Genomic DNA, 126,829 nt, shown 5'->3' on the forward strand with positions numbered 1-126,829 from the left:
CTCTTCCTTTTCTAGGTTTTTGAGGTGTTGTGTGAGTTCATTTATTTGTTGGTTTTTTTCTTTTTTTGAGGTAAGAACTCCAAGAAATGAATTTCCCTCTTAAAACTGCTTTCATTGTATCCCATAGATTCCGGTATGTTGTGTCTGTATTATCATTTGACTCTAAGAATTTTTTCATCTCGTCCTTTATGTCTTCTATAACCCATTGATCATTCAATAACATATTGTTCATTTTCCATGTGATGTAGGATTTTTCCTTCCTTCTTTTATCATTGATTTCCAATTTCATTCCATTATGATCAGATATGGTGCATGGTATTATCTCCACGCCTTTATATTTACTAAGAGTTGCCTTATGGCATAATATATGGTCTATCTTTGAGTAGGATCCATGTGCTGCTGAGAAGAACGTGTATCCACTTGATGATGGTTGATATATTCTATATATGTCGGTTAAGTCTAGGTTATTGATTGTGCTGTTGAGTTCTATAGTTCCTTTATTCAGTTTTTGTCTAGAGGATCTGTCTAATGGCGAGAGCGGTGTGTTGAAGTCACCCATAATTATTGTGTTGTGGTCTATTTGACTCTTGAACTTGAGGAGAGTTTGTTTTATGAACGTTGCAGCTCCATTGTTTGGTGCATACAAATTGATGATTGTTATGTCTTGTTGGTGGATGGTTCCTTTTAACAGTATATAGTGTCCTTCTTTATCCTTCTTGATTAACTTAGGTTTGAAGTTGATTTTATTCAATATGAGTATGGCCACTCCTGCTTGCTTCCGAGGGCCATGTGAGTGGTATGATTTTTCCCAACCTTTTACCTTCAGCCTGTGTATGTCTTTTCCTATCATATGAGTCTCCTGAAGGCAGCATATTGTTGGATTTGTTTTTTTGATCCAGGTTACTAGCTTATGTCTCTTTATTGGTGAGTTTAGGCCATTAACATTGAAGGTTACAATTGAGATATGATTTGTACTTCCAGTCATGCTTCTTTATTTATTTATTTTAGTTTGGCTACTTTTACTTTTTGGTTAGTTTCCTCCCCCTTTACTGAGATACCTCCTGCTGTTAGTTTTGGGCACTATTTTTCAATTCCTCTTCTTGTAGTGTTTTGCTCAAAATGCTTTGCAGAGCTGGTTTTCTTGCTGCGAATTCTTTTAGCTTTTGTTTATCGTGAAAGATTTTAATTTCATTGTCAAATTTGAAGCTCAATTTTGCTGGATACAGTATTCTTGGTTGGAATCCATTATTTTCAGCATTTGAAATACATTGTTCCAGGATCTTCTCGCTTTCACAGTCTGTGATGAGAAATCGGTCATTAACCTAATTGGTTTACCCCTGAATGTAATCTGCCTCTTTTCTCTCATAGCTTTTAATATTCTCTCCTTGTTCTGTACGTTGGCTATCTTAATAATTATATGTCTTGGAGTTGGTCTATTATGGTTTTGAATGTTTGGGGTCCTGTAGGCTTCCAGGATTTGGCAATCCATTCCATCTTTCATCTCTGGGAAGTTTTCTAGAATTATTTCATTTAATATGCTGTCCATTCCTTTGGTTTGAATCTCTGTGCCTTCTTCTATCCCTATGACTCTCAAATTTGTTTTTTTTTATAACATCCCATATCTCTTGAATAGATTGCTCGTGGGATTTAAGCATCTTTTCTGTGTTGACTATATTCTTTTCAAGTTGATAAACCTTGTCTTCATTATCTGATGTTCTGACTTCTACTTGATCAAGTCTATTTGTAATATTCTAGTTTGAGTTTTTAATTTGGTTTATAGTTTCCTGCAATTCTAGGATTATTGTTTGATTTTTTTTTTAAGATCTCTATCTCTTGGTAGAGCTCGTTCTTTGCCATTTGAATTTGTTTAATTCATTTTCCAAATATACTTTTATTTCTTGGACTTGCTGTCTCATGTCTTCTCTAATATTCCTTTCCATTCGAGTTAGGTATGCCTTGAGTTCTTTCCCTATCCCTGTTTCTGATGTTTCTATGTCCTCCTGTAGAATTGAGTTGTCTTGCATTGTTTGTAATCCTTTTTTCCCTTGTTTTCTCATGTTGTCCACGTTACTTTCCAGCTCTATTTGATTGTCGTGTTTCTGCTCTCTTCTATAGATTTGTTTTGTTTCTGTATTACTCTGATGTCTCTCCTTTGTGTTGTTAAACTATGCCTGCTAATGTGGATTCCGCTGGGAAGGACTTCCAACGTCCGAGCTCCAGTGACGACACTACTCTGCTATGACGGGCCCCAGTCTCCTTGCTGGGGTGTCCTAATGGGGGTGTGTGACTGGACTGTCTCTGTTTGGTTTCAGCTCCTGGTCGCCGCAGGCAGGCGGTCTCCAGCCACCCAGTATCACAGGCCGTGGGCAGGTGATCAGTTGCCAGCGGGCGGGCGTTCTCCTACCGCCCAGTTACGCGGGCAGTGGGTGAACTGTCGCCGGCGGGCCTGCAGTCGCGAGGGCCTTGCCTCTAGTCCCCTGGTTTCTCCTGCTAGACCAGATTTCCCCTGAGTGATGGTTCTCGGCAGTTCAAACTGTACTCTGGGCCTGCCGTCTGTTGGGTGTGGAGGGTGGCTATTGGGAACCCCGACACTCTATTGTTTTGTTTCCCTTGTGGGGGATAGAACTGTACCGCTTCCTTCCCCGTCTGAAATCCTGTACTCAGCCCGGGGGTCAGTGCGGGCTTGGCTGGAGGGATTCCACTGTGTCGCAGCCACTTATCTCCCTGCTTGCTAGTTAATCCCTTCTATGCAGCGCCACGCCTTCTGTAGCCGCGGGGCAGGCCGCGCGAATCAGACAGCCTGGATCTCCGGAGTCACACAGTTGGCTTTTGGGATCCCCGGCACTCTATGGTTTTGATTTTTTCTGCTTGCCCCTCCCCCAGCGCTGGCTAGACAGGTTTTGTTTTGGCTGCTGATGGGAGGGGGGGTTGAAGGTCAGGTGCCTCTAGTTTCCCCTTAGTCTTTATGCAGGCTCACTCTGATACTCCCTCCCCTGGAAAGTCTAGGAGAGATTTTATGCGAAATCCCCCTATGTATGGGGGCTGAGCTGAGTGACACACACCTGTTTTGTTGTTGCAATCTGTCAGAGAGTGGCGGTGGATACTTCAGCTCTCCAAGACGGTGGCCGCTGATTGCCTTAGTGGAGTATCCCTTGTGGGGGATGGGACTGTACCGCTTCCTTCCCCGTCTGAAATCCCGAACTCCTGTTAATCATTCTCTATCCAATAGTTCCTCCTCTTACAGCTTGCAGACTCAAAATTTCCTAAATTGTGGTTCTTTGACAACATCAAGAACTTCTATCAATTGACCTCCAGAATTTCCTCATTTTTCTTATATGCCCATTCTCTTTATTCTCACCTCCTTAAAACTTCATCGTCCAATATATAATTATCACTTTGTGGGATTCCACCTCTTGGGTCCCCTTCTTCCTCCAGGAGAAGTCTTTTCTGCTGTCCTTTAATAAACTTCTAATTTCTACTCTGAAAAAAAAATAATTATCACTTTGTCTTAGCTATATTGCACTTGGCTAACAAAATTGTACCTCTGTTAAAACCCAACTATTCCCCTTTTCTGTGGCCACACCTAAGCAATTAAATTTGATTGAGAAAAACACAACTTTGCCAAACTGATTTCACTATAACTTCATGATTTTGACTCAGTATTTTGGACAGGTGTGGGACACATCTTTCTCTGCAAAATGAACGCTTTACATCTTCTCTCTGTGTATACACTACATCCACTCCATCAATGACCTTACCCCATACTTCAAGGAGAAAACAGAAGCAAGCAAATAGGGACTCATGCATCCTCTTTCCATCAAATCTGCCTACTATCCTGAGTCTTGCCTTCGCTCTCAGTCTTCTTTTCTAAAACACAAAATGTCCCTGCCTTCATTACAGTCCAGTTCTTCCATTTGGCCTCTGAATTCCATCCCTTTTGCCTTGTCTTCCACAATTTGCCCTCCCTATCTCATGTCTTCAATTAAATCTAACTATAGGATCCGTGTCATTAATAATAACACACCTTGTCTCACTCTTCTTTCAACAATATGTCTGGTCTCTACCATCTTGATTCCTTATCTGCCTCCAGATACCACTTCATTTATTGGCTTCCCTTCTCAACAATTTTTTTTTTCTCTGACCTTTCTTAAGGGACAAAGTATTCGCTGCTAGCTGTTTAATCACCCCTAGGTTTTTGGTTTTCAGGATCCTCAGATATTCCAGAACCAGGATTGCTGTGGGTTTTGTTTTATTCAGATTCCAAATTCCTAACTCACAGAATCCAGGTACATAATAAAATGATGGTTTTTAGTCAGTATATTTGAGATATGTGGTTACATGTCACAGTAACTGGAACATGGTCCAAGCCATCATTACATTCCATAAGCACTGTTGCAATATCTACCTTCCCTAACCCTGCTACCTACCCTGGGCCTATCCTTGCTGCCTACAATCTACACTCAACACCAAGATCAGAGTGGTTCTTTTTAACCTTCAGATTACATTGCTCCTTTCCTAAAACTTCACTGGCTCCCCACATCACTCAGATTAAAAGCCCAAGTCCCTACATTATCCCATAAGGTCCTACATTAATCTGGTCCTCCACTTCATCTTTTGCTACTAACTGCTTAGTAGTAGATCATGGGGTACAACATGATGTTTTAAAATATTCATACATTTTGAAATGGCTAAATCAAGCTAACTAACATATATGTTACCTTTTTTTGTGGTAAGAATACTTAAAATTTACTCTTTTGGTAACTTCAAAATATATAACACATTGTTATTAACTAGCAGCCATGTTGTATAATAAATCTCTTGAACTTATTCCTCTTAACTGAAATTTCATATCCTTTGACTAATATTTATTCAAGCTCCATGCCCAGCTCTCAACCCTTGGAAAACACCATTGTATTCTGTTCTTCTATGAGTTCAACATTTTTAGATTCCACTATAAAAATGATAACATGAATTATTTGTCTATCTATTCCTGGTTTATTTCACTTAACATCATGTCATCCAATTTCACCCATATTGTCACAAGTTGAACATATTGAGTGTATTCTTGTTTCTGGACCTCTGCACTTCCTATTCCCTCTATCTGAAATATTCTTCTAGACTTCCATGTGGCTTGCTCCTTCACTTCTATGAAACTTCTGCTCAACTTCCACCTTAATATAGAAGTCCTCAGATCTTCCACTCAGTGTAATTTCATTTCCTTTCCCTCTTACTCTACTTTGTTTCCCTTTTAGTGCTTAATACTCTCTGATATACTATAAATTTACTTATTCATTCATTTATATATGTCCACCCCCATTGACTATTATTGCCAGGAGGGCATGAACTTTGCCAGTATGCCCTGTGCTACAACAGTACCTGACACACAGTGGACAGTTGATAAATATGTTTTAAAAGACAAATGAGTGAATAACCTCCCCACAAGATGTAAGGAGAGATATGTAGAACACAACAAATAGTTGACTTGAAAATGAATCTACAATATCTTTTCAGTAGTGATGACTCTTTGGAACTCAGAGAAATTTAAAATAAAAGAGCAGTTTGGCTCACTGAATGTCAGGGGTTTTATTGATATTCTGTGTTGCTGGACATCATAGAAGTTAGAACATGAATATCTCCTGCCTGCATCCCAATTTTAATTTCTTAACAAAAATTAGATAAATAAAAAGTAACAAACAACCAAAATAATCTTGTTCCTTGGATATTTCCCAACCATCACCTAACTTCAGCCTTTTACTATCACTTTAACTCCTTGCGAGAAGGGGAGAAGTAGCATTCCATTGTGATCTTTCACAATTATTAAGAAGTGCTTATCTTGGCGCCCCCTGGTGATACTGCCTAAGATATTTACACATAAATGTGTGTATGAATAAAATAAGATTATATATAAAATCCCATACATATTATAGTAATCTAAAATATGTATAATATCATTCAATTCATACAATCATGTAATATTAAAGTATATTATATTTCTACCAGATTTATACTTTTGATAGATAAAGAAGTTCAAGATCACAGAAACCTGTATTTCCTAATTTGTGAGGACAATAGGGGGGGAATGCCAGAGAGAAACTTTTATACAGACTGCTTAAATATAGTATTCATAATAACTCTCCTAATCTTGATGAATGTTGTTCTTCCCTCTCATATCTAATCATAAAGTACCACACAAATACAAGAAAGCTTATTACTCATTTCCTGTATTTTCTACTTAGACAACCCTAAGAGAAGCAAATATAAGGGAATTGTCTCCTTCCTCATTCAGTGTTACTTCTCTTCTTTCATCTAAAGCTCTGCAAGGTTCTCTGATAAGCTCCTGGTGGTCCACACTAGTTGCCACTAGAACGTCATTGTCTTGTTTCAGACTTTTAAGATCTGAACGATTGGTCTATGTGCATCTCCTCAAAGATCTGACTTTCAGGTAGAGAATCCTTGTTAGCTATATTTCTGTAATTCACCCTTTGGGTCTTGGTCTCATTCAAATATTCCTGTTTCATCTTTCAGTACAAATGTAGTATGTTTAGTAAACAGTCATGTCTATGACTATATATCAAGTTCCAAAAGAAATAAAAATAAATGAATTATGAAAATCTTAGCAAAAATCTAAACAATTTTCTTTAGGGAAGTCAATAGATTTATGTGAGTCATTTCCATGAAGATTTAAAAAAAATAGGCTGACCACCTCTTTCACAATATTGTATCAAAGGAAACTTAAAGAACATAAAAGATTCAATCTATCAATGTGTTAAAGAGAAATCCTAAGTCAATAAGACTATAAAATCAGTAATCTCATTAATCAGTAATTTAAGCTAGCAGATGATATCATGCCAGACCTCAGGAACACACTTAAGAGTAGGTAGATTTCCTGTCATATTCAGCAAGACTGTCAAAACTATCAAACCCAATTTATGAGTATTGTGGGCATATGTGATGATCCACCCATTCTCTCAGTCCACAGGAAGTTTTGTGGAGATCATATTCTTCCCCCAACCAAATAAAAATATGCAGTACCCACCTCATTAGAGCTACATCTAGTCAAGAGGGTTTGCCCATGACCTAGGAATGCATGTTTGGGTCTCCCTCCATTATGCAGTAGAAACATGCATGGAACTTCACACCACATCCTGTTATCCCTTCAGTGAAAACAAACGAGCTGGAAATATCCATGGTAAGTCTTCCAGAAAAGGTACAGAAGTGTTTATATCTATTCTAAATCCCCCAGGCCTCCCTCACTGGTCTATCACCACTGCCTAATCTAAGAATTCACTTTCTACTTCATGTGTAGACTTTCAGACTTTAAAAGAATCTATCACCAGTCTTTCTAAAATCCAGACCTTGGCTAGGAATTTTCTCTCTTAATATCCATCACTCACTGCTTCCAATCATAGTGTCAGATCCAAAATTCATTTAAGACTCCTTAATGGCTCTAAGCACTAACAAATCAATTAGTCCTAAACTCCTCATGTTGAGCCATACTGTTGGACCAATTTTACAGGCAGGAGAGTGAGCAGGGACCTGGCTTTAAATTCTGTGATGAATGATGCAACAGCCAAGCTGGAGAAGCAGTCTCAGAAGCCCTGAATCCCCATCCCCTATCAAATGCCTAAAAAGAACCCTAGATCATCCTCCGTCAAATTATTTATAGGTGTCAAGAAATATTTCTAATTATATCCATTCACAGCCACAGTCAGTGAATATTGTGCAAACAGATTGCCAAAAAAGGTTTTGCCAAGTAGGTTCCCAACTAGGACAGCTGAGGTAGCTGCTGTGTTTGCAGAACGGCCTCTATAAAAGTGGAGCTGAGATGCCTCTGTCCTGTCCTTCCTCAAAATTCTTAAAGGTATGTATATGTGAAAGAACATGGTTAATTTTACATTCCTGATATTGATTTTTCATTTAAGGGAAAAGACTACTATTTCCCAATCCAAATTTTTCTTTACATATCTCTAAGGATGACATTGCGCACAACATAGTTACTGAGTTTTGTGATTAAACACAAACAAACAAACAAACAACAACAACAACAAAAAAACAATCCTGCATTCTCTGTTTTTTCTTTCAACAGTAGTTGTCTGCTTTGAGCCTGCCACCTTCTTCATCTGGTAACATAAGAGGTAAGAGGAATTTATTATTACACTCTAAAGGACAAAGGGATATTGCTACATCTTAATGAGCTACCATTTAACTTCCTAGATTAGAATTGGATATAGGACACAAGAGCACCTGCTCTTGAAAATGACCTCTCATAAAATTTTGACTTTTCAGGCCATTAGTCCAAACAAAATTTAATTAAACTGCTCTTTTACATTTTGTTGGAACTTTAGAAAGAATGAATCCATCATATGTACTATTTAATGTGAATTACTACTCCCATTTAACCAATTATACAGGTCACATGGTAAAATAAAAAATGTGTCAACTTGCAGTCAAAAATCTCGAGGTGCCAATCCAGGCTTTTCTAGTTTCCTGGGCTCAAGCCAGTTATCTTTTATGTATCTTCCAACACGGTGTATTGCAGTGGAATTAACAATGAACTCAGGTTTAGGAGAACAGCTCTTATGTCTCATCATTGCCATTTACCACCTCTGTGACACTGAATGACTCTTCACCTTTATGAGCTTTAGTTTCCTCATCAGTAAAATGAAGAGGTTGAATTCTGCTAAGGTCCTTCCAATTCTTGCTCTATATGATCCCAATCAGTGGTATTAACGATCCCTGTACAGAATGACAACATCTAATGATCTTCCCAAATATTCAAGTTGAGACATGTACTTTTAGTATTATGTTAAGAATATAAATAATGATGAAAACCTAGTATGCATTTAACAATGATTTTAAATGAGTTTCTATTTAATATAATAGCCATATTCATTTAAAATTTAAAAACATGTTGATGTGAAATCATTGCTTGCTTAAATTTAAGGCAGTTATAACTGTGTGGATTCAAGGATTCCCTACATCAAACATGAGGCTCCTTGGGGGCTTGTGACCACAACTGATCTAAGATATGAGATAGAAAGATTACATCTTCCCTCTGTTTCATAGATAGACTGTACCACAGTAATTTCTGGATGGAATTATATTATAAATTCAAAATTATTTAATGTAAAAACAAACACAGACACTTGATGTAATAGAATAACATTTCTCCTCTAAAGAAAAAAAAATCAAATGTTCCAGTATCTGTCCCCTGGAAATACATTTAAATTTCACTGAATCACCTGGAGACTTGGTAGAAATGATTGATTTTTGAGACAGAGTTTGTGGCAAATTCCATATCTAACATTCTAAGTCGAGAGGAAGTTTAATGTTGATGTCATAGAAGACTAAGCCTCTTTCTGCAAAGCCTACAGAAGGTTGAGGGTATTATTGTTGTTATCATTGTTGACATTGGCAACCAATGCACATCTCCCTATAAACCATCTCCTCTTCCACTTAACAGAGGACCCTTTCTTTGAATCTAGTCAGAACAAAGTGATTTATTTTATATTCTCATAATTTATTAGTGGGGAAAAATTAAGTTCATTCTGACTTGACTGTATACTGGCTATCAATTTCTAAAAGATTTATTTTGTTTTTTTAAAAAAAGAGAGGGAAAGAGACAAACATGTAACCTAAAGTAATAAGAATTAGATTTAAAGAAACAGATATGCTAAAATCTAGTGAAAAACTTAAAAAAAAGGAAAATACACAACCACTGTAAAATTTTAGTAAAAATTTAGATGCTGTTTTTCTCCAAGAACATTTTAAAGTTACTGACTTTCACACAAAATAAAAGCTGATAAAAGAGGCTTAATTTTGATTTAAGACAAAATCATCTATTGGATTTTTAGCTTTCATTGGACTTATTTTTCCCTTTACATACCTAAAACCTGTCAGTTAACCATCAGAATATTTATGTTTAGTAGGTATCTTAAACCTGGACTTACGTCCTGAAAGAAAAGATGAACATTTTAACATCCAAATTTAACTTTTACATTCAAGTTTAGTAATTTGGGGAAGGAGGAAAGTATGCCTAAATCTTTGAGCTTTTAAAATAATTTCATTTAGATGATGATATCACTTCTCTGTATCATCATAATGTTAAAAAGAAAAAAAAAAAGAGTGGTTGAAAAAAGGAAAGGAAAAAGAGCAAGTAGAAAAGAAAAGATTCTGAACACACAGGGACATAACAAATGCTGCTGGTTGAATATCAACCCTACATATTTCTCAACTAAGGTTCACATACAGAGGAAAGAAGGGAGGCTTAAAATGTTATTGTCACAAAAATTAAGCTGCCAACATAGGGCTTTCACCTCCATGAGTTGATCTCAGCACCTTGACAGAGTAGACAGCAGTAATCTCAAAGGCAGAGGCCAGGAAAACAAGTGTGGAATTGCAGCATGTTAAAGTGCAATTAGCTCCCACTCCGGCCCTCAGTAGTCACCTCATTCTGTTTTTTCCTCCAGGTGCACCTAGCCCTGAGCTGCCATCGATAACCTGCAGCCATGAGTACCGACGCTGAAATGGCCGTGTTTGGTGAGGCTGCCCCTTACCTCCGAAAGTCTGAAAAGGAGCGCATTGAAGCCCAGAACAAGCCTTTCGATGCCAAGACATCAGTCTTTGTGGTGGACGCTAAGGAGTCCTTTGTAAAAGCAATAGTGCAGAGCAGGGAAGGGGGGAAGGTGACAGCAAAGACTGAAGCTGGAGCTGTGAGTAAAACATCTGCAGTTGATTAGACTGAACTACGCCTTATTTGGGGTTAGGTTAGCTGACCGTTATTTTCTCATCTGGTTTCTCCTGTTTTACTGGGTAGACTGTAACAGTGAAAGATGACCAAGTCTTTCCCATGAACCCTCCCAAATATGACAAGATAGAGGACATGGCCATGATGACCCACCTGCACGAGCCTGCTGTGCTGCACAACCTCAAAGAGCATTATGCAGCCTGGATGATCTACGTGAGTGTCCCCTGTGACATCATTCTCACCAACTCCACATACTTGATGGGTTTGTTGATTCAAATTGAGGACTTCATTTTCAGATTTTGCCATTCTATTGCAATGTTCTCTTAAGACCACTCATTTGGTTAGTGTAAATTCTGATTGATTTGAAATTGTACGTGCTGGGAAGCCATCTGCTCAACTGCATTAGTTGGAAAACTAAAGCAATCTGTGCAATAGCAATGACAGAGAGAAGCAACAAATGAACCCAAACCATTAAGCTTCTTGAGAACCAACCCAGTTCTTAGGTCTCTCTCCCCTAGCCCTTAAGCAGTATTTCCAATGTACAATCATGAGGTAATTGCTGACTAAGCAGCCCTATCCTTTCCCACAGACCTACTCAGGACTCTTCTGTGTCACTGTCAACCCCTACAAGTGGCTGCCAGTGTATAACCCTGAGGTGGTGGCTGCCTACAGAGGCAAAAAGAGGCAGGAGGCCCCACCCCACATCTTCTCCATCTCTGACAACGCCTATCAGTTCATGCTGACTGGTGAGTGAATCCATCACAATTCTATAGGTATTGGAAAATATTTGTGAACTGTTAACAAAGAAAATATCTGGACAATACTTTAAGAATAAAACATTCAATACAAACATGATAATATCAATAACAACAGTGGTAAAATGGATTTAGAATAATATGCACTGGTTTCAAAAATGTAGAAAAAATGCTTATATTTCTACACTGAAATACAAATTAACTAAAACTAATTATAGATCAAAATTAACCAAATGGAGGTATTAGCTCTGCCTTTTAATTATAGGTAATACACTCTCTCTTCTAAAAAGTAAGCTTTGAAGTTTCATAGTGACAAGTTATCACAAGCAGTATAAGAAAATGTGGATTAGACATTAATGTGAAGAGAATTTTAAACTATGAACCAGGTGACTGAATGGCACATGAAATAGTTATTCATCTGATATTGGCTGATTATTCTGATGAATAAAATGGTGAAATAATGCATTCCATAACTATCACATTATAGCAATGGGAGTGTTAATGGATTAATGAACATATCTTTGCCACTTATTTTGAAAAGACTTGTAAAAGTAAAGCATACATTTATATAGTTCTTATTTTGCCGATGGAGAATTTTAAAAGGCAACTTGGAGTTTACAGGTACTGTGTTCATCTAGGTGGTAAGTGTGTTATTTTTTCTTGTTCGTTCATTAATTTTACACAATCTTTGGTTTCTCTTTCACAGATCGTGAGAATCAGTCAATCCTGATTACGTAAGTAGATATCATGCCTTTCTTTCTTTTGAGTTCTGATCTTTGTAGTGGTTATTACCACCTTACATTCTGATTTCCTTCTATTTGGTCTTGACAGTGGAGAATCTGGAGCAGGGAAGACTGTGAACACGAAACGTGTCATCCAGTACTTTGCAACAATTGCAGTTACTGGGGAGAAGAAGAAGGAGGAGGCACCTACTGGCAAAATGCAGGTGGGTATGATAATCATCTGAGAAAGAAAGAAAGAACAAACAGGTTTTTAAAGATGTGATCATAGTACTCCAAAACCACAGTGATAAACTGTATTGGATACCAGAATTTGGAAAATAAATCTTGAATGGGCTTGTGAGAATGAGATGAACAAAGCAATGAATCAGCAGCTTAATTAGGCAAGAGTTCCTACAAACATTTAGTAGGACAAAAGATGGGCCTGAGAGACACAGAAATCAAGGCCACATCATTGGAACATCTCATTCCTGGATTTGTCATCCATTCCACTCTCTTTACAAAACCTTACCTCAAATTTCAGAATGCTATGAAGGGGCAAGGTGAAAGGGAAGGAGGTCAAAGGGAAGTTATTTTAGTACATTGCATCTCAGCTTTCCTAAATTTCTTTATCCATCTTATTCATCTTTCTTAAGGGGACCCTTGAAGATCAAATCATCAATGCCAACCCCCTACTGGAGGCCTTTGGCAATGCCAAGACCATGAGGAATGACAACTCCTCTCGCTTTGTAAGTTTTTTGATCTTCCTTTTCCTTGTGAGAATCAGCACTGGCATTCTGTACCTGCAGTGTCGATATTTCTTTCATTTATTTGGTCCATGGCTAACAAAAAGTTTCTGCCTTTTAATCAGTGCTCCTTTGCCTTCTTAAGGGTAAATTTATCAGGATCCATTTTGGTGCCACAGGCAAACTGGCTTCTGCAGATATTGAAACATGTAAGTCAATAAATACTATTGGTTGAGAATCTTTGAGGGATGGGTGTGGAAACTCTTTTTATGTATGTTGTGTAAAATTTTCAATGCTTAATTTTTCACTGTGGCTCTTTATTTTAAATTTGCTTAATCTGACTTTCCAGATCTGCTAGAGAAGTCCCGAGTCACTTTCCAGCTGAAGGCTGAAAGAAGCTATCACATATTCTATCAAATTATGTCCAATAAGAAACCAGAGCTTATCGGTAAGGCACTTCTTGATTTATTTCTACCAAAGAAGAATAACAGCTTGTCTATAACATCCCTTTGAAATGTTTTTGATGACCAAAGTAACTCTTTCTGTATATGGTTCTTTTCCCTGTGTTCAGAAATGTTGCTGATCACCACCAACCCATATGACTTCGCCTTTGTCTGTCAAGGTGAAATTACTGTGCCCAGTATTGATGACCAGGAAGAGTTGATGGCCACAGATGTAAGTAATTAGAAGAAAGCAGGAAAAAGCAAAGTAATATTCCAGTATATATCATTCTCCTTCCTATATTAGGGTGAAAAGCATTAGCAGAAAATCCATGACTAGGCAATACTACTATCTTTTAGGCTTTCTTGCCTCTTGAAAAAAATTACAGTATATTTCAATGTCCTTCCACACTTGTTAAAAAAGCTTTAAATGCCTGTGATAAACGTTAGTTCTTTGATACCCCTTACTTAATTGGTTTTTTTATTCTTTCTTATCATTTTTGGTCAATATTTCTACCACAACATTGTTGTTGTTGTTGTTGTTTTTCTACTTTATACCAGATCCTTTACCCAAGAATCTGGGAAAGAGCTACAATATTTTCATGTTTTAAAATAACAAAACATGGAATTTCTAGTCACAGATGTAAACACAAAACTTTGGTTTGAATAAATGTCTGTGGCCTAACAGTACAGTCCCTTGCCTTCCCTATGTAGCATTAGAAAAATATGGGTTGTCTATCTCAAAAATATTCTTTGGGGGACTCTTTGAGCCTTGCTATTTATTTTTGAAACTATAAATTCCTTCTTTCTCCACATCTTTTTTCTAAGGATTATTACTTTGGGGCTTATTTTCTTTACATATAAATTTTGTACATATTTTGTATTTTCCTTTGAATTTCTGGATAACTTTTGATTGCAACATTTTTAAACTTTAACATCCCAACACCCCCAAAATAAGGTTGACAGTTGCTTATGAAAATACCTTCTTTCAAAAAGTTTAAAATCTACTTGTGTGCCTTTATCTTATAAATGTCAGGCTTTATTCCTTATCTGTAACTTATTATTATGTTCATATGTCCAAAAGTGATATGGAGTTGAGAAATACCCACTAGTTTAGGAAGTTAAAAAAAGTTAAAAAAATGTAACAGTCTGTAAGGACATGAGAAAGTTACTTAGCCTCTCTGAACCTGGGTTATCGGTGTGCCCCATGGACATGCAATACTACTGAGCTAGAACTGGAAGACACTAATTCTGTGAAAGAGTCTTGGAAAATAAGAATGGTACATAAACATACTTTCCTCGACCTTCTCTAATCTCTGCCCACATTTACAAATCTTTGCAAAGCCTAGCATGGTAATCAAATGTGATAAGAAAAAAATAATTCACTGAAATGAGAAACTTCTTTTCATAAATGTCTCTTCCCTGCATGAATAGTGAACAACCAGATTCATTTCACTGCCAAGCATTTCATGATCAGTTGAGCTATGACTTTATATCAGAGAGACATATGGAGAAATACTTGGCACAATTGTTGTTTTCATATCCTCTTTCCAATTGAATCATCCATGCCCATTAGGATGGGAAGATAGACAGTGATTGCATATTAGTTTAGGAAAATATAGGAGAAGAAGAAGTAAAAGAGATTTAGGAGCCTGGATATGAGAAACAAGAACCAAAACCATAAGAAGCATGTGCCTGTGCAGCAAGGGCAGGCTGAAATAGATGGTGAATGCCCTGGTCTTGGCATCAGTGGTTATGGGTCTGAGTCTAGTTGAGTGAGTGTAGAGAAGTCATACAACATCCTTACAGTTCACATAACTCAAACAGAAAGACTGATATATGCCTGTTGGTGTTGCTATGTGGATCAAAGAGTTAAGAAAATTAGTGCCTTCTGAAGTATAGGCAAAGTGTTAGTGAAATACAAGTCAAGGCATAATGAGGAAAAAGTATGTAGGCAGACCCTCAGTGGCCTGAGTACATCAGCATAGTGATAATTGGAAGGTGAGTAAATTCAACTCTTCCAACAGAGCGCTGTGGACATCCTGGGTTTCACTAATGATGAAAAGGTGGCCATTTACAAGCTCACTGGGGCTGTGATGCACTATGGGAACATGAAATTCAAGCAAAAGCAAAGGGAAGAGCAAGCTGAGCCAGATGGCACTGAAGGTACCACTGCTGTGGATAGCTTTCATTTGAAAGTACACATGTCAGGAGCTTTGCAGAGACAGCGTCCATGTTTTTTACTTTCTTTGACCTATCTCATGAGAGGCAAAATTATATGGAAATGGAAATGACACAGTGTCTGATGTTTGTAATTTCTGTCCAAAATTCATTCTTCACTGACTTTTTAAAGGTTTTTTAATTTTTTATTTGTTTCTTTTAGATATACATGACAAAAGAGTGTATTTTGACATATCATACATACACAAAGTATAATTTCCCATTCTTCTGGTTGAACCTGTTGTGGAGCTACACTGGTCATGTATTCATGTATGAACATAGGAAAGTAATGTCCAATTCATCCCTGTCCCTTCACTCCCCTTTGTGCAAACCAATGAAATTCTACTCTTACCTCCCAACTGATCTAATTGTGTGTTTGAATCCATACATCAGAGGATTCATTGACTTTTTGTAAACTACTTGGTTAAAAGATGTTTTATTTAGTGAATAATGTTTGCCCACATGCACTGGGGGAAAAATTGAGATCTGAATTTCCTTGTCACTACTAGGTTAGGTTTTTAAAATTATTTCTATGTGTGATATAATTTTGCCATATTTTAAATATTACATAGATTATCTGATTCCTCAAGCTCCAATGTATTCTTACAAAAATAACAAATGAACATGAACAGTGGCAATGCTTTTGAAACCATATAAATAAATGAATAGATTTCATGACATTTGCACAAATTACTATCTAAGCAAAATTCTTTTTTTTTCCCCCATCATCATCCTTCACTTCTTAAATTGTGTAAGCCATGTTTGGTTTCACCATCTACACTTTGTTCATGCAGTTGCTGACAAAGCTGCCTATCTCCAGAGTCCGAACTCTGCTGACCTGCTCAAAGCCCTCTGCTACCCCAGAGTCAAGGTTGGCAATGAATATGTCACCAAAGGCCAGACTGTGCAGCAGGTAAATATGATTTCACTTGAACCACAGGAGACTCAAGAATTCATTATTGTGTCCAGTTCAAAAGACTAACATCACAACTCTTCTTGAAGGTATACAACGCAGTGGGTGCTCTGGCCAAAGCTATCTATGAGAAGATGTTCTTGTGGATGGTCACCCGCATCAACCAGCAACTGGACACCAAGCAGCCCAGACAGTATTTCACTGGGGTCTTGGACATTGCTGGCTTTGAGATTTTTGATGTGAGTAGTGATTTGACAAAAATCACCAAATGCAAATCAGTAATAATTTGACCAATCTTATTAAAGAATTCAAAATTATAAATGTACTTTACAAAAAGTACAAACTATAATTCTTGCTAAAAAGAGTCTTTGAAGAAATGTGAATTTAAGTAAATAGGTAAGACTAGAAAAATAATTATATTCTTTCACATCTAGAAGTCTTGAAATATGGTCCATGAAGGGTTAAAATATTCAAAATCTATCCTGGACCAAATCAGAGGAGTATAAAAATACTTTTTAAAATTATTCAAAGGGAGTAGAATCCCCATGTAACAGCATTTTGCCTAGTATGCATGATTTCATGCAGTCACTTGGAAAGTGTCTGAGGAGTCAATTCTTTGTTAAGAATTATATCATACTTTAAGAAAATAATATGAAGGTTTATAATGTAATTGACCAAAATACTTTAAATTCAGAAGAAAATATTAGTAACTACACTGTAGATACAAATACTTAAGTTATGATTAATTTCCTATATTTATCCCTTTATAGTTCAACACCTTGGAGCAGCTGTGCATCAACTTCACCAATGAGAAACTGCAACAGTTTTTCAACCACCACATGTTTGTGCTGGAGCAGGAGGAGTACAAGAAGGAAGGCATTGAGTGGGAGTTCATTGATTTTGGGATGGACCTGGCTGCCTGTATTGAGCTTATCGAGAAGGTTGGCATGGCTTTTTAAGTCTTCAAAACAAGAAAAACAAATTGCCCACCTACCTATGTTTAATTACAATCCCAATTCTCAAAGAACAAGCAATGCTGTTCCCATGACACAGTTGTGCAGTCTTAACAGTTATGAGATGTGTGACAAGTGATTCATTATTAATCAATAAAGTACAGTAGTTTATAGAAAAATGACAATAATACACACAGGTTCACATTTAAAACTCTATGAACTTCTTCTCCTTCACTTTTATTCTTACATGATTTTATAATTATAGGAGAAAGGAATAAAATTACAGTTAGTCCTCTGAGTACTGCAACTAACACTGGTGTATTATGCTTATATTATCCCTCATGTATAATAAGGCAAGATATATCAAGATTTCTTAAGCCAGGTGCAATGGTGCATGTCTATAATTCCAGTTGCTCAGGAGGCTGAGGCAAGAAGATCGCAAGTTCAAAGTCAAAGCCTCAGCAGCTTGGTGAGCCCCTAAGCAACTCAGTGAGACCCTATCTCTAAATAAAATATAGAAAAGGACTTGGGATGTGACTCAGTGGTTAAGTGCCCTTGGGTTCAATCCCAATACAAAATATATATATATATATCAAATGTCGGATAATTAGCCCTTCAACTGTTGAAGTCATCAATTTACTCTCTACTCAAAATTACTACTGAATAAACACCAGACTTCTAAACAACCTCACCTAGAAATAAGCTCTGAATTACAAATTATTAAGTGGGTATAACAATAGTTATATCAGATTTGGATATATTAAAACTTATTGAGCAAAAAAAAATATCAAGCAATTTTTAAACACTTTCAAAACAATTGAGTTCATCATTTAGCTCCCTACTGATACCAATGAAGTACATGTGTGAACTCTACCCTAAGCAGTGTAAAGGAAGAAAAAAAAATGAAATTGCTCTCCAGGAAACCTTCAAATACTCAGTTCAAAATTCACAGAAATGTGAAAAAAGAAGCATATAAAAGCAGACTAGAACTACACAGTTTAAAAAAATGTTAATTTAGTGACATAAAATCTCCATTATTCATGAGAACTGTACAGAAAGGCACTTATTTTCTTCTCTAGTATTTGAGTTTCTGCCTCATCAAAATGGTTTTTGGGAAATAATTTGTGAATTTGTGATATCATCAAAGTTGAATTACTTTCAGTCTTTCATATCAAATTTACTACTGAAAAGCATCAAACTGCTTAGAAAGCAAAACAAAATTACCATTACTTAACTCCATTGTGGTGGAGGACATAGTTTAAAGTACATAATTTTAATGATATAAAACAAGATGCATTTTTCTCGTCATTAGTTCATTTTTAGTCATCGACATAATCTTTTCTCTTCATACATTTGTCATGTCTAGATTTGGGGTAAAGGAAGTTCCACTGCCAGTAGAAAAGAAAGTATGAAATAAGAATTATTTTTAAATGATACTTGTAGAATTTAATTTTATATACTTAACATGAAGTTTGTCAAATGGCACATATAAGATTTTTTTAACTCATTCTTTCTAGTAAATATATTTAGCTTACATCCTTTGACACATAATGATTGTTACACATTTTGGCAATTGAGAAGCATCATTAAAATAGGATCATGCCTATTTAACATGTCATTCCAAGTCTTTGAAACATTATATTTTTAGGTCTCCACCAACTGCATTAACTGCATTAACACAATTTTCTCTCTGGGACTCATCATTAACATCCTTTTTTTTCTACTGTTAGCCCATAGGCATCTTCTCCATCCTGGAAGAGGAGTGCATGTTCCCCAAGGCAACAGACACCTCCTTCAAGAACAAGCTGTATGAACAGCACCTGGGAAAATGCAACAACTTCCAGAAGCCCAAGCCTGCCAAGGGCAAGGCCGAGGCCCACTTCTCGCTGGTGCACTATGCAGGCACTGTGGACTACAACATTATTGGCTGGCTGGACAAGAACAAGGACCCCCTGAATGAGACTGTGGTCGGGCTGTACCAGAAGTCTGGACTGAAGACTTTGGCTTTCCTCTTTGCTGGGGGACAGGGTGCTGAAGCAGGTAATTTTTTTAATATTATATGTTCTAAGAGTCACAAAATAGAAACACACCATTTCAGAACACACAGGAAAATCTAACATGAAAATACTGGCCAATATGGGTCTAATGAAAGGAAGAATATTTAATAGCTGTAGTTCATAGTTAAGACTTGCAGAACTCACATTAGCACTATGGATCATTTAGTCTACAGCCTCATTTTATCAATGGGAAAACAGAGACACAGGTAGGTTAAGTGACTTGCTCAGAATTATACAACTCACTTTTACCACTTTTACAGTAATGTTCCTTCAAGGATCCAGCTAAATTAGAGATAAGGAAATCCTTTGTCAGTCCTAGCACTTGGGGAATTAAGGTTTTGTTCTCTTAAGTACCACAAGACCAGATGTGCAAGTAACAACATGTAAGCACAGGCAAATAGAAAATAAGACTTCCCTGTAGATAAGCAGAGGCTCACCAACAGGCAACTTGCCTGTCATGGGGGAATGTATGCATTAACAAGGCCATCCTATTCTGTCTCCTGGCTACATCCTTCTGGAAGAGGCATTGCTGATTTAGAGACAGGGAGTCCCATCCCCTTTACATATCTAACTTTTTAACTCACATCTTTTTTTTTGCCCTGAGTGCCTATAATGTGAGTCAATGATTGTATCTTCTTAGTCTATAATTGAAGGAGGAGAGACATGGAAATAAAAGGAATAAGTGCAAATTTAAATTCCATAGGGGATTTTGGCAATGTAATGTCTGTGGATTGTACTTCAAAGATTATTGCAAATAATTTTTTATTTTATTTTTCAGAGGGTGGCGGTGGTGGAAAGAAAGGTGGCAAGAAGAAGGGTTCTTCTTTCCAGACAGTGTCGGCTCTTTTCAGGGTACAGTATAAGCATGAATTCCAGAGTAATACTTTTATTAAAAAATTAAATTATTATAACAGGAACTTCTAAAAAGTTATCTTAGGTGAAAATGAAAAAAAGTAGTGGTGTATTAAAGAAAAAAATCTGAGAAATACCTCAGGAAAAATTTAACAAAAAGGAGACATATTGTGTATCTCTTCACATCAAACATTCTAATAAATGAGTCATTTTCCCTAAGCCCCAAATCTAAGAGATCTGGTATTAAAAAATTTCATACGAAATCAAACATTCTCCTAAAAGCATCCATTATATTCAATTACACCTGCTCCATATGATCAAAGTCTCCATATAAATTTTGTCTGTCCAGCAGTGCTTGAGAAAAACTGAAACTGACTGATTTTGTATAATCAGGAATTTCCTATGTATATTCCATATGGATGATCATTCTTGGTGATCATGATTAATTAGAAACAGCTTATTAGAATGTGAAATGGAGGTTAAATGAATTACAGAGCATTGACCAGGGACTCTCATATAGATTCATCTATAATTACTTTTAAAATTTTCATATGGTTTTATAGGAGAATTTAAATAAGCTGATGACCAATCTCAGGAGCACTCACCCCCACTTTGTACGGTGCATCATCCCCAATGAAACCAAAACTCCTGGTAAGACACTTCTGATATCAAAACAAGACTCCAATGTGAATTCTATTTAGACTATTATATTGAAAATATACCCTTTCTTAGGTGCCATGGAGCATGAACTTGTCCTGCACCAGCTGAGGTGTAATGGTGTGCTGGAAGGCATCTGCATCTGTAGGAAAGGATTCCCAAGCAGAATCATTTATGCAGACTTCAAACAGAGGTTTGTGTCTCATCTTCTCAAGTGTTACATGAAGAAATGTTTGGTTTTTAAATGACATTTTGTTCTCCAAAACTTAATCTATCCATGTTTTCAATGCTACCTACTGAGCGTTTTTTTTTTTTTAATGAAGAAAAACCACCTTTTTATATTGCTTTTATTTTGACAGATACAAAGTTCTAAATGCAAGTGCTATCCCAGAGGGTCAGTTCATTGACAGCAAGAAGGCTTCTGAGAAACTTCTAGGGTCTATTGACATCGATCACACCCAGTACAAATTCGGTCATACCAAGGTACCACCCAACCCAAATTTCTATCATAATTTCATCACTTTTGGACTTTCTCAGGAGTGAAAACCAAATATTTAACTTTTCCTTGGCAAGGTTTTCTTTAAAGCTGGCCTGCTGGGGACTCTAGAGGAGATGCGAGATGAAAAGCTGGCTGAGCTCATCACACGCACCCAAGCCATCTGTAGAGGGTACCTGATGAGGGTGGAGTTCAGAAAGATGATGGAGAGGAGGTGAGGGACAAAGCAAAAGTTTCTTCCTTTTCCACACCTTATAACTGAATTCAGTGAAGTCACTACTTTTGCTGATGCTGACTTTCCACATTCTTCTCCATTTTCATCTGTTTTTTTCTTTTCAACAGAGAATCCATCTTCTGCATCCAGTACAATGTCCGTGCTTTCATGAATGTCAAGCACTGGCCATGGATGAAGCTATATTTCAAGATCAAGCCCCTCCTCAAGAGTGCAGAGACAGAGAAGGAGATGGCCAACATGAAGGAAGAATTTGAGAAGACTAAGGAGGAGCTGGCAAAGTCAGAGGCAAAACGGAAAGAACTGGAAGAGAAAATGGTAGCTCTAATGCAAGAGAAAAATGACTTACAACTCCAAGTTCAATCTGTGAGTATTATGCATTGCACAGTTCAGCCATATCTGACTAAGTATAAGAGTTTGTTTTCTATTTGGGGGTAGGGAGTACCAGGAATTGAATTCAGGGGCACTAGACCATTGAGCCACATCCCCAGCCCTGTTTTGTATTTTATTTAGAGACAGTCTCACTGAGTTGCTTAGCGCCTTGCTTTTGCTGAGGCTGGCTTTGAACTCGATATCCTCCTGCCTCAGCCTCCTAAGCCACCAGGATGATAGGCGTGTGCCACCATGCCCAACAAGAATTTTTTTCCTTAAAAATGAAAAGGTTTCCATTGAAACGTTTGTTATGATTGCTCATCCTTTAAAAATATTAAGACTCGGACCAAAAGAAGCAATAGATGCAAAGCCACATGTGCTACATATGTTCATATGTGCACTTATACATAATTTGGTTACCAGTCCTAAAATATTCCTAGACATGTTCCTTTCTTTATGAGTTTAATCTCTTAGTTTATATCATTCTCTACTTAGCAAATATTTTTGTGCATAAAATATAAGTTACATTGTTTCTTCTAGGCAGAAAAAATAAAAAAAGACTGGGTTAACCCCTCACCCTTAAATGTGAAAAAATAATCCTGGAATGAATAAGTGACTTTTCCAAAAATAGCAATTTTTGTAGATTTTTTTTTAATTAAAGGGATAGTTTTCCTGATTTGACCTTCCACACATATATTTGCAAGAAATGTGTCACTATTAACTAGTAGACTGGTTAAAACAATGTTAACAATATTTTGTCTACTGATTTTTTTAAAGTTGGCAATTTTATTGGCATATCTGTTGACAAAATTGGTAGTCACTGAAGTTTCTACCTTTTAATAAATTGTTGTGTGTTTGTAGATACAGCTTAGAGAAATGAAAATGTTTAATTTCTTCCTTTAGGAAGCAGATGGCTTGGCTGATGCAGAGGAAAGATGTGATCAGTTGATTAAAACCAAAATCCAGCTTGAAGCCAAAATCAAAGAGCTAACTGAGAGAGCTGAGGATGAGGAAGAGATCAATGCTGAGCTGACCGCCAAGAAGAGGAAACTGGAAGATGAATGCTCAGAACTGAAGAAAGACATTGATGACCTTGAGCTGACACTAGCCAAGGTTGAAAAGGAGAAGCATGCCACAGAGAACAAGGTACAAATTGTTATCTATTTTAGAGTACTTACAAGCATTAACTTGTTACTGATGTATTTTAATTGAAAGTTTAATTTTAAAATTATTGAGTATGAAAGAAAAACACAATTATGTCTTCTCTTTAGTCTTCACCACCTCTATTATATTTGCCTTTGCCTTTATCTCCTATTGTATTAAGCCACATAAGCCTAAGTTAAACTTCTGGTTTCTATTTTCCTTGTCAGGCTAACATTGTCCTAAGACACTACCATCCTTTTCAAGACAACAGATTGTCATTAGCATTCCTATTACCTGTTCAAATCTATAGGTGAAAAACCTCACAGAAGAGATGGCAGGCCTGGATGAAACCATTGCTAAGCTGACCAAGGAGAAGAAGGCCCTCCAAGAGGCCCACCAGCAGACCCTGGATGACCTGCAGGCAGAGGAGGACAAAGTCAACACCCTAACCAAAGCTAAAACCAAGCTTGAACAGCAAGTGGATGATGTAAGTGTGAAAATAAAATGTTTCCCCTTCAGATGAATAAAATAAACAACTATGACATGCAACCATCAGTGATGTCCATAGCCTTTAACTGCTGGTTTGTAAATAAAATTCTCAAGATATTTGTTTTATCTTTTTAAATTTTCCTGAGTATCAGGCCAGTGGCATGGGTTAAGTGCTAACAAACTTAATAATACCATTATGAATTTAGCTTGAAGGATCTCTGGAACAAGAAAAGAAACTTTGCATGGACTTAGAAAGAGCCAAGAGAAAATTGGAGGGTGACCTAAAACTGGCCCAAGAATCCACAATGGATATAGAAAATGATAAACAGCAACTTGATGAGAAACTCAAAAAGTAAGTTTGGTTCAGCAATTAACCTGCTCAATGTATATCAATGCATATGAAATGTATGTTTAAAAGGTCTCCAAAACATTAATTCATGGCATGTAGAAAAAAAGGAATAATGCCATCTTTGATTTTTTTTTAATTAAATGAAAATGGCACATTATAGATATGTAAAACTGTCCTACTTCCTCAACACTAGTGGTATAAAGAAGTTTAATTATACATGGAAAAATAAAGATTGGTAAGAGAATTGCCTACAAGCTAATGTGCTACTCTTCTACTAGGAAAGAGTTTGAAATGAGCAATCTGCAAAGCAAGATTGAAGATGAACAGGCACTTGGTATGCAGCTGCAGAAGAAGATCAAGGAGTTACAGGTAAGTACATGATCTCCATCACTTTAATTCAACAAGAAAAATAAATGATTGACACAAGAGAATGAGTTTGTATTTTTCACCATTTCCAGGCCCGCATTGAGGAGCTGGAGGAGGAAATTGAGGCAGAGCGGGCTTCCAGGGCCAAAGCAGAGAAGCAGCGCTCTGACCTCTCTCGGGAACTGGAGGAGATCAGTGAGCGGCTGGAAGAAGCTGGAGGAGCCACTTCAGCCCAGATTGAGATGAACAAGAAGCAGGAGGCTGAATTCCAGAAAATGCGCAGGGACCTGGAGGAGGCCACCCTGCAACATGAAGCCACAGCTGCCACCCTGAGGAAGAAGCATGCAGACAGTGTGGCTGAACTTGGGGAGCAGATTGACAACCTGCAGCGGGCCAAGCAGAAGCTGGAGAAAGAGAAGAGTGAGCTGAAGATGGAGATCGATGACCTTGCTGGAAACATGGAAACTGTCTCCAAAGCCAAGGTCTTTCTTAATTTGTTACCTTTTAAATCTTTATTTGCAATCATTCAAAATGGCTGACTTTACATCTGTGTATATGTAGCCAATTTGCATAAATATTAGCTGTTACCTGAATTTCAGTTTTTTTCTTAATAGATATCATAGTATTAAACTGAATCACTTTAGTTTCATATCTTATTTGTAGAAATCACTTTAAACTTTGTAGCTATTATCAAGAAAGATGCAATTACAAAAAAGACATCTAAAAGTTACATTCTACATGATGTAGGATATAAATTATGTTCATGCTTTCCAAAAGAAAATAATCTAATTTTGACAATCATATGTTCATTTTTTTAACCAAAATTATGTTCACCTACTGTTTCTTCTAAGCCCCTGCCTCACAAGATTCTAATAGAAAAGTAAATACAATTCAGCCCCTTTCCACAGTAGTTTGGATCTTCAAATCCCAGCTTTCTAAGTAGAAATGTATTGTCTTATTTTCTATTTCCCACCACAGGGGAACCTTGAGAAAATGTGCCGCACCCTGGAAGACCAGCTTAGTGAGGTGAAAACGAAGGAAGAGGAGCAGCAATGCTTAATAAATGAGTTGTCAGCCCAGAAGGCACGTTTACACACAGAATCAGGTCAGTAAATGGGTATCCTTGGCTCTTGGAGAGATAAAATGAAAGCAAGCCTCCATCCCTGAAACACAAATCATGCTTTGAATGATGGACACCCATTTGCTATTTCATCCATTTACTCCTTCACCTTTTTACCCAGAATTGATAAAACACGGAGGTTCTAAGCTATAACTGGAGAAAAAAATTAAGTTCCCTGGGTTCAGGAGATTTTTGTTGCCTCAGCATTACTCAAAAATCCCACATACTAAAATGTCAAAGAAAGCTCATACACCTTAGAGGAATCAAGAAATCACCTTCTCAATATCACTAAAATTAAGTCTTGAGGTTTTGTTTGTTTTTTTTTCATCATATGAAATAAAAAGGTTCACATATTATTCCATTCTTTAAATTATTCTTCGCCTCGACAACAAAGCCAAATCACTCATGTTGTCTTCCACAGGTGAGTTTTCACGACAGCTAGACGAGAAAGACACATTGGTTTCTCAGCTATCCCGAGGCAAACAAGCATTTACACAACAGATTGAGGAATTAAAGAGGCAGCTAGAAGAGGAAACGAAGGTGAGAATTCTCCACTTGCTTTTTTTTCAATCACTTGAACTGTACAACATGATACACACATAGAACGTAAACTTATACTATACATTTTTTGCTCGGTCTAGGCCAAGAATGCCCTTGCCCATGCCCTTCAGTCAGCCCGCCATGACTGCGACCTGCTTCGGGAACAATATGAGGAGGAGCAGGAAGCCAAAGCTGAGCTTCAAAGGGCTATGTCCAAGGCCAACAGTGAGGTTTCCCAGTGGAGGACCAAATATGAGACAGATGCCATCCAGCGCACAGAGGAGCTGGAGGAGGCCAAGTAAGGGTTTTTTGGTGAGGGCAGCAAAAAGAAATGAAAGTTAAAATAGTGAAAAAAATCAAAGAGAATATTTCAGGCATGCAGCTAGGTGAAGAATTTTATTATTGGGAGGTAGATTCTACCACATCCTCCTCCTTATAGCCTGGTGTATGCCCCCATCTCCCCTCAGGCTTCTGTTACAGAGCATATTACATTTCTTTCCACCAAAATGGGTTGTTATTAGCTTACTCTGTATAAATTTAATTTCCTTTAAAATAAGAAAAATGCAGATTATCTAGCAAATTATTATGAATATTATAATTAATAATGGTCAGATTTTCCTTAGCTAGAGTGTTGAATGTTCAGAACAAGATTATCATAACCACCAGTGTGGAAGGACTTATTCATGAATTACATATACTGTTTGTGGAATAAAACTCATGGAAGGAAAAAATCATCATACTCTTAGTGAAGGAAACCTTCCTACATTTCATTTATCTCACAGTAGTTAGAATTAAACCAAATGAGAGGGTCTGGCACACACTTTCAGAGAAAGCATTCTAGATAAGAATGTACATGACTAGAAGAGGTCATGAATTGGGGGAGCTGGTAAAGGGAGCAGTAAATATGACTTTGAAGGCTATTTGAGAAAAGTATTAATGGAAGAATACTTATTTTCTGGCATCATCAAATCCAGAAAATTACTGATTAATCACACTACTTTGAACATGTCACTCTGGATCAGTTTCCTTATCTGTACAGTAAAGAGGACCATACTAGAAACTGTCTAAAAATTCTATTCAATGCTAACATTCTTTGATGAATGTTACCATTTCTTCCTTATCCTCACATTTTTCACACTGCTTACTCAGCTTAAGTGCTGATTCATATCCTCTCTGTCTCTCAAAATGGTTTAATAAATATGTGTAACAACTGAGATGATGAACCCAGGAGAGAAAAGAGTTCTAGGAGAGATAAAATGGGTACTAAGAAGCTACTTGAGAAAACTTAACAACTTGTGGACATAGGGGTAAAAAAATGTTGGAGAAAATATGCTTTCCTAGTCAACATATTTATAGTCTCTTGTGGTCACTTTGATTCTTCTCTTGGTTACTCACATGGACCATTTTTTTCAGGAAGAAGCTGGCTCAGCGTCTCCAGGATGCTGAGGAACATGTGGAGGCTGTGAATTCCAAATGTGCTTCCCTGGAGAAGACAAAGCAGCGACTCCAGAATGAAGTGGAAGACCTCATGATTGATGTAGAAAGATCCAATGCTGCCTGTGCAGCTCTCGATAAGAAGCAAAAGAACTTTGACAAGGTGGCTCATCATTCCCAAGGGGACATCAGCATAATTCTTGTTTTCAGAAGCTAACTATTGATGCACTTCTAGGTTCTGGCAGAATGGAAACAGAAGTATGAGGAAACTCAGGCTGAACTTGAGGCCTCCCAGAAGGAGTCCCGTTCTCTCAGTACGGAGCTGTTCAAGGTGAAAAATGCCTACGAGGAATCTCTGGATCAACTTGAAACACTAAAGAGGGAAAATAAGAACTTGCAACGTGAGTCACTATAATCATTCTATTTCAAATATGGGAGCAATCTTCTCAGTTTTTCCTTCTCCTCAACTGAATTTTGCTCTTTTCTTATTAAACTACAGAGGAGATTTCTGACCTGACTGAGCAGATTGCAGAGGGTAGAAAACATATCCATGAACTGGAGAAAATAAAGAAACAAATTGATCAAGAGAAGAGTGAATTGCAGGCTGCCCTAGAGGAAGCAGAGGTATATTTCATTTGCTCACCTATGTATTATAAATACATTGAAAAATAATACAACTAAGATCTATTATGTTTCAAGTCTTGAGAGGATAATGCATATAATTCAATGAAAAATGCTGAATAATACCTTGGTAATTAAAAAGTCTAATTGTCAAAATTAAGATTTATGGAAGTTTGTAAAGTTTTTTTAGATGTCTCCTTGGAGAGATCATCATAATGTGGGGTAAGAAAAAAAACTCTTTAGTTAACCTAAATGTTATATTTCTTAAGGCCTCTCTGGAGCATGAAGAAGGCAAAATTCTTCGCATTCAACTTGAGTTAAATCAGGTGAAATCTGAGATTGACCGAAAAATTGCTGAAAAAGATGAAGAAATTGATCAGCTAAAGAGAAACCATCTCAGAGTCGTGGAGTCAATGCAGAGCACGTTGGATGCTGAGATCCGGAGCAGAAATGATGCACTGAGGATCAAGAAGAAGATGGAGGGAGACCTCAACGAGATGGAAATCCAGCTGAACCATGCCAACCGCCAGGCTACTGAGGCAATAAGGAATCTTAGGAACACACAAGGCATACTTAAGGTACATTGGGGTAAACACACCTGGGGTCATACAATCTGGTGCCATTACAAAACTCCAATTTTAATAGCTTATGAGGATTATGGGTAATACATCACCTAAAGGATATGGTAATCAATTAAACTTTCTAGTCACATCACTGGGAAAAAAAAACTACTTTTTGTCTGAAAGGCCCAGGACAGTTTGCTTTGTTATTTGCAGAGAAGACAAAGTGGTGAGGGTTAGGGAGACAGAGAGAGTGATGAGAGAGTTTAGCCACATGCTAGTGCATTTATCTGGACTTTGCTTATTTAATATATAAAATAACACAATTAGACTAGCTGATCTTTAAGGTTACTTTTCTGATTCCAAATTTTGTAGATTTACCATGGTGCTTTTTATGATTCAGGATTGAAAATAATATGTCTTTTGAGTGCTACCTTAGGCTTCCAAGAATTTGTCATTAAAGGTTCTTGTAGATTGTTCCTATCTAATAATGCTCTAAGTTATTAAGATCCACGTATATTCATGACCCTAAATTTGTATCCACTTTAATTGGAACATGACTAAGAGTCTTTTTTTCTTTCTGTATAGGACACTCAGCTACATTTGGATGATGCCATCAGAGGGCAAGATGACCTTAAAGAACAAATGGCAATGGTTGAGCGCAGAGCTAACCTGATGCAGGCTGAGATTGAAGAGCTCAGGGCATCCCTGGAGCAGACTGAGAGGAGCAGGAGAGTGGCAGAGTAAGAACTTCTGGATGCTAGTGAGCGTGTGCAACTTCTGCACACTCAGGTGAGGTTCAGGACTATTGTTTAGCAGACATGCTTCCAAAGCTAAAGACAATTTGAGAGGATAAGTTTGTTTATGAAATAGGGAATTATCTTGGCATGGATCCATTCCTGAATTTCTAGTACTGAGATCTAGCTGGTTTACAAGAATTTTCATAGATTGGCATATTCATGTTGACTTGAAATATTCCAGAGTTTTAAACTTATATAATTAAACACAGGTGCCAATCTGTGAACAGTGTTGGTGATCATCTTGTCTTTTACAACTCTAATCTGTAAACAAATAGGCACACAAAGTAAAGACTAAACTATCAGATATTATTTGTGCATTACATATGCACATTAGGTTAATCTCATGGGATATAAAAAGAAGTTCTTGAGCTCAAATTCATGGCAGTCATCATTCCTGCTAGTTAGCATTGGTTGTTGATAGTGGATTTATTAAATAAATGGTGGTATATCCTCACAATGGCAAATATGTAGTAATTATAGAACACATTTATTGCAATGGAAAGAGGTTCGTAATATAATAAGTGAAAGAACAACTTCAAAGTGATATGGACACATGATCTTCTTTTGTTAAAAATATACAGAAAATATTCAAGAGGATTAACAAAAGTGTTATGAATGGTTATCTCTTGTTAGTGAGAGTACAATAATTATTTTTCATCTCTTTTTGGCTAATTTTTATGTTCTCTTTTTTACAATAAACATATTATTTACTTATGAAGTTGCAGTATGTAGAATGTCATTACAGAAAATTTAAAACTACATTCTATTTTTTTAAGAGAGAGAGAGAGAGAGAGAGAGAGAGAGAGAGAGAGAGAGAGAGTTTTTTGATATTTATTTTTTAGTTTTTGGCGGACACAACATCCTTGTTTGTATGTGGTAGCTGAGGATCGAACCCGCACGCATGCCAGGCGAGTGTGCTACTGCCTGAGCCACATCCCCAGCCCCAAAAAACTGCATTCTAAAAATAACTTTAAAGTCAAGTTAATAGGCAACATTTTTCTTACTCATTATGAGTACCTTGAATTGATTGGATATTTCAAATACTATCAATTTTCCAAAAACAAAAGAGATTCTTGGTTCAATTTCTGTACCAATAATAATGCTATTTATGCACTTGTGATATGGAGCTAACAATATGAATGGCTAAAAATTAATAATTCATTTTTCATCAGCTGTGTGGTGTAAATACTACATAGCACATTAAATTTGGAGGGTTTAACTTTATGTTTACAGACAGCCACTGATAACAGTTGAATATGTTTAGTATTAGAAAAAAATTTTACCTAGAATAAGTCAGGATAAGTTTTATGAACAGAGATACAGGTAGATAGAAGGAAAGGGAAAAACTTAGACTTCTAATTTTTTTTATTCTGAATATTTCTGATGTTTAGCAACTTATGTCTGTGTATGCTAGTTCAAACAATAATGTAAGTGGTATCATATAAGTTAATGTGATTTTCCTCTTATTAATTTGCTACAGAACACCAGCCTAATCAACACCAAAAAGAAGCTGGAGACAGACATTTCCCAAATCCAGGGAGAAATGGAGGACATTGTCCAGGAAGCCCGCAATGCAGAAGAGAAGGCCAAGAAGGCCATCACTGATGTGAGTAGCAGGCATAGTTCTCCATTAATTTAGCAGTATGACTGCCTACAGCAATAATTTTCTTGATTTTTTTGGTTTATTTGCTAACCAGGCCGCCATGATGGCTGAGGAGCTGAAGAAGGAGCAGGACACCAGCGCCCACCTGGAGCGGATGAAGAAGAACATGGAGCAGACAGTGAAGGACCTGCAACACCGCCTGGATGAGACCAAGCAGCTGGCACTAAAGGGTGGCAAGAAGCAGATCCAGAAACTGGAGGCCAGGGTGGGTGTCCACACGTTCATTTGATTCCCAACCCGTTCATGTAGCTAGTTACAGCCAAACTGTTAAGTGCCTTTGTTCTCTTCCAGGTGAGGGAACTTGAAAATGAAGTTGAAAATGAACAGAAGCACAATGTTGAGGCTGTCAAGGGTCTTCGAAAACATGAGAGTGAAAGAACTCACCTACCAGGTGACTGGCCTTTTCATATTTTCCAGGGCTATGGCTTTCAAGAAAAATTTTTAAAAATAAGATGTTTTCAAATAATGGCACTATCTATTTACTAACTCTTTCAGACTGAGGAGGACCGAAAGAATGTTCTCAGGCTGCAGGACTTGGTGGACAAATTACAAACTAAAGTTAAAGCTTACAAGAGACAAGCTGAAGAGGCTGTGAGTATCTCCACAGTGAAAGAGAAAGGTTTAGGGGTGTAGCTCGTGCCTTAAAGTCTCTAGAACTTGAGGAGCTTTCTTTATAGCAAAGAACACAAAATTGGGAATGCAAAATTTGGTAGAAAAATAAGTATTAATTTAAAATGAAGTTGGGTGCAGTGGTGCATGTCTGTAATCCCAGCAATTCAGGAGGCTTAGGCAGGAGGACTGCAAGTTCAAAACCAGCTTCAACAATTTAGTGAGATCCTAAGCAATTTAGAAAGACCCTAAATAAAAATAAAATAAAATATAAAAATAAAAAGATCTGAGGATGTAGCACAATGGAAAAGCACCTCTGAGTTAAACCCCTAGCACCAAAAGTAAATAGATAAAATGAGAAAACCTTGACACAAATTACTACAGCTTTGGAGTTTCTGGTTCATTTCTTCTGAGACCAACAAATTTCCCTTCCTATCCAAATTCCAGTATTCATATGCAAATGAGGATCTGAATTGTAAGCCTTATTTAAAGTCATGATAAATCCATCTAGGGAATTTTTTTTTCTTTTCAATTTGTCTTATCTTGTTAATTCTGAAATCTTCCTTAATTTCTCTGCACCCACACCACTACACCTATTTTTCAAAATTTTGTTTTACAGAATCAAGATTCAATCGGATCCCCCCACTATTTTGATCTCTCTGTTGTCATTGTAGCATTTTACTTTGCCAAGGAGAGTTAAATGAAAGACAGTGAAGAGGGGGGTTGTAAGCACAATTATGTATATAGGCAAGTTTTCATGACGCCCTGTCCTCATATAAGTGTGTCATAAATATCAGAACTTTTTGTGTTTGCATTAATGAAGCAAACCCTGTAGCTGCTTTTAGTAACAAAGCAGTAACAATCAGCAAATGTCAAACTTTCTTGTTCTCTCAAATGCAATTCTATTCACAGGAGGAACAATCCAATGTCAACCTTGCCAAATTCCGCAAGATCCAGCACGAGCTGGAGGAGGCTGAGGAATGGGCTGACATTGCAGAGTCCCAGGTCAACAAACTAAGGGTGAAAAGCCGGGAAGTTCACACAAAAGTCATAAGTGAAGAGTAATTCATTCTACTGCTAAAAGGTGACCAAAGAAAATGCACAAAATGTGACATTCTTTGTCACTGTTCTGTATATCAGTGAAATAAAATCTGCAGAGAATTTTGCAAATCTAAACATGCATTTGTCTGTTAATTATAAGGTTTACAATGTTATTAAAACGAATTCATTTATTCAACATTTGTTGAGATACTACTGTGCACAGAGATGAAAAAATTATTATGAGCAGTGACCCAACTTTAATAGAAGACCAATGACTTAAAGTACTCTGAGGGTATGCCAGAATGATACATGTACCCTTAATTCATTCAACCAGTCTTATAGAGTATCAAGTTATGTGTCTGGTATAAAATGGGCACCGAGGAAATGACAATCATCCCTATCTGTGAGGAGCTCAGTTCAGTGAGGGGGACAATAATTCAAACAAGTATGATACAGCACAAACAGTCTCATAAAAATATAAAAACCAAGTGTGACAATGATTAAGTGAGCTGCTAACCTGGGTAGTCCAGAAAGCTCTTCAGGAGACTAGAAGCTTATTACTCAAAGATAAGTAGATAGATGATAGAGAAAAGAGGACCGTCGTTCTAAGAAGACAAAACAAACATGATAATTCAGAGCCATTTAAGCATAGGCTTCATCAGCAAAGTGTAGTAGATGAGCCCAGATGTGACTGTGAAGGGTGGCTTCATATGCACTACTCAGGAGTTAGGACATGCATGAAACAAATCCAAATTTCATGAGGAGAGACGATGCAACTCTGGCCGTGGTATGTAGGACTATATGAGTAGGACAAAAAGACAGGGCCTGAGAAGACTGTTAGAAAAGATGATTCTAAAATTAGAGGCAATGGTGATGGAAATAATAATATAGAGTGAAAGCAGGGTTCTAAAACCATGTAAAGAATGGGCTCCACAGCCAGGAACGCTCTGAAGAGGCTAAACAGTTTAAGAGCAATTTAAAGCTTCCAGTTACTTTGTAATTACAGAGTCTATTTCCTTTAGGGAGAAATTCTTTCCCTCTGAATATTTTCCCCTCCAAGAAAAATGGACAGAACAGTTTAGGTAAATCTTCCTGTTGACCTTCTACTTTCTACAGACAATTCTGCTCATCAAGAAATTTGACTTTTCTCTGTACATTACATATTTTAAGGAGGAACCAGAAAGGGAATCAACTTCTTTTTTTTAAGACATTTTTTAAAAATATTTTTTAGTTGTAATTTGGACACTCGATTTCTTATTTTCATAAAAGAATATGACTGAAATTTTATCAGAGCTCTTGCCAGAGTGATTTTCTTTTGATATTTCTTGGAACTTCAAATTTGGCTTCATTATATAGATACAAAAAATAAGATAGTAGAATACCAAGTTGTTACTTTACAATGGTGGATATCCCTTTCTAATGAGGAGGCTGCTTTGAGAAATCTCCTTCCTCAGTGTGGAAATCCTAATTAGTAATGAGGAGCTTGCTTCAGGAGAAGAGAATGTCAGAGGGATAGAAAATAATTATGAGGAATATTTCACCTAAGCCATAAAGACTAATGAAATATCCTGCTTAGAGTAGGCATTTATTATCAAATTTTAATTAAGCTTTGTAGAGTTAACCTATTAACCTCAGAAGCACTGAGCAACTGCTTTTTTTATTCTGTCTCCTAACTATTTAAATAATTGCTTATATAGACAGTTGAGAGTGGATTCCATTATATATGGGTCAATTATTCTTGGTTCCCTGATTAAAACAATAAGCATACTGTGTCACAGGTATTCTGATTAATATTCTTCCTCATCTTCCTAACAGATTAGGGATTTGTAGACTTATATTCTTATCTACTAGAACAAAACCATGCACAACAATCTCAGATGGCTTATAGAATTCTTTGCTTTTTCTTTATTGATATGAGTTACTATTAAGAAATGTTTCTAACCTACTAATGCTGGATATGAGAGCCCAAACAGGATGCAGACAAGGGGAAGAATGAAAAAATTTATGAGTAATGGAGATAGTTTAAGTCTAATTTCTACCTGATCACAGCTCTAACACTGTGATGGAAAGAAACTGAGATTGGGAAGAAGACTGTGAAATGTTATTAAAAATAAGGAACTTTTTCTCTACTTATAAAATTATTTAAAAAGTATGCACACAGATGACTAAGCTCTAAGCAGAGATGACCATGCTCTGGTGTCTTTGGTAAACAGGTATCACGGCACTAATAAAACTTCATAAGAATCTCTTATAATAAGATCAGTTTCTTTTCTTCTCTGTGTTCTGAGGATTTAAAGATCATGGTTACTAGAAGCCAATTCTGAGACTACTGCCATTCTGATTCTTGGAAATATCATGAATCCATCCATCCCTCCCTGCCTTCCTTCCTCCTCCCACCTTTTTTTTTTCTTTTTTGCACCAGAGATTGAACCTAGGGGCACTTTCCCACTGAGCCACATCCCCAGTCCTTTTTTTAAAAAAAATTATTATTTCTTTATCTTTTGAGACAGGGTCTTGTTAAGTTGCTTAAAGCCTCACTAAATTGCTGATGATGACCTCAATCTTGCAATCCTACTGCCTCAGCTTCTTGAGCACCTGGGATTACAGGTGTGCACCATCACACCCAGCATCAATCTTTTTCTTGTAATTCAATTCACAAGTGTTCAAATAATCCATCAGATATAAATAACAGGAAAAAAAAGCCCAACATCACCCCCACTTGAAAACATTACTATCCAAATCTTTTGTGATTACAAACTGAATTTTTGGGACTTGGAAGTATATTCACTTTAATTAATTTCTTTATAAATTGAATTGCACTAATTTCAACTAATACCCTAACTGGGATTATTGGCTAATCAACAATGAAAGCATCTAAAGAAACAGGTTTCTTTTGAGGATATTGTGAATGGAGTGTTTTTCCTCATTTCCGTTTCAGAAGTTTTGTTGCTGATATACAGAAATGCCTTTGATTTATGTGTGTTGATTTTATATCCTGCCACTTTGGTGAATTCATTTATTAGTTCTAGTAGTTTTTGTGTAGACCCTTTTGGGTCTTCTAGGTATAGAATCATGTCATCCGCAAATAGTGATAATTTAAGTTCTTCTTTTCCTATTTTTATGCCTTTAATTTCTTTCGTCTGTCTAATTGCTCTGGCCAGTGTTTCGAGAACTATATTGAATAGAAGTGGTGAGAGAGGGCATCCCTGTCTTGTTCCAGATTTTACAGGGAATGCATTCAATTTTTGTCCATTCAGAATGATGCTAGCCTGAGGCTTAGCATAGATAGCTTTTACAATGTCGAGGTAAGTTCCTGTTATCCCTAGTTTTTCTAATGTTTTGAACATAAAGGGATGCTGTACTTTGTCAAATGCTTTTTCTGCGTCTATCGAGATGATCATATGGTTCTTATCTTTAAGTCTATTGATGTGGTGAATAACATTTATTGATTTCCGTATATTGAACCATCCTTGCATCCCAGGGATGAATCCTACTTGATCATGGTGCACAATTTTTTTGATGTGCCTTTGTATCCGATTCGCCAGAATTTTATTGAGGATTTTTGCATCTAGGTTCATTAGAGATATTGGTCTGTAGTTTTCTTTCTTTGAGGTGTCTTTGTCTGGTTTCGGAATCAGGGTGACGTTGGCCTCATAGAATGAATTTGGAAGAGCTCCCTCTTTTTCTATTTCCTGAAATAACTTGAAAAGTATTGGTATTAATTCTTCTTTAAAGGTTTTGTAAAACTCCGCTGTATACCCATCCGGTCCTGGGCTTTTCTTGGTTGGAAGTCTTTTGATTGCTTCTTCTATTTCATCTATTGATATTGGTCTGTTTAAGTTGTGAGTTTCCTCCTGACTCAGTCTGGGCAAATCATATGACTTAAGGAATTTATCAATGTCTTCACTATCTTCTATTTTATTGGAATATAGGTTTTCAAAATAATTTCTAATTGTTTTCTGTATTTCTGAAGCGTCTGTTGTAATATTGCCTTTTTCATCCCCTATGTTAGTAATTTGAGTTCTCTCTCTTCTTCTCTTCATTAGTATGGCTAGGGGTCTGTCGATCTTATTTATTTTTTCAAAGAACCAACTTTTTGTTTTGTTAATTTTTTCAATAGTTTCTTTTGTTTCAATTTCATTGATTTCTGCTCTGATTTTAATTAATTCTTGCCTTCTGCTACATTTGTTGGCAGCCATGATGAAGTCAAACAACAATGAATGCTGGCAAGGATGTGGGGAAAAGGGTACTCTTGTACACTGCTGGTGGGACTGCAAACAGGTGCGGCCAATTTGGAAAGCAGTATGGACATTCCTGGGAAAGTTGGGAATGGAACCACCATTTGACCCAGCTATTGCCCTTCTCGGACTATTTCCTGAAGACCTTAAAAGAGCACACTACAGGGATACTGCCACATCGATGTTCATAGCAGCACAATTCACAATTGCTAGACTGTGGAATCAACCCAGATGCCCTTCAATAGATGAATGGATAAAAAAATATGGCATCTATAAACCATGGAGTATTACACAGCACTAATAAATGACAAAATCACGGAATTTGCAGGGAAATGGATGGCACTAGAGCAGATTATGCTTAGTGAAGCTAGCCAATCCCTAACAAACAAATACCAAATGTCTTCTTTGATATAATGAGAGCAACTAAGAACAGAACAGGGAGGAAGAGCAGGAAGAAAAGATTAAAATTAAACAGAGACATGAGGTGGGAGGGAAAGGGAGAAAAAAAGGGAAATCACATGGAAATGGAGGGAGACCCTCATTGTTATACAAAATTACATATAAGAGGTTATGAGGGGAATGGGATAACAAACATGGAGGGAAATGAATTACAGTAGATGAGGTAGAGAGAGAAGATGGGAGGGGAGGGGAGTGGGGATAGTAGAGGATAGGAAAGGTAGCAGAATACAACAGTCACTAATATGGCAGTATGTAAAAATGTGATGTGTAACCGTTGTGATTCTGCAATCTGTATTTGGGGTAAAAATGGGAGTTCATAACCATTTTTGTATGAAAATATGATAATGTATGAAATATGATATGTCAAGAGCTTTGTAATATTGTGAACAACCAATAAAAAAAAAAGAAACAGGTTTCTTGAGATATGCCTGCAGGGGAGGTAGTTCTCAGGCAGAACAGGGTGGAGGAAACAGAGAAAACGCATCTCTAAAGGTCACTTGCTCATATTTTTGTTGAAGACTGAGCCTGAGCATTAAGTTTTCTGGTGTTAATATTAAAGAGTCAAGGGATTAGTGAAATCTCCCCATCAGTGCTTCTCAAATTCAGCACGCATTAGAATCACATGGAGGGCCTATTAAAACACAGACTGCTGGGCCCCATCTCTAGAGTTTCTAATTCAGAAGTTCTGAGTTGGGCCCAGAGAATTTGCACTTCTAACAAATTTCCAAGTGATAACTACACTACAGTTCAGGGATTACATTCTGCAAATCACAACCTTATATAAAATCGCCAAATCTTTCACAAAAAATTTTGCAAACTATAGTGTATAGTCCTACATTAACACCTAGAAATTAAGCCACAACAACTCTAGGCCTCAGTTTCCTCATCTGTCAAATGAAGAGTTTGCACTGAGTAATCTCTAAAATATAACCTAAATGTTTTTTTTTAAAGAGAGAGTGAGAGAGGAGAGAGAGAGAGAATTTTCAATATTTATTTTTTAGTTCTCGGCGGACACAACATCTTTTGTTGGTATGTGGTGCTGAGGATTGAACCCAGGCCGCACGCACGCCAGGTGAGCGCGCTACTGCTTGAGCCACATCCCCAGCCCCCTAAATGTTTTTGATTCCAAGCAGATTCCAAGCACTGTTGGTACCAGTGATAATAAATGCAGCATTTTATATCTACAGCACCATTTGTTCTATTTGAAAAATGTTTTCATTTGCAATTTGTCAGTCTGGATTCTCACAACCATGTGAGATGGACAGAATCCTTTTTGAAACTGAGATACAAAATGTACAGTATACCTAAATAAGTGATAGAACCAGACTTAAGTAAGATCATCTAATTCTTCCTCTAGGAAGTTAGTTCTGGATTTTCCACCCTACCTTGACCCGTGAAAGGTTGTGATGACATTCGTCCCTTAGAAATATGATCAGTAATCTAATCATTTCACCAGTTCAGGGAAGAGTCTCTGCTCTTCAACTGGATATCCATTTGACTACTTCCATAATATCTGGAGGATTCTAGTCAAATTACACCTTATTGTATTCCATGACTACCCAGTATCAAAAGATAACTATTTTGCCCTGCCCTGCTCTACCAATTATACTTCTTAACTCCTTGATTTGCTTTATTTCTGTCTATGCACTTATCACCACTTGGTTATTAATTAAGTTTTTAAAATATGTCCCCCTCTGCTAAAGCATCAGTTCTACAATAGCACAGAATTTGTTTTGTTCACTGTTGAGTATCTGAGGAATGTTAGAACGTGCCTGGTGTTCAAAAAAGTATTTGTGCAATGAATGAAAAAGCTTAGTAAAAACAATTTGTGCTGTGCACCATGCTAGGTTAATTTAGATGCATTATCCTAAAATAAACCTTAAATGAGAGATTATTATGGCATCTCTTTCTCAATAACTGATAGAACTACCAAATAATCATCATCATCATCATCATCATCATCATCATCATCATCAGTAGGGAGTCTTTTAGTTCTAGGAAAACATAGTAGTTGTGCTTTTACCTAATCTTCCCATTAGGTACAAATAAAGACCTTGGACATTATATATAAAACTAACAAAGATGGAGAGAAGAAGATGGACCAGCTAGGTACCTCAAAACGCAAGGAACAATGTGGTGGTAAGTTCCCTCGGTTTTCTTTTTGCATTACATGCCCAAGACATGAAGCTGAAGCAGCAGACAATATGGAAATGCCAATGAATACAGACAAAATTAAAATAAAATACAAAATCCTTTATCTCTATGCAGAAGTCAAAGAAATGGGCAACATACTAACATAGAAAACTTTAATGAATAACTGCTCTGTGCAAACCAAACAACACGGAAAAAATGTGGCCCCAACAAAAGCTGACTGGAAAACTATACTTCCACCTTTATGAAGCTATACTGAAGTGCTCAAAATCACACTAAAAGGGTGTCAAGGGAGGCCAAGTAGAAGATGGATTTTTTACCCCTGCTAGTCAGTAACAAGCTCTCACCAGTGCTATCAGTAGAAATAACATGGGCATCCTTGACTCTTTCCCACCTGGGAGTAGTACAACACCTCTTGTCTTTTCCACTGTTAGAAGACACCTAGAATAAAGTAATCTCTTTTATCGCTGCCCAGTGGTAATAAGATCACCACACCCAGGATTAATAAGGAGACCCCCCTTGAGATTCAGCAGAAGAGAATCTGGACTTAACCTCTACCTGGAAGTAACAAGGTAGAACTACCCTCCTTCTCTTTCCAGGGCAGTGTTACAAAAATAAGATCCGAAGCCCAAGTACATGATGCAAAAATTATTCAGGTTTCAATTCGAGTCATTTATCATATTAAAAAAATATTACACTGAATGAAGAACAGATAATTTATATCCACAAAAAATCACAGGTGACTATGTAATTTAAATAGTCTAACATAAATTCATATTTCTCTTTCTTACTTTATTTCAAAGCAATTGTATAAAATAACATACATAATATATTATTGGACCTATAACTTAAGTAATGTCAAACGTGTAATATATTTACACACAAGAGGTATATGGGAACAGAGTTGTATTGGGCTAAGAAAATGACCACAGATAAGAAAATAAGTTTAATACTGTAGTCTTGGGTTTGTAACATTAAGAGATATACTATATATAAAAATTAAATGTGAATATCTTAACAAAATTTGGCAAATCAAATCCAAAAATATCTAACAATATATGAAAACAACAATGATGACAATTTAATAATAATAAATCATGACCAAATGGATTTATCATAGGAATGCAAGGTAGATTTAATATTCAAAAATCAAGTAACTCATCATAGAATAGAAGATATCATATGATCACCTCAACAGATGCAGTAAAGCACATTACAATATCAAACACTGATAATAAAAAATAAATAAAAACTCAGCAAATTATCAATAAAAGAGAATTTTCTCAACCTGATAAGAGTCATATACCAAAAAAAGCAGAAACAAAATACCTGCTTAATGCTGAACTATTAAACACTTTCTACTTTAAATCAGGACTAAAACAAGGATGTCCACTTTCCCCACTTCTAACTGCACTAGAGGTCCTAGCTAATGCAATAAGTCAAGAAAATAAAATAAAAGGTATAAAGATTGAAAAAAATAAGTATTACTATCTTTATTTGCAGAGGACAAAATATATATATATATATATATATATATATATATATATATATATATATATATATATATATAAACATTTAAACAAATCTATAACAAACTAAATTGAGCATGTCTAAAATTGCAAGGTCAATAAATTTTTAAAATTCTATTTGTATTGGCAAGTGGAAATGAAATTTTAAAATAAACACCATTTACATAAAAAAACCACAAAATTTTCTAAGATACTCTAAGAATAAACTTTAAAAAGTATAAAAAAATCTATTGCTGAAAGAAAATTAAGAAAAACAACTAAAAATCATTGCTGAAAGAAAATTAAGAAGATATATTAGACAGAAAAGTTGGAGAAGTAGGTAAGAAGAGAGAGAGAGAGAAAGAGGCAGAGACTGATACACTCTGCTCTTGGACTGGAAAATTCAATATTGTGAATCTGTCTGTTCTCCACAAACTGTTCTTTGGATTTAATGTATCCCACTCAAAATCCCATCAGATTTGATGGCATGGGGTTGGGGGAGTAGAAATGAAGATGTTATTAGAATGCACATGGGAATATTAAAAAATCTCAAGTAACCAAAACAATTTTGAAAATGTAGAAATTACTCAATAGACCTTAAAACTTAGTATAAACCTACAGTAAATAGGATAGTGTAGTATTGGTATAAGGGTAGAAAAATACATACAGTGTAACAGAATAGAGAGGAATATAGAGTTTGACAATAGATCCACTGTAAATATAGTCAAATGACTTTTTACTAATTTGCTGATGTAATTCAATGTGGCAAGAAAAGCTTTTGTAAAAATTATGCTGGGTCAATTAGATATCTATATGGAAAAATAACAGGTAATATATAATAATTAATCCAAAATGAATATAAATACTCAAATTACAAATTTCCAAGAAGCAAGCATGGGAGATAAACTTTGTGATCCTAGGTAAAAATTCTTAAACAGAACATAACAAGCACTAAATATGACATAAAAAATGATAAACTGGTCCCATTCAGAAAATAAAGTTTGGTCATTTCTCAAAAATTAAAAATAGCCACCTTTTTATCTAACGATTTCACTCCTTGTTATTTAGCCAAAAACATTAAGGTTTGTCCACCAAAAAATAAGAAAAATATCCATCAGCAAGAGAATAGATGAACAAAACGTAGTATATTCTCATAATGGAATATTATTCACCAATATAAAGAAATAAATAATAGATACATGCAAAAATACAGATGAATCTAAATAAACATTCATCTTTGGCATGAGTCACATGTAAGTCAACTTGTTTTCCTTTGGTTGAAGAAAAGATAATTACAGAATTTCATAACAGAAAAAGTAGAGCTGTCTTAAGTGGTTGTAATTCATGTACTTTTACTCACTGGAGAGAGAAAATAGAGGAACTCTTATGGCAGAGAGAATCTTAGGAATTGAAAGCTAATTTCTGGTAGTGACTCTTAGAGCAGAAGGATCATTAGAAATCGTAACTTAATGCTTCCCTGGACTTAGTTGTAAGGGGATACTAGCAAGTAGAACAAGGACAAGGGATATATGCCAGACCTTGGAAGAGTCTTTAAACTTAAAAGAAATGAACTGTCACACAAGAGTTGTGTAAGAAATATCTGTATGATGGTGAAGGGTTAGAATATAACGATACTTCAGCATTAGCAAATATACCTTGCAGTTTAGTTTTCTTACATACTACTCACTAAAACTCCTTACTTCATTGTTTAATGCTATTTAAAATAAGCATTTCAGTATTACATCTCAAAGAGAACCAGTGGAAAATGCCTTACACCGATCCAAATCTCAGATTAAAGTGAGTGCCAAGTTCCAACCACTAACCACATCATCAGATCACCATCACTTAACAGGTGGTCATCTAATTAAACTACAAAGTAACTGAATGGACATTTAAGCTGTTTCCAAAATTTTGCTATTAGAAGAAATGCTAATTTCACAATCTTGAACATACCTTTCTAATTTATGTATTTCTGTAGGAAAGAGGGTGAGAAATGAAATCATGAAATTTTTAATTTCAAAGCTACAACAAATTGCCCTGGAAATTTTACACACTTCCTCATAGTGTATTTATTTCCCCACACTACTGCCATTTGCTATCAACAAAAACTTTTCTTTTTCTTTTTTGTGAACCTCATGGGCAAAAGGCACTAGCTCTGTTATTTGATCTTATACTTCTTGAGGCTGAATATGTTTTCAAGTTTATGGCCATTTATATTCTTATAAATCTTTTTTATTTTTTTCTATTTGCACATATCTCTTTTTTGACTTACTTCTGAATATAACTTCTTTGTGATATATGTTGCTAGTAGTTTTTTTCCCAGCCTGCCACTTATCTTTTGATTTGTTTATGAAGTGTTTTTTAACTCATTGAGAAATATTAAATCTTGATGTACTCGATCTTATGAACGTTTGCTCTTTTCGCCACATTAAAGACCTCTCCTACCCATAGGACATAGACATACTCTCTCATATATTCTTCAGTTACTTTTATAGTTTAGTTTTGTTTTCATGGATAAAACTTGAGTTCATCTAGAACTTACTTTTATCAATGGCTTCAGGCAAAAAAGTAATTGAATTTTTCTTTCAAATGGTTATGTCTCAACCCAGTTCATTGAATTGCTGTCCTTTTACTAATAATATGAAATGTCATCTTTACAGTGTATTACCTTATTATACACACAAAGTCCATTTCTGGACTGTGTTATATTCTACCTGTCTTCATACTAATTTTACACTGTTTAAATTTCATATTTTAAAATGTGTTTTGATGTGGCAAAAGCTTTTTATTTCTGGAAATTTGCTCTGTTTTACTAGGAATTCTACTGTTGCAATTCTCCACCCAGGGAAATAGCTCTATCCTTTGTTTGTTACTTCCAAGTCAATTCCCTTCCATGACAAACATTAGCTGCAATCATAGGAAATTCCATTTATTTCTAATTATCTTACTGTATAAACAATTTAACTAGATCCTTAATACAAAAAGTTATTTTCATTTCACCAACAGCAAAGGCAGTCAAGTCTCCAACGTTATCTCTTGATTCCTCTCCTTCCTTTTCCAAAAGCTATTGGCTTAGTTCCGGTTTGATTCTTTCCTAAAATAGCTTGACAACTGCTTAAGGAGGTTCTGCATCTCTGTTTCACTCCTCCAATCCATCTTTCATGCTGCTATCATGATTGTGTTTAAAACAAATCTTAAGGTCAGTTCTAGCAATTTATATTCCATGCAGGCTTGATTATGCTAACATGAACCTATTTTGTAGGATTATAATGCACTAATAAAAACATTTTTAAAAACTTCTTTAGTTGTTGATGGACCTTTATTTTATTTATTTATATGTGGTGCTGAGAATCGAACCCTGTGTCTCACACATGTGAGGCAAGCACTCTACCACTGAGCCACAACCCCAGCCCAATAAAAACATTTTTAAGAAAGTTAGATGCAATAAAATAATTCAGAAAGACTGAAAACTATGGTAGGGGAAAAGATAATTCATATATATGCTACCCAAAAGTAAAAGCAAATATAGCATTGACATTAGATGAAATAGAATTCAAGGCAAAAATGGTACTAAAAGAAGTAGGGTAGTTCATATTGTATTTTTAGAAGATATGACTCACCAGAAAGATATAATGGTCACAGATTTTTATGGGGTTAGCAATTATCTTTTCATTTATACAAACCTAGTAAATCTGTTTGTATAAATCAAAAATTTAAAGAATTCAAGTGTGGCACTTGTACATAGTGGACTACTACTCAGAAAAGAAAGAATAAAGGAAGGAAGAAAGGAAGGAAGGAGGGAGGAAAGGAAAAAAGGAAGAAAAGGATAAATGACTGATACATACAACAACAACATGGATGAAAACTTAAAAACATGTTAAGGTAAAGAAGTCAGACACAAAAGGCAGCACATCAGCAGAATTCTATTTATGTGAAGTTTCTAGAAGAGACAAAAAACTATGGAGTCAAAAAGATCAGGGGTTTGGGGTTGAAGTGGGAACTGATTGGGGAAAAAAAAGCACAAGGGAACTTTTTGGGTAGATCAAAGTGTTCTAAAATTGGGTTGTGAAGAAGGTTATACAACTATATAAAATGTGCTAAAACTCCACTGTATTCTTGAAATGGATAACTTTTTCCCTTTATTTGTTTGTTTATTTCAGTACCAGGCAATTAGATCACAGATGCTCTATCTCTGAGCTACATTCCCAGTCTTTTTTTTTTTTTGTACCAGGAATTTAACTCAGGGGCACTGCACCACTGAGCCACATTCTCAGCCCTATTTTAGAGACAGGGTCTCACTGAGTTGCTTAGCACCTCACTTTTACTGAGGCTGGCTTTGAACTAGCAACCTTCCTGCCTCAGCCTCCCAAGCCACTGAGATTACAGGCATGTGCCACCGTGCCTGCCTCCCCAACCCCAGTCTTTTTTTTATTTTTTTTATTTTTACACAGGGTCTTGCTAAATTGGCCAGCCTGGTCTTAAACTTGTGATCTTCCTGCTTTGGACTCCCAAGTCACTGAGTTTATGGGCATGCACTACTACACCCAACTCCCTTGGATGACTTTTAAGGTATGTAAAATTCCATCTAAATAAAGTTATTAAGAAAAGAAAAAGGAACTTACCCATACACAAAGCCATGAAAGAAATCTCCACTAATTTGCAAACAAAATATCATGCATGTGACAATTATCATGTAAAAGATAAATGTAATTAAATTAAATTTAAAACCATAGCTGGACATGTGGCACATGCCTGTAATCCCAGTGGGAGGATAAGGCAGGAGTATTTCAAGTTCAAAGCCAGCCTTAGCAATTTATCGAGACCCTAATCAATTTAGTGAAACCCTATCTCAAAATGAAAAAGGGCTGAGGGTATGGCTCAGTGGTTAAGTGCCCCTGTGTTCAATCCCTGGTACAAAAAAAAAAAAAAAAAAAAAAAAAAAAAAAAAAAAAAAAAAAAAAAAACTATAGAAAACAAACTAAGAAAACTGAAAAATTGTTCTATAGTAGAATGAATTAATAAATGATTATATTGTCATATAATATAGTACTGAACATCAATGAAAATATAGTTACAAGAAACTTCATGGGAAAATCCTCACACCAATAATTTGGGTCAGAAGAAGAGAGATACGAAAGAATAAATAAAGATGTATTCAGGACTGGGGTTGTGGCTCAGTGGTAGAGTGATTGCCTCTCATGTGTGAGGCACTGGGTTAGATTCTCAGCATCTCATATAAATAAATGAATAAAATTAAGGTCCATCAACAACTAAAAAAATACTAAACAAAAAATATGTATTCATATGAAGCTCAAAAACAGGCAAAACGAAATAACATTACTTAGGGATACATATTTAAATATTAAAATTATAAAAAAGTAGACAAATTATTATGATTTCTAATTATCTTTGGAGGGAAGGGAAATCAGAATTATAATAAAAAGGATTACAAGAGGTTTGTATGATGCTGATAATGTTCTTACCCAGATAATATCACACACAAACACAAACACAAGAACTAAATCCCTCATTCCTAGTGGGCTTACTAGGATATAAACTGTACCCCCCAACCCCCCACCTACCCACTACAAAGATTTTTAACAGATATCCCTCCCAACATCCAATTTTATACATATGGAAGTTTAACATTCAAACGTGATTTAAATAATTCTAGGATTAAAATGAAAATCAAAATTTTGAATTAATTATTAAGAAAGAAAGCCCAATAAAATAGAATAAAGGAAATATTTAAATTAAAAGCAGAAAATAATAAGTTAGAAAACAAAGTTATTCAATAATGGTAAATTAAAAAGACAACACTTTGGCACATATGGGAAGCTGAGGTAGGAGGGTTGCAAGATCAAAGCCAGCCTCAAAAACTTAGTGAGGCCCTAAGCAACTTAGGGACCCTGTCTCAAAATAAAAAATATAAAAGGGCTAGGATGTGGCTCAGTGGTTAAGTACCCCTGGGTCCAACCTCTGGTGCAAAATAAAATAAAATTAAAATAACAAATTAAACAATAAAAAGAATAAAAAATACTAAGATGACTACAAGGATTTTTTAATTGTTATTATAAAAAGGTGCACAAGGGCTGGGGCTGGGGCTCAGTGATAAAGCACTTGCCTCGCACCTGTGAGACCCTGGGTTCGATCCTCAGCACCACATAAAGTAAATAAATAAAAATAAAGATATTGTGTGCATCTACAACTAAAGCATAAAACATCTAAAAGTTCACATGAAATGAATAATTTTCCAGGAAAGTATGTTATAAGTTATCCAAATGAGCCAAGAAAGAAGTAGAAACTCTAAAACAAAAGATTTATGCTTCAAAAAGCTTACAGGCCAATATAGTTTCACAAAAAAAACTCTATCAAATCTTTCAGGAACAGACAATTCACACTCCAAATATACTAAATGGGAAACCACTTTATTTACCTTTACAAGACTAACATGATGCTGATATAAAAACCCAAAAATGATAGCACAGGAAAAGAAAACTTTGACTTTGTCATATATGAACTCAGGAAGAAAAATCCCAATAAAAATTGGTTGACTGAAAAGAACAGGGAATTTCTATCATATCAATAGGTTTATTTCATGAGTTCCAAGATAGCAAAGGTGAGAAAACTCTACCATACACTTCACTACAATAACAGGTTAGCAATAAAAACCAATAACCTCAAAAGATAAAGAAAAACTGATAAAATCAATGTATTTTTTTTAGATGTGATTCACTGTCATAAAATTCACTATTTAAATTATAAAATTAAGTGATTTTTAGTAGATTCACAAAGTTATTCAATTATTACAGAAATTCCAGAATACTTTAAAAATCATCCTAAAAAGAAATTCCATGTCCATTTTTAGTCACTCCCCATCACTCCCCACCCTCTGGCAATCACTTGTCCACTTTCTGTCTCTATGTGTTTGCCTATTTGGGACATTTTATATACATAGAAACAAGAGAGATGGATCTTTTGATTTGAGCACTTTGTATCTGGCTTCTTTCACTTGGCATTATATCTTTGGGGTTAATCCATTTTATATTATCTACCAGCATTTCATCCCTTCTTATGGCTGAATAATGTTCCACTGTATAAAACAGATTTTATCTATCTGTCAAATGATGAATATAAAATTGTTTTCCACTTTTTGACTATTATGATAATGTTTCTAAGAACTTCGTGTACAAGTTTTTGTATAAACATGTTTTTTATTCTTGTGAGCATATACCTAAAAATAGTACTATTTAACTCACTTTCATGAGCAAAATTACCATAAAACTAGATATAAAGTATACAGAAAATATCACACATAATGAAACATTTCATATAATCCACTATGTACATCAAAATATCACATTATTTCCCTTATAAAACGGCACAAGTAGTATGTCAATCAAAAATAAAATAAATTTTTAAAGGACAAAACCTGATAAGGATGTCTTATCTTATATAAAATAGATAAATGAATACCACAGAATCAGTAGTATAGTAATACTATATTACTACATTAATATGTTAGTAACATGTTCATACTAATCTACATTTTCCTAAATTCCACAAATAAATAAAAGAAGAAAAAAATAACACATAAGTTAGAAGAAAAAAAAACAAAATTGTGATTATCTATATATAATATTTTGAAATTTCAAGAGAATCAAATAAATTACTACAAGTGACAAAAGAGTTTCGTAAGGGGACCATATAAGATGACACAGAAAAATCAGTAACTTTCTGAAATGTCATGTATCTTGTTAGGGATTGTTTGTGTGTGACAGAAAATCTGAATAAACAGTGTCTAAAAACAAATTAATGGAAGCCAGGCACAGTGATGCACACCAGTAACTCTGGCAACTTGGAAAGCTGAGGCAGAGGAACAGAAGTTGGAGGCCGACCTGAGAAACTAAGTGAGACCCTGTCTCAAAAGTAAAAAAAGCCTGCAGATGTAGCTTATGATAAGTGTGCCTCTGGGTTCAATCTCAAGTACCAGAAAAAAAAATCATATTGTCAAGGAGGCTTTCCCTAACTCAAAGACTGCAGGTCATACATAAATTTTATATATTCTCAATCAACCTAATGATTTTAAGAAAATATTGATATTTTTAACCCAAGTGTGTATGTGATTGGTTTCTGGATTCCACATTTTGTACCATATTTCCGTGTCAATAGCACATGGGATTTGATGTCTAATAGGGCAAATTTTCTCTCATTATTCATCTACTTCAAAGTCATCCTGACAATTCCTACAGTCTACTATATGAGTTTTAAAATTAGTTTCTTAGAATATGTGGGAAATTCTATTGGGTTTCAATTTTGATTAATTTAGTAGGTTGATTTGATAAGAATAGATGCTTTTACAATAGTGAGTTTTTGGATCCATAAGTTTGATATATTTTTTGTTTATTTTAAATCTTCAATTTTTTTCTTCATTTCCCCCCCAGTTTTCTGAATATAGGGATTCTACACAGAATTTTTACAAGTAATATCAAAATAATACATACATAAATGTACAAAAAAGATCTGGAATATTACAAACCAAACTGATATTGGTGGCTACCTCTGAAGAGAAGTTCTGCATGAACTCCTATGAGCTCATGAAAGGAGAATTTTAGCCTAATGTATAAGGATTTAAGTTTTACACAATTAAAATGTAAGAGGTCCCACAACTGCCTATATTTATCAAAACTCGTAGAACTGCAATTATTCTGCATTCCATCAATTATGGGAGTTACATGAATCAACACATAGGTAAAAAAAAACTCATAGAACCACTCAACAAAATAAGTAAATTTTATTGAAAAGTTTAAAATTTTTAAATCTGTAAGCAATTATATAACTGTCACCTAAAATAGGTGAGTTAGGATGTACATAAATTATACCTCAATATTCATGACCTTAAAAGAGTTTAATTAAAAAAGAACAACCATAACTTGTTTAAAGAATAAAGACAAAATTACATTAGTGGTATGAAAATTCCCTATGATATATTAATTTTTAAAGCAGATACAAGATATGCATACTATGTATGTGTATACAATAAGATCTCACTATTAAATCTGAATCATATCTCTCCATACTGGGATTATGAACTTTTTTTTCCTCTTACCTGTATTTTTTTTCCTATTGTGGACACATTAATTTCTAATAATAATTTTCTTCAGTGTTAGCTGGTTGGGCACTGGCTTAACTGTGGAGACTCAGCAAAGAATCTCCTCTCAGTTTGGCTTTCCTGCCTGAGCCCAAACTCCAAGGGTGAGCCTTGGCAATGGCCCAAGGGAATGCAGGGGGCTTCCCGTGAGAACAAATGAAAAACACTGAAGGCCCTGACAACAGTGTGCCTCTGGTATCTGATCATTTGGTTACAGGCATGCATGAAAGAGTTTGCCAAACTGAATATAGCTCTTAAGAACTGACTTTGAGGTCTCATAAGGCACTGTCAAATATTTCCTTCTCAACACACTAGAAAGCATTCTCTGCCACCAGATTGGTCCCTGTCAAATTATTTATAGGCAATTGATTCACATACTCAAAATGGTATGAATACTTCTAATTATATCCAAACATGCCAAATGTCACTACAAACTATGCTGAGGGTTCATGTTGCCAAATGTGTTGCCTTAACAAAGAGGAGGTAGTTGCAGCATCAGCACAGTAGTTCCTATATAAACAGGATTGGCCCTTGAGCCTTATCTCCACCAAGAACTCAGAGGTAAGTGATGGGATCTTGGGAACCCAAGGACCCCTAAAAGAAGAAAGAACTGAGCCTGTGGCTATCTCTGAGCATAAAACTCTTCCTCCCAACTTTAATTTTTTTTTTCATAGAGCCAGGCTTTAGGACAGGGAAATTTTAATTCTGTAACTGTATTACTGAAATTGTAGAGTCACTAATTAGAAACTTCTTGTTTTATAGTGTGGGACACTTCTGACCCTGCATTTTCTTCTGGAATTCCAGAGGTAAGGTTTGGATTGATTTAATCATTGGTGATAGAGAGGATTTATTTAGTCTAAGGAAACTTTGAACAATTCTTAATTATACACCAATTCCATGTTTTTACAGTTATAGAAATATAAATACTTGCAAGTGACTACTTCTAAATGCTGGAGAATCTTTTTTTTTCTTTCTTCAAAATGTCTTATCTTTAGAGATTACTATTCTCATTTGAGTTCCAGGGTTAAAAGACTGTTTAGGACAGAATGAGTTTTGACAGTGAGTTCTCAGTGGTTCTTAAAATCATCCAGGGCAATAGAGTATCCCACACCAATCTCCCTACTGCAAAGAACTGAACACTTAGACATTTTACAAACATTTTTTAAACACCCTAGAAAAATTCTTACCAAAAAAAAAAATGAACGCAAACATTGTTAAAACAATATTTTAGCTATTTTTGATTATTCATTGTTGTTGTTAGAAATATTATTGTTCTTTTAAAAAGTTGCAAGTCTTTAAAAGAAAAAGAACCTCATCGAATTTATATGGGAAGAGGGCCTCTATGATGAAGCTCTCATTTCTTATGGTTAGATCTGTAACTGACAGATGAAATCTCTCATGGCATAAGGAGAGTGTCAGAAGAGATTTAGGAATTAGAACAATGCTAAGTCTCTTGGTAACAAGCCAAATAATGAAAAAAATCCAGAGAACAAGGATTTATTTAGATTCTCTTAACAAACCACTAAGAGACATAACACCAAAAATCAACATAAAGAAGAGGTTAAAGTTAATTATTTGGATCATAAGAGAAAAAATGACTATCTGAAAGACAAAGATATTTTGGATAGCTTTGAAAAATATCCTTAATTTGCATAAGATAAACTTTCTTTCCCTACTATGTGATTGTCCTAGCATATGGCCGATGCAAACATTATGCAGAAGGAGAAATGAGGATTCAACAATGACAGATCCTACCCATCACTGGTTTTAGCTACAAAGATTGTTAAAGCTTAGAAATAAAAACATGTGAGGATTCCATTCTAACTCAATTGCAGGTACTCCACCTGATGATCAAGGTATATAATCTGGAAAGGAAACTTACAAACTGTACAAATGAAGTGTCAAATTACAGTCTCATTCCAAACTAGTCCTTTAGATTGTGTTAGAACACCAGTGAATGTCAAGATTGGAGGATTAGTCACAGCAGCAGCTAAACTCAACACTTTGTTCATTTCCCAGCCTAACTTACCTTTATGATTTCTGCTTTCCCTTTCTACCTGTCTTGTTTTTTTTCCCCTGCACAGAATCCTCTGCTACATAAACTGCAGCCATGAGCTCGGGTTCAGATGCCGAGATGGCTGTTTTTGGTGAAGCCGCTCCCTACCTTCGAAAATCAGAAAGAGAGCGAATTGAGGCCCAAAACAAGCCTTTTGATGCTAAAACATCTGTCTTTGTGACGGAGCCCAAGGAATCCTATGTAAAGAGTGTCATACAAAGCAAGGAAGGAGGGAAAGTAACTGTCAAGACTGAAAGTGGAGCAGTAAGTAAAAGCATAAGGAGAAAATAATCCCCATTTAATTTCTCTATCTCCTATTGCTGGAAATCTCCAAGCCTGTTGCTAATACAAACACACTTCTAGTTAGCGGGTAGACATCAGATTTGAAAGGCAAAAGAATTCATAGCAGTAACTGCATGTCTTCCTTTCCAACTTCATATAGGACTTTAACCCATTAATACAAACCATTTCTCTTCAATTCCCAACTTCCCAGTCTGAATCTCCCAATTAGGAAAGTAAAAAATAGCTTCTCTGACCACAAGAATTCTTCAGTTACTTATTTAGTTCAATAATGTATTAATATCTCCTTTACTTCAAAAAGAAAAAAAAAGCAGTTTTTTATAATGAATAGTAAGAAAAAGAATAAAAAGATATAAATTGATAGATAAATCTGGATAGGAAAAAGATAGTGGGAAGAAAGAAAATCTTTAAAAAAATGGATAGTGCCACAATGAACATGCATGCAGGTAATCTCTTTGATACACTGATTTCATTTCCTTTAGATATATATTCTGGAGTGAGATAGCAGGATCATGGGGTGATGAGCGGGTAGAAAAAGGGTGATTGGATTTGATCGATGCATGCTGTAATGTATGTATGAAAATATCACAGTGTATCCACTGATATGTACAATTAGTATATATTAATTTTTAAAATGGTAGTATCCTAACTTATCATAAGAAACATTTTCTTGGCATTAAACTCTAAATAAATATGTTTATATGCCTTTAAAGAATATAAAATAATATAACAAAAAGTATGTGTGATTAGTTTTATATCATAAACCCTATCCCCAACCATTAATTCTAACTCATCTCCTGCTTCCTTACCAGACTCTAACTGTCAGGGAAGATCAAGTCTTCCCCATGAACCCTCCGAAATATGACAAAATTGAGGACATGGCTATGATGACCCACCTAAATGAGCCCGGAGTACTGTATAACCTCAAAGAGCGCTATGCAGCCTGGATGATCTATGTAAGTGTCCTTCAACATCTCTTTTTAGTCCATTTATTTTTCTGAAAAAAAGAGACAGGAGCTGGGGATATAACTCAGTGATAGAGAACTTGTTTGGCATGTGCAAGGCCCTAGGTTGAACTTCCAGGACTACCAAAAAAAATAAAAATAAAAAAGCAAGATACATATTTTGAATTTTCTGATTTTCTAGACCTACTCAGGCCTCTTCTGTGTCACTGTCAATCCCTACAAGTGGCTGCCAGTGTATAACCCTGAGGTGGTGGCTGCCTACAGAGGCGAAAAGCGGCAGGAGGCCCCACCCCACATCTTCTCCATCTCTGACAACGCCTACCAGTTCATGCTGACTGGTGAGTAAGGCGTGTATAAATAGACTCTATGATGAACAAACAGACTGCATCCTATTCTTATTATAATAATGTATTCCAGCCACTTGGGACTTCACTGTTTTCAAAGAACTTTCACAGTCATTATGTCATATTTCTTCCCAGGTGAAACTCGCTGAATTCATTGTCCTGCCAAGCTAATACAGCTAGTAAATGGCAACCTATTTAATTCAAGTAGAAGACTTCTGTAAAAATAGTTATTACTGTCCAAATTTTTTTAAAACTTTCTGATTTGGGTACAAAAGAGTTTAAATAAAAATTTTTTAAAAGAATCTACATCCACAGTCATGGAGGAAAAGACTTCTCAGAGTGAGAGATCAGGGCTACGACGCATTTACATCTAACAAGTAAATGGTGATCCCCCAAATATAGCCAAGTTGGAGTGCTGGGCTGGCAGATTTGGGAGTGTAAAGAGAGCTGGGGGCCACACTCCTGAAATTGCTCCGACTGCAGCATCTAAAGGTAAGTACGCACAAATGTCCACTTTTTTCCTCCATGTAGCAATGATTAACCTGATCAGATTACCAGTGAAGAAGGGAAGGTGACACAGAGCACTTAAAATGTAAGGTCCCTTGTTAAGGGCAATGTCAGAGATAATATGGCAAGGCAAGACACCTGTCTCTTCAAGATTTTACAAGGGGCAAAAAGACAAGTATAAAAGCAATTATGACTAAAAAAAAAAAATCCACGCTTCCGAACAAAACTGAATATAATGCTTAATCCACCCCCCATTCTCAAAGTTAATTTGCTATTCAATTAGCAAATTAACATATTAACTCATCTCCTCTGTGATTGCCTTGAATATTTTTATGATTACTTAAATCTCTGATTGCAGGAAGACATCATCTCATCGAATTATTCCACATTTTATCCATGATAGGATGCATCATCATTTGGTTGTTATTGACAGGTTTGCAGGCTGGTCCGGTATGACGTACCTTCAGGACTTTGAACTAGATCATATCTGACAGCACAGTAACATCCGTCACAATGACTCCAGCTTTCAAAGTCTTGTGATGCTTTGATTTCAGGCCACCATTACATTGGAGAACTTTCTGTCATAGACTCAAAAAGGCTGAAAGGAATTTTGAAGATTTTCTGGTCTGTTTGATTTTACAGAAGGAAAGGAAAACTTAAATCATAGCAGGTACTTAACAGAATTGTTATTAGAAACCTATGGCTTTGCCTCCAAGTCTTACCCTTTTAGAACTAAGGATTCAGAATATAATATGCAACAATTTTTTTGAGAAATTTGTGTGCTTATTAGGATATAGCTGGAGTTTATTAAGACTTGTGAAAAGAGAAGGGAGAAGGCAAACAAAATAGCAAAGCAAATGTGGTTGAAAGGATTTCATGAAGTGTATCCCTACCTCCATAAAAGTATTTAATGATAAATGGAAAGTTTGCTTAAATTAAAATTTATACCCCAAAATTTCAAACTCAGCTCCATGAATTAGTCACATAATTTCTAAACTTCTAGAGATGAGATTCCTTAGTATTGATGAGTTTTCAGCTACCCATCTTCATCTGCTCCAGGGGAATTTAGGGCATGTAAGAGGACCTTTCTTAGAACTCGTAAAGAAATCTTTGCCCACAATTCACAATTTTTCTCCTACTGGCAAAAGAATTTGACAGCTGCTCTATAGTGTCCAAGTTACACTCTAGATCATTCCCCCTTTCTCCTTTCTTTGTCTTTGATTCCAACCAGAGTCACCCCTTCAACAAGATGCAAGTCCTCTAAGCCTTAATTTTGACTCAACACTTCTTACTCTCCCTTGTTCAAAAATTTATTTCAGCATTTCTTTTAACCCTGACTAAATTTTGAATTCTTGTAGGACAGAAACAGGATTTCTTTCTTATCTGTTTCTTTTCTTACTTCCTTCCTAAGAGGCTGAATAGTTGTACATATGGAAGTTTCTAAAGAAAAAAAAAAGTGTTGTTATTAACCAATTATATCTAAAGAATGATAAGTTGATCAAAACTAAAAATGCAAAATGGAAACTTTCTTTTCATCTCACCACACCTACTGTGTGTCTATTCAAATCTAGTAAACCAGAACAAACACAATTTCTGGTAAACCAGAACAAACACAACTTACTTAAAGTCTTTGCAATTCACTCATTTTTTTTATTTGTTTTTGATTTCTTGAATCACCCCTAAGAAGACACTTCATTCCTGAAGGACACTCACCAACATTTTGGGAACCAAGAAGGTAAGATCTACTTTTGACTTAATCCTGAATGCAGAAAGGGAAAACAAACATTATTTTGCACATTCTCATTCTTGCCATACGCATAAGTAGTGGAAACCAATGAATTTGAGATCAATTACTAAAGTACTCTTAAAGACAAATTTTAAAAATGTGCAGGTTTTGCCAAAGGAAAAATAACTTCCCAAGAATTTGCTCACTACATTGAAATGTGTAAAATAGATTATAGAACTTTAATGAGCAGTCTCCAGATTAATACACTTAGTTGTTCATAGGATCAAGATCCAGTTCACACACTGCTAACTTGACTGTTTCTTAGGCAGAATTCGCACCCCTGAATTCATGCAGCCATACCTTTGCTTATAAGTAATGCTGAAAGAATAAAGAGGGATCATTCAAATTTATGCCCCATGTGGTAATCAAACTCCTTTTTCCAAAACTTTTGTGTCTATTCAAGGTAATTCTAAATGAATTAAAATCAAAGGAACCAAAGTGTAATTGATTCATGACCACATTGTTGCTGACCAGACAATGTCAGAAAATGGCTGAGAAATTTCCAATCGAGGAATGAAAACCAAGAGCCGTGTCGTGGTATCCTGAAAGCAAAGAGAGAGGGGAGCTCTCAGAGGTGGGGATGGAGATTAGGCAGGTGGGGGTGGTTATACCCGTTGGCAGGTTCTTGAAGATAGGAGAAGAGGAGGTGGTTGAAGGGGCACAGCTATGTAGTGTGGGAACAGGTCTTGCTCATGGAATGAAGAAGAGGCTAATTAAGGTTGTTTCTGAGAGTAAATTCAGGGGCCATCAGGAGTCATCTGGCAAGAGAGTGGGGCCAGATCTAAAAAGGTGAATTTCATTAGCCAGGAATAAATGGTTTTTGCCCTTGAGTCCCAACACAGTCGAATAAATATAGGGAGAAGATCTGACTTAGCAACCGCATGCACAGAGAGGATTGAGGGGCTTTGCTAGACAGTGAATGGTGAGTCAGCAGAGGGACATGGTTGCCAACAGGCAGTCACCACCTCAGCCATTACACCTAGGTCAAGAGAGGTGAGGGCACACTCTGATGGAGGAGGACATGTGGTTTGGATATCACACTTTAAGAGATTAGCAGTAGTAGATTCAGAGTAAAGTGACCAGGACAGTAAAGGAGATTCAGAAACACATCATGGAAGAAGCAGATGAAGATGGAAAATGGAGCAGGGCTTATTTAACACAGAGAAGATAAAGTCAAGAACACAGGACAACCATCAAGCAAATGAAGAGGTATCTTGTTGCAAGACTTGAGCTTGTCTTACTGTTACCAAGAGCTGGAATGAGAATGAATCATCCTGAAGTTATGGGAACACGATTTCCATTCAAAATGAGAAGAATCCTTAGCCTGTCAAAGTGGCTTAAAATAGAAATGACTTGTACCTGAAGATATTCAACGAGGCTGGATGACACCTGTGTAAGAATATTACTGAAGACTACTCAAGTCATTAGATAATACAATTAGTAGATACTGGGCTCTAAGTCATGGATAGAATAGATTTTTTTTTCTCTACCTGAAAATTAATCGTAACTTGAGGCCCACATGGAAAAGTTTACTTTTTCTAAGAAGACTAAAAACTATAATTTAATCATCAGTTATTGTAGTCTTTCACCAACTTCAGGATTAGCATCACAAATTTTGTAATATCCATTTAAAATCAGTACTATTAATTCACTTAATAATATATGTCTCTTCATTATTTTTTTTTAGTTTTTTTCTAACTTTCCCTGAATTTTTACTGTGAAAGTATTAACCAGATACATCAGAATCAGCTGAGAAATTTATAAGATATTCAAAATCTCAATCCAGACCTTCTAAAAATTCTCAGTTGGATTCATATGCACATTAAAGTCTCAGAAATATTGCTTTATATTACTGGTATAAATGAATGTGAAATACTCTCAAATGGGAAACATTTATTATCCTGTTTTATCGATTCTTATTTTCTTCACATTTTTTCATAAAATGTTACTTCTGAAATCGGGATGCCTATTACAATCTATGTAAGGAATAGTATGGTTTCAATTAGCTGTATTTTCTTTCTCTGTGTATCACACAATTGATGGCATCTTATATTTTGATATAATAAGGTAATGATAAGTTGTACAACATGGTGAAATATGGCTGTAATTTCAGCTACTGGGGAGGCTGAGGCAGGAGAATTATCAGTTCAATGCCAGCCAGGGCACTTTAGTAAGACCCCATCTCAAAATAAATTTGAAATATATATATATATAAAAAAGAAAGAAGAAGAAGGGTGGAAGCTGAGGATGTAGCTCAGTTGTAAAGTGTTTGCCTCACATGCATGAGGCCCTGGGTTTAATCTCCAGGACCAAAAAATTAATAAAGTTAAATAAATATATAATTACTAAATTAAGAAATATTTGCCCAAGATCATTTTGTGCACAACCAATGGGACTATGTCACGATCCCAGCCTTAGAAAAGCAAAGTAGTTTCAGAAAAGCAAAATAACAATTTAAACTAAATAACAATTTAAACAATTTTAAATCCAAACCTCACTCTGAGGCCCTTGTAAATAGATCTGATTCTCTGGTCCCCACTACAGAGATTCTGTTGCAGATGGTTTCTATGTGTATGATCTCTCGCCATCACTTTTGGGTATGTACTTAACATTAAGTCAAACTGAATAATAGAAGCCTGTAATTGTACATTCTGCCTAGATTCCCTAATGCAAGAATGCAGCCATTCTCAAAGTGTGGTCCGTGGATCCCTGGAGATCCCCCAAGAACCTTCCAGGAGATACAAGGTTAAAACAATTTCATAATAATACCCAGATGACTTTCTAAAATCTCTTTCACTATATGAAAGATGTAAAATCATGGATGTATAAAACTGCTTGCAGTTTTAAAGATCAAGGTCTGGCACCAAACTGCACTTATAGTTATGATATTCTTCACTGCCATATAGTTGAACTAAAAACATTTCTTTTCAACTAAAAAAGCCAGTTTCACTAAGAATTACTTAAATTTTTTTTAAGTAAGAATTGTTAATTTTATTTAATTTCAATTCTTATGTATACATCCTTTTAATATCTTTTGCAATGAAATGGAAAGTCCACTAGTGTTTTATGGTTATCTATGGGGAAAATACATATATAGTTTTATGAGTTGCAAGCTGAACTCGACATTGTACTCATGAAACACCGTTTTTACCTAGAAGACCAACAAGCAAAACTGTGGGTTATTCAAACTTAGAGATTTACTAGACATGCTCCCAAAAATAAATGAAGTGTGATTGATTTTTGGAGGAAAAACATGCATTTACTAGAAATAAACTTGAGCCTTTAAACAAAAAATAGAATATAAGAAACCATGTATCTGCCATCATTAGCTTGACAGCTTCCTAGTATTTAAGGATTTTTTCCAATGATATCACAGTGGCAACATTAATGATTGTGAGTTTTCAATAATGTGCAATGAAATGTTTCTACATATGGAAGTTCTGTATAACTCAGTGATCCACTATTTTCCAAATGGACACTATATAATGCTCATTTATAGGGGAAAAAATTAAAATACCAGATAGATCAATGCATTATAATGTACCAAAGAATAAAACATTTGTTGATATGTTTTCAGATTCCACAACTAGTCTTCAAGAAACTTTCACTTACGTGTTGACACAGTATCTAAGAAGAATATTCACAATTATTTGAAAAGGTGATTAAAATTTTCTTTTCTTTTACAAATAGTGTTGCTTTGCAAAACTGGACTTTTAAAATATTTATTTTAACTCCCCCAAAATATATGGCAATACCCTGTATACAGAAGCAGTCATAAGAACACATCTGTCTTCCATTAGCAGGCATAAAAGAGATTCACAAAATTAAAACCAAAACTACCCTTCTTGCTAATTGTTTTCTTTTTTTCTTTTGCTTTGAAAAATGCTGTCTTCAGAAAAATGTTAACTTATATTAAGATATAGGGGGGCTGGGGATGTGGCTCAAGCGGTAGCGCGCTCGCCTGGCATGCGTGCGGCCCGGGTTCGATCCTCAGCACCACATACAAAACAATGATGTTGTATCCGCTGATAACTAAAAAATAAATATTAAAATTCTCTCTCTCTTTCCTCTCTCACTCTCTCTTAAAAAAAAGATATGGGGACTTTATAGTAATTTCAAAAGAATTAATAATTTTTTTAATATTCTTGATTTTAATATCTCATATGGTACATATTGAGAGGTATGACTTATATATATAACAAAGTTCTTGGGTTCTCAGGAGTTTAATTTTAAGAGAGCTAAGGGGTCCTGAGACCACAAAACCTGAGAATGGCTGTCCTAATGAAACCCACTTAAGCCACAACACTAGGGGCTGCCTTCAGAGGAGTAAACCAGGAAAATGATGGATTCTTTTCCTTTCCATGTAATAACTGAGAAAATTTAAACTGTCTGACAGCTACAAGCCAGGGGCCCTCTTTGGAATTCTAGACTCCTAGCTATGAAATCTTAACCAGGAGTCCACAGAGAGTTCAGAACAGCCCCTGGCCAAAGTAAAACCAAATGCAACTTTTTTCCTCTATCCTGGGAATTGAACCCAGCAGCGCTCTACCACTGAGCCACATTCCCCACCCCATTTGAGACACTTCGGGAACCTTAAATTTGCAATCCTTCTGCCTCAGCCTCCCAAGTCTCTGAGATGACAGGCATGTGCCATTGTGACCAAATCCAAAACACAAGTTAATCTGGTTAAGGCCCAAAGCAAGGCAGGTACTTCTCTCTAGGCAACATAGAACTCCACAGAATCATAGGAAGAAAGGGTTTCCCTTTTTGTGGAGCTGGGGATGGAACTCAGGACCTCAAGCGTACCAGTCAAGTGCTCTACCACTGAGTCATATCCTCAGCCCAGAAGGGATATTTAAACCTTGACCAATGGAGAACAATATCCTAAAGGCTCAGATGGGGGAAAGATAACTATAATATGTTCAACTGTCTCACTTTTAAAAAGAGTATATAAAAGATTCCATTCAAAAAATGTTAAGTGCTTTTAAGAGGGATATGGGAAGGTGTGTGTGATAGTGTCATTTAATTTCATTTTATTTCAGTTACAGGAGAATAAATAGGAAGGAAAAGAAGAGTGAAAGGGAAGAAGGATGAGACATGGGGAAAACAAGTAGAGGAGTTGAGGGAAAACAGATCCAAAGAAGAAGTGAAAGAGGCAAACAGAGAGGACAAGAAGGAACCATAAAGTCACACAGCAGGCAGGAGCCTTAGACAGGGGCTAGACTGGCTTTATCATTTTAAGTGGCAAGAGACAGGAGCCCAGAGAAGTTAAATGGTCTGACCAAGGTCAATGCTGGGATTTGGGGATTGGGTTTTCTGATTTCTAAGCAGAGAATACACACAAAGAGAAGAGCCAGCAAAGGGGTGGGGGTGTTGATTATAGGAGAGAGTGACCTTGCTGTGGGTCCATGTGCTGTTACTGCATTACCTAAGCAAGCGTGAGAAGCCAGTATTCTGTCATTTACTTGTCACTGGACTATCTGCAAGTTCTACAGGGGATTCTCAGTTTCCAGCAACTGTTTCCAGATTCACTTAGGAACTGGGGAAGACCTCAAAGCCACAAACTCAAACGGGAGGCACAATTTAAGAAGATGCTTGAAGCCCCCTTTTATTGGGCTCACCAGAGTCGTCTTTCATTGGTACAGATGTGCACACCTGGGGCTGAATGAAGAGATGTTCCCAAAAGTGACACTCAGAAAAAAACAATCCTCACACATTTTTTGTTCCCTTTTGTTGTTGTTGTTGTTAGTACTGGGGATTGAATCCAGGGGGGCTCAGCCATTGAGCCACATCCCCAGCCCTATTTATATTTTATTTTTGAGACAAGGCCTCCGTAAGTCGCTTAGGACTGGCTAAATTGCTGAGGCTGGCTTTGAACTCACAATCCTCCTGCCTTCAGCCTCCTTAGTTGCGGTGATTACAGAAGTGCACACCCATGCCCAGCCTTAAATGTGCCTTTCACCTCATTCCTATTTGCCCACTGTAAGCCATAGACCTGGTTGTAGATCCCTCAGGACCTATCTCTTCCCAGAGCCTTTGAATCTGGCCCTCATGTTGAATAGAGATGACAGGTTGCCACCCTATAGATGCAGTGTTCTCCCAGGTATGAGACTCAGCAATCCCCTGGTCTTCCCAGCTCCCTGCAGTCATGAGCTCGGATGCTGAGATGGCCATTTTTGGAGAAGCAGCTCCCTACCTCCGGAAACCAGAGAAGGAGAGAATCGAGGCTCAAAATCGCCCATTTGATTCAAAGAAAGCCTGCTTTACAGTGGATGATAAGGAAATGTACGTGAAAGGCATGATCCAGAGCAGGGAAAATGATCAAGTCATCGTCAAGACCCTGGATGATCGGGTAAGTGCTGATCTCAAATGTCTTGGATAAGATGGGCGTCCTTGTTTTCCTTTGAAATGGAATATTAGAAATTGCATCTAAAGACAGATTGAAACTTACATCTCCCTGTTCTATAGTGAAGTTCTCACATCATACACCTTGCTCCTGTCTCTTTCCTTTGAGGGTTTGGGCTTTGAGGATTTTATGGTGTTTGCTTTGGAGAAAAGGGGAAGGTGCAGGTGAAAGACTTTGGACTACTTAAAGGCAAATTGATGCTATTGTTGCTGAACAGAAAACCAAATATAGCTTGTGGGCTGCACACAATCATTCTTAAGAGGAAGCCCAGGAGGCACTGGCTAGTTTAATATGGAGAATTGCAGCATGCCTTTCAATTCAGTACTTATTGGATACCTAGTAGGTTTCCATCAAAGTGTGGATCACTTTTCAAATATTTGCAAATCTTAGCACATTCCTTCCCCTAAACTTACCCATCTAGTGTAGGAATCAAGATGTATTTGGCAAGTGTGAGTCTCAACTCAAACTCGGACACATGAGACAGATTTTTCTCTTAGGTTTTTTTTCTTTATTATTGGACATAATCTCTGATTCCAGATCTTTATCACTGGGCTAGAAAAAAAATCTCTTCAGTCACTCTTGGGGTTGTCCCACCCTCAAGGTTGTGGCATATTCTCAACCTACACAGTCTTGCTTCGGGGTTGCATTGCCTCCTAAAAAATCTATTTAGAAAAACGTGCCAGATCCTAAAGGTTCAGGATACAGAGACTTTTCTCTCATTCTGTTGGCCACAGTGTGGTCTGTCTTTCTAGTCTAAGGCAGTGGCACAGGAGGGCCTCCCTTCTCAAGAATTTTAGGCTATAGCAAATCTCCTTCCTTTTACCTCTTCTGTAAAACCCTCAAACCTCCTCTAAGCACTTTGTTTTTTTTTTTTTTTGGAAAACAAAATCCAGAAAGTCCTATAGATTCCTTCTCTTTTCTACCCTATTTTCTACCTCTCTTAAGAAAGAAGTACAGAGACAACTGCATGTTTGAGTGAGGACAGGCAGGAAAAACACAGAGTGGGAAAAAATCCAGTAATCATCTTGAAATACTTTACAACTATGGACCATGCATGATGCAGGCTCAAATGTTCTAACTAGGACAGCAGGGGTACAAAGAATTGTGGGAGGCATGAAGAAACAAGGAAGAGAGGAAATGGGTCTCAGAAGAGGGAGCACTTGAAGGTGTCCAGATATCATTTCAATGAAGATATTCATTGAAGATAAAGGAACCCTCTTGATCAAGGGCATTGAGGTAGAAATGCATAAAACACACTGGAGCAGTTCCTTCCAACCTTCTAACCTTTGTCACATCCCAGAACTCACAGCAAATCTGGTAAACAAAGGCAATCTACCTTGATAGTGGCTATTCTAAGCTCCATCTGGCCATCCTGAAGGCAAAGGGCTCTATAGCTCTGCACGCCTGTAACCATCTCCTAGAACCCACAATGGCAGACTGATTGGGATCATCAGACCAGCACTGGTTTAACCAGAATCAGGTTAATCAAGGGCAAGTTACTTAAAGATCATCTCTAGACATGGAAATGACCGATAAATATATCACTGAATATACCACAGTATCTCACTACTTCACCCCTCCAGTGGCTTCCTCTCCATTGCTTGCTTTTCTTCTCAATACGCAGACGCTAACTCTGAACAGTGATCAGGTGTTCCCCATGAACCCTCCCAAATTCGACAAGATCGAGGACATGGCCATGATGACCCACCTGCACGAGCCTGCTGTGCTGTACAACCTCAAAGAGCGTTATGCAGCCTGGATGATCTACGTGAGTGCCCTTGAACATCGGTGCACATCATTTATTTCTCTGAGTAAAAACAAGATCTAAATGATTAATTTTCTGATTTTCACAGACCTACTCAGGACTCTTCTGTGTCACCGTCAACCCCTACAAGTGGCTGCCGGTATACAACCCAGAGGTGGTGGCTGCCTACAGAGGCAAAAAGCGCCAGGAGGCCCCGTCCCACATCTTCTCCATCTCCGACAACGCCTACCAGTTCATGCTGACTGGTGAGTCCTCTCTTTGTTCATGCTTTTAAAAATAATTGTCAGTTATTCAAGCCCGTTAGAGGCTTTGGCCATCTGAACAGTTCATGAACCAAAGAGCTTCAGATGATTTGGGGATGAATAGCCAGCAGTGCAAATCTTTTATTTACTGGTCATGATGCATGGAAAGTCCAGTGGTCGTGGCCAAAGCCACACTAAGTCCATGCTTATTTAGGGAGCACAAAGAAATGTCCTGTCCTTACCTGCAAAGCACCCTTAGAAGAGAAACTGTGTTAGTATCCACAAAGTTGTAAAAATAGGTGGAAAAGTCTTCCTTTACCTGCTTTCCTCCTTAACTCAGGCTTCTGTGCATCTTCCCCGGATTTCCAAAGTGGCATTAGAAATAGAGATATGGTGATACTGCCATGCCATTATCACTTTTATCTTCTCAACTTTTGCCTGATTTGACTCAGCACAGAGACAAGAAATAAAAGCCAGCATTCAAGATTGGAGGACACTTAAAAATCATCCAGTACAATGTCACCCATACTTCAATCATTTCTATCCCACATTTACAATCTTTAACCTTTCTGCAAACAATATTTGTTTTCTTTAACTGAAGTGACCTCAGTTTTAAAGGGAAGGTTAATATCACTATTAGGATGCTATAAGTGCTATAACAAAGTACTACAGACTGGGTGGCTTAAACAACAGAAATGTATTGTCTCACAGTTCTAGAGGCCAGAAGTCTGTAATCGAGGTTTCAGCAAAGTTCTTTCCTTCTGAGGCTGTAGGAGAATCTGTTCCAGGTTTTGCACTTAGCTTCTGTGGTTTGCAGGCAATCTTTGATGATTCTTGGCATGTGGAAGAGTCACACTGCCCTCTGGCTTCATCTTCACATGGCATTCTCCGTGTGTGTGTGTGTGTGTGTGTGTGTGTGTGTGTGTGTGTGTGTCTTTATATGTCCCCTTATTATAAGGATACCAGTCATATTGGATCAAGATTTCACCCTACCCTGAAAGACCTCATCTTGATTAATTACATCTGCATCTTATTTACATCTTATTTCCAAATAATTCTGAGGTTTCGGATATTAGGACTTCAATATATGAATTTTTTCAATCCATACACTCTCAGAAATAGTTTCTCATGAGTAGAAAATAAAAGTAAGAGAAAAATACCATGACAGCCAATAAGTGCCTACAAATTCAAAATAGAAGCTGTGGTCTCCCACTTGCTCTGAACCTGAAACTGGCTTTCTTTGTTTCAAAGAGAGATGGAAAGCAAAGAGTTAAAGATCTACCAACATGAACAACTTTTACATGTGGGGTTCACTGTTCATCTCCCAGGCTTCCCATACATTCCACATTTAAGAAATCTGTACAAATTGTAGCCAAGATTAGACATTCCTGAACCACACCTCAAGTTCAAAATCCAACCAGGCCCTAGGTTCTTTAACTTTCCCCCAATTTGCTCTGTATTTAAATCCTACCTGTTTGTTGTTCACTTATTTTGTTTTGCCTCCTTTTGTGTTTCTAGATCGAGACAACCAGTCCATCCTCATCACGTGAGTAACCTGTGTTTGAGCCCATGATGACTCAGAAACCAGTTCCCATCCCTTCCACTTTCCTTTGTCACATTTACTTTTCTTTTTGGTACTGGGGATTGTATTTAGGGGTACTTGACCCCTGAGCCACATCCCAGCCCTATTTTGTATTTTATTTAGAGACAGGGTCTCACTGAGTAGCTTAGCACCTCGCCATTGCTGAGGCTGGTTTTGAACTCTCGATCCTCCTGTCTCAGCCTTTGGAGCCACCGCTGGGATTACAGGCATGTGCCACCGAACCAGGCCTCTAACCATTTACTTTTAAATTGACAGTGGAGAATCTGGTGCAGGGAAGACTGTGAACACCAAGTGTGTCATCCAGTACTTTGCAACAATTGCAGTTACTGGGGACAAGAAGAAAGAGCAGCCAACAGGCAAAATGCAGGTAAGCAATGGCCTGCCTTGGAGGCTTATTAGAATAAGCATGTCTGACATATTGGGTGAGCGCCAAGGTGTGTCACAGCTCAGATGAGCCAGGTAAACAGAACAGAAGTTTCCTCTTCTCTGTATTCTCACACAGAACATTTCCAATGCCAAATGTGTGAGGTTTTGTTGTTGTTTTATTTTTCCCCCCACACCAGGCAATATCCTAATTCTCTATAGACACCCACTGGGGTAGGGGGTGGGAGCAGCAATCTTACAATTCAATTCAATTATGATACTAACTCCCTGGAAATAGTATCATATTCCATAAGACACCCCCCACTTCAGGTGTCCATTGCAAGTCCCAGTGCTAAGTGGAACTGACCAGTTACACATCTGGGGCTCCTACAAACCCCTTCTCAAGTTCAGTAATTTGCTAGAATGGTTCAAAGAACTCAGAGAAACACTTTACTTACTACTGGTATATTATAAAAGAAACAATTCAAGAACAACCAGTTGGAAGAGATGCATAGAGGGGTAAGACAGGGAGAGAAGCATGGAACTGCCATGCCACCTCCCAGCGTCTCCATGGGTTTGTCAAGAATTCTCCATGGTTAAGAATTCTTACAGAGGTTCTGTTACATGGGCATAACCAACCAGATCATTGGCTTTGGTGATTAGTTTAACTTTCAGTCTCCCCTGAAATCTCCAGTCCTGTAATCAGTTCCCATGGCAACCAACCCCCATCCTGGGGCTCTCTGGGGACCACCCCCAGACACCACTCATTCATTATTAGTATGTAATCAGACACTTAGAACTTTGGAGATGCCAAGGGATTCAGGAGATTTGTGTCAGAAAACGGAAATATATCTTTTATTATATCACAATCAGAGGCAAGGCAAAAAGTGGATTTGGGATCTAACACTAGTTCCTTCAACAATAGTTGAGTGATCTTGACCAACTCCACATGCCCTCTGGAGAAGGGAATGGAAACACCAGGAGTTTTCAAATTGAAGCACACATCAGAACCAATTAAAGGGCTTTTAAAAGGAATTGAGAGCCTCAGCCCATAATTTCTGATTAAGAAGGTCTAAAGTGGGATCCAATGTTTTGCCTTTCTAACATGTTTTCAGGTAAAGTTCTTACTGCTGGTCTAGGGACCACACTTTGAGAATCACTAGGTTTAACAGTTTCCAAACCTCTCTGGAGCCAGAAGGATAAGTGATGGACGTGAGGTAGAAATCCTTTTTACCATAGTAGACTCCTGAGTAACAATTTTTACGATTTTTTTTTTTTTTTTGCTACTTACAAGACATTTTTGAAAACCATTTTTTTTATTGCATGATCTTTGAGGTCATTTCCCCTTCTGAACACAAATGTCTATGATATTAGGTGAGTACAGAGGTACATGTACCTAAAAACCCATGATTTATAATGAAATATAATCAGAGAAGAGAGGCAGTGTGAATGTCAAGATGGAGAGGATAATGTTCCATCCTAGAATCTGACATGACCAGGGGTTCCTTCCTTGCATCCTAATAAGAGCTTCTCTGGGGTAGGACCTTAAGACTCCTTAGGTGGGATCTGGTGGGGCCCTGGTATCTCCACATGTCTGCACTGGACACCAGGTAAGACTGGTGGACACTTCTCCCTGGACCTTTCCCAGAGCACACACACTTTCCAGTCACCTGTGGGCTTCTCAGGAAGACAGTCCAAAGTCCTCTCTTCTTTTTGTTGTTAGGGAACCCTGGAGGATCAGATCATCCAAGCCAATCCCCTGCTAGAGGCCTTTGGAAATGCCAAGACCGTGAGGAATGACAACTCTTCCAGATTTGTAAGACCCAGCCCAGTTTTCACCTACCCCAGCCAACCACACCCTGTCCTTAAGTGCTGGATGTGAAAAATTGTCACATAAACTAAAACATACTGGGCCTTGTTCTACCCTCCAGCAATTCAGATTAATCTACTGAACTGGAATATTTTAATCCACTTTGAAAATAGTGTTGGCCTCTTCCTGGCAGAGGGAGGATTTAGCTGTCTTTCCCTAACTAGTCAACATCACCTCACAAGCATCCTGAAGCCTCAGAGATTCAAATTCTGCAAGTAGAAATCAATTCTTGAATGCTAACATCAGATTCTCTAGATGGAGACATTTTAAACCTTATTTTGGCCACGTTTATAAGTGTGTAGTGATATCTAATGAAGGTTTTAATGTATATCTCCTAAATTGGTAATGATAGTGAACATCTCTTCATGTGCTCACTTAATATTACTGAACAACATCCATTGACTTAGCCACAGAATTCTTAGTGTGAATTAGGTTGGTAGATTTGACCTACTCCAAGTCAGGAAGTCCTAGGAGCTGCAGAAGAACTAGCAAAGACAAAAGGGATCCCAGTAGGAATTGGTTGGTGCTAAGTATATTAAAGTTAATCATTCTTCCTTCAACCATTTCACTTAGGAATAGCACCACCAAAGAGGTGTTTATTTCCATACTGGCAAATAAGCATTCAGCAATATGTTCAATTTCATTGGCCAGGGGAGCAAATACTCAAGAGATACAGCCGTCATTTATGCCTCTAGTTGCAAAAGTGCCTCAGAACTTCACACATCTCACCAGCTGAACAATCTCAAGCTCACATTTTATGGTCACCCCATAAAGATAAAACGGTTGCTGATTAAAAAGTAGATGCATTCCTCAAAGACTGTAGCTCTGAGCCCTGGCCTTTCTTTCCTTAGATATGCGCTTGGTCCCCTGTATACTACCCACTTGTACATTTGTCTTCCTGGGTGCAAAACTAAGCCCTTCTTTGTGGGGGATCTGAGTGCATTTTACATGTATAGAGATGTATTACAGTGCTTGGACCAATTTTAGCTATGGTGCTAATCTGATTCCACATTTAAGTGGAGATAATGCCTTTAGGACTCCCTGTCATCACATCCATTTATTCACTTTAGGCTTTTCCTTTTGATCCTGAGCCAGAATTCATAAGCACTCTGTACACCTTCTGCCCTCCAGACCTTTGTAGGCTAGTAATTCCATTGTCTTCCAGAAATTAGCTAAAAATACTGAAGCCCCAATACTCTCATTCACACATACGTCCACTGACCCTTCACAAACCCTTATAGGCCTCATTCAGAAAAAAGATTGAGAATGTTATTGAGTACTGACCACATTACAAACTGTGTGGAATAAACAAGTCAACATTTTCGCCTTTAAATTTGTTCACAGTATGGTAAGTACCAATTAAATGGATATGAGAAAGGGGCACACATAATTTCTATGTACTATGCACATATTTATATGTACTATGTAAATTAATACATATATAATTCACATGTATGCATTATATCTAAATTTTATAAAATAATATAAATTAAAGTTTATATATTTTATATATGTGTATGTGCATATGTGTATATATACATACACATTTATATATACATATATACACATACATATGTATGTGTGTATATACATACGTGTGTAAGTATGTGTATATATATGTGTATGTATGTGTGTGTGTGTATACTTTATTTATCACTCCCCAAAAAGGGAGAAACCCAGACCCTGAGTTGTTCTTTGGGGAGCCAGATGCCTAGGAGTTAGACTTGCCTGTAGTAAGTAGTATGTAAAATCTCAGAATTAGCATTCAAAGGCAAAAAAAAGAAAGAAAGAAAAAGAAATTAGACATCCCATCCATATAATCAATTCTAATATTTGAGAAAGTATTTGGGAAACAAGGTGTAAAAATAATATAAAAATCAAGGATGCAGTCAGGAATGAGGTGGTTCCAAGCAGGGAGCTGGAGGGGAGCCTATGGATGCCCCCTGAGCTGTAGGAGCAAGGCTGGGAACTCTGGATAGAGCTACCTGAGCCTTGGTCGGTCAGCCTGGGGACTGCAGGAGTGCGACAAACCAAGACAGGAAGTACTTATGCTTCTGGCTTCACTGCCTCCCTAACCCTGTGCTTCCCACCCATTGGTGATAGCACCTATCAGAGGCCCACACAGAATCATATAGAGCAAGTGACTGTGGTGTTTTTCATCCTGCCATCGGACAGGGAAGTTCATTCGGATTCACTTCGGAGCCACTGGAAAGCTGGCATCTGCTGACATTGAAACCTGTAAGTCTGGACACTTGATACAAATTCCTTGGTATTTTGCCACAAAGGTCACTCTTGGGAACCTGAAATCATTATTTTTGTTGTTGTTACCTTAGATCTCTTGGAAAAATCCAGAGTGACATTTCAGTTATCTGCTGAGAGAAGCTATCATATTTTTTACCAAATCATGTCAAACAAGAAGCCAGAACTCATTGGTAAGCTCTCGGATATCATTCTTATCTTCCTCATCAGTGGCTTTGGGACAATACCCAGAGTAAGTTGTGTCTACAGTATTAAAAAGATCTTGGTGTTTTCCAGACCTGCTTCTGATTTCAACCAACCCCTTTGACTTTCCCTTCGTGAGCCAGGGAGAGGTCACTGTAGCCAGCATTGATGACAGCGAGGAGCTGTTGGCGACTGATGTAAGCATGAAATTAATTTGTTTATGCAGAGAATTAAGGAGTTTGAACTGACAGGCAGCTCAGGGAACTCATGAGAAAACTGGGACCCAGGGACACTAAGTGATTAGACCAAAGACAGGGATTGAGAGCTCAGAGAATGAGTCCAGTTTGCCCTTTTCCCTACTTAGCTCCACATCACAAGATTCCAAAATAAGAATCCAGGGGTTCTCCAAGCACGCCGTCACTTCTATCCTCTAATACTTGAATTAGAATAAATTTTTGCATTTATAAGCTTTGTAATGTAACATTTGTTGGAAGTTTTCAGGTTACAAAATCACCTACCTACACGGCTCAAGAAAGTTTAGAAAATATGAAGAAGTACAAAACAGAGAGGCAAAATAATAATAACAATAATAAACAACCTCACACTTCAATGCCTCTCCATTATTCTTTCTACCTGTCCTTGTAGGTTCACTTTAGGGACCTATCTCCTCTGTATAACTATCTAGTCTGTGGCCTTTTACTTTGGGGAATAATTTGAAAAGTTATTATCTCATTAAATCCACATGAAATTCATGTGGATTTAATGAGATAATATATAGATAGTGCTTTACCCATCCAAAGTTCCTCCACTCATCCCACACCCCCACCCCATTATGGATGAGCATCCGCTGCCTAGAACATTTGGCCTTTGGTTTTTTGGGATTGGCTTACTTTGCTTAGCCTGATATTCTCTAACTCCATCTAATCACCTGCAAATGCCATAATTTTATTCTCTTGTATTGCTGAGTAATATTCCATTATATATATATATATATATATATATATATATATATATATATATATATACCAAATTTCTTTATCCATTCATCTATTGAAGGGCATCTAAGTTGGTTCCACAGTTTGGCTACTGTAAATTGTGCTGCTATGAACATTGATGTGGCTGCATCACTGTAGTATGCTGTTTTTAAGTCCTTTGGGTATAGACCGAGGAGTGGGATAGCTGGATCAAATGGTGGTTCCATTCCCAATTTTACCAATGCACAGCACACACACACACACACACACACACACACACAAAAAAGGAGCTTTGCCTAAATTTGCTCCTTTTTCATTCAAAAACCAATGGTATTATATTCAGTGATCTCTTTTTCTAGATCTAATGTTCTATAATGCATTTATTTGATTCTGAACAATATTGGAATTCCTATGTTACAATGATAAACGTTCAAGCTTTGGGACTATTTCTCCATCACTACCTATGTGATTTCCTTCCCACGATGATTCCTAATCACCTCATCCAGAAAATAGCCCCCATCTATGTGCAGTGGGAAGGATTTTACTCAGTTCTTATTTGATGGACAAAGATAGATCATTCACGTATTCTTCCTACAATCACCTCCAGACACACAAACATGTTAAATAAATGGTTTTTACTCACTAACTTACCACACCCCACCCATCATCCATTTATCGAAACAAATTTTATCTCATGTTCTGTAAGGAGATAAGGTCTCTGCCAGGAGAAAGCTGCAGACAAATCCCTGGGTCCTGTTGAGACACTGGCCCTTTTTCCCCTCTCAGAATGCCATTGACATCCTGGGCTTCAGCTCAGAGGAGAAAGTTGGGATCTACAAGCTGACAGGAGCCGTGATGCACTATGGGAACATGAAGTTCAAGCAAAAGCAGCGAGAGGAGCAGGCAGAGCCAGACGGCAGGCACGGAAGGTAACTTCTTTGAAGAAGGTGGATTTGACTCCCCGTCTGTGTTTGTGTGTGGATGATACCATGGGAGCTAAACACTACATCTCAAGACTTGCTCTTCCAAAATTGTATAAGTGGAACTTGAGTTGTCTGAAGCTCAGAGTACCAACACTGGGGAAGTCCACCAGCTTGATCGGGGACTCCTGTAGTGGTGAATGACCAACCACTCTGCTAGTTTCCACTTTCAAAGTTGGCCTGCTTTTTAAGGTAGAATTAATGCGAGAATATCATGAAGTGAACTTTACTTTCTTTCCATGTATATCACTACTATTAATGTAAACAATACTGTCATAATCATTTTGGGCCTAAATGAGGCCTTTGATAAAGTGGGGTCCAAATTTTGTTCTTCCTATCACTCCTACCTTGACATCTAAGTACGGACTGGTGAACAAATGTTCCTCTTCCTAACTCTCACCTGGCTGATCTCACCATTATCCTCTGAGAGGCTTGGGAGGAGAGCCTAGGGAAGCAGGAGGGCTGAACAGGGACAGGATTAACCCCTATGTGTCCTACTTATTGAACTTCTTATCTCTCACAATGTACCAATTCCTTGAATAGAAGGCTGGCAACGTGGGTCAACCCTGATGATTCCAGATTTATCTGTCATTCCCACAGGGTGTGAAGCAGAGTGTTTTTAGCCCTTGGGTAATAAATAAGGAATTAGAGACTAGGCCCCATAAAGCCTGCCTGCTTAGGTTAGTCCCTCCTAGGATAATCTCCCTTTTGTATCAACTCAAAATCCACTGGTTAGCCATCTCATCAGGGATGTGATAGCCTATCATACACTCCTGCCACACTCAGGTGAAGAAAAGCGTGTATGCACACCCCAGGGAGCATGTCTCAGAAGCAGTCTTAGAATCTTGCCCATGATACCTGTGCAGAGTAAATCACAGGAGAGAAAGAATCCCGAAGGAATAAATTTCTGACTGAAGTAATCAGGGAAGGCTTCCAGAGGAGGAGCCACTGGCTTGGACTGTGAAGGATGATTAGGATTCTGGAAAATGTGGGGTAGAGGGAAGAATAAGCATTAGAACTGCCTCACAAGGTAGTCCAGAAAAGATTGTGCTGGGAAGGGAGGGACAGAGAGGGGTCCACTTTGGCTACAGAGCGGTCTGTGTGTAGTGGATTTGTAGGAGATTAAAATTTAAATGTGATTATTTGGGCATTAGTTCTGAAAGTCCTTGAGTGCCAGGGTAAATGGTTTAGAACGTATTTGGCAAGCTACAGAAACCACTGACACTCCAAGTAACAAGGGAAGTGTGTGACCACCTGGGATTAATCAGCCAGCAGTCAGCTTGTCAACTCACCAACCACCCAGCCCAAGGGGTACCCCCAGGAATTCACATATAACCTATGCACATCCTCCAGGATGCTTTAAATTATCTCTAGATTACTTGCAATACCCAAACAATGTAAACACTATGTAAATAGCTGTGCTGTATTGCTTAGAAAATAAGGACAAGAAAAAGAAGTCTGTATATGTTCAGTACAGATGCAATCTTTTCCCAAATATTTTTGATCCAAGGTTAGTAGAATCACACATGCAGAACCCACAGCAGATACTACAAGTGTAGTCCATAAGCCAAATAAAATTGCCCATGTTCAACTGCTTTCAACTGTGAACACTTGAAGGCAGGTTCAAGGTTTTGAGTTTCTCTCTCAACCATTAGCACGGCACTTTGTATAAATTAGGAAAGGGCCTAACATGTATTGTCAACTGTCCACATGGTTCTTTACTTCAGTACCATTTTATGTATTATCAGACTCTAATATTACTATGCAAGTTATGTCTTTTTATGAAGTTGAAATATCAGTAGGTCAAGATCAAACAAAATGTTAATTGCTGATAAAGGTTATATCCAAGAGGCAAATTGCAAGTTCTTGAGACAGGTCCCTGGACTATGAGTCCAAACCTCACTGAATCAGTGCAGTCCTGGTACATATGGGAGAATGCAGAGACATCAAAAGGGACTCATAGAAAACATTTCTGGGAGGAACGAGAGCCTCATTGGGTGCCTTAGCAGTGGCTGCTTTTGCATGACACATTTCTCCTCTTCTGTCAGTGGCTGACAAAGCTGGGTACCTGATGGGTCTGAATTCTGCAGAAATGCTGAAAGGCCTGTGCTGTCCCAGGGTGAAGGTTGGAAATGAATATGTCACCAAAGGGCAAAATGTCCAACAGGTAATGGAGATGCTTCAAATCTAGTTGATGAAGGTATTTTGCTATTTTAATCATCATATTAAAGTCTTCTCAGTGACAGTTTTCAGAAATACATAGGAAACTGGTTTGGGCATTAAGGGGGAATTCATTTTAGACCTCAGGGGGAATTCAAGTCATGCCAAAGAAAAAATGCCCACCCACCACCACCCCCTGCATGTCATGAGCACCGGGAATCAGGCAGTGAAGAACCCTCTAGAGCCAGGTGGCTTTTTCTAGCATCTTTACTGAGGTGGCATGGGCAGTCATCTTTCTCCTTCTCTGTTTATCTTTGCTTAGGCAGAGAAGCTTTCTCCACCTCTTTGCGTGGATGACCCCCTCATACTTCCCAAGTTTACATATCTGTGTTTCCAGATCCACCCAGATATTCAGACCAGTCAACTCCAGATTCTCTTAAGAGATACTCTCATTCACCCATACTGGAGCAAGGATCCAACTCTGGCTCCAATAAGTATGGCCAGGGGCTAGAGTCATGGGCTATAATCCTGGTTGTTAGAAAACTATCTTTGTAAGTGAAATAGTTCTCAAAGAAACAGGAGCATCATGAGCTGGACAAATATCTCAAGAAATATTTAATATTATGTTGAACAGTATGAAATTGACAAAAATTCAATGGCTTTTGACCTTCTTGACATCAATTTCATCTGTTCCAACTTAATATGACTGTAAAAATGCCAATTTGAATGTGGTGTGGGTGATCCTTCCTCAAGGTGACCAACTCAGTGGGAGCCCTGGCCAAAGCCGTCTATGAGAAAATGTTCCTGTGGATGGTCACCCGTATCAACCAGCAGCTGGACACCAAGCAACCCAGGCAGTACTTCATTGGGGTCTTGGACATTGCTGGCTTTGAGATCTTTGATGTGAGTTGTTTGGGGAAATGACTGGCTGACTTGGTGTCTGCTTGGCAGAATTTCCAGGGAATTTTCCAAACTCACTCAAACTCTTTGGTATTGGAAACACCTAGTTCAACAGCCTGGAGCAGCTGTGCATCAACTTCACCAATGAGAAACTGCAACAGTTCTTCAACCACCACATGTTCGTGCTGGAGCAGGAGGAATACAAGAAGGAAGGCATCGAGTGGGAGTTCATTGATTTTGGGATGGACCTGGCTGCCTGTATTGAGCTTATCGAGAAGGTAGAGAAACGCTGCTCCCCAGGGAAAGCTCCTCTTTGCTGGGACCCTGGGATACTTGTTACTCTGCCTCTTCTCTGCTAATAGATTGGTGTCCTAACCTTACTCTCCAAGGCTGTGAGCCTTCAGATGACTGAATCCTCTTTTATAGAAAGGATAAAGCATTTGAAAAGCACCCCAGAATCTGTTCTGACACTTCAAAGAGGTGCATGGATGGTTCAGATCCAAGTGTTCCGTTATTCCGAAGAATGTGAGTGCCATTCCAACAAGGCACTCACATTCTTGATTTGCCCAAAGACCCAAAGGGGAAGGACCGTGCACAATGGGGTTCTTGGTAGAACATTACTATGAAAACAGAAGATGACATCAACTTTTAAAAAATGACTTCCCATAATAATTTTGAAAACTGATCATGTTGAAATAACTATATCTTCCTAAGTAGCCATAGGAAGCCCAGATATCATTTAATGTATGATTCATCTTATGGCTCTATGTGCAACTTTCTATTCTTTCCATGTTCTTTTGTTCAACAAATATTAAACACATTCTGTATATCTACCATTGTTTGGTCATTGCACCAAAACAAGAGCCTTGTTCCTACAGAGCTTATGTTCCAGTGCTGGAAGTACCAGAGTGATGGCACCAAAAAAATTCTCTTTGGCTTCCCCAGACCATGGAGCCATTGGTAGGTACTCTTAAATATAGAGGAATGGTCTCTGTTATCCTCCTTCCAGCCTATGGGCATCTTCTCCATCCTGGAAGAGGAGTGCATGTTCCCCAAGGCAACAGACACCTCCTTCAAGAACAAGCTGTATGACCAGCACCTGGGCAAGTCCAACAACTTCCAGAAGCCCAAGCCTGCCAAAGGCAAGGCCTAGGCCCACTTCTCGCTGGTGCACTATGCAGGCACTGTGGACTACAACATTGCTGGCTGGCTGGACAAGAACAAGGACCCCCTGAATGAGACAGTGGTGGGACTGTACCAGAAATCTTCACTGAAGTTGCTGTCCTTTCTTTTTTCCAACTATGCTGGTGCTGAAACAGGTAAAATTCTTATCTTTATCCACCCCCCTCCCCAGCCCCTGTGGAAATCTCTGTGTAATTACTCATATCACAAAGCTGCTCATAGAACCAGTAGTCAAGCTTCAGGCTGAGCTAGATTTGTCTGTCTCTGTTCTCCATTTTTTCTTTTCCCTACTCTAACTCCTCCTTAAGATAGACGTCTGTGGAGGTAAACTGCCCCTCTTAGTGCACAAAGTCACTAATACTAAATTATTTAATTATGTTTTCATTAATATATAATTTACATTCAATAAAATTTACCCTTTACATTTTCCAGCAGTGCTTAGTATATTCACAATGTTGTACCACCACCATCTGATTCAAGAACCATTTCATCACCCCCTGCAATCTATCAACATCCGTCACTCCTCAATTTGATCCAGATCCCCTGAAAACCACTGATCTCCTTTCTGTCTCTGTGGATTTGCTATTCTGGAGATCTGTTACAAATTGAATAACATACAACATGGCCATTTGTGTCTGGCTTCTTTCACCAGACTAATATTTTTAAGGTTTGTCTATGATGTAGCATATTTCATCAGTACTTCCGTCCTTTCTGTAGATAAATAACATTCCATTGTGTGAATGTACCACATTCTATTCATCCATTCACCCATTGGCAGACACTTGGGTTGCCTTGACCTTTGGGCTATTGTGAAAACTGCTGCTATGAGCATTTGTAGACACGTTTCTATGGAAATATGTGTTGTCAATTCCCTTGAAAATATACCTAGGAGTGGAATTGCTGTGTCACATGGTAACTATGGCAACCTTTTGAGGTGGCTGAATCCTTTTCCAAAGTGACTGCAGCAGCTAGTGTCACTTTTTAAGGTTACCATTGTATTTATATTTTAAATAATTGCCTAACTAGAGTTGAAAAGGAGAGACTACCTTAAATGTATAAATTTATTACATTAATGCTTTTCATTTTAAAATATATACAATATAAACATTTCATAGATAATTGGATCTTTTTAAAAATTAATGTGTAGCATACTTTGGCAGAAAAATGTGATAAATGTGCATAAATTTAAACTTCATGTGTGCTAAATATGAAAGTGAGCCATTCAGAAAAAGTAGAACAAATATCACTGACTCCAAATTCAGATAGCAAATTGGGTTATTTCTTTTAGAAAGAAGAAAATTTGACTTGTAGAATATTATCGGCTTACTTTTATTACCTTCGGTTACTTTCTTATTAAGAAGTAAACAGGGGAGCTGAGGATGTACAGCCCTTGCCTAGTGGGTGAAAGGACCTGGGTTCACTTCTCAGTACTGCCAAAAAGGTAAGAAAGAAAGAAGGAAGGGAGGAAGGAAAAAGAGAAAGAGCTAAACAAAAATTCTGGAATAAAAGGATGTCAACTCAAGAAAGAAATCACGGGGCTGGGGTTGTGGCTCAGCGATAGAGCTCTTGCCTAGCATGGGTGGGGCCCTGGGTTTGATCCTCAGCACCACATAAAAATAAATAGATAAAATAAAGGTATTGTGTTCAACTACAAATAAAAAATAAAAAAAATATTTTTAAAAAAGAAATCACAATCATTAAGAGGGACATCTCAATCTTGCCAATTAGTCAGTCTGATTTCATGTCTGACCTCTAAAGGTAAGAGACTAATCTTCTGTTCCGAGAGTCTTAAGTTATTATTAAAGTAAAATGCCACCCACATGCACCCTCCCCACCCCATCAATGGGGATAAAGTTGAGCTTTCCCAAATCTGGACAGTTTAAAAGCATCTTTTAAAAAATCAAACAAGGGGCTGGGGTTGTGGCTCAGGGGTTGAGCGCTCACCTAGCACATGCAAGGCCCTGGGTTCTATCCTCAGCTCCACATATAAATAAATAAAATAAAAGTATTGTGTCCAACTACAACTAAAAAATTATTATTTTTAAAAATCAAACAAATAACAATTTAAGTCTGTTAAGTCAAAAGAAAACCAAAGCTCCTGTTTTTGGACTTGAAAGAGGTGATTGGAGAGTCCACCACTGTGTTCTCTGGGCTGCCTCTGACCTGCCCTTCCCTGTCTGCCTCCAGGTGACTCTGGGGGAAGCAAGAAAGGCGGGAAGAAGAAGGGATCCTCTTTCCAGACGGTGTCAGCCGTGTTCAGGGTTCGTGTTTTGGCAACTTCCACATTGCAGTTATTCTGCCTGGTAAAAATGACATGTGCTGAAATAAATGGGCTTGTTTTTTTTTTTTTTGTTTGTATCCCAGGAAAATTTAAACAAATTGATGACCAACTTACGGAGCACTCACCCTCACTTTGTACGATGTCTGATTCCCAATGAGACCAAGACTCCTGGTGAGTAGCAATCCCATCTTGCAGAGCATTTATTGAACCGAGGAGAACTTCCTAAAATGTACATAAAATTCTGTGCATGTGTGTAGGGAAAGGGTTATAGTCTTTATCACTTCTCAAATGAGTTTGTTAAATCAGGTTACCTGACTTGTAAATTAAAACACTGGATGCCATTTTAAATTCTAGTTTCATTTGCTGTGAAGAAGCTTTTGAGCTTAATGCCATCCCATTTACTGAATATTGATTTTACTTCTTGCACTTTAGGAGTCTTGTTAGGGAAGTTGGTTCCTGAGCCAATGTGTTCCAATAGGTTGGGCCTACATTTTCTTCTAGTATGTGCAGAGTTTCTGGTCTAATTTCTAGGTCTTTGATCCACTTTGAGTCGAGTTTTGTGCAGGGTGACAGATAAGGATTAAATTTCATTCTACTACATATGGATTTCAGATAAATAATTCAAAAATGGCTGTTAGGTGCAGTGGTACATGCCTGTAATCCAGCAATTCGGGAGGCTGAGGCAGGAGGATCACAAGTTTGAGACCAGCCTGAACAACTTAGCAAAACTCTGTCTCAAAATTTAAAAAGTCTGTGGATGTAGCTCAGTGGTATAGCATTCCTGAGTTCAATCCCCAGCACCACAACCCCTCCACACAAAAATACTTATGAGACCCATGCAATATTTGGGATATATGTATATTAAAAATTTATTTAATTTAAATATTTAAAAATATTCATTTTATATTTGAAATTCAAATTCAACAAGGCATCTTATATTTTTTTTCTAGTGTCCCTACCATGAAATCATATCCCAAGCATTGTATGTATGTGTATAGACACATTTCATCCATAGCTCTCATAAGATTCTTGAAGGGCTCTATTGGCCTCTTTTATCCTAAAGTAAAGAATCATTGCATTTGGCAAATAATTGTCTTTGGTATCCCATCGTAAAAACAGCATCAATCACAACAGATTTTTGGTTTTTATCCTGTAGTGTGTGTCAGCCACCTTATTAAATTATCTCTCATCCTCGAAACAGATACATGTGATTACCTCCACTTTAAAAATGAGAACTGAGAATAAGAGACCATATAAATCTAGATAGAGAACATCGTGCACTAAAGTAGGACCGTAATTGTCACCCAGGCCCGGCTCACACATAGTAGAGTATAGCTGTTTCTCGGGGTCCTTTGTCTCAAAGAGAACAACTATTATCACAAAGAGCTGTGTCTGTGAGGGAGCCTATACACTGTGAAGTCCTTCTATACCCAACGCTCGCTCATGACTAAACACTTGCCTCTTTCACATCACAAGTGAATGGAGAGATCAGATGGCCTTCAAGTATCAACAGATACAGGAATGGATCGACCTCTGGGACTTCCAAACTGTGCCAATGGCTTACCTTTTCTTTCAGAAGGTCAATTCTAGGGAAATCTGTCGTTTCCTCTCTGTTTCCCCTTTGCTCTGGCATGGCTCTGTTTTCATTTCCTTGTCTGGAAAGAGACTAACACCCTGCTATGGTAGATAGCCTGGGAGACACCTCAGAAAGCACTTAGTGCCACCCCTTCATTTCCTAGAAGAGGTCACACTAAAGACCCTGGGATTCCAGTGCTTCACCCCAGGGCACTCAGAGCTGGGACTGAAAGCCACAGTCCAAGACCAAATCTCCAACTTCCTCCCCATCCACAGGCACATGTGGTTCTTTCTAGTTGTTCTTCTACAACCTCCCATGGCTTCATGGGATCAGAAACAGGAACCCCTAGGAAGCAGGGCTGCTGCCTCCCTCTGACTCTCTTCTTGTGACAAGCCTGGGACTTTCCAGATGTGTGCTGTTTTAAAATGTGGATTTGACTATTATTCAAGTATGGTGAGGCCAACAGATTAGGAGAGTCCTGAAAAGATGGTTTGTCACTGCAATTCCCAAGATAGGGGGTTCACCCTGTAAAGTCAGGAAGGGAAGGACAAGGGCCAGGTGAGGGGGCAAGAAGAGCAAGGGGGAAATCTCAGATAAGAGACTTTATTGTGATTTTCATGGAAAAGAATGGGTGAGTCGATGTCAACAGGCTAAGCTGGTTTAGGATTGGATAGACCCGAATAATTGCATCAGGCTTCAAGGTGTATGAACTGCCCCAGATGTCTTGCTGCTGTGTGATTAGGATAGAGGCATAAGGTCTCAGAGTGTGAGAGCTGAATAAGGACAGTTTGGAAGGTAAGGGCTTTGAATTAGTTTCTTTGCATATGAAAGGCTAATTTAACAAGGAGTCATTAGCTAAGAATTCACTAGCTACAGAAGGGGCAATCTTTTCCTGGTTAGCAGATCCCCTGAGATGCCAAAATTATAAAATGGATATCATGGATGTCATGCAACTGCCTGCGGAAGGGTGAGATGGGAGGAGAAAAGAGTGAGAGGGAAGTAAAAAGTGAGGGAGGATAAAAAGGAAAAATCTTCAGGGGTTGGTAACATGAGAAGAAGGAGGCGGTGGCTCAAGGAATATTTTAGAAATTCTGGAAATTTGTACCAAAACAAATGAGGACTTTTCATGGATCTGCTAGAAAACAACTCAGCCAGGGTTGGGAGGAAACACACAGAGGGTCCAGTCTTTGCTCTGCCAACTACCTTGCAAAGCCTTTCACTTCTCCAGGCCTCAGTCTTCCCCAGGTTCTGTGGAGATTAGGAAAGGGCCCTGTCCCCTGTCCCTCCTCTCTCTCTCCACCACCAAGTGCACACAGTATACAATAGGTGCACGGCTTGGCAAGCAACATGGCTGCTCTGGTCTCCCCATCATCAAATGATGGTCCTTTTCTTTTGGTTCTAGAAGGATCATTAACCTCTACCTGTGCCTTTTCTCCCTGCTCCTGGCTCTTGTAGAGATGCAGGGCTTAGCCTTGCCTTTGACCATGCTCGGTTGTGGCAAATCACAAGGACAAGTGTCCGTGAAGCCCCCTACAGTGTGTCAGGGGCTATTTTAACCTCTTTACATCTTCTTCCCCTTAATCTTCACAACAGCCTTTTAAAGCAGATACTCAGTATTTTTCTTATTTTTCAAGTGAAGAAATTGAGACACAGAAAGTCCCTGGTTCACATAGCCAGTAAATAGCACAGCAGGGATTTGAACCAGCAGGAATCATCATCTGAGAATTACTGAGGGGTGGACCAGATGATGTTTAAGGTTCTGTCTACATCAGTGATTTTCTGAATTTCTGATACAATTTCTATTTGGTCTTAACCAAATTTTTCTCTAGGGAATCACTGTCCAATTGAACCTTTGGGAAGGATAGAAATGTTCAATATCTGCACTGTTCAAAATGGTAGCCATTAGTTATGTGAAATGTGGACTAAGTGCAACTAAGAAATGATTTTTTTTGAGAGAGAGAGAGAGAGAGAGAGAGAGAGAGAGAGAGAGAGAGAGAGAGAGAGAGAGAATTTTTAATATTTATTTTTTAGTTCTCAGCGGACACAACATCTTTGTTGGTATGTGGTGCTGAGGATCGAACTGGGCCGCACGCATGCCAGGCGAGCGCGCTACCGCTTGAGCCACATCCCCAGCCCACGAATTTTTAATGCTAATGAATTCAGATGTAAATAGGCCCACATGGCTAATAACTGCTGCATCAGACAGTGCTGCTCTAGCAAAGCCTTAGAAATTGTATAATGATCTCTCCTCACAAGCCACCAGGGAAGCTTGTAGCATTCCAGAAGTTTTCATAAGGTTAAGTCAAAGCCAGCTTTAGCCACACCCTCCCCAGCAACTTAGGAAGCCCTTGTTAAGAAGCTGTCATGTTGGAACCGGAGAATATCATGCTAAGTGAAATATGCCAATCCCAAAAATCCAAAGGCCAAATGTGTTCTCTGATATGTGGTTGCTAACTCACAGAAGGGGAGAGGGTGGTAGGTAAGAATAGAAGTGCTTTGGATTAGACAAAGGGGAATGAAGGGAAGGGAGGGGGAATAGGAATAGGAAAGACAGTGGAATGAATCAGACATTACTTTTCTACGGGCATGTATGATTACAAGACCAATGTAATTCCACATCATGAACAACCAGAAGAATGGGAAGTTATACTCCATATATGTATAATGTCAAAATCATGTTATCAGGTATAACTAATAAGAACAAATAAAACGTATTTTAAAAAGAGAAGCCATCATGTCACCATAGTACCTCACCTGTAACTCCTCACAGAGCCCCACGTCAGAGTGTTCTCAGCCCCAGTTTGATTTGTGTCTGACCTAGGCTGATTACCAAGAGTGGCCATGGTACCTCCCCCGTGGGGATTTGTCCTTCTGTTTTTTCTTCTTCAGTGCAAGTTTTAGTCGTCACCCCCACTTCCCAGGGCAGGTGCGAAGCGATTGACTGATGATCACCCACCCTGAATTCAGCCTGCTCCCTTCTCTCACTAAAGACAAACCTGTATAGTGTAGAGGCAGGGAGAGATTTCAAGGTATCCAACGGGAAGCCCAATAACCACTCCATACCTATTGTGCCCTCTCTGAGAGCCTCACTAGAATCCAGAGCCATAAGCAGAGTAAAGATCAAACCTTTGGCTCTCATTCCTATGGTTGTGGGTGCCAGAGTCTCCCAAAGAGACCAGAACTTGTTAGCAGGTTTTAGCCTCCTTCAACCCCCATCTTAAAGCTGGCATTACCTCTAGTGAAATCTGGGTGTTTGGGGATGGCTCCTGGTGCCTTGGATCATCCAGGATGAACAATGAGCTATGAAACTCTGGAGGTTTTGCAGAAAGGACTGCAAGTTTTAGATCAACCTGGAAAAATTGGCAAGACCCTGTCTCAAAATTAAAAAAAAAAAATACAAAAGACCTGGAGATACAGCTCATTGGTGGATACCCTTGGGTTCAATCCTCTCTACTGCAATAACAACAACAAAAAGAAAAAGAAAACAAAAAAGTAAAAGGAGCTGAACAATGAAAAAGCCACAGGCATCCCTTAGAATGTTCTCTTCCCAGGTGTGATGGACCACTACCTGGTCATGCACCAGCTGCGCTGTAATGGGGTTCTTGAGGGCATCCGGATTTGCAGGAAAGGATTCCCCAGCAGGATTCTCTATGCTGACTTCAAACAGAGGTAGGTTACCTTGTCTTTGCATCTGTCCCCATTTGAGGGCACCTTTTGTTCTCCCTAAAAGCATTCCTTGGGTTGGGTAGTTGGTGAATTCACAAGCCTCCTGGGGTTCTTATGGACTTTGCCTTTTGCTAGGGGATGATCCCATGTTCAAAATGAGTGCTGGGCCTGCCCTAAATGGTCCCAAGGCCAGAGCTCTCTAGCTTGTGACTCTAGACTACAGTGACTCAACCTCCACACTATGGACATTGGAAGCTAGGTAATCCTTTATGAAGGACTGTCCTGTGCATTGTAGGACTTTAGCAACATTCCTGGCCTCTGCCCAACATGCTGGTGGCAAACCCACAGCTCTTACCCTCAAGCTATGACAATCAAATATTTCTTCAAACATCCCTGGGGACCAAATTGCCCCTGTTAAGAGCCACTGCTCCAGACCACCTCTCTCCTCCTCTCTTCTGGGCCTGGGAGTTAAGCCAATGTCCAGAGTAGAGGAGGAGCTGGGACCCTCTAGAGGTAGGAGAACTGAGGTCTGTAGGTCACAGCTGATTTCAAGGCTCTTTTAAATTAGATAGGAACCATTGCCTCTGAAAGCAAAATTCCAGCCCTGTGTGCACTTGCTGGGCTTCCTTTATGCTTTTCTCTCTCTACCATGGCCCTAGTACCAACCTCTAAATATCTCCCTCTCCCAGAGCAGCTGATAGTATCCTACTTCCTCCTAAGGCTGGAACAGAAGGTTCTAGAAGCCCTGGTCTCAAGCATGGGACCATTCTGGGAGTTGAATCCATTTAAGATGTGCTGTCACCTTTCTTTAGGTATCGGATCCTCAATGCCAGTGCCATCCCAGAGGGGCAGTTTATTGACAGCAAAAATGCTTCAGAGAAGCTCCTGAACTCTATTGACGTGGACCGGGAACAGTTCCGGTTTGGTCACACCAAGGTGAGAACAGGTGAAGCTGGAATACCACCACACCCCCAATCCCTCAGGGAACCCACAGTTCTAACTGCTTGTTAGTTGGTTGGAGGGAAGAGTCTCTTTCCTCTTCTGATCCACCTGGCCATCCCTTATCTGAAGCCCAGATAAAGGAAGCTCTGTGGTTAGGAATAGAGGGTTTTCTCTCCACATTGGTCTTGGAGTAAGTAGAAGCTGAGATTGGAAGCCCCAGTGAATAGCAATGAGGAACTTTGATGTCCTAGAGGGAGACGAGAAGAGAGACTCTTAAAGGGAGAGAAAGAGCAACTGACAGAAGAGAACATAGAAGATTCCAGAGACAGTGAGGGTTTGAGCAGAGTAATCATAACCAATAAAATGGATGCTAGTTATTGAGCACATGTGCTATCAGTCCTTCCATACGTATTTCATTCTTCTTACAATAACCGGTGAGAGAGGGGGCATGGTGATTAGGATGGCACCTGCCTCCTCCGGTTCTTGGGAGGGCAGAGGAAATGCAGGGTAAGGGCAGGATGGCAAGGACAAGGACAATGCTCAAGGTCACATGGAGAGGTAAGTCAGATAGGAACCACTGAGTGGCAAAGGCTGGCTTTCAGTCCTGGAAAGAGGCAGGCTGGGGTCCTCAGATGGTCCACAGAGTACTCTATTTCCTAGGCTGCCATGGAGATGGAGTAAGTTCTGCCACTGCATACAGTTGGTGCAGGGGACCTGAGAGTGAGACCCACATTTGTTGATGGGCAGGGAGAGGAGGAGACCTCATCTGGGTGCAGTTGCACTAGTGTGATTTTTCTGAACTCATTTTTACTGTCTGAGCATAAGCTCTGACAGAACTGATCCATATGAGTTGGTGGGTCTGGAACCTACTTTAGAACAGGTTACCTCTCTGCCCCAAAGGTGCAGCTACAGAGACCAGAGTCAGTGGGAAAAAGTCTTAGAGGCTAAACTGCCGCCGGTTCCAACCCAGAACTCTGATGAGAGTCCAGGAGTGGGCTTGGGTAGACGTAGGCTCCCTCAAGAGACTCAGTTGACCACCTGCTGAAGACAAAGCAGGGGTCATCTCTCTTTGAATACAGGTATTTTTCAAAGCTGGACTCCTGGGACTTTTGGAGGAGATGAGAGACGAGAAGCTGGTGACCCTGATGACACGCACGCAGGCCGTGTGCAGGGGCTACCTGATGCGGTTGGAGTTTAAGAAGATGATGGAGAGGAGGTGATGCAGACTCTCCCTCTGTGTTACCCTGCCCGTCCCACATAGCAGCTGGTTGTTACTTCCTGCTTTTATTGCTGGGAGACTCTCCTTCATTCATTTGACCAACATTTCCAGAGCAGCAATCTCATACAGAAATGAACCCTGTCTTCCAGCAGCTCACAGAGGAGGGGGAAGCAGACATGGGCATGACCAATTTTAACACAAGTGCAATGTTTAGTCAGGGGAGTGGGGACCTGACACAAGCAAGCCCCCCCAAAATATGCTTGGGGCTTTGGAGTTGGCATGAACGGGTCAGCACAAATTTATTTTCCCCTCTGGAAAAAGTTTTGCATAACCTGTTTTAAAATATGATCTGGAAGGGACACCAACAAGCAGGTCACTGTTATTGGAGCACTAAATGAGGCAGGTAGCGAGGGTCCCCATCCTCTGGTTGATGGGGAAGCTCCAGAAGGAACATAAGGAGATGAGTGAGGGGATCAGGTCTCTCTAGCAGCTGGGAAGAGAGTGAACCTGAGGGGATGGAAGGGGTCATGACCCCGACTGTAGTGGAAGTCCAAATTAAAGAGACAAGGACCTAAATTGAGCTTTAGTCTATGGGTGGGAGAGGAGGGCATGGAATAAGGAAATATTTAAGAGTCTAATTGCTTGGATAATTCAAGGAAAAGAAAAGCAGCATGGATGACTGGTTATGTGAGGGCATTAGGGAAAGCAGAACTTGGGTGGCAGCTTGGTCTTCCAGTGTAGATCTAACAGTGGACCTCCACCATGTGCTAGGAATACACCAGGCATCCAGTTTGGTGAAGCCAATGGAAGCTGGCATGGAAATAAAGTATAGATATTCCAAAAGAAGAACCAGTTTAATGGAGACATAAATACATTTTAGGCACTTATGTATATTACTATGAAGCTGTGTAGAACATGCAGGGACATAGGCAACAATCAAAATTAGGAAAACAAATCAATTCCCCCAGGGCAAGAGGCTAAGAGACAACTAAAACAGGTCATGGGGTTCTATCAATGCTTCAGCAGGAAGAGGAGGTCTGTATGTCAAAATACTACAAAGCAGCAAATCAAAGGCAGAAGGAGTTCCAAAGAAGTGAGATTTGATTAATAATTCAAATGCGGGAGAAAGACCCAATCGTCTGAATAAATGTGCTGATGGCATTGGCCACTAGGCGTCCACCGATGATCTCAGGTAAAGGATTTTCAACAGGGTGGTGCAGCAGGCAGCCAGGCAAAGCGAGATCCACAAATGGCCCTGTGCCTTCTCTTCTTTCCAACCTTTACACATGCTCTGTCCTGTGCTCCCCATTTGCAGAGCTACTCTGGAACCACAGGGTCTGCGAAGCATGGCTGTACTTCCTTCTCATTCAACCAGGAAGGATGCAGATCCTGGGGTCCTTTGAGGGCAAGCGGGGGTTGAGGCAGACGAGGCCTTGCTGGGGTTTATTAATTGGAGTCCTAACCAATGCACAGGGACTCCATCTTTTGCATCCAGTACAACATCCGCTCTTTTATGAATGTCAAGCACTGGCCCTGGATGAACCTCTTCTTTAAAATCAAGCCTTTGCTGAAGAGTGCAGAGGCAGAGAAGGAGATGGCTACCATGAAGGAGGACTTTGAGAAGGCCAAAGAAGACCTGGCCAAATCTGAGGCTCGGCGGAAGGAGCTGGAGGAGAAAATGGTCTCCCTGCTGCAGGAAAAGAATGACCTCCAGTTGCAGGTCCAGTCTGTAAGTACATCCTCTCTGAAAATGCAAATCACTCAAAAGGAGGACGTTGAGGCCCCTTAAGGAGTCTATTCAAGAGGCAGTGGTGCCACCCAGTGGTCATACCGAGTATTTCAGTAGAAGGCAGGCCGCTGGTCCCAAGGTCTGCACAGGCCAGAAATCATGTCTGCAAAGTGAACTTGGGCTGTCCCTGATCCCTCCCTGTCTTCCGTAGCAGAGTTAGACGTGTTTCACTGTAGATATGAGAGCTGTTTGTGTCTTCATAATAAAAAGCTGTCAGGAGTTCACCAGGTCTTTAAAAATCCTATCAATAAAAATAAATCATTCAAATGAGATGATTCAATTCAAAGATGAGTCATTTTCCACATGATTTTCAATAAGTATTATACTCAGAACTGCTTTAGAGAACACTTTTTTATCAAATAAATGGGAAAAAATGAAACCACATCTGCAGCATGCAAATTCTGGCAGTTCCCAGAAGTTAGGGCATTTGTGGGTTTTTCCTTCTTAATAAACCCCCCAATACTTTCTTTGCCTATTGCCTTATTGCCAAGAATTTTCAACTCCCCTATCACTTTCCCAATCGGTATAGTACAGTTTTTAGGAACACTTTCCCAGGCACAGTGGGTGAGATAACAATCTATTGTCTATGGATAATGGATAACAACCTCTGGAGCAAGACACCTGCATTTACATCCCAGATCCTTCACTTGTTAGTGAAGGTAACCTAACACAAGGCCCTTCTCTTTGTGCCTCGGTTCTCTCATCTGTAAAATAGGAATAGTAATACACCCACCTCATATAGCTATTGTGGAACGACAGGGAGCACATACCTGAGGTTTAAAGATGTGCAATAAATATTTGCATTTTTTCTTGACGGTCTCTTCCTATCCATTTCCCTGCCATGCATGTCCAGTTTTTAAAATTCTCTTATATGGGAAGATATAGCCTGTTTTGTTGAATAACAGAATTAAGTAATCTTCATCTGTCTGAGAGATTCACTGCAGAGTCTTCTGGCACATGGACTTATTAAATCACTGATTCTTGTGTGTTTTTCATTGTAATGTTCTGTGGCTTGAGGAGGCTCAGCCGAGGACACACAGGTACCACTTCTGTGTTGAAAGTTAAAAGGTAGTCATGTTTTGAAAATTCTAGCTTAACGTGGGATAATATGGAGTAGATGAGTTATTTTTCAACTGTTGTTTGCTAGGAAACATGAAATAATCAGACAACTTTCTAGAGGCTTTATTCTTTAAAATGAATGTTGTACATATATCTGTAATCCCAGCAACTCAAGAGGCTGGGAGAAGAAGGATTGCAAGTTCGAAGTCAGTCCCAGCAATTTAGTGAGACCCTGTCTCAAAATAAAAAAAAATAAAAAGGGTTGAGGATGTAGCTCAGAAGTAGAATGCCCCAGGGTTTCACCCCTAGTCCTGATAAAATAAAATAAAATAAACTGAAATTGGAACTCCATGAACTCTTTTGAGTCACTTTAAGTGACTGTCTCTTAAATAAGTGATATCCTTGGTGGTCTAAAAGAGAGTATGTGGATGATATGTAGGCGTGTGTGTGTGTGTGTGTGTGTGCGCGCGCGCGCATGTGTACCTATGTATGTGAGTGTGTGTATGTGTGTGCACAACCACTCCTTGGCGTAGATACAGGAGATGGACTTTTAGAGGGTCAGTCCCTTTCCTTCTAAGGCTTGCCAAGTGACTGATGGAAACTTATAATGACCTGGTACTTTCAGGAAACAGAAAATCTGATGGACGCCAAGGAACGGTGTGAGGGTCTCATCAAAAGCAAGATCCAACTGGAAGCCAAAGTCAAAGAGCTAACTGAGAGGCTGGAAGAGGAGGAGGAGATGAATTCTGACCTGGTGGCCAATAAAAGGAATCTGGAAGACAAATGCTCCTCTCTCAAAAGAGACATTGATGACCTGGAGCTGACCCTGACAAAAGTTGAAAAGGAGAAGCATGCGACAGAGAACAAGGTGGGTACCACTGCCACCACTCTGCCCCCAGCTCCCCACCAGTCTCCACTTTCCTGCTGGGAGGTTGGAGCAGGAGCCAAGCTGCAGGGTAGTTAGGTCCCTCTGCCTTGTTCTCCAACCTGCAGGCTCTTATCAACTCTCCCTTGTTGTACCACAAACTTCCAGCATTTTCTTAAGAGAGAAGGTTGTTTCATATTCATCTCTGTTGCTCATAGCACCCAGCACAGGGATAGCAAACCCAAAATGCCTGAGAAACAAGACAGATCATGAAGGAGGCAGAAAACTAGATAATACCAATGACTGATTGGCAGGGAGGTGGGGCACAGGGACCCTGATGAATTACTGGCAGGTTATAAACAGATGCAGCCTTTGGGAAGGCTTTTTTGGAATTACAAAATTGAATTAAGAAACACATACTCTACGACTCAGAGATTCTGAGGTGTGCAGACCAAGGAAGTCTTCCACCAGTCCACAGATGGACAAAGTGGGCACCACCACCACCACCCCACCCCCGTCTCCCCACCAGTCCCCACTTTCCCGCTGTAAAGAGGAGGGAGATTGGAGCAGGAGCATATGCAAGGAGGTTTATAGCAGCATTGCTTGTGGGAAGCTGCAGGAAATATCCAGGTCCACCCCTGGGGGAACAGAGAGGCAGAACATGACGGATGCACACCAGGGAATACCACGCAGCTTTGGGAAGCAAAAGACTTGTGCACACACACACGGGGCATCAAAAATGGACAATAAATACCTAGGACTAGTGGGGAGAAATATGAGGAAAAATGGAATATCCAACACGCACATAGGACAGAAATATACATGTGGCAAAGATATGTAAAAACACATGCATGATTCACACCACAGCGGTCACCCATGAGGAGGGGGTAAGGGCTGAGGTCTGCTGGATATGAGATGACAATGGCAGTTGACAATCGGAGTCAATGTGGGATAGACAATTGAAACTGATAGGAATGAGTGGAGACTGTAAACCCTGGCCACAGATAGTAGCCTTGACTAATCACCAGCCAACTACCATCAGGTAGAAATGTCTATCCAGCATGGCCAGAGCTTCTAATTTTCCACAAGAAGTCAGAAATTGAGATTTTATGTGAAATTTCTTTTTCCCCCCAATTTGATAACATTTCAAAAATTGTAAATGAAAGAAAATATGTTTGGGGCCAGATTCAACTCATGGGTCAAGAAAGGGCAACCTCAGATTTGAAAGATGTGTACATGGAAAGCAATTTTATTTAATGCCTTAGAATTCTATGCAAAGTACCCTAACCACACACCCCAACAACACCAGATTCCCCTCAGGATTTTCTTGCATAATATCTCATGCCTTTCCTTCCCTTCTTGCCTCATTCTAAACCCCCATCAGCCAACCTAGCAAATACCTGCAGATGCATTATACATCACGAATGAATATAAATTGATATGTTACCCTTAAGAGTAGCATATTTGCATTTTAACAATGTCCCTCGTTATAAAATAGAATGTGCTCCTTGAAGAAATAATTCTAATGGGAGAATCTGAGACATCATCAGAGAGCCACAAGGCAAATTTTTAAAAACTGAGAGACTGTGTGGGCACAGTGGCACATGCTCCTATCCCAGCTACCGGGAGGTGGAGGCGGGATCACTTGACCCCAAAAGTTTAAGGCCAGCCTAAGTAACATAGTGACCCCCCATCCTAAAAACAAAAAAACTGAGAGATTGTCAATTCCAGGAAATAAAAAAGCAGTAGTCAGAGGAAGAGAGACAACAATCACATTTTTTTTTGTATCAGGGATTGATATCAGGGATGCTTAATCACTAAACCACATCCCATCCTTTTTATTGTTTTATTGTGAGATAGGCTCTCACTAAATTGTTGAAGCTGGCTTTGAACTTGTAACCCTCCAGCCTCAGCCTCCTGAGCAGCTGGGATTACAGGCATGCGCCACCATGCCCAACACAGCAATTACATTTGTTATTGGAAGCTTGGAGTTTAATTGTTTCAATATTAAATTGGTGGTGTTATTCTCTAGGTCAAGAATCTGTCTGAAGAAATGACAGCACTTGAAGAAAACATTTCCAAGCTGACCAAAGAAAAGAAATCACTACAGGAAGCCCATCAGCAAACACTGGATGATCTGCAGGCTGAAGAAGATAAAGTTAATGGTCTAATCAAAGTAAATATCAAGCTGGAACAGCAAATAGACGATGTAAGTGCATCTGACTCCTATGCAACTGTTACTGGTGGAGGTGCAGGCAAGAGAGGGGATTAACATGATAGGGGGGATTCCAGTCCTGGAATCAGAACCCCGGGTTCAGCCTTGGCCTCACCCCAAACAATTCTGGCATAATGACCAGGTCACTTAACCTTGTGAACCTCCATTTTCACCCTATGGAATGGGATCACAAATAGCTTTACCTTGCAAGGTTTCCATGGAAAATTCATCACATAGAAAAATTGAGTAAGACCTTAGCTGCTAATATTATTATTACATCATCATCTTCATCATTATTACCATCCACTTGTAGCTCATTTGGGTTCCAAAACCTCCAATCCTGTTCTAAAATTATTTAAAACTAGTTCCATTTGGAGCTAGTGTAGCTCAGGAGTAAAGCACTTGCCTAGTGTGTATAAAGTTCTAGGTTCAATCCCTAGCCACAGAAACACTAGTTCCATTTGTGGCTCTGAAAATTAATATATTCCATATCATAGTAAATTCTTATATTCTCTCTCTCTCTCTCTCTCTCTCTCTCTCTCTCTCTCTCTCTTGCTCGCTAAGAGCAAAGTTTGTTTGTTTGTTTATTTATTTATTTATTTATTTATTTATTTACTTACTTTGGTGCATTACAATTACATATAACTGGGGATTCACCATGCCATATCTCCACATGCTCAAAACATAATCTGGTCAAGCTCATTTCCCTTTAACTTCCCTTTCTCTCTCCCTCCCTCCCCTGCTATGCTTCCATTCTGCTGGTCACTTCTGCTTTTATTATTATTATTTTAACCAGTGTTTTATGGTTATATATCCAACAGTATCCATTGTGGTATGTTTGTACACGTACATAGCAGAATTTGGTAGATTTCATTCCCTGGTCCCTCCCCATACCTTCCCCTTGTCCCTCCCTCTCCTCTATTGGTCTCATTGGTCTCCCTTTTTTCCCTTTTATTTTCAGAGATCCATTATTATTATTATTATTATTATTATTATTATTATTATTATTATTATTATTCTTTCTATCTCTCTCTTTAATTTCCACATATGAGAGACAACATTTGACCCTTGACTTTCTGAGTCTGGCTTATTTCACTTAGTATGTTGATCTCCAGTTCCATCCATTTACCAGCAAATTACATAATTTCATTCTTCTTTATGGCTGAGTAAAACTCCACTTATTTCATTCATCATTATGTTCCATGGTGCTATCCATGGTAGGCAAGGATCAGCATTTAAGTGCTTCATAGACTTCTAGAGCAAGTCCACAATTGATTTGATCGGTTCCTTATTAATGGACACCTATTAATGCGTGAGCACGCGCGTACACACACACACACACACACACACACATGTATGTATATCACATTTTCTTTACCCATTCATCGGCTGACCAACACCTAGGCTGATCCTATGGCTTGACATTATTGTTCTTAATATGAGAACCAGGTTTGAAGTTTTCTAATTTTTTTCACTACTATGTCTAGAACTTTTCCAAGTCTCTTATATTCTTCTGAGGCCAGAGTAGGTGTGCTTTCCCCCCATTCCCTCCTTTCCCTGTGCCTATTTGTACACACACACACAAAGTCCTTGCCCAAATTCCCCCAACAGTTGCATAGAATAAGTAGGGGGGGTGTATGTTGTGCAATCTGGACCTGCATGTGTCATTCACAGAATCCCCCATTTGTTCCTGTCTGGGCAAGAACAGCCACCTATGGGTGCCAGACTCCTACAGGGAATATGTCCTAGAAAGGGTCAAGTGGGAATTGGCTGAAAGAAGCATCCAGGAGCCAACCAAGGGATCCCCTAGGGTTCTCTTTGCAAGAAGAGGCAAGAGGGGAAGACTTGCTTCCTTCCAGGGTAGGTGCTTATGGTCAGCACCCTACAGGAGCCCAGGAAGCCATGGGCCAGGTGTGTGGCTGCACTGACTGAAGGGGCTGAGCTCATTTTGGTAGCAGGGTTCCATACTTTCTGCCTATGTCTTCCCAGCTCGAGGGCAGCCTAGAGCAGGAGAAGAAACTGTGGGCAGACCTGGAGCGAGCAAAGAGGAAGCTGGAAGGAGACCTGAAAATGTCCCAGGAGTCCATCATGGATCTAGAAAATGACAAGCAGCAAGCAGAAGAGAAATTGAAGAAGTAGCTATTTTATCTTCTACCTCTCCATTGGCTCTTGAAAGCCAACTTTCCCATCCTTAAAAAGCTTGTATCTCATGTTCTTTTATTTTTTTAAAAAAATCTACTTGCAGGAAGGAATTTGAAATCAGTCAGTTACAAACCAAAATGATGATGAACAAGTTCACAGTTTGCAATTGCAAAAGAAGATTAAAGAATTACAGGTAAAAGTGTCAAAACCTTCCCAACTGCAGAAATCCCTTGGCAAGTGCCCCTGCACCCCTGTTTGCTCTTTCCCCCTGTGGTCCTTGAGCTGCTTTTCTTCTTCCTATTGGAAGCTGGAGAAAATGTCCTGTTTTTTTTTTTTTTTGTCCAGCCTGGTCTCAAACTCATGGACTCAAATGATTCTCCTGCTTCAGCCTCTCGAGTAGCTCAGAACTACACACGTGCACTACTGCAACTGACTTTTCTTTTAATTTTTGAAATTAATATTTTAATTTTCTAAGTAACATACACATATTTCCTTGGAAAGAATAAAATATATGACCAATAAAATTAAATGTTATTAATAGAGAAGCATTGCCACTGTTCCTAAGCCCAGTGATCTCTGGTGGATTTTTTGCTAAGTCTGTCTGTGCACATTTAAGATCCAAAGAAAATATATAGAATATATTTATGCAATATTTTGTTTCTTTGCATTTTTAGCATAAAAATTTTCATACTGAGCACATCATTCTGTAACTCACTTATTTCATTGATCATTATTTTCTGTGGCACTATCCAGGGTAGGTAGGCATGGATCAGCATTTAACTACTTCATAGACTTCTAGAGCAAGTCCACAATTGATTTGATCACTCCCTTATTAATGGACACCTAGGTTATTTCCAATTTTGTTCCACTAACCCAGTGTTATAATGTATTCTTAACTACATGCTGCCAATTCCTCATCACTCAGTCCCTCACAAAGTTGAGTTGTTCCCTCCCAAAACAACATTCCTGATACGCTGACCCTTTTAGGCCCGCACAGAAGAGCTGGAGGAAGAAATCGAAGCAGAGCACACGGTCAGAGCCAAGATTGAGAAGCAACGCTCAGACCTGGCCAGGGAACTGGAGGAGATCAGCGACAGGCTGGAAGAAGCCAGTGGAGCCACTTCAGCCCAGATTGAGATGAACAAGAAGCGGGAGGCTGAGTTCCAGAAACTGCGCAGGGACCTGGAGGAGGCCACCCTGCAGCATGAAGCCACAGCTGCCACCCTGAGGAAGAAGCATGCAGACACTGTGGCCGAACTCGGGGAGCAGATTGACAACCTGCAGCGGGTCAAGCAGAAGCTGGAAAAGGAGAAGAGTGAGCTAAAGATGGAGATCGATGACATGACAAGCAACATCGAGACAGTCTCCAAGTCCAAGGTACCTGACTGGCCAAGTAAGGCAGCTAAGTCTAAGTTCTCCTGTCCCGTGGCCATGTCGCCAAACGTACTGCATATTCTGTACTGAGACCCTCTCCCCCACTTCTGTTTGCTCTCAGTTTCTCAAATTCATTTAAGATGTGTGTCTTCTCCATTTGGGCTGTAATTTATATACAACAGATATTTAAGTGCCAGGACACTTTATTTAAGGGTCACACATTTATTGCTCACAGTTCTGAGACTGGGAAGTCAAAAATCAAGGTGCCGGCTGATTCAGTGTCCAGTGAGGGCTCACTCTGTGCTTCAAAGATGGTACCTTACCACCCTGTCCTCAATGGCAGAAGAGGAAGGGAGCTAGCTATGGCTTCTTTGATAAGGACACTAATTCCTTAGGAAGATGAAAACTTCAAAACCTAATCCCTCGTCGAAGGCCTCACCTCCCAGCTCCACTGCATGGGGAACTCAGTTTTAACATACGAATTGGGGAGTTGGGGGACACAAACATGCAGACCACAGCATCATTCAAGCTTGACCAAATGATCTACCACTCCTCACAGTGGCATGGTCCTTCCTGAATCTTACAGAAAGCCGCCAGTCCATCTGGAATGTTCTAGAACTAACCTATCAATGGATTGTACCATAGGGGATTTATAGGCATCTACACCATCTTCTTACCCCGTTGTCAATATGAAGTTGTGCCTATGAGCATGAGCAGGGGTGGATCCAGGTTTTATGGTAATTAAAGCACATAAAACTTGGAAGGGTTGGGGCTCTTTAAAAAAAAAAGTTGCTGTCCCTCAGTGTCTATGGGGTATTGGATTCTAAGACCCTCATGGATATCAAATCCACAGCTCAAGTCTCTCAAGTAAAAATGGCACAGTATCTGCTTATATCCTATGCACAAACTCCAATACACTTTAAATTACCTCTAGATTACTTATAATACCTAACACAATGTACATGCTGTGTAAATAGTTGTTACAGTGTGTTGTTTAGGGAATAACGAAAAGAAAAATAAAAGACTATACACATTCAGTAGGGATGCAATTTTTAAAAATATTTTCAATCTGTGGTTGGCTAAATCTGAAGACATGGAACCCATAGATAAGGAGGGATAACTGTATGCAAAATTATGAAAATTAGATATGAAAGGTAGTATTTATTTAGAGTAAAAAAAATTGCAGATTATTAGAGAACCAGAAAACAGGTTCCTTTCTTCTGAGGGCTCATTAGACCATTTGCCAGAGATTCCTCCCGAGAAATACACTGTGCTTGCGAGGGCTCCCCCTTCCCACCTGAAACTTACTGCAGCTCCCTAAATTTGCTGGGGCCCATGCAGATGAGTGCCCTGAAGCTTAACTTCATCAGCTGCATAGTAATCCACCTCTGCATATGACTTCAGGTAAAGCTTCTCTCAAAGAGCAGCTATGTGTGCTCCTCCGTTCAGGAGTGTCCTCATTTCAAGGTGTGCTGAGCTATTCTTGGAACTGTTTGGCTGGGTTAGAAGAAGCAACAGTGAAGTGTGGGTCTTCCACAGAGGGATTCCCAGAAGGTCAAGGTGTTCATCAAGAAAAAATGGTGGGGGGAGGTGGTTCCTATGGAGCTTCTTTCTATCCCTGTTTCGGGTATGGTTCAGATTTCCCTGTGATTTCTCTTGATTTCTTCCTCACTTTCTGTCTTAGCCCATTTCCATTCCTATAACAAAATACCTGAGACTGGACACTTGATAAAGAAAAGGGTTTTATTTGGCTCGCAGTTCTGAAGGTTCAAGGGCACAGCATTGGCATCTTCTCAGCACTGCTAAGAGCCCCATGGTAGATGGCATCACAATGGCAGGAGCATATGTTAGAGTGGTGAGAGGCACATGCAGAAGAGACACTCAGGTGCCAGGCTTCTTATAATAATCCATTCTCATGGGAACTAATTAAATCTCTCAAGACTAGCATTACTCCCTTCTGAGGATGGGCTCCTCATGACCTAATTATCTCCCACTAGGCCCTACCGTTTTCTTTCCTTTCTCCCTGTCTCCCTCCCTCCCCCCTTCCTTCCTTCCACCCACCAGGGATTGAATCTAGGGGGTGCTCAACCACTGAGTCACATCCCCAGCCCTTTCTTTGTTGTTGTTGTTTTGGGAGTTTATTTTTGGAGACAGAGTCTTGCTAAGTTGCTCAGGGTTTTGCTAAGTTGCTGAGGCCAGCTTTGAACTTGCAATCCTCCTGCCTCAGCCTCCCAAGCTACTGGGATTGCAGGCATGTACCACCATGCTTGGTTTAGGCCCTACCTCTTTAAAGGTCCTGTTACCTCTCAATACTGCCACACGGGGCACCAAGCTTTCTGTGCATGAACCCTGTGAGGACAAACCACATCCAAACCATAGTACTCCCTGACTGGAGCTGGTTACAGGGTCAGGCGAGTTAGAAGAAACTCCAGCACCTGCCATACACTGCCTTTCTTACAGCTTCACTCGCACCAGAATTGCTTTTTGCTCTCGGCTCTTGATTTTCAAATCCAGTGGGAGGAGCATTTCCTATTACTTTATATTTTTTTAAGTTATTGTATTCTTTGATTTTTCTCCTTGTGTGTTACCTTCCCCTTTCCAACTCCCCCTGATGGAATTCTTTTACATGTGTTATGGCATCTTCTCAGAGATTCAGAGTGCTTGGAGGTCTCCTTTGGGATATAATATCCCTGTCTTTTCTGCCATCTTATGCTCCCCAGGCTAAGGAAAAGCTTATGCTCAATTTATTTTACATTTTATGGTGTGGGAGGAGGAGGAAAGAGGTCTGCATTATACATGAGGTTGCTGAAAATTTTTCACCAAAATATAGGCCAATCAGACTTTATAAAGGTGAACCCCTCCAAGTCACCTCAGGGAATCGTTTATATTATTCAGTGAAACCCTCAGCAGAGTCACATGAACACATGGCTCACAAACACCATTCACCTACCAACAGAATTACTTATATTCCAAGAATCTCAGAGTCTCTTTGAGTGACATCCTCTCAGAAGTTTGCATATAAATCATTAAATATGTCCTTACCAAAACCACTGTTCCAGGTTACTGGTCATCAAGCAGCAATCACAAATAAAAATGAGGCAATTCTGATCTGATTATGATTTTTTAAACTGACCTTTATCTTTTCTGTTATATTATTTTACCTAATAAGAAGTCAAATTATCAAACTGTCCAGTTCAATATCAAGTACCCGAAAGCCATTTTTGCCATTTGTGTTGACCTTTATCTCCCACTCTCACACCACCCCCCAAGAGTAACATGGAAAGAATGTGCCGGTCTGTGGAAGATCAATTTAATGAGATCAAAGCCAAGGATGATCAACAGACCCAGCTAATCCATGATCTGAATATGCAGAAGGCAAGACTGCAGACCCAGAATGGTGAGAACAGTCAGGGCTGTAGGGTCTGGGTAGGCCCCAGGGGAGGGCGGTCGGCTTTGCAGATGCGGGGGTCCCATCTGTTTGGTAGGGGAGCTGAGCCACCAAGTGGAAGAGAAGGAGTCTCTGATTTCACAGCTGACCAAAAGCAAGCAGGCCCTCACTCAGCAGCTGGAGGAGATTAAGAGACAACTAGAAGAAGAAACCAAGGTAAGGACACCTCTTTGAGAATTGCCACATCACAGAAGACAGAACCTGAGAAGCTGGGGAGCACAATCCCTTCACTTAGGCAGGTTGAAGGCAGAGCTACATTAAAAAGTCTGCCTTGTAATATGGTGGGAACCTGCTCCTTAAAGTTTAAGTACCTTGACCTTGGATCTCCTTTCTCATCTCCGGGCACCTCTATCCTCTACAGGGTGGTTAAATAAATTTCCCTCTTCAACTGGGAGCATCTCATCCCCACCATCACTGTGCTAATTTGCTCACCTCTGCCCAATGATTCATCCAAGCCCCTTGGAATTCTTCCTCTTTATTCTTCATTACACCTATAACACCTGCTTCTAAGTACCCTTTCTCCCAAAAGACTATATGGTCTGGGGGATACCCTTGAGATAGTCATATCCTCGATTCCAGAATCTAGACACTTGTGTTTATAATACATGTTTCCCCACTATCCTTCACTCCTAAAGAGCCAGAATAATTTTCCCTCACCCTAGTAGCACTCAGTAGGTGCAGTCCTAGTAGGACAATACACATAGTAGATGTTCAGTAAATGCTAATGATGTGTGTTCAATTATTAGAATAGGAATCCAGAAGCCCACAAAACTGCATAAATGGAAAGCTGGGGTTATGTGCACTGGTCATGACCTATAGGGCAATCTTTTAGAGATTTCTCCAAGCCCCCATTTTTCCCTTCTGTAAAAGAACAAATGTTATACTTACCTCCCATATTTCTATTCCCGGTAAAGGTTTTCAGTAGACTAAAGGTGGGCAGGGAATGGTGAGAACCAGATTCCAAACAAGTAATGAGAAGGTCTACTATAGGAATGAGGCTCTCCTTTAGCCAGAAAACAACAGCAGTAAGTTTTCCTTCTTAGGTAGTGTTTTGCAGTTTGTGTTTTTTTGGTGTTTTTTTTTTTTTTTTTTAGTTTGAAAATATAATTTTTTTCTTTTCAACTAATTATTTTATTTTTTATTTGTTTTAATTAGTTACACATGACAGTACAATGATCTTGACATATCATACTGTGTTTTTTAAAATGATTTAAAATATATACAAATTACTGCACCAGGTCAACAGAACTCTTTTCTTTGATGGTAGCACCAGAGGGTGTTTCGCAACCATTATAGAATCTTGAGTTAAACTTTCACCCTATCCAGATGACAGTGAGTGAGTGAAGAGACCTCTGGGCATGTCCTGTCTCACTTGAAACAGGAGGTGGAGCCCTGGAAACAGTGCAGTCCATTTCTACAGTCCCCAGTGTGGGGACAAATCCCCCTGATGACACCAAAAGATGCTCTCAGATTTCTCCTGGTTATAGCATTCAATAACATTGTATCAAGTAGTGAGAAAATTGTTCCCTTTTTAATTCTGTTTCAAAATCCTTCTGATGAGGTCCAGGAAAAAGGTCTCAATTTGGACAAATCTTTGGAATTTGCTTATTTACTTTATCAAGCAATAAAAAGAAGGCTTTAGACACAGAGTCATAGCAGGTGACAGTGCCAAGATAAGCAGCGATAATATTGCTTTATTTCCATTGCATTTGTTTTTATGGTTACCTGCTGTTTATGGCAAATGTTAGTGGTTTTCTCCTGGCTGTTGTGGAATAGTCAAATATAATTAAAAAGCAAACTTAAGAAAACTAAACAGGTGATATGCTGATATGGCAAAATGTTTTGAAGATAGTATGGGAATGATCCTAGTTAGGGAAAAGCTATTTCAATGAAAAATACCTTAATCTGGGAAAGAATCATTTATTTTTTGCAATTTGTCACCACTGTAATTCCCAGGCCAAGAATGCCCTGGCCCACGCCCTGCAGTCCTCCCGCCACGACTGTGACCTGCTGCGGGAGCAGTATGAGGAGGAGCAGGAAGGCAAAGCCGAGCTGCAGAGGGCGCTGTCCAAGGCCAACAGTGAGGTTGCCCAGTGGAGGACCAAGTATGAGACGGATGCCATCCAGCGCACGGAGGAGCTGGAGGAGGCCAAGTATGGGCCCTAAGGTTACAATAGGAGAGGTGACCCCTGGACACATCCTAAAGGCAGAGAGGACTTCCTACCTGGAGAGACTCTCTTGTTACAGTTTCTTAACCATTCAGATAATCATTCCCCATCCTCTTGGGGTCTCCCCCTTTCTTGTGGGGAACTCTTTCATCTGGCCCCCTTGGTAGCTTCTTAGGGACCTTCTTTGTCACCAAGCATTTGGGGATTATTCCAGAGATACAATCATGTTGCTTAATGACAGAGATAAGTTCCGAGAGACAAATCATGAGGCAATTTCTGTGCTGTACAAACATCCTGTGATTTCCTTACACAAACCTAGATGATATAGGCCAATCACTTAATATGTCCTCTTGATATGATCAAGATCCATGGTAAACACAAGATGAATGATGGCATCACGGGATGTACTGTTTTACAGTAAACTTTTTTTTTAATAAGTAGAAGGGGTACACTCTAAAAAAACAGTAACAAGGATAAAATAGGTCTGGGGGTGTAGCTCAGCGGCAGAGAGCTTGCCTAGCATGCAAAGGCTATGGGTTCAATCTCCAACACCACACACACACAAAAAAAGTATAGTATAATAAAAATATACATCATTAACAGAATTGTTTTTTTCGCTATCAGGTACTGTGTACTGTATATAAACATATGTATCATACCTTTATATGACTGGCAGAACAGTAGGTTTGTTTATAACAGTATTTCCATAAACATACGAAGTAATGCATTTCACTACATATAACAATGGCTACCATGTTCCTAGATGTGAATTTTTCAGGTTCATTACAGTTTCATGGAACCCCAGTTGTATGTGCTCTGTGACATGTCATTATGTGATACATAACTGTACTTGGATCCTTTCCACTCAAATGCTAAGTCTTGCTCAATCCCTTCCAGACAGTTCTTTTTTCAACCTGACAAGTTACATTCTGAAATATCCCACTTTTGCCAAGACAAGGAGGAAAAAAACAAACAAACAACAACAACAACAACAAAACACATCTGGTTCTCTTAGGAAGAAATTGGCCCAGAGGCTCCAGGAGGCAGAGGAGGACACAGAGACTGCAAACTCCAAGTGTGCTTCCTTGGAGAAAACCAAGCAGAGGCTTCAGGGAGAAGTGGATGACCTAATGCTGGACCTCGAGCGAGCCAACACAGCCTGCGCCACTCTGGACAAGAAGCAGAGGAACTTCGATAAGGTCCTTCCCCAACCGATTAATGGAGGTGGTGGTCAGAGTGACAGGCTTTCACATTTGGATGTGAGAAGATGCACCCACATTCGACAAGGCCCCCAGCTAGAACATTAATTCTCAGTTTGGAGGACTCTGAGTCTCTCTTTACTTTTGTGACAGTCCCTCTGAAGGGAATTTTAGTTTTAGTCAGAGCTAATTCAGATTATATTGAGATTATAGTACAGGTAATCCAAATATCCTAATCCAAATAGCCAAAGTGTTCCAAAGTCCAAAAATTTTTGAGCATTAATACGATGTCCCAAGTGAAAAAATTTCAGAGTGACCTCATGTGATATGTTGCAATTAAAATGCACATGAACTAAAAATGTATAAAATTACCTTCAGGCCAAGTGTATGAGCTGTATATGAAACACGAATAAATGTTGTGTATAGACTTGGGCCTCATCCCCAATAAATCTCATTTTATACAGATATAAAAATGAGATTTATGTATATAGTGAAATTTATGTACACACATACACACATGAGCATTACCAAATTCAAAGGAATCTGAAGTCTGAAACACTTCTTTTCCCAAGAATTTAAAATCAAGGATACTCAATCTGTATCTTTAAGAATCCAGCAGAGGTCAGGCACCAGAGTGCATGCATATGATACCAGCTACTTGGGAAGCTGAGGCAGGATGATTGCAAGTTTTGAGGCCACACTGAGAAATTTAGAAAGACCCTTTCTCAAAATAAAAAATGAAAAGAGCAGGGATATAGCTCAATAGTAGAGTACCCCTGGTAATAATCCCTAGGACTACAAAATAAATAAATAATAAAAGAATCCAGAAAAGCAAAGATTGTAGCCAGTGGTCCAGAGCAGGACCCCTCCTCTTCTTTGACCCCCAAAGATGAAAGACAGAAGCCTTGGCATTACTAATAGCCCTTGTTTGAGCAGACTTTCAACTCCCCCAGCCCCCTCTGCTTCTCACATGGCCCTTTATCATCTCCCAGGTCCTTGCAGAATGGAAGCAAAAACTGGATGAGAGTCAAGCTGAGCTGGAAGCCTCTCAGAAAGAGTCCAGGTCGCTTAGTACTGAAATCTTCAAGATGAGGAACGCCTATGAAGAGGTGGTGGAACAGTTAAAGACGTTGAAGCGGGAGAATAAAAATCTGCAAGGTGAGCTCTCTTGGGGCCCCAGCTGTGTAATATTTCCTCTTTTCCTCCTGCCATCCCCTTCCCCGATTTGCCCACAGCCTCCTCCCTCCCACTACTCTACCAAATCCTCTCCCAACATGCATCCCATTTGCTCAATGGGCCCTAGGTCTTGTGCCTTTAATGAGCATAAGATCAGCTTAGGAGCAGCTTAGTTTTATTTTTAAGAACTGAAGGCACAATGGGTTACAATGCCCACTCTTTCAGAGAAAAAGACCCTTCAGGGATTCTTAGTGGCTTTGCATCTTTGTGCATGTCACTAAATCCCTTAGGACCTCAGACTTTTGCCCTATAAAATTAGAAGACCAAGATCCAGTGCTTTCTAAAGCTTCTGCCAGCTTATGCATTTCTTGGTTCTCTCGGTGATCCTGTTGCATTCTTTGTAAAGTTTTAGGATTTATTAAAGTGTTCTATCCTTGTCGCTCACCCTTCTGCATAGCTCAGGTGAGACAACACATCTGGTCTTACCGACACCTCATCTGAATGGCTTCCCTGTATTCTCTCCTATGTGAATATCACGAGTGAGCTGCCAACCCCTAAATTGCCTGGCAAAAGCGTAGCTATACTATAAGCTAGAGTCTGTTGCAACAGCCTAAATCAAGCCTGTCCTTTGCAGAAGAGATTTCTGACTTAACTGAGCAGATTGCAGAAACTGGCAAGAACCTCCAGGAAGTAGAAAAGTCCAAGAAGCAAGTGGAGCAGGAAAAGTCCGATCTCCAGGCTGCCTTGGAAGAGGCAGAGGCAAGTGCCTTGTCTGGAATACGGCACTGGGAAGTTCAGGAAAACAGGAATCTGAAAGGATGCCCTTGTCCACCCATAGAGGTGCCTCCCTGCCAGGAGGCATTGAGTCCCTGTTGGGAAGAACATTCAACCCTTCCTGGGGCTGAAAAAGCTAAGCTTTGTGGCATGGTCTCCCGAGTACCCTCTCTAGCACATGTCCTCTTTGGAAAATAAGTGTGTTCATTGTGTCCTCAATATCTTCCTTGCAAGAAGCAAAACAAAAAAAATCAATCAGTAAACATTCTGAAAGCCAGCTCAGAATCCTTCAGTTTTATGTTTAACTTAGGGTTGTGCACAACATCGTTGACTATTAAGAATCTTAAATCATCAAAAATAGAGCCAGATGTAAAGTTCAAATTTATGAGCCCTGGATCCATAATAATGATTAACATGTATGCAATTTATTATGGGCCAGGCACAGTTCTAAGTCCTTTACTTGTATAATTCATTTAATTCTCACAACAGACCTTTGTGTACATTATATATACATATGTATAGGTACGTATGTGTATGCGTATCTATCCATATATGTATCTATACCTGTGTGTTATACGTGTGTGTACAAATGATTAGTGTAGATATATTAGTCTTATCCATTTTACAGATGCTACAAAGAGAGTGTGTAACCAGCCCAAAGCCCCTCTAAACACCAGATCAGGTCATGTCCAGAGCAGGGCAATTGGTGATGATGTTTCTAGGAAAATTTGAACGAACGCAGGATAACAGAAAAGCACTTACCCTGTCATTGTAGAAAATAGCTCTTGAATTATAGTTATTATTAAAATAGATACCCACCATCGAATTTTTATTTGAATTATGATTATTATTAAAACAGAAACCCATCATCTTTTTTATTAATTCCAAAGGATGCTCAATATATAAAGTTTTATCCCAACATTAGGGATATCTGTGGGCAAGTCAAATACTCAAACCTCTGAATATTGTTCCCTTCATCTGTGAAATGGGTATAAAAATATCCATTTTACTACAATAGGGGTAGAAAGGTCCATTCGAGAGGTGATGCCCACAGCACTCCCAATTGCTCCTTTTTTCTAATTAGGGTTCCTTGGAACACGAGGAGAGCAAGATATTGCGTGTCCAGCTAGAGCTGAGCCAGGTAAAATCCGAGCTTGACCGCAAGGTTACTGAGAAGGATGAAGAAATTGAGCAGCTAAAAAGAAACAGCCAGCGAGCCACAGAGGCCATGCAGAGCGTGCTGGATGCTGAAATCCGGAGCCGGAATGACGCCCTGAGGCTTAAGAAGAAGATGGAGGGAGACCTCAACGAGATGGAGATCCAGCTAGGTCATTCCAACCGCCAGGTGGCGGAGACCCAGAAACACCTGTGCACGGTCCAGGGCCAGCTCAAGGTGAGCACCACCCGCTCCCACGCTCCCTCAGCCTGCCCTGCGGCTCTGCCTTCACTCCTGGTTTCCCCTGTAGGATTCCCAGCTGCATTTGGATGATGCTGTAAGGACCAATGAGGATCTCAAGGAGCAGCTAGCCATCGTGGAACGCAGGAATGGTCTCCTGCAGGAAGAGCTGGAGGAGATGAAGGTGGCCCTGGAGCAAACAGAGAGGACCCGCAGGCTGTCCGGAACAAGAACTGCTGGATGCCAGAGACCGAGTGCAGCTGCTGCACTCCCAGGTGCGTCCGCCTGCGCCAGGCTCTAGGTCCACTGGGAGCGCAGGTAGGGCCTCCCGCAAGCCCAGGTATCTCTGCACTACCTCCTCCACGTGCCTCTGCTCAAGGTTCATCATGGGAGCAAGTAGAGCCCAGGCCCTACTCCTCCCAAAGTAATGGTTAAAACTGCCAGGTAAACTTGAACTCTTGATTGACAGATTCCTGAGCTTTCTTTTATCCAAAGATAAAGACAAAAGGTCATGCATGTTAAAGGGAATTCAGAGCAAGCACGAATCATATTATTGCCTAAAGCAGCTGGGGAAGGCTTCACAGAGGAAGTACAGATTAAGTAGCCCTTATCCAAAAGTACTTGGGACTAGACATATTTCTGATTTCAGGTTGTTTTGGATTTGGGAAGATTGGCACATACATAATAAGATATATTGGGGATAGGACCCAAATCTAAACATGAAACTCATTTTGTTTTATTTTCACTGGGTACACATAGCCTGAAGGGACTTCTATAGATTCTGTTTAGGGTGCCTGAGTTTTGACAATGACTTATCACATAAGGTTAAGTGTGGAATTTTCCACTGGTTGTGAGAGGTTTTGAATTTTGGATCCTTTTCAGATTTCAAGATTTCATGTGTTTGAATTAACATGCTTAGCCTATACCATTTAAGCTGAAATCTGAGAATATTAGGATTTTCTTTCAAAATAACCATTTTTATGAAAGTTTTAAGAAGTTGCTTGTGTTATAAAACAGAAAATATGAGCAGACACACAGAAGAAATAAAATCAACCATATTGTTAACATTTCAGGGTATCTTATTCTTAGGCCCTTGTGAATTACATAAACACATTTTTGATAAAACTATGTTTGATCTTTTGTAACCTATTGCTTTCATTTAATAATGTGTCATGAACTTATTTCTACCTCTTTAAATCATCTATGATATGGTGTTTTTTTTATTGGTTGCTCAAGACAATACAATGATCATGACATATATGATATGGTTTTTAATGTCGGGAAAACAGGCTACTACAGTGCTATAATATGGCACTTTAATCAATCCTCTGTGGTTGGTTAATTTAGATGGTTCCCAATAAAATTTTTATGATTAGAAAGACCATTGTTACAAATGTGCTCATAACTAAATTTTCATATACATCTACTATTATTATTGTCTTGATATTTCTGGAAGTAAATAAAATTCTAGAAATAAAATTTCAGGGTCAGAACAATAAAGCTATTCATAATACATTGTAAATTGCTCTTTAACAAGGTTGTCTCAATTTTTATTCCAATTAGAAAATGATGTGAGGGCTCTTTTCTACCAATTCTGAAAAGTCCCTATTATTTCTTGAATCATCATCAGTTTTATTGTTGGAGCATACTTCATTGGGAATTTTAGTATTTATTACTAGCAAAGTGAATCGATTCATCATTTTATTGTATGTTGTATTTCTTCCTGTGTGTTTTTTCCTACTTGTACTCCTTGCCCCTTTTATTGATTCATCTTATTTATATCATAAGGAAGAGAATACTTTTTCCATAATATATGTTGTAAATATTTTTTAGTTTGTTATTATCCTTTCAATTCTATCTAAGGTACATTTTGATTATTAGGATTATTTTTCATGTGATGTGTAGTTATATCTATCAACAACTTCCTTGTTCCATTGCCTTTTATTGACTAATCTATCCTAAATATTCAAAACTCCACCTTTATCATTGACTCAATTTTTTTTTTTTGATGTTTAGTTTTGGATATGTTTCAAGACTTTCTATTCAATTGAAGCTGAAATCATACCTAACAGACCACCCATGTGAAAAACAAGAAATGGAACATAATTATAAGTTATTTACTAACCCACCCGACCACCTCCTTTTCGATTGTTTCATATGCTCAAATAAAACCTTTACCACTGATATCTCATTTTTCTTGTAGAACACAAGCCTGATAAATACCAAGAAAAAACTGGAGGCTGACTTGTCTCAGTGTCAGGCAGAGGTGGAGAACTCCATCCAGGAGTCCAGGTATGCAGAAGAGAAGGCCAAGAAGGCCATCACGGATGTAAGCACTGTTCTCTTTTCAGATGCTGTTTGAAATGGAGAAAGGGGGCTTCCAGGCCAGGGCATGACAAGTAGGTTTCATCTCCTTATGAGTACAGTTAGTGGTGGCTTCCTGGAGTCATTAAAGAGGCAAAATGGAACATGATAACTGGCCTCAGTAAGTTAGGGGAGATTCAATTTGATGCACAAGACCAACTTGAACAGCATCATCCATATGCTCTGGGAAGGGATAGGTGGATTATTCACTAATATGTCCTGTGAACTTGACCAGGCCGCCATGATGGCTGAGGAGCTAAAGAAGGAGCAGGACACCAATGCCCACCTGGAGCGGATGAAGAAGAACTTGGAACAGATGGTGAAGGACCTGCAGCACCATCTGGATGAGGCTGAGCAGCTGGCCCTGAAGGGTGGCAAGAAGTCGATCCAGAAACTGGAGGCCAGGGTAAGTTCTTTTGAGAGGATTCTGGCTCTTGAAATGATATCCAGTTCAGCTGCCTCAGGCAAAACCATGATCCAGAAATTTATCTGGTACAAAAGTGGCTGCTGATAGACTGAAAAGATAGCTTTGGGACTATTTCTAAAAGTCCCTGTGAGCCAAATTTCTACATATTCTCTTTGACCTTTCCCTGTACCCCAACACACACAAATGGGCACTCAGCCATTGAGCCACATCCCCAGCCCCATTTTATATTTTACTGAGAGACAGAGTCTCACTTAGTTGCTTAGCGCCTCACTTTTGCTGAGGCTGGCTTTGAACTCACAATCTTCCTGTCTCAGCTTCCTGAGCCACCGGTATTACATGTGTGTGCCACCACAACCTGCCACAAGTACATTTTGATATGCTAATACCTTAGTATCTGTAGTGGGATGATGTCTTTTAATACTCATTTTCTGTTTTTCATGCAGACTCAGATCTATGCACCTAAATGAGAAAAACTCACTTTATAATCAGAAAAATACACATTTCATTATAATTTACATTTTGGACCGTGATTCATTTTGATGAATGATGGTCCATCCTGTAGTCTAAAGTCTCCCTTTGTCTCCCACTCCTAGGTCTCTTTCTCTTCCCAACTTTTCTAAGTTTCTAAATGTAATCTGTGATTCTGGTGTATTTCCCACTCCATCCCAAAAGGAGAGCAATTGGTATTTCTTCCATGTTAATGCACCAGAAAAGATTGGCCCGCCCCCCCCCCCAACACTGAAAGTCCTATTTGTATTTTATCTGGAAGCTTCTTTTGTATTTGTTTTGTTTCTTTGCTGACTATTCTCTTCATTTCCTCTACTGCTTGATTTTCCCTTTAGACCTGTGATGGTTTATTTCAGTCATTTTTAAAAAATGGGCTCTGCTAGCAATTGACATTTTAGAAAAGGGCTATGAGGAGGAAGTTAGAAGGAGGTTGTTAATAGATCTCTATTGTCCCAGGAAGACAGGAAATGAAAGAGTGGGAGGGAAAGAGGATGAGGAGGAGGAAAAGGAAAGGAAACAACTTTTCCCAGCAGGAAAGCCCATCTTTCTTTATACCAACCTCCCAAGGATGTGGTCACCAGGCACACAGTTTATTTAAATATGAAAGGATTTTTTAAAATTTTTGCTAAAAACAACAAGTTGTAGACAAAAGTAAACCCACCAGAGAATTTAGAACTTCCTCTCAAATTCCTTAAGTGTTTACTTGCAATTATTTCCAGTCCTATTCCATTAAAAGGAGCTTAGACATACCCTTCTCATACATCCCTTAAGGAGGGAAGGATCAGGACCCTCTTGCCCTCTGTGGTTCTGTGATTTCTGGATTGGCTGAGGGCCCTAGGCCACCCCATCTCTGGTGAGGCACCTTGACTGTCCTCCAATCCCAGCTGCCCAGTTAACTGAGTTCCATAAACCTTGCATACACCTACAGAACAATTTCAAGGGAAAAAAAAAAGTTTTGCAGAGCCTGATAGAAGACAGTTTGCAGGGACCATGAAGTGGAGGGTGTGAGGATCTTTTTGGAAGGGTTTCCAGAGTAAACAGTTTCCACTGGGAGCTTTCCAAGATGATCCAATGAGTCTCCAAGTCCAGAGTTGTCCCCTCTGCAGCCACTGGGGTTCCACCCACAGTTGGATCTTACTGGGTTGTGGCTTTAGGACCACATTGAGGAACTGAGTTCTCAATGACTGCTCCTCCCTTTCAGACTTCAGAAAAGGCCTAAGCAACTGTGACATTAACAATACCTGTGCAGTACTTTATCTTTCTAAAAATACTTTCACACACTTTATCTAGTTTTATCCATTTGAGGTAGACTGGCTGGAAGGATCATTTCCATCCTAAGTGATGATCATCAGACTCCATGATGGTTACTGAATTGCTTTAGATCCATCAACTAGAACTCTCATCCTCCTCCACTCCCACCACTCCCTCTCATCCTTGTGGATCTGCCCCTTGATCAAAGAGGTGAAACCAACAGGAGAGAAATGGAATGGGCTGAACCCAGTGTTTGCCAATGTATCTTCTGGGGCATCAGGTCAGGGGGATGTGAATGACAGGAATCTGGGAACAGGAGGAGGGTAGCTTTTTCTTTTATAGAAATAGACTTTGGGATACTCTGGGTTAAACCAAAAATACGCCTTTTACTTCCCCATGGCCCCTACTGCCTTACTTCATCAGGAATCCTAGCCACCTTAAATAGCCATACAGGTTTCACCTCTGGGGTCCAAGTTAAAGCTGAAGCCCAGACTGTGTTGCCCTCACCAAACTGTAGGGATCCAGAGGAAGGGGCATCTTTGCCAATCCTGGCCCAGTTGCCCAGCTCTGTGCACATGGGCTGCCTCTGCCCAAAGAAGACATCTCGTTCGAATTTACACAAAGCCACTGATGGTCTAGTGGTATCCTGGTGAATAAAAATAGCTCCCATGTCCTATTGCAAAATCTAATTAGGGAATCTGGAGTTCATCCTAAAATGCCTGGCATGTGAGTCTATGAAAGAAGGCTGGGAACTCTGACTTCATACTTGCGTTTTCTTCACCTACCCAGGTACGAGAGTTGGAAAGCGAGCTGGACGCTGAGCAGAAGTGGGGAGCAGAAGCTCTGAAGGGGGCCCACAAATATGAACGCAAAGTCAAGGAAATGACTTACCAGGTGGAGTCTCCAAAACCTCAGTGAATGTTGCATGGGCCACACCCTATAAATAGAAGCCATAGGTTGGTGGGACTCTGTCACAGATATTCTGTTTGCAGGCTGAGGAGGACCGCAAGAATATCCTCCAGCTCCAGGACCTGGTGGACAAGCTGCAGTCCAAAGTGAAGTCTTACAAGAGGCAGGCAGAGGAGGCAGTGAGTATAGGAGATCCCCAGGAATACCCACGTACCTGGCTGTATGCCTCCACAAATCCTTAGTGGGAACAGGTACCTGTTTAGTATCATCGCAGAGGGTCTGACCTGAGTTTGCATTTGCAAGTATAAACATAGGCCACCTCTTCTCACTCCCCTGGCTTACCTTCCCTACCTCCACCACCTCTGTGCCTTCTTATCTCCATCCCCTACATTGTACTGTCACCTCCATTCCCTACATTCAACCTTTACTTACCTCACTCCATCCCATCCCACTCTGACTCACTCTGTCCATCATGTTGCATCTTAGCTCACTTTACTGGCCTTGCATGGCCCAAACTCTCCCTAACCACCCCACCCGCCACCCCCTCCACCTTCCCTGAGACACCTCATCTTAATGCACATCATCGCCACACCCTACATCCTTTTCCCCACCTCCTCCAGTCTTCTCATCCTCCCCCACTCCCCACTCCCACCACTCCCTCTCATCCTTGTGGATCTGCCCCTTTATCAGAGAGGTGAAACCAACAGGAGAGAAATAGGATGAGCTGAACCCAGTGTTTTCTAAAATATCTTCTGTGGCTTTAGGTCAGGAGGATGTGAATGACAGGAAGCTGGGGACAGGAGGAGGATAGCTTTTTTCTTTTATAGAAATAGACTTTGGAACACTCTGGGTTAAACAAAGTTAAACTGGTTGCTTTACTTCAAGAGTTTCTCGGATTTTGTAAGTAATTTGCGATTAACTCCCCCAGTGGAAGAGATAGTCTATCATGTAGCATTTCCTACACTTAATTGATTTTCCTACACTTAATTGACATGTACACAGAGCTGGGCAACTGAGCCAGGATTGGCAAAGATGCCCCTTCCTCTGGATCCCTCCAGTTTGGCAAGGGCTTCAGCCTTAACTTGACCCCAGAGGTGAAACCTGCATGGCTATTTAAGGTAGCCAGGATTCATGATAAAGTAAGGCAGCAGGGGCCATGGGGCAGTAAAAGGTGTGCTCAGACCCCAGTTCCAGAACCTTCTTATTGCATGCAGAGCTTCTCTCACAAATAGTGTTACGAGGAATAAAATTTAAAGGATTCTCCCCTAGAAAAATGTCTAAGCAGATGACTTCTCCCATTGCCCTTTTTCTTTCCTGCCTAGAAGACAGTTCCAGACTCACCTCAAAGAAGTATATTTGAATTGGTTAAATGGAGGGAGAGATCATACACATTGGATTAGTGCAGTCCCACCAAGACTGGCAAGGCTGGAGGGGTACCTAGGAGGCCACTTAAGCCAGGAACCCTTAGATAACCCTCAAATGGATCCATAACATGCTCCCGCCCCAGTCACTTGGTACTGGGTAGAATGATAGGACAAAGGGGACCTGAGCCATTGGTCTCTGAGACTTTCTGGTGTCTTAGAAGAACTTTAGAATTATGTCTCCTCCAAAAATCTCTGCGGGTGAGATAGCATAGAGAAGGGGTTCAGGGCTACATGGGTGGAGGCTTGGAGCACCTGCAAGGTGAGCCCAGTGTACATGGCCATGAACTGGGAGCTTCATCCTCACGCTCTAGAGAACTCAGCCCACCTTTCCTCCCTGTTATCAAGTAATCCAGGGCCCACAGCCTCCTGGTCCTCAAACTCCCTGGAGCCCCAGAGTCACACTGAGAGGCTCCGTCACCTTATACCTCCATCTCCCCTTCAGGAGGAACAAGCCAACACGCAGCTGTCCAGGTGCCGGAGGGTACAGCATGAGCTGGAGGAGGCTGAGGAGAGGGCGGACATTGCCGAGTCCCAAGTCAACAAGCTGAGGGCCAAGAGCCGAGATGTGGGGGGCCAGGTAAGAGCAGACCTCTGAGACCTATGGGACCAATAGAACACCCGGGGAGAGCTTAGAGGATCCCTGTGGGTCCCCTTCACCCCTGCTACTGCTCATGCACTCACGGATGCTACTATTTCAACAGAGACTCCCAATTCCCAGGCTCTTGGGAGAATAAGCCCAGAGACACAAGGAGACAGACACGTTGCCCCTGTCTCTCTCTGTCACTGGAGATGCTGTCCAGGAAGCTCCTTGCTTTTAGAGGACTTGTCCTATGTCTAGTAGCTTGACTGGTTTGTTTTTTGCAATGTGCAAAGAGAGTCGAAGCCTCTTCTTCATGCCATTTTTCTGCTCCACCTGAAGGCAATGGTCAGCCTCCCATTGAATTTGACTCATTTCCTGTGTCCATTTTATTTTTTATCTCCTACAAAAGATGGAAGAATGAGGCCCTCCTGAGGCTCGTTGCCATGGGACACCTCTGGGAAAGTGGAGGGAAAATACATGAGAAATAAATTCTCCTAAACACTTCAATTGCTGGCTCGGCTGTGTTTGTTATGAATTCTTAATTTTTGCAAATTCAGTTTTCCATTTTCTCTCTAAATTTATTGATAGCGACATGGGAGTTCATTCTTCTTCTGTGGGGCTGATTTTTAGAGACTTACCTGCTCTACTGTAAATATTAAGAAATATAAGGGATATGAAGGAGGAGCCTCCTTGATCCACATAAAAAAGGTGAAAAGCCACCCCACTGCCAGCTAAATTACCAGCTTGCACAAACATCTAGGAATAAAGACCCAGCTGGGGTGTAGCTCAGTGTTAGACCACTAGCCTGGCATCTGTTATACCCCAGTTTGTATCTCCAGCACCACAAAAAAATTAAAGATGAAAAAAATAAACCAAAATGAAGACTATCACCCCAACACCTACTAGAATTGCTATTACCAGCAAGAGAAAAAAATAACTACAATAAACAAAAGATAATAAGGACACAGAGAAAAGGAACAACAAAAGACAAAATATCATACCAAGGATGTCGAGCAGAGGGAATCCTTGTGCACCGTTGAGGATAACATAAGTTGGTATGCCATCGTGGCAGATGGTATTGAGCTGGGCACAATGGTGCATGTCTAGAGTTGCAGTGACTCAGGAGGCAGAGGCAGGATTGTAAGGTGCAGGCCAGCCTCAGCAGCCTAGTGAGGTCCTGTCTCAAAAAGTAAAAAGGATTGGGGATGTTGTTCAGTGATAAAGAGCTCCCAAAAGAAATGGGGTGGGGAAGAAAGGAAACAAGTAAGCAAGCATAGCATTTCCTCAAAAAAGTTTTTTTTTTTTTTTAATACTATCCTAAGATCCAGCAATCTCACTACTGGATAGACACCCAAAGGTAAGAAAATCAGGATCTTGAAGAGGAATCTGCATATCCATGTCCATGGCAGCATTATTCACAATAGCCCAGACACAGAAACAGCCTCAGTGTGACCGGATGCATAAATGGATAAAGAAAATATGGTGTATAGGTACCCAGTAGAGTACTATTCAGTCTTTTCAAAAAAAAAAAAAAAAAGGAAATTCTGACATTTGTGAAAACATGGATGAACCTGAAGGACATTTAGCTAAGTAAAATAAGTCAGGTGCAGAAAAAAAAGATGGCAGTGTGATCTCACCTACATGAGGAATCTAGAATAGTCAAACTCATCGAAGGAGAGAGAATGGTGGTTGCCAGGGGCTGGGAGTTGGGGGAACTGCAAAATGTTGATTAAAGGTTATAAAGTTTCAATTACACAAGATGAATAATTTCTGGAGACTTCATGTACAGCATAGTGACTATAATTATTGTACATATATGAAGCCCTGGGTTCACCTGAAATATATACAATTTCTATTTATAAATATACCTTAGTAAATATGAACAATGCTTGGAGAAAGGAAAGACCCCTTCAAATAACTGTAGCACATTTTCTTCCCAGGAATTCATAGTTCTCAAAAGTTCAATTTTCCATTTTCTGCCTAAATTTACAGATTGGGACACTAGAGTCCATTAGGTTAAGGGTTCTAACTATAGTTGTCCAAGACAGAGTGAAAACTAGGCCCTGGAGATCCCAGATTCCTAGGCCAGTGCTCTTGTGCTAAACAACTCTGATTTTCCATCACATGCCTATTAGAGGCTGTGTTATACAAGTCTCCCATGCCCACCCACAGTTCCCCTTAATTTATGAGCAGGTAGCAGACCCTGTTGAACTCATTCACTTCCAGAAATAACAAATGCTTTGGGAAAAGAAAAAAAAGAGAAAGAAAGAGAAAACCACAGGTAGGGACCTAGAGACCACGCTGCTCCTGCTTCTGGCTAGGGTAACTTCTGTCCATCCTGTATGGATCTTCCTCGGGTTTCCCAGGCCAAAAGGCAAAGTGGGTAGCTGGACCCAGAGAATTGTTAACTTTTAAAGTTTGGGTTGAGGCTGGGCCCAGATGCTATCTTCTCTTCCCAACAAAATAGAAGTTTCTGTTAGTTTCAGTCCCCTCCCGTCTGCCTCCCCCATCCCCTCCTCTGATCCTAAAGATCCTGCTGATCATGATTATGCTGATTTTCTGGCCCTTCAGGGGGAAAGTAGGATGGAAGAAGAACCATTGTGGATGGAGTAGGGGCCAAGATTATATGTGAGCCTTGACCTGATTGCCTGATACCTGTAGCTGTATGGCCTTTGGTTGGTCACTTATGTTCTCCCAACCTGAGCTTCCTCACTGATCACACTGACCTATGTGTTCAGGAGTGTGGGCTCTGGATTCTGGCAAACCTGGAATTCTTATGGAATTCTGATGCTGTCACACAGCAGTGGTGGGGCATTGGACAAGTTATTCTCCTCTCAGCATCAATTTCCTTTTTCTTGTAAGGTGGATGTCACAGTAAAAATCATAGCTCCAGCCAGGCATGGTGATGCACATCTGTAACCCCAGCAACTGGGGAGGCTGAGGCAGGAGAATCACAAGTGCAAAGCCAGCCTTAGCAATTTATTGAGGCCCTAAGTAACTTAGTGAGACCCTAAAAAAGGCTGAGGATGGAGCTCAGTGATTAAGTGTCCCTGAGTTCAATTACTAGTTAAAAAAAAAAAAAGAATCATAGCTCCATTGAGAAGGATAAGGGGATGGCAAAGGGTGTAGGGTTTTTGTGTGTGTGTGTGGGTGATAGGGGGGTGCAAATATTCTAAAATTGATTGTGGTCATGCATATACTACTTTTAATACATCAAAAAGGCATTTAATTTTAGGCTTTAAATGGATGAGTTGGATGATATGGGGATTATGTCTCAATAAAACTGTGTTAAAAATCCATAATTTCCTTGTGTTCACTTTAGCAGTGCATATACTAAAGAATTCCCAACTTCCTTTATCTGTTTTAAGCACTGGCTTACTATGTACTAGGCACTAAAATAAAAACACTGTCATCTAATATCTTGTGTCATCCCTACTCTCTGGTCTCTAGATCCTCTTTTTCATCTCATCACCAGCTCATCCCAAATGCCTTTGACACAGTGAAGTTGGAAGTTGAAGAGGATTGGCAGAAGTGATGGTAATAGAAAATAGTTCTAGAGTCACTTGCCTCTAATATTACCATCATCATCACCGCCATCACCATCACCATCACCATCACCATCATCACCACCATCATCATCATCACCATCATCACCACCATCAACAGCATCACCACCATCATCATCACCATCACCATCACCATCATCACCACCATCATCACCAGCATCATCACCACCATCATCACCACTATCAACAGCATCACCATCACCATCATCATCATCATCACCATCACCATCACCATCATCATCATCACCATCACCATCATCACCACCATCAACAGCATCACCACCATCATCATCACCATCACCATCACCATCATCACCACCATCATCATCACCATCACCATCACCATCATCACCATCATCAACAGCATCACCACCATCAACAGCATCACTCTCACCATCACCATTGCCATCACCATCACCATCACCATCATCACCACCATCATCATCACTATCACCATCACCATCATCACCATCACCATCACCATCATCACCACCATCATCATCACCATCACCATCACCACCATCACCATCATCACCATCATCAACAGCATCACCACCATCAACAGCATCACTCTCACCATCACCATTGCCATCACCATCACCATCACCATCATCACCACCATCACTAGCATCACCACCATCACCATCATCACCACCATCAACTGCATCACCACCATCAACTGCATCACCATCATCACCACCACTACAACAGCATCATCACCATCATCATCACCATCACCACCATCAACTGCATCACCACCATCAACAGCATCACCATCATCACCACCATCAAAAGCATCACCATCATCATCACCATCACCATCATCACCACTATCAACAGCATTACCACCATTATCATCAACACCACTATCATCATCATCATCACCATCACCATCATCACCATCGCCATCATCTCCACCATTATCATCACCATCATTCTCATCATCATTGTTGAGAGTTCATCAGAAATTATCTTTTAAATCTTCTTATTTTACAGTCAAGGAATCTGAAGTTGGAAGGGAGCAACAACATCCTCAAAGTCCCCCAGATTGCAGTCCCTAGTCCAGCACTCCTGACACCCCATGGCCCTCCCAATAAGAGCAATTATATCATTTCAAAGACACAGAATTAATTTTGTAGGATGCTAACTATCCGTATGTCTGTCTTTCTCCTTTCTATTCCATGCCTCTCAAGAGATCAAGCAGGTATTGAAATCATTTTCTGGAGTTGTTGCAGGAGAGTAATGACCTGCCCAATGTTTTGAGAAGGAAATGAGATTACAACTCTGCAGACTCCCTGCACAGCACAGAATCTCACAATGGTGGGTTTTCCTTCTGCCTGTGCTAAAATGGTAAAATCCTTGGGTCCAGCACTGCCAGAGTCTCCATCCTTTTGTATTCCCTGCTAACTTTGTAATCTTGGGAAAGTTACTTCATGGCTTAAAACCTCAGTTTCCTCACTGTGTAAAATAGAATGTAACAATTTACTTTTTCTTTCTTTCTTTTCTTTTTCTTTCTTTTTTTTATATTTATTTATTTTTTTAGTTCTCGGCGGACACAACATCTTTGTTGGTATGTGGTGCTGAGGATCGAACCCGGGCCGCACGCATGCCAGGCGAATGCGCTACCGCTTGAGCCACATCCCCAGCCCTTCTTTTTCTTTCTTTCATTCTTTTTTTTTTTGAGAAGTAAGCAAAAATATTTAGGAAGTTCACTTGGTCTACAGCCTGGCACGTGGTCAACACTCTGATAACCTTTTATCATGATGAGGAAGGTTGAGACCATGGCACCAGGAAGTTCCTGGCCTATGAGACTGGGATCCAGATGAACAACAGTCTGAGACTTTGGCTGTTTCTCTAAGAGGTCTCCTCTGGGAGGAGTGAACACATCATGCTGGGGATCATTAAAAAAAATCCTACAGAATTATTCCTCCCCAACAACCTAAACAAACCAAATCTGAATTCCATTTTCTCAAATACCACCCTCAGTTTTTACCAGCAGATCCCTAGGAACAAACCACTCCTAAATATTTCTGCATTTACCTGGCCCCAGAGGTCAGCTCTTGGCCCCCATATCTCCAAGTTAAAAGAGAAAGAACATTTCCCCATCTTTCACAGTGCCTGTTTATGTCATTAGAATTCTTCTGACTGTGGAATGAAGGGATGAGGGAATGAATGAATGAGCCTTTCATGCCTAGACACTAGGTATGCCAGGATGAGAAATAAGTAGCTAAAGATAAATCTAAAGACAAATTTTCATTTCTTCTTCTTCTTTTTTCTGGGAACTGAAAGAAAGAGAAGGGAATAAAGATGAGGTTCTTGTCAGGACTTTTCTTCCCCAGCATATACACATCAAGTTCTAGGGGCAGCAGGGAACCAGGACCAAGCCCTCAGCCTGAACTGGGTTCCTCTGCCCACCCCTGACTATTCTACAAAAGGCCTTGGGTCTTCCGCCACTGAGTTAGAGAGTGCACAGGATGAAAGCAACGTAGCTTGAATGCTGTCCTGGTACATCTATACTTTCCAGAGGGCCTTGGGGAAGTCAGGAAATGTCTCTGAGCCTCCACATGGGGCTTGTAGATAGTTACCTATCTACACAATGGGTTTTTACAAGGTTCCCATGGGATGGTATGCAAAAAAGGTTTCCTCTGTGATGCAGCACTGCCCAAATTGTTGCTATTTTGCTAACAATTATGATGATGATTCTGCTATTCCTATTGTCAGTGTTATTACTGTCATTAGTATTATGATTATTCAGCAGTAATACTTAGCCACCAAACTTGGACTTTGAACTGTAGGGCTTTGAAGAGCAGGGCGTATCCTGGCCTACAGCCCCCCTCCAAAACAGAACTCTGCTGCCACCTCCTGGCTATGGAAAGACATGCTTGTCATTATGCAAATAACCTAGAGATTAAACTCCGTTTTAGATTAGACCATTCCTAGCCAGAGGTATTCTTTAGAATCATGAGCATTTGGTATAAGCCTCTGGTTTTGCAGATGAGAAAATTCAAATTGGTGGTAGGATATGGTAACTTCTCAGGATACAATGTGAAATCCGGACAGCCCAAGTCTCTCAGCTTATACACAAGGGCTCCCTGCAACTATCCATAGAAATAGATCCTGAAGAATCTTGAGATGAAGGGCTAGGACTGGCGTGGCAGAGAGAGAGAGGAGTCCCTGGTGATGACTCTAGGCAGAGAAGGTGGGAGGGAACATGACCCTGGGTCCGCTCCACAAACCTCATCTTCCTTATCGCAGGAACCTCTTCCAGATGTATTGGTCATAAGAGGTAAAGCAGTATACCTACACAGACATCCCCCTGACCCTAAAAAGGGTGAGTCTTTAGGTTGAAGGTGGAAAGTTCCAAAACCAGACTCTCTGGCCCTTTTCTTAGGCCCAAGATGAAGGGCAAGGTGTCCACTCTGCAGCAAGTTACCCAAGGTCAGTACTGTGTCTTTTGACCCTTGAGACCCTTTCGCCCTCTTTCCACCCTGCTCAGTACCTCTAGGAAGTTGAACAATGGGCTCCATTGCCCTCTGTCTTTGGGTTGGGTCTAACCAATGCAGGGAAAGAGGAGACTGAGATCAATATTTATTATCATCATCTCTCTCTCCAACTCTCTGTCTCCAGGTTCTGGCTGCTGGTTCATCATCCATGCTTGCACCTGCAGGCCTGGAGGCAATGGAGGCCTGGACTGTTAGAGCTGGGGTGTGCTGCATCCATAATGGTTTCGCTATACCTGCCCATAGCTTTGTAAAGAGACTTTTCCTCAAAAACTCTTCACATTGTACTAATTTGGATATGCTATCTTCTGTGGAAAACTTGACTGACCAAGGACCCTTGCTCTATACATCTATTTCACTGGATTATGGCCCTTGTTATCGAGCAGGACCTGCTGACCATTGCTAATCAGACAGCTGCCTCACAGCTATTGTGTGCATCTCTGGGTCACAAATCACATTCAGATAGGTAATAATGCATTCATTATTCCTACCCATTGTTTACCTGAAGCTCATGAACAAAGTAACAGGCTGGGATCCAGCTGGGATCAGTGGAGATTCAGAACCAGCTCAGAGAGCTAATGGTAAAACTTTGTGAGTCAGTTGTCAAACTCAAACATTATTTAAAAATTAAATTATGTATATTTACAATGAAGTGAATTCTATTAAAAATAAAGGAAGCAAATGTTTTAGACTAATAATGTGTGTGTATGTGTGTGTGTGTGTGTGTGTGTGTGTGTGTGTGTGGTACTGAGGTTCAAATCCAGGAATACTCTACCACTGAGCCCTTTTTATTTCTTATTTTGAAACAGTGTCTAGCTAAATTGCTAACGCTGACCTTGAACTTGTGATCTTCCTGCTTCAGCTTCCCAAACTGCAGGGATTACAGGTGTGTGCCACTGTGCCCAGCTAAACTAATAACTTCTGGGCCTCCTACTACATTTTTATTATTATTTATAATCTCTTGAGTCGATCTACAATCATTCAATGTGCATGGTGGAAACACTACCTAATGTTCCCTGCTTGTACCCCTTCCTACCTCCTCCTTTAGACATGTCAGGTTGCTCACTTGAAATTGGCCATGGTGAGAATACTCGCAAAACAGAAATCAGCAAACTCTACATAGCAGAAGTTATTAGTGTGTTAAACATTTACCAGCACACTAGTGAGTGAAACCAGTGAAGTTCAAGTAAAAACAAACATGCAATTCTATATAGAGAGATATTGGAATTGGAGTATGTAAAGCCAGTATGACCTCACACTGCCCAACTAGGTCAGCTTAATAGAGGCAGCAAGTTGGAAAACTTCCCAAGACTAGGAATTCACATCCTGCACAGGGCAGGGCCTGGAGGAGAAGCAGAAAGGAAAAGGGATCTGTGTTGTCCAAGTCCCAGCTCCATTGTCATGCTCTAGTCACCAGAACTCATTCAGGGCTGGGGATGTAGCTCAATGGTGGAGCCCTTGCCCAATATATTTAAGGCCCTGGGTTTGATCCCCAGCACTGGAAGGGGGGAAAATCTGTATTCATAAAGTCAACTACAAGTATCTAGATAGAAAATTCATTGCTTCACCTAGATGCAATTCCAAGAGTAGTCAGTCTTCAGTCTGACTATGTCCACAGATTTGTGGTCGGAGCTAGGAGCTAGACTTTCAGAGGATTCCTCTCTCTTTTTCTCTCTCTCCTCTACAACAACTGTACTATCAAGAAGCTTGACTCTTTGTGATTACACAATGGCTAGATGTGGTTTATATCCCACATCTTAAAATCCTTATACTAGCAGACTCAAGATAATTCCAGGGGGGGGGGGAACTCCAGAACTGACTCTCCTTGGCTCTAATTTCACAATATGGTCACATGCCCATGGTCAGGAGGTGGGAGGAGATTTGTGGAGTTTGATTGGTCACGTCTGAGTCATGGGCCCACCCAGGAACCTTTGGGTAGCACCAGCTCCACCCAAAACCCATGAAGTAAGAAGTATTGTTTCCTACCCCTCCTATTCCCAGAAGAAATGGTGTGGAAAAAAATAACAACAAATGCCTCTTATGAGGGCTTACTAGTGTTATGGCTGTGGACCATGTTGAGTCTGTTTCTCTTAAACTTGGGCTGATCATGCCTTCCCATTGGTCACTGGGCAGACACAATTACATGATGCTGGGTGTGGCGGTGCATGCCTGCAATCCCAGCAAGAGGACTGCAAGTTCAAGGTCAGCCTGGGGAATTTAGTGAGACTTTAAATTAAATAAAAAATTGAACAAAAAAAAATAAAAATAAAAAGGGAGCATCCCTAGGTCCAATTCCCATTACTGGTGGGGGAAAAAAAAAGATCTGATGACTGTCAACCTCCTGTCACAAAGTAAACTATCTAGGAATGCCCCTTGGAATTTCCCTTTCTTCCCAACTCATCAGCATTGGTCTCTGACCCATGAAAGACACTGCCACTGCTGTAAGATTCTGAGATGTAGGACACATCTACTTCTTCACCCACATTGAACCAGCTGGCGCTGAGACCCAGCAGACACCTCTCATCCTTCAACACTGTGCTAAGGGTCCAGCTTCTCATAACATAACATCATTTCCTCCCAGCCAGTGACTCGAATTCCATGCAGGGCCTCTCACTGCTGACAGGAGGAGGAAGAGACCATTGCTCAGAGTCGCTGCCCCACCGCCAGGGGCTTCCTGTCTCATGAGTCAGGAAGGAGAGAACTGGGTGTGGCCAGACAAAACATCTGGACCCAAATCAGGACTTGTCTGGGATCTGGACCCAGGGCCACCCATGGCACACGGGTGCCCCAGCCAGGCACATGGCTCATGATGGAGGACTTGACCTTTCAAGAGCAAACTGAGGATATGTGAGTGCCAGGAGTGACTCTGGGTGTAGGAATCATGATGGAGAAACACATATCAAAATTGAAAGTGCCTTCCTCTCAATACACCTGGATTCATCTGCTCTGCCAGCCCCTCCCACTGAGTGTTCCCAGCTCTCGCCAGCCTCACGTGCTCTCTCCCAACCTTTGTATCACTTCCCATCCAGCCTTTTGTTTATTATCAGCATTCATTCCCCAGTTTCTCTCCACCACTAAGCTGTCAACTCCATACAGCCAGCACCCCCTTCCTCCTCTCAGCATCCTCCAGCAGAGATGAGACTACCTATGTATATGACCAGGAAAGATAAGTGTTCGTCACAGCTCTTTTATAATAATAAAAATAATTGAAAATAACCTGATCTTTTATAATAATAAAAATAATTGAAAATAACCTAAAATGATAAATAACAAAGGACCGCCTAAATCCTGAATACACTATGGTATTAATTCCAGTAGTAGCAGCAGCTAAAGCTAACTGGGTATCTATTATGTGTTTGGTGCTATTTTAAGAACTTTATATAGGTCTTTTTATTTCTCACTACACACCTAGGTTGTACGCTCTTATCCTTTTGTTTTTTTTTAACTGATGTGGCTCAGAGAGGTTAAGAAATTTGTCAACTTCATACAGCTAGTAAATGATGAGGCCTAAGCTTGCAATCACCGTGCTGCTCTGGGATGACTGTGTACTGGGAAAGATAAACACACACATAGGACTTGGCTACATCAAGATGTATATATTAATGTACATACTGACAGAAGTTAAATGAATGAAGTCCAAGATAATGCGTACATACTGGTTATGGCCATGCAAAAATGTATGGGTATATCAGAAAAGACCACATTCCCGGGAATGATATAGTTTCTAATCTATCTGAATCTTTATCTCTTGGTAAAGCTGTGTAAAATTTTTTCAGGTTATCTATCTGTGAGTTTTTGTCCTGGGGGATCAGCAGACTATTCACTAATTTGATAGATGAATCCTTGCTGAGATGTTTGGGAGTGAGACTGGCTCCAGCCCTCTGCTCATTCCCAGGAAATGCATTTGACAGAACTTGTCAGAGCAGAGATGCAGCTCAAGGCTGGCTTTGGGGGAGTGAGATTGGCTCTGGGCAATCTAGAGAAATGGAGGAGGACCCTTGGGATAGTGGGGATGGGGGAATCCTTGGGAAGGGAGTCACAAAGGGGTTACAGTGTCTTGACCTGGTCAGAAAGCCTCTGTCCTTGGCAAAGGATGGACCACTCTCCACGCTCTGCCATTTTTGCCACCCCCAATTCTTCAAGGGGGTCTTTAAGGAGTGATTGGAGAAACAAAAGCCCTGGTTATTAATGTAGCATTGAGGTGACTCTGGAGGAGCCAGGCAGGAGTCCCCAGAGAGGATGTCTGGAGCAGGAGGCCCAGCAAGGCAGGGTGGGGGGTCAGGTTAGGCAGATGCCTATGGCTCCGTCCAGCCCTGAGGGGATTTCCTTCCTTTATCCTCAAGAGCTTCCCAAAAGCATGAGCAGTCTGAAAATCCCCCCAGGACTGGAGCCAGCCCAGAAAATAATGAAGGGAATAGTTGCCATGCCAGGAAGGGGTGGGAAAATGGAGACAGGAGAAGAGGAGAGCTTGGGAGAAAGGAGAGAGTGGATAGCATTCACTTAGGGGCAGCTTGAATTGGGTCAGGGGTGTGGAAATGAGGCCGCCTGAAGACCAGGTGAAGGAACAGTCGTATTAGCCTCTAGATGAAGCCTTGGAAATGCATGCAGCTAGCTTCTAATATTCAGGTAGATGCTCCTTTGGAAAAAGGCCATGTACTGCATTGTTCTAGAGCCTTGCTATTCCACATATGGCCCATGGCCCAGCATTGACATCCATGGGGACTTAGAAATGCAGAATCTCACAGGGTATCATGGTACGTGCCCATAATCGCAGGGACTGGGGCATGTTGAGGCAGGAAGATGACTAATTCAGCAGCCTGGGCAATTTAGTGAGATCCTGTCTCAAAACAACAAAATAAAAAGACTGGGAATAAAATTCTTAATATTGAAGTGCCCCTGAATTCAATTTCTAGTACCAAGAAAAAGAGACAGAAAAAAAAAGAGAGAAATTCTAAATCTCAGGCCCTTCCCAGACATAATCAATCCCAACAAGCACCTTACCAAGATCCACAGGTGATTTGTGGCCATATTAAACCTGAAAAGCACAGATCTGGAGCATTTCTACTTAAGTTATGGTCCAGGGACCAGTGTCCATCTCTGAACTGTTTGATAATGGTCTTCCACAGGATACCTACAGAAATTGAAAGGGTTTGGAAGTTTTTAAATAATTTAACATTGCTGTGACATCCAAGTTTATGGTCAGTGGGTCTATCCCATTAAACAGGAAGCATTTTAATCTTGCAGAACTGGGCACTAGTCATGCCTGATAGGTCCACATGGGTTGGGGAGAAAATCTTCACCACAGAAAATTTGAGAAGCTGTTTTCTGATGAGTGGTTCTCAAATTTTAGCATGTGCCAGCATCCCCCAGAGGGATGGTTAAAAGGCAGACTGCTGAGTCCAAACGCCCAAAGTTTCTGATTCTCTAATTCTGGGGTGGGAACTGAGAATTTGCTTTTCTAACCAGATCTCAGGTAATGCTGATGTTGTTGGTCCAGGAACCACATGGTGAGAAGCACTACTCTAGAAGACAGGTCCAGACCAGTGGGTAAGAGTTACAGGATTCAGCTTCTCACTTAATATAAAGAAAAAAGTTTTAACAGATAACTATGTTAATTAGCTATGTAATTGCTAGCATAGAATTGGGTGAGCCCACCATTTTCAAAATGCTTTAACACTCATCTCTCTTAGACCTTAAAATAGCCCTAAAAGGAAAACTGTTACAATTTCTGTTTTCCACATGAGGAAACTGACTTACCCAAGGTTG

At 39.5% G+C, this 126,829-nt stretch overlaps 4 protein-coding genes across 4 annotated transcripts; all 4 read left to right on the plus strand.

Moving 5' to 3' along the window:
- The first annotated feature begins 7,767 nt into the window (after positions 1-7,767).
- LOC308640128 (myosin-4-like) lies at positions 7,768-31,187 on the plus strand. The gene is made up of 36 exons (XM_081312149.1): positions 7,768-7,861; positions 8,087-8,135; positions 10,470-10,712; positions 10,817-10,960; positions 11,337-11,493; positions 12,209-12,236; positions 12,334-12,448; positions 12,878-12,970; positions 13,113-13,176; positions 13,317-13,415; positions 13,539-13,642; positions 15,435-15,573; positions 16,422-16,540; positions 16,630-16,779; positions 17,311-17,481; positions 19,224-19,533; positions 20,329-20,402; positions 20,966-21,053; positions 21,135-21,252; positions 21,419-21,542; positions 21,633-21,769; positions 21,898-22,153; positions 23,063-23,305; positions 23,613-23,789; positions 23,998-24,143; positions 24,419-24,509; positions 24,599-24,988; positions 25,485-25,611; positions 26,048-26,166; positions 26,268-26,464; positions 27,580-27,763; positions 27,836-28,001; positions 28,100-28,224; positions 28,491-28,799; positions 29,370-29,573; positions 31,062-31,187. The coding sequence occupies exons 3-35, from the start codon at positions 10,509-10,511 to the stop codon at positions 29,526-29,528; spliced, it is 5,127 nt and encodes a 1,708-aa protein (XP_081168275.1). The 5' UTR covers positions 7,768-7,861; positions 8,087-8,135; positions 10,470-10,508; the 3' UTR covers positions 29,529-29,573; positions 31,062-31,187.
- A 161-nt stretch (positions 31,188-31,348) lies between these two features.
- LOC308640129 (paramyosin-like) lies at positions 31,349-33,029 on the plus strand. The gene is made up of 4 exons (XM_081312150.1): positions 31,349-31,449; positions 31,536-31,635; positions 31,740-31,835; positions 32,766-33,029. Exons 2-4 carry the CDS (start codon positions 31,552-31,554, stop codon positions 32,916-32,918), a joined length of 333 nt encoding a protein of 110 aa, XP_081168276.1. The 5' UTR covers positions 31,349-31,449; positions 31,536-31,551; the 3' UTR covers positions 32,919-33,029.
- An 18,134-nt stretch (positions 33,030-51,163) lies between these two features.
- LOC308640127 (myosin-8-like) lies at positions 51,164-54,068 on the plus strand (the record flags this gene model as incomplete). The annotated part of the gene is made up of 4 exons (XM_081312148.1): positions 51,164-51,207; positions 52,486-52,721; positions 53,570-53,713; positions 53,904-54,068. The coding sequence occupies exons 2-4, from the start codon at positions 52,512-52,514 to the stop codon at positions 54,066-54,068; spliced, it is 519 nt and encodes a 172-aa protein (XP_081168274.1). The 5' UTR covers positions 51,164-51,207; positions 52,486-52,511.
- Positions 54,069-54,537: 469 nt separating this feature from the next.
- Positions 54,538-121,668, plus strand: LOC308640130 (myosin-13-like). The gene is given in 50 exon segments (XM_081312151.1): positions 54,538-54,558; positions 56,258-56,308; positions 59,937-60,017; positions 62,496-62,711; positions 64,390-64,533; positions 64,619-64,775; positions 66,291-66,318; positions 66,631-66,742; positions 68,462-68,554; position 70,784; positions 70,787-70,846; positions 70,942-71,040; positions 71,144-71,247; positions 72,811-72,939; positions 72,941-72,953; positions 75,053-75,171; positions 75,918-76,067; positions 76,172-76,342; positions 77,074-77,214; positions 77,218-77,383; positions 79,434-79,507; positions 79,611-79,698; positions 84,655-84,772; positions 85,582-85,705; positions 86,791-86,927; positions 88,404-88,659; positions 90,404-90,646; positions 92,676-92,852; positions 94,848-94,993; positions 95,104-95,135; positions 95,138-95,193; positions 95,988-96,377; positions 99,645-99,771; positions 99,860-99,978; positions 101,779-101,975; positions 103,006-103,189; positions 104,182-104,347; positions 105,000-105,124; positions 106,224-106,604; positions 106,606-106,758; positions 106,760-106,810; positions 108,739-108,864; positions 109,135-109,305; positions 111,874-111,978; positions 112,077-112,172; positions 113,860-113,994; positions 117,448-117,534; positions 118,560-118,883; positions 120,955-121,001; positions 121,191-121,668. Coding segments are annotated over 44 exon segments (5,913 nt in total). The 5' UTR covers positions 54,538-54,558; positions 56,258-56,308; positions 59,937-60,017; positions 62,496-62,507; the 3' UTR covers positions 117,493-117,534; positions 118,560-118,883; positions 120,955-121,001; positions 121,191-121,668.
- The last annotated feature ends 5,161 nt before the right edge of the window (positions 121,669-126,829 follow it).

Source organism: Spermophilus citellus (assembly GCF_964194105.1).
Source record: "Spermophilus citellus genome assembly, contig: SCAFFOLD_351, whole genome shotgun sequence".
NCBI classification, from domain to species: Eukaryota; Metazoa; Chordata; class Mammalia; order Rodentia; family Sciuridae; genus Spermophilus; species Spermophilus citellus.

Excerpts from the sequence above, each read along its gene's own strand:
- LOC308640128 (XM_081312149.1), top strand. The coding sequence starts at position 10,509 with ATGAGTACCGACGCTGAAATGGCCGTGTTTGGTGAGGCTGCCCCTTAC. Across the intron at positions 22,154-23,062 it reads TACAACTCCAAGTTCAATCT|GAAGCAGATGGCTTGGCTGA; the intron begins GTGAGTATTATG and ends TTCTTCCTTTAG. Across the intron at positions 24,144-24,418 it reads CTTGATGAGAAACTCAAAAA|GAAAGAGTTTGAAATGAGCA; the intron begins GTAAGTTTGGTT and ends CTCTTCTACTAG.
- LOC308640129 (XM_081312150.1), top strand. The coding sequence starts at position 31,552 with ATGAAGTTGAAAATGAACAGAAGCACAATGTTGAGGCTGTCAAGGGTC. Across the intron at positions 31,636-31,739 it reads TGAAAGAACTCACCTACCAG|ACTGAGGAGGACCGAAAGAA; the intron begins GTGACTGGCCTT and ends TAACTCTTTCAG. Across the intron at positions 31,836-32,765 it reads AGAGACAAGCTGAAGAGGCT|GAGGAACAATCCAATGTCAA; the intron begins GTGAGTATCTCC and ends TTCTATTCACAG.